This window comes from Fundulus heteroclitus, chromosome 3 (genome assembly GCF_011125445.2).
Source record: "Fundulus heteroclitus isolate FHET01 chromosome 3, MU-UCD_Fhet_4.1, whole genome shotgun sequence".
NCBI classification, from domain to species: domain Eukaryota; kingdom Metazoa; phylum Chordata; class Actinopteri; order Cyprinodontiformes; family Fundulidae; genus Fundulus; species Fundulus heteroclitus.
In genome coordinates, this window is record NC_046363.1 from 31915450 (window position 1) to 32035650 (window position 120201).

At 38.7% G+C, this 120201-nt stretch overlaps 5 protein-coding genes across 6 annotated transcripts; 3 read left to right on the forward strand and 2 right to left on the reverse strand.

Annotated features, from left to right (window-relative positions):
• Positions 1-460: 460 nt before the first annotated feature.
• Positions 461-36477, reverse strand: xrcc1 (X-ray repair complementing defective repair in Chinese hamster cells 1). Its single transcript, XM_036135231.1, has 17 exons — positions 35993-36477; positions 35818-35910; positions 28104-28211; positions 27846-28004; positions 27381-27455; positions 26152-26275; positions 25852-25958; positions 22647-22809; positions 22316-22565; positions 18944-19060; positions 9774-9858; positions 9579-9678; positions 5799-5853; positions 4065-4195; positions 3663-3753; positions 3470-3545; positions 461-1486 (listed from the first exon to the last, which is right to left on the reverse strand). Exons 1-17 carry the CDS (start codon positions 36041-36043, stop codon positions 1379-1381), a joined length of 1893 nt encoding a protein of 630 aa, XP_035991124.1. The 5' UTR covers positions 36044-36477; the 3' UTR covers positions 461-1378.
• Positions 36478-37206: 729 nt separating this feature from the next.
• On the reverse strand, positions 37207-43003 carry LOC105917760 (B-cell receptor CD22). 2 transcript variants are annotated; one of them, XM_012852653.3, is made up of 8 exons: positions 42936-43003; positions 41751-42149; positions 41243-41554; positions 40898-41161; positions 39449-39718; positions 39071-39173; positions 38829-38994; positions 37207-38652 (listed from the first exon to the last, which is right to left on the reverse strand). In XM_012852653.3, the coding sequence occupies exons 1-8, from the start codon at positions 42976-42978 to the stop codon at positions 38497-38499; spliced, it is 1713 nt and encodes a 570-aa protein (XP_012708107.2). In that variant the 5' UTR covers positions 42979-43003; the 3' UTR covers positions 37207-38496. The 2 variants fall into 2 exon arrangements, with proteins under 2 accessions (XP_012708107.2, XP_012708106.3); XM_012852652.3 differs by having other exon boundaries at positions 41751-42152.
• Positions 43004-45147: 2144 nt separating this feature from the next.
• Positions 45148-54997, forward strand: LOC105917759 (NLR family CARD domain-containing protein 3). The gene is made up of 7 exons (XM_012852651.3): positions 45148-45670; positions 48675-48758; positions 49142-49189; positions 50061-51870; positions 52145-52231; positions 53999-54166; positions 54273-54997. The coding sequence occupies exons 1-7, from the start codon at positions 45343-45345 to the stop codon at positions 54589-54591; spliced, it is 2844 nt and encodes a 947-aa protein (XP_012708105.2). The 5' UTR covers positions 45148-45342; the 3' UTR covers positions 54592-54997.
• A 13054-nt stretch (positions 54998-68051) lies between these two features.
• Positions 68052-92409, forward strand: LOC105917750. The gene is made up of 19 exons (XM_036127808.1): positions 68052-68127; positions 69227-69559; positions 69683-69988; positions 75109-75438; positions 75579-75884; positions 77099-77428; positions 77576-77881; positions 80823-81152; positions 81269-81568; positions 82130-82459; positions 82560-82871; positions 84571-84876; positions 86053-86358; positions 86890-87192; positions 88457-88762; positions 89529-89831; positions 90263-90341; positions 90625-90682; positions 90765-92409. Exons 1-19 carry the CDS (start codon positions 68082-68084, stop codon positions 90852-90854), a joined length of 4980 nt encoding a protein of 1659 aa, XP_035983701.1. The 5' UTR covers positions 68052-68081; the 3' UTR covers positions 90855-92409.
• An 8736-nt stretch (positions 92410-101145) lies between these two features.
• On the forward strand, positions 101146-108224 carry LOC110366905 (myelin-associated glycoprotein). Its single transcript, XM_036135233.1, has 7 exons — positions 101146-101281; positions 103920-104252; positions 104379-104690; positions 106093-106383; positions 107474-107552; positions 107936-107987; positions 108060-108224. The coding sequence occupies exons 1-7, from the start codon at positions 101236-101238 to the stop codon at positions 108117-108119; spliced, it is 1173 nt and encodes a 390-aa protein (XP_035991126.1). The 5' UTR covers positions 101146-101235; the 3' UTR covers positions 108120-108224.
• The last annotated feature ends 11977 nt before the right edge of the window (positions 108225-120201 follow it).

A 120201-nucleotide genomic window follows, 5' to 3' on the forward strand; every position in this document is an offset into this window, starting at 1 on the left:
CCCTAAACGCAACCTGTCATGAAAAGCAAAATCGGTGCACAAAACAAGCTTCCAGGAAACAGCTCCAACATGCCACACTCTTGGCTGCATGTGTGTGAACGGCCCTCGCCCAAGAAATACATCCAGACAATCTGATACCCGGCTGCTTTAAAAAATGCATCCTTGCCGAGAATTCAGACCTTTTCATCTTTCCGCATTCAGGCTCCCCTGTAACCTCCCCTACTTCCCCATCTCTCGTCCACATACCATCCTTCTAATCCCCTTGACTGAAGTGCGGGAGACCCAGTGGCTCTGGGCACAAAAAAAAAAAAAAAAAAAGAAGTAAATTAGAGAGGAGAGAGGACTCAAGATCAGAGAAAGGATGGAAAAGAAGAGTCTCTCAAGCAGCAACCGGAATCTGAGCCAGAGAAAAACGAGGGCGGCTGAGTGCAAAGCAAGTCGAATTAATAAACGACAGCCATATTTTTAATTAAAAGCACTTTGTTTTTATTGTAACAAAATTGTTTATTACAGCAACAAGAAAATAGCTTAAGCCAGGGAATTAAACAAGCTGCTATAAACAGATGAGAACCAAAGACAGACAAAATGCCATAAAAAAAACACGCATAAATTAAGCAGCCGTTCTTAAAACATCAACGATGAAGTAAAATCTGGATCGGCTGTCTTTTAAGCACATCTTTTCCAAACACAAAAAGAAAATCCCCCCCCCTCCCCTGCCCCCAGTCATAGATTTCAATAGTCAAATTCATGTATTCCTGATGTAACTTTGTCCAATTCTTGACTGAAGCATTAAGTAACCTCAACCTTTCACTTGACTTTGAGTTGATCTCATAAAGTCTAACTGTCTGCAACAGTGAGTCTCTTATCAGTGCCACTGGCAGGCAGGACAGCGTCATTACTCATTCCTGTCCTGTAGCCTGAGGTTGTAGAGGGGAGCAGCAGCAACCGCAGACAACTGCTGCGCTTGAGTCGAGGAACTCCAACAAGCCCCGAACAAGGAGCTTCGCTTCTTTCCACAATGTCCGTGTGAGGAGCTGCTCATGAAGGATGATTCTTTCTCGCATGGCTCTGACTAACAACTCTTAGAAGGGAGGGCTATTAAAATAAATCTATAACTAATCCTATCATTAAACTCGGTGGACACAATTTAACAAGCATTTTATCCCCAGCTCTGTGGAGAAAACATCTAAAGTTGTTTCATTACCATCACACAAGTCAATGTAAAAAAAAAAAAACATAAATGAAAAATTAATGATTTATTGCTTCTTTGAAGTGGCTAATCGGAAACGAAGAACCATGGCTTTTTCCCGTCTGCAGGTTCACTAGGAGTTGAAGTGAGTGTGCCTTGAGTCCTCGGTGTGTGCATACAGTGTAGCTTTCAGGGCACCACGGTGTAAGGTTGATAGGGCAACATTTTCTGGCGCTCATTGATCGCATAAATCCATGCGGGCTTCACAAAGTTCAGGTTGCAATTCTCCATCAGCGCCTGTGATTGGTGTGAGCGACAAACATAAAAAATACAAAACAGAAAATGTGTAAATCTTTTAAAAATCCTTAAAAACACACGGTCTTGACTGACAGTGACTAAAATCAGCCAGTGTTTACTTAATCGGTTCTGACCAGAATTCCCGCCTTTTTGGACTTTAAACGATCAAAAATGGCCTGGTCTACGAGGCACTTCTTATTATCATTATTAAAAAGATAGATAGATGATAGATAGATAGCTTTATTGTCATTTTGTATGCACAAAGTGCGTACAGAACGAAATTTCATTTGCATACAGCTTGAAAAAAAAATCACTCTAGAAATCACTCTAAAAATCACAGTAGATCGCACTATTTATAAAAAATATATCAGGTGAGGGAAACATGCATGGGTATCAAGGTGTACCAAAATTTTAAGAGCATTCTGGTGTCCAAAATGTTTTAAAATTTCCGGTCATGCCATTCTTACGGCTCAAAGTCCTTTTTCCTGAGACGCAAGAGGAAGTGCCATTAGGCCAGAGTTTGCTCTGAATGGCGCATCGCTTAAAGTAATTTCTGGTCAGGCCAAAATCCATAGCAATGGTTTTTAATAAAGACCCTGTGAACAGAAGCTTTGAGTTGCCCATGTTGGCCTTTGCTGCTGAGTTTTTGGTCTGTAGGGCAGAACAAAAAAAGGGATTGCTAATATTTGACACATTTAACAAGATGGAAAGAAAATCTAAACTTTCAGGATTTGACCTGCAGATCAAACAGAAACCGTCCACTGTCTTGCTAACTGATTGGTCCATTTCTCGTAATATTAAACACTTGGAAAAAATACTTTAAAAATGTTTTAATTTAGCAGCAGTAGGAACAAATTGTATTTTTATGTTTAGATAAAGGCATTTCTATCATATTATAAATGGTTGTTTAAGCTCTTTGATACAGTGATATACCCAAGTCAAGATTATTATAGTGTGCATCTCTTACCAGTCCGTGTTTATTACATGCCTTGGGTTATAATTAGTGTTGCGCCAATGCCATTTTTTGGCCCCGATACCATCTATTTGAAATTGATGTGTGTGTATATATGAAGAACTGCATACTACTTAGGGTAGTAGAACTTTTTATTGCCTACCTGGAATGGGTGACAATAGTTGAATAAACTTTTGGCTCTCAAAGGCCAAAATAGTGCAACATTTGTGAAATTATAACATGTATAATAGTAGTGCAACAGTAAGACAGTAAAATTACATTAATAATTGAATAATCTCTTTTAAACCCTGAGTTTTGGCTCTCAAATGCCAAAATAGTGCAACTTTTATGAACTTATATAACATGAATAATACTAGTCGGGAGAGAAAAGGCTGCGTTAAAGTGACATACAAACATCAAAATGGTATCGGTGCCTATTTGTTGGTACTCGCCGATACCGATACCACCATTTTAGAGCTGGATCGGGGCCCCGTCCGATACTGGTATTGGTGCAACGAGTTATAATCTTGTCCTCTGCATTTGCAATAATACCTCTATCAAAGAACCTGCGGGCCCTTTATATTAAGGGTTTGTTAAATGTGTTAGTTGAGTTAAAACAAAGAGTACACAATGGATTTTATATTTGTTAGAGTCTGTCGAAGGCAATTTGGAAAGGGACAAAAGTGCAGGACAGCCCTGATCGGTGCACATTTACTGAAAACCAACTGAGCTCCACAGTTTCATGCATGTTTGAAGGATACTTGTAACAGCTCTAGAGAAGCTGCAATCATTTTTTACTACGCCTTGCAAAATGGAAATCCCTGTGTACTGAACTATTTAATTAATGCCAGGATTGGTACTTTTAAAAGCTGTTTTAGAGGTACACTCTAACATTTCCTCCAGCTATTTGTCTCAGAATTATCCTTTGGAAGCAGCACATAAAGGCGAGTTTATATTATTCATCAAAATGTAAAATGTTACACTTCGTTGGACATTTTTAGTCAATTACATTTCAGAGGAAGAGCACTTACATCTTCAAAGGACTCGTGCCATCCTTCACTGGTCACTACGAACTGCACTTTATCCGACATGTATTCCTCGATCACCCTGAAGAAAACGCAGCAGTGAGATGTGCAATCAAAACTGAATAGACTGTGTCTTTGCCAGATTCCTGGAGTTCAGTTTTTTTAAAGCGCCTTGAAGGAAACTAAAGTTTTCTCATACCCGTTAAAGGCAACGATGTACCGTAGAAGAAGTCGCCTCTCGTTGTTCGGGAATTTTCCATAAAGGAAAAAGTGCTTTCCATTGAGGAAATCTAAAAGGAAACCCACAAAACACACACACACACACACACACACACACACACACACAAAACAAGTTTTCAACAAAGGAGACAGGTGCAAGACTTGACAATGTGGAGGACAGTAATTTATAGATGCCTTTTGTCAAAAGGGAGAGAGCACAAAAGCAAGCAGAAGACACTTTGGCGTTTGTGTTTGGCCATCAATTTTGAGAGCAGCTGCAGCATCTCATGCATCAGGTCGTCAGAGACAGATGTGTTCTTGCGAGCGGAGCATAAATAACAGAGACAGGAAGACGGCGAGATAAGAGCAAAGGCGGATGTACCTGGCAGCTCAGGGATGGGATGATCCTCTTCCGCTTCAGCGTCCGTGTTTTCATCCGTCGACCCCCCATACGGGTCCTCCTCTTTTACTGATGATTCTTCCGCCGCCGCTTTCTTCTGCCTGCTCTCCACCCTTTGACAGGAGGAATACATCGTGGGCCACATCTTTCAATCCTCATCACAAAGGGAGACTCTCTCCATTTATCTAAAGTTTTTTTTTTTTTTTTTTGTTCGTAGCTACAGTCCTGAGCAACAATCCCGGACACTGGCTCCCTCCAAAGAATCTCTGTAATATCCTCAGAGTCCTGAACAAAATCGCTGAAGACCGTTCAAAGACATTGTCCTCTTTTGTATCTCAGTCCAGTACCTGGCCATTCTAAGAGCTTTTTTTAGTAAGTACAAAAAAAGGGATGCATCACTTGGCACAACTCAAATATGACCTATGAATGGTTGAAATCTAAAGGGCTCTTAAATGCAAACAAGGAACCAGTGCTGTGCCAACAAGAAACATAGCAAAGTACCAGCATGTCTTATTTCAGAGGGAGAGAATAGTTGTTCTTATCTCTATACTGTGACAAACATAACAATATTTCAGCAGAAACAAAGATCTTCAAAACGTTATTAGCTTTAAATGAGGCATTTAAGGTCATCAACTGAAGGATGATGGATGTAACCCAAATTCTTAAAGACATGGCGTTCAAACAATGTTCATCTGCTGTAGATCTCCTTTTTTTATTCTGTGAAACCTGTTTTTCTCTACTTGTAGTCTTTATTCAATTACTTTCAAAGCACGCTCTGCTCAATATTTTTTCATTTCCAGGTACAAGACATGGACAGAACAGGAAAAGGAAGACGCCAAAGTGTAAAATATTTAAAAGCCTTTGGAAACTTGAACGTCTGATTGCAATGAAAGAATCACAGATCCGTTTTAGGCTGATCTCTGGTCTGCTTTTCATTTCTTCATTTAAACAATTGTTTACAGTCTACCTATAGTAAAACGTTGTTTTCCACTTAAGTCAGAAGAAAAGTCCATGTCCCACAACGGTAGAGTGAGTAGCAACAGATTAGATCTCTAGTCAAGGCCGGTTTAAAAGATCACGAGCGAGTCTGGCTGATTGGAATCAAGATTAAAGATCAGAGTTCGTTAAAAATGTGTTGAATTAACCATTATTATTATTATTATTATTATTATTATTATTATTATTATTATTATTATTAGTAGTAGTAGTAGTAGTAGTAGTAGTAGTAGTAGTAGTAGTAGTAGTAGTAGTAGTAGTAGTAGTAGTATTGGTATTTGAACTATTAACTCCAGTGAAAATGCCTCATCCTTTTATGAGACATGTCATCAGCTGATTAAGACAACCTTTAGGAAATAGCCAATAGTAAAATTGCAACACACAACATGGTTAAACATGAGTTATAATTAGGTGTGTAATTAATTTTTGTAAAAGATAACTTCTGATCAAAAGCAGTTCATACAAAAGGAGTAATAATTTCGACTCATATCTATCTTTAGATACTTTAAAATCAACACACCCTCCTGAAGATACCATTTGTTTACATTTTGACACTGAAATAGAAGTATGCATTATATTCAAAGTATATTTAAAACTAACAGAAAATGACCTGAAGTTGGCAAAGGCTGTTTGAAAACAACATAAAAAGATGCATTCATGACACCAATCTCATCCAACCTAAAAACTACAGGCCCAGCCCGTGCTAATTCTTCTGGTTACCTCTGCAGCTCATCTTCCGTATCCACTCCAGATTCATCATCACTTCCATCTGCCCCTGTTAGAAAAATAGGTTTCGAGAAAATTATTGAGGACATCCCTGAAATGTCAGATTTACTCTGGAGGAAAAAAAGAAAGGTCTTACAAGGGAATTACATTTGTGAGGTAAATATTTGTTTTTACAACTCGACATATGAATTCAACAACAGTAAATTGTGCTGACTGCAGTATGACCCTAATCTTCAAACTAATTAACTTCAATATGAAGGAGAGTTAAATCTGCTTTAAATTCCCTGCCATCTGTGGAGAGGAGTTGGAAGTCTAATTAAAATGCCAGGTGAGTCCACATTTCTATGAAATATACATAAGCTTTTCATTCCATGTAACCTTGCTGGCAACACAGTTATTGGCAACCTGTGTTGTTGGGGAGGGGGGGGGCGGCTCTTTTTTAAATGCGGTCCCCATGTAACATGGTGTGTTGGCGGGTCAGCGCTCGTTGTCGCTCCTTAATGATGCACCTCAGCACTTTACTCTGGGCCTTGCATTAACATAGAAATGAGAATCATGCACAAGTCCCTGTGCAGTCATTACTCCTCCACTCCATTCTCTCTTTCCCCCAAACTGCATGGTTTCTTACTTCTGCCCTTTTCCCAGCGGTGCTGTCAAATCATCCATTTCCAAGTGGCTTATAATAGTTAGCCCCTTTGTCTAATCCTATGACTCTCATTTTGTCCCCTACCTCCCTCTTTATTCATCCTGTCCTCTTCAGCTGTTGTCCTCTTTCAGGCTCCGGTTATTTGAGGGGATAAAATCAATCACTTCAAATCAGTCACTTAATCTCGGCTCGTGGATTTGTTCCACACAGACATATGTTCTTACTCATTTATATCTAAAGAGATCTGTATTTCTGTCATTCAATTTTTTTCCTTATGTACTTGACAGACAGATCTCATTGACTAAAAAAAAAAATTGTCCTTACTACTTGATAATCACTACAGTTTATCCAACAAATGGTGTGTTTCTACATGGTTTATTACGTTCAATTGAAGACATGTTTGAGACCATTAGGTTTTATTTGAGGCTTATGTTTAGGTAGCCTCGTGAGACCATCCTGATCTCGCGAGCTTTCAAGGTTTCACTCGCAGATCAGTCTGGCTACTCTCCGTTAAAGAAAATTTGGAGCCGTTCACCAAACGAACGTCCAATCAGCGTTGGCTTTGAGGCGGGTTGAGGTGTGACGCAACGGGAAGCGCGTCAGTTCAGTCTAAACAACATGGCGGTTTCAGCCGATGAAACTAGCGTTAGCGTGGCTATCGAGCAAGTTTTATCGGAATTACAGAGTAATTTATTTGCTGAGCTAACGAGCCTTTACCTGCAGCAGCAAGAGTAGCTTGGCTTGTGGTTGTGTTTTCGTCGTCGCTCTGTTACGAGTGACGACGAATCTGATTGGTTCATTTGGCCCGTCTATCACCAACATAGGCCAATCAGCTAACCAGTATTTTCGCCCCTTCCCAAAATTACTTCAACGGAAGGTTTCCAGATGGATATGCGGAGCAAATCTATCTGGCGGAGTCAGGTAAATGTTTAGGAGCCACACATTCAACGAGGTGAATAAGTGATTCAAGCTGTTCGGTACTTAGGTAATTATTTTAGTGCAACAGCTTCATAGAGAAAAAAAAAAGAGACTAGATTAAAAACTATATCTATTATATTTATACCCCACTTCTTGTCTCTGCTCTGACATCCAGGGCTTTCAGGACAAGGCAGACGCCTGTGCCTGCGAGACAGCAAGGGGGAACTCATGCAGCTCGACAAGCTGTCCTGAGATAGTAACAGTAGACAGATTGCTGCTTTTATGTGACGCTGCTAAATATCCAAAAACACAGAAAAGTCACTAGAGTTGTTTCTCGTCGCTTTTTTGAATAAAAGCTGCGAGAGAGGTCAGAAAAAAATACTGGCGCAGCACAGCGGGCACCAGTAGCTTCAAACACTGCCGCCTCACAGTGAGACAGACAAGAGCTGTTGGTTTTTCAAAATAAAGTAAATCTGAAAAATTTAAGTTGAATATTCACAGCTTTTTTTCCCAACTTAAAGGGCAGTACACACTAAAAAGTGTCTAAGGATATCGTTAACATCTATAATACTTCAGGATCAACTGACTGGGAATCGCAATACAATGCTCCCCCTCTAGGCTCCCAAAGTGTTTAGATATTTATTAGCCAGATTAATGAGAAAGTAAAACTTACTTTCGGTTTCAAGCATCCAGTACTCTGGCATCAGTGAAGTGTCGGCATAGTGTGGTGTGAGTTTAAGTTATGGTGCGATATTTGAGATGCAGGTACGTCAATCCTGTGGCAGAGGTGCACACATGCAATACAAAGAGCATACGGCACCACTGACACTGATAAGGCAAAGTTTTTGGACAGCTCCAAGAATCAGAGCAGCCTGTCTTAGCTCAGGAGAAAGTGTGACATCTACAGTCTCAAATAGATAGTAAGTTGACACTGGAACGTTATTTTCTTATGGCATTTGTGTCTTCCTGTGCCATTGAAAAAATGGCAGATATGCAGTAGTGTGACAGTATAACAATTTCAGTAGTAAAGGGGAAAAAAAGAGCAAAATTGAGAACTTATACTTTGCCTCGAGGTTCATTTCTGTTTTTAAACTTTTGGGGCAAAGTTAATAGATAATGAGGATCAGCAATTACTGAGCTCAGTGAACCGCCCAAAGTAGCATAAAGCTTTGATGTCGCAAACAGGGAATTTTGATTGACAGCATGCATGATTCTCAGACACCCAACTCGTCATTAACCTTTCGGGAAATCTGAATGCTATTATAAAAACCATGCAATTGCATTATATCTATGTACAAGATTCATATTTGCTCATCTGCAGTAATAAACCATTTGCTGTGGAGGATGATGACAATTCACAAATTATGTTTTATACACTGTTTAGGAGTTTGGGGCGAGTTAGAGGCTGGAACAAAGAGCGAGGAAATCCCTAAATTTGACAACTAGGTAGGTGATCCATCAGCCGTGCATGTCCGTGTATGTGCACACAGGCTAACTGGAACTTTATGCTAATAATAAACTGAGGTATGAGTTGGTCTGCAACTGTGGCACACTGAGAAAGAAAGTTTAAACTTAGCCATAATGAGAAGAGGGACTCATGAAGTTGCAGAAGAGAAAAAATTAAAAAAGAGGTTTAAAGCAATCAAATGCAAAAATAATCAGGAAACAAGGAAACCTCTTAAAAAACTTAGGGAAGCGTATAGGACTGTCACTGTGCTTAAATTATGCATGAACTATTCGCATGTGGAAGGAGAGTCTTTTATCAAAGAAATGTGTTTCTTTGAGATGTTAAATTTACTGTTAATTATTAGCATGAGCTTCACATATGCCTATTTTTATAAACACTGTTCATGAAAACACTTATGCCAGCCTTATAATACAAGTTAGAAAAGATTTTAAAATGAAGAAAAACTTTAATCTGTTGAACTTGTCCAGTATTCAAACACCATGCCATTATTGTGCATACCTTATTTCCTCTGTATCACTCCTTTCATTAAACGTCCACCAATTAAAACTTTTCATTCTACTTACCTCCTCTGAGCTTTGGTTACAAATGCACAGAAACACTATTTCAGACTTTAAGCATGCAGCCATTTCCACAAAGACATGTCTATGATACCTAAGTATAAGAATAACCACAATAAAGTACAATGAAAGGGATATCAGGACATTTAACATCAAATTTTCCATAAAAACTACTGACTGATTACCTGGTTCATCCACATCGGTTGAACCCCCGTATTCATCATCTTCATCCTTTTTCAATGGCGTCTTTTTCGGGGTGACTTGTCTGTTCTGCTTTTGCGGAGTCTGCGAGAAGAACAGAACCCCAGACTTTTAAATCTCCCAGATTTACTTTAACCCCACGGTTATATTTATTGGCTCACTTATAAAGACAAATTGACCTTTGTTTCAATTTCCTCCTCCTCACTCTGGTCGTCGACCTCCATTTCACTCTCCGAGCTGGACTCTGCTCCATCCATCAAGTAGCTGACGGCACACAAGAAACAAAACGTGTCAGGATGATGAAAGGCCAGAGGGGAGGGAACAGCTGGGCAATATATCTCGTTTCACCATCTGCTTTACAACATGATTCAAGGTGTAGCGATCCCCTTACCTGTCAGCCTCGACACCAAAAAGCAAGTTTCAGACATGTCCTCATGTTTAAAACATCACCAGTGCCTCTGAATAAAATACTTTTAAATCTAGCAGTTCTTATACAGATTTAATCTCCGTAAGAGAGGCGGCAATTTGTTTTAAAGAAAGATATCCAAGACAACAAATACAAAATGTCCTCATAATTAAAAGTGTTGGTGGTTTTGCATTGTTGAACTGATCAAATCATATTTTAATTTGATCTAAAGCTTCCCCAAACTATATTTCAAATTTAGTTAGGGATTGCTTTGTTCAATTTTCTCTGCAAAGATTAAAGCGTGCGCAGAAGTACTGATTCATAAAGGGAATAGCAGAGGAGAAAATTCAACAGAAACTTTCCGGGACATACACAGGTGAATCTCAGCAAATTGGAAAAATTATTATAGAAAAGTTTTCATAGAAAACTTAATTAAATCAAAGAGTGAAACAAGTCCAGAGTAATCATACAGTGCCATATTTACAACTTTTCATTAGTTAATTTTAAAAGCTATGGTTTACAGGGAATTAAAAACTCTAAATTCAGTTACTCAGAAAATTAGAATATAACAGAATGTCAATAAAAAGGATTTTAAAGAGAGAAATATTACAAACCACAGCATAATTGAAAAGACTGCAGATCTGACAGTACACAGGGAGGGCTCAACTGTGTTGGGAAATAAAAATATTCACAAGCAACAAGGATAACCAGTCTTGAGATTTTCGTGAAGCAAAGTCTATTCAAAAGTTTGGAGTAGAGTCAAAAGATTGAGTCAGTTATTAAGGAGCGACCACACACCGGCGTATCCAAGACATCTGCTACACTGCTGCATTACTCGTCATGAGCTGCTCTCTAACCAGAGACAATGTTAAAAGTGTCTAACATGAGCACTTCAGGTCTCATTTAGAAAATAAGACATAACTGCACCATGTATCCCATCTGTAAAGATGGGCATACACTGTACGAGTTTTTGTCCTTTTTGGGCCAATTCATCAGTCGTGTGAGAATTTTTTGGATCGGGCAGAGTTTCAGCGGGATGGTGCATCCTGCGTCGTGTCGTATACAGACGGTAACGAGGGGCAATTAGCCTCTCACGACCACCTCCGGATCAGGAATCGGACGGTCAGATGAAAATCAAACATGTTTGAAATTCAGTCGGCCCTCGTAATGTGATCGTGAGCGCCTCCTGCTGTTCAAGCAGAACTACGAGCGTCTACGAGGTGATTTCCCCCGACCTTGTGCACTGCGCATGTGCAAACAAGGGAATTCTTCTTCTTCTTCTCAGACGAAAACATAGGAGTGGAGAGAAGCAAGGCGGCAGTAGGTGTGACATGGAGTCAAACTACGGAGGTGCAACTCGTAGAATTGTCAAGGCAGCGCGTTTCGTTCTAGTGAGCCTCATATTTAATGGTGAGCATCGACACTTCCGTCTTTTTCTTCTTCTACCGTTTACATTTGGCTTCCGGATGGACGAGTGCGAGTAGCGCCATCTCCCTACGGGGCTGAATCCGATGTGGTTTTTAGATCTACAGCGTGAGCAGTCAGATCGCATTAGAGCGTCGGGCTGTACAGTGTAAGAACAGGAATGGTGAGCTGTGAACTTTTATACCTTGCAGTTTCGTCGTACCGTTTGAGCTGTATCTGAGTACAACGACTGAAAATATCGTACAGTGTCTAATTATTTGAGTAGCAGGCATTAAAGCTCTCTATGTACATCATATATTTGGTGACACTAGTTGCTTAATGCAGCATAAAAATTTGTGGTGATAATCTGGTCAAGTCATTAAGAAACTACACTTAAGTTTTTTCAATGCCAAGACACCAGATTATCACTTACATTTTTCCAGAAGCTGGCAAATCTTCATTGCTCGTTAAGCCACTACAGTTGAAACAATAACATTGACAGCAACATGGTACAACGCATTATTTTGTGCATGTAAACAGCGCGGAAACATCCTGTCCTATGAACACTGAAAATTAGCTTCAGTACGACTGACTAAATGTCACGTAAATAATAGAGAGAACTGCTAAAAACAGTCAAAGTATGAAGTTTTACTCAATGTTGCTGCAAGTAGCAGCCATCTTGAACGCAGAAGTCAGGCATAGAAACTGTAGCACCGACTTTCCGACTCTTAATTTTGACTTTAGGGAGAGTTCCAGTTGCAATTTCCTGCTCGGAGGTCGGAAATTCGAGGTTCGAGGAAGGTACAACCAATCGTTATTGTCCCCGTAGGGCAAAAAGCAGGAATATACCAGCCAGGGGGTGGCTCTGATCACGGGCCTTGCTAAGTGCTCTGAGCTGGTAAAGGGCAGTGAGGCCATTAAGGTGAATACCTGAAACTTTGCTACACGCTCCTACAATACCCTGCAGTCTATTTTTTTTGTTTGAGGGAGATGGAGCCAAACCAACAAATAAAGGAGAAGGTGAGGATGGATTCAATGAAATAAGAGTAAAACATGCTCATAAAACTGCTATCAATGTTAAATTTACGCAGCTTCCTGTAAAAATACATGGGCTGGTGAGGCTTTTTACACACAGCATCAACTTGGGTCTCAAAGGTCAGCTTGTCGTCTATGTAAGTCCCAAGGTACTTGTAATTGTTGACCAACTCCACTGTTTCATTCTCAATCCTAACAGAGGGGAAAGATTGTGGTTTTTTTTTTACGAAAGTCAATCAAAATCTCTTTAGTTTTTTTCACGTTGATTTGTAGGAAGGAAGAGCTGAACCAATCCATAAATGTCTTCACAACAGGACCATGCTCCAGGTCATGACTGCTCAGCATGGACACAATAACAGAACCATCTGCAAATTTAACAATGTGTCGCCCTGCATGTTGACTTCATTGGTGTATGACACAAATAATAAAGGTGAAAGGACGAAGCCCTGTGGTGAATCAGTGAAGAAGAAAAGAGTGTCTGATAAAACACCATTATCCCTCACGCGTCGTGGTCTTATCGTTAAAAAGTCAATAATCCAGGCTATAACACCAGGATCAATGGAGGACAAATGGGACACAGCATGTTTGCTAAGAACCCAAAGCAAAAATACAATAACACGTTTTGATGTTTTTTCTTTTCTCATTTATTCCCAATCCTATAGTTATCGCATTCACCAACATTATTGCCTTTAGTGTATTCTCCTAATATTGTTCAACCCTAGTCCCAGAGTCTGGAGGAAGAGTGGAGATGCTTTGAGTCCAGTGGGAGGTTTCCTCAGTCAGTGATTCTTTGGAGAGCCGTGTTATCTGCAGGCGGTCCACTGTGTTTTATCAAGTCCAATGTCAGCGCAGTGGTCTACCAGGGCTTTTTGGAGATGCTAATCACACGTACCGATACCTGTTTAAATAATGATGGTGACACTATGCTTGCAGCAAACTACAGGGACCTAAACCACAGACATAATCTGTTGTGTATTGTCAAGAGGAAGCTGAGGACCAATAATGCAGCTGGGCTGAAGGGTAATATTTAAGGGACTTGGGCTTCATTATCTCCTCAGCATGGTCTCAGGATGCTCACATCCATGTCACACTGGAATGACGTAGTAATTCATGCAAAAGGAGCCCGTACGAAGTATTAAGAACATTTACTGTGCATTACACGGGTAGAATTACATTTCCCGATATGTTCAATTTAGGGTTTTCATCAGCTTTAAGCCACATTTATCAAAATTAACAGAATCAAAGCCTTGAAACATATCCATATGTGTGTAATGAATCTATAAGAGTATGCCTTTTTGAAACAATATTGATATTTTAATTTATTAAGACACTCCTGTACAAAACAGACAGGAACCAGAAAGGACCATCCTAGTTGCCCCTTAAACAACATCATCATCATCCAAATAACTTGCAGACCAGGAGGAAATCAAGCGCCAACCTTTCTCAGACAATCCCCCAAGCCACTATAAAGTCAACTGAAAGTTATCTGTAGGGAGATTTAAAGCACAGACTTGATATACCAGAGATAAGGTGGGATCATTTCAGCACACACTGAAGGAGGATATCTACCTGACCTCCGCTTAGGCCAGGAAATTGGAAAATGACGAATGAGACTACGTGAGAGGGGAGAAAATATTCAAACGTGCCTCAATTATTCCTCTCTCATCGTAAATGGGAGAAATGATTTCTTTGACAGATTTAAACCCCACCATTAGCTCAAAGAGAAGTTTTGAAGCCTCTAAATTAGCCTATTAGCAATTGCAGGCCTCGCCTTATGAATTCAAACATGTTGGGAGCAAGCAGTCAATCTGAGAATCGCAGAAACTAAACATCCTCATCAAATATGTGGTCTGAGATCTGAAGGTCAACAAAACTCTGCTTCCAGACTTGTTTTAACGAATTCCGCAAATACAAGATGAACACGGTGATTTAAATGTAAAATCATGGCCAGCGTGATCACAGATCAAGCACAACAATGTAAACAGCTGGTTAAAGGAACTTTAAATAAGAAACACACTCCTTCTAAACGACCTTAAAAAACAGGAAGGGGCAGAAGATAATCAATCAAATTTTATGAGGACAAATTTGTCATCAAATTTGAAACCATAATTCATAACTTTTTTAAAGATATGTAAGAGACCTATTTTATTTTCCTTGGTGCTGCTTCAAACAAGGAAAAGGCAAGAGAACATGCTATTCAGGTGATGCAGGGGTCGCTAATAATATTCTACAGTGAGATTATGCAACTGCATATAAAATATGATACTCTTTTTCTTTTTCTCTTTTTTTTCTTTTTCTTTTTTTACACATCTTCAATCAGGGGTTTCTTATAAATGTGATGGGTACCCCAGGGTGCCTCCTTTTTGGAGCTTTTCCAGGCATGTCCCACTGGCAGGAGAACCCAAAGAACCGTTTATCACATTCTAGTTTAATAGTAAATGCATTATTAAATGACTAGATGTAAGGCAATGTGGAAAATAATTAAAAAATGCCCAGCAAGCAATCACAAAACACAAGGCAACACTTTAACTTTTGCTTGTTTGACCCAATCACAACCTTACTTGCAAAATACATGGCATATAAAGAAAAAACGGCTGCAAATCTGATCAAAATTAAGGGCAATAAAGTTCACTCTATTACAAATATATTAACAGTGTCATGACACTATATTCTATATGAATTAAAGCTCTAAGGGAATATTTATGAAAAAGACAAATATCTCCTTTTGATAATAACGTTTTACACCACTCTCACATTATCACTCACAATCCTTACTAACGTAGCCAATTTAGTTTTATCCTTTACTACATCCACAACTGATAACATTTTTACACTTCACCATTGAGCTGTTTCTGGGCAAATATTTTGGGCCAAACTATCCTCCTTCTGTGGCGTGACTCACCGTGTGAAAGGAAAATTCATTTGTCACTTTGGTTTTACATGTGAGCCGATGTCAGAGCTCCTTGAGCGTTTTCTGCTCTCTTCTGGGTTTTTTTTTTATGCGTCTCTCCATGTTCCCTGATTGTTTAATGACAACGCAGGCACCGTGTGCTGGGGTTCTTAGCTGATGTCACAAACTGATTATTACAAACACTCCACAGGCTGCATGGATGTCAGGAGGCGAGCGAAGCCGCGCGTTTTACCTCCAGATGCTCAGCAACAACAGTTAGAGTGTGAGTGTGCAGATTTGTCCGGGTGCTTGTCATCATCAAAGTAAGTGCTTCTTTTAATTACCCATTGCAGATGCAGCTTTTAAATAAAGAATACATCATCAAAGCCTCACACTCCGAGCGCAGCACAATAGCAGTGCTGGGTGGGGGTGGGTTGGGGTTGGGGGGGTAAGTCTGTGCTCTCTGGCACAATTAGAAATTTACAGAGAGAGGCGAACATGAGGGAGTGATATCAGAGGTTGCTACCAACTTCTCGCTTCTATTCTGCTTCTTGAGAATTTTAAAATAAACCTCAACGATAAAAACTCTAGTAATGTACTCAGCTTTATTTCTTGAAACAGCATATAGTCTTTTTTGAGTTAATTTCTGTTATATGTACATATGTCTTTGTTTTGTATTTTAAATGTATTTCATGCTCTTCTGATTCTCATAGGGTTTTTTTGTGCATGTGCCTAATTGTAGTGAAGCTGCCTATCTCGGCCAGGACTCCCTTAGAAAAGAGGGTTTTAATCTCAATGGGTTCTTCCTGGTAAAATAAAGGTTTTCTTCTGCTTTTCACATGATGGTCTCTGTGTCTTAATTAAAAGTCGTCAAACTAGTCATTTACTGGCAAGCACAGGGTGATGAGCTTCCAGTTCAAACTAGAGACAAATATCAATTATAGCCAAAAGACCAAGTATTTATTGCTTATTGTGAAACTTCCTATTGTATACTCCAACGTAAGGCTTAAATGGAGATTCCATATATGGTTCATTTAATCAAAATTTTTTTTAAGAAACTAAACATCTAACATGTAATGAAAATGGAAAACATAAATAAAAATTGTTTTCCCAAAGGAAGCAGTTACCAAAGTATGTACTACTCATTCATTTACTCCAATCTTTAACCTACAAAACAAGTAGAGTCGTATTCAATAAGTGAGAAAATGCTTTCCATTGAGGCTCATTTGTCAAATTAAGAGCAGCTTTTGAAAATAACCTTCAACCAGGTATTAAACATATTTTTCATTAATACCACACTTCTTGTGTTTTTTACTGGTCTGATGTACCGGTAATCTAATCTTTAATGTGTTTTCATAAACTGTAAGCAGGAAATAAAATAAGGTGAACAGAAATAAAGGCTAAATGACAGATGTGTGTAATTCATCTGTTTAATATGTTTTAGTTAGTAAACTGAGATACATTTTTCAATACTATTCTAATTTATTCAATGGCTCTGTACTTGCTTTAGCTTTAAACCTTAACGTGTCACTAGAAGCAACAATTGGGTGTGATACAAGTATTTTATTTGGAAATAAACTGAAAAAAAAAAAAAACTCAAGACATCCATGTAACGTCATCCTCTTACAACCCCATTCTGAAGCTTCAGTTTGAACTCATGCATAGGTTGTGTAGAAGGATAAATTCAATATCTTATTATGGTATGAACCATCTAGATCTAGAGTGTCCACAGTGCGGCCCCTGATAACAATTCAGGAACGGAACACATTTGGCCTGACAGCACAGTTGATGCAGATGGTGACTTATTATGGTTAATTTGAAAAAAAATAAATAAATCTTACTGACAAATTGAAATCCTCTTGAAATAAAAATGTTAGGTACGATACAAAGTATTCATCTTTAAATATATCCATTTTTTTTTTGCTTTCTGTTAATTTCATAGTAAATAGGAGCAAAATACCCACCGACCTTTACCCAAAAGCAGAACTGGGTGCACCCAAATTTTACTAAACAAGGGTAAATTTACAATAGAGTTCAATAAATCATAATATGCCTTCTGATGAGGCTTGTATGTCAGATTAAAAGCGCCTTTTAAAAACAATCTTTATGTAATCGTTATTAAACATACTTTTCATTAAGCCAACATGTATGTCTGGGATGAGATCTCAGTCCCAGATTTCAGACAGTTTTAAAGGGAGCCAAGTCAGGGGAGCTTGAATCTGCAAATCCCCCCCCCCCCCCCCCCCAATAATGAGGCATATAATTAGAGAGCTGCTGGTGCACGGCGGGCTGAATTTGTGATCACAGCAGGGAGCGTCTCCTCAAGGTTGCTCTCAGTAGCAAGTGAGCATCCCTGCTGAGGTGGGGGTATTTCTGGATGTTTCAATCAGTGAGATTGCTGAGGACAGATTGCACAACTCGGGGAGACAGACAGAGAGCTCTCATCAGACATGGAGTCACACTGCAGTGACATGTTTTGTGCCACTTAATCCCCACCAGCTGCTCGTTTGGATGACTTTCAGCATCACTGCAGGTCTGAAATTAAAATGTTGGTGCAGTTTAACATGCAGTGGCTTGCAAAAGTATTCATACCCCTTGAATCTTTCCACATATTGTCATTTTACAACCACAAACAAATATATTGTATTGGAATCTTGCGTGAAAGACCAACATGAAGTGGTATATATCTAAAAAGTGCATTGTGCAAAAGTATTTAGCCCTCACTCAGTCACCTTTTGTTGCCCTGGACTTCATGGAGCTGTTTGTCTCCAATATTGTCTTAACCAACCTCTGAGGATGTCAGAAAGGAGTCAGTAATTAGCAATCATCAGGCAACTTCTGAAGATAATTGGTTGGACTTAGAGAAAATGAAGCTAAATACTTTTTCACACTGCACTTTTCAGGTTTTTTCTTTAGAAAAAAAATGGTTTTGAACCTTTTTTTTTCCTTCTTGTTCACAATTGTATAGCACTTTGTGTTGATGTTGAACCCAAGATTCCAATAAAATATATTTATTGTTGATCTAATGTGACAACATGTGGAAAAGTTGAAGGGGAATAAATACTTTTGCAAGGAGCTGCATTAGATGACAGCTTTATATTTGGGATTTTTCCACAACTGCGTTCTACATTTCACTTAGGAGTGCATCATATTAGCACAGCATGCAGCTACGATTTTGAGGAAGATGGCAATGATTACATCAGTGGCAATTAATTCATATTTTCCTCAACGTTCTCTTTCATTTACATCACCATGACGGACTCGCTCATCAAAACCGGCGTAGATTTGGGCAGAGAAGTTATTCTTGGAGAGGGTGTTGTTGCATACAAAATTCACACAGGTTAAAAGAAAGATCTAAGAGAAACATTTCTCTTTTGTAGTAACACTAGTAATTACTGGTTTGTAATTGTTTATTTCATTTGTGTGGATGAACGTTGTAACTGCCATGTAACCCGGCTGCCGGTCTTGGCCAAGGACGCTCTTGTAAAAGAGATATTTTTAATCTCAATGAGACTTTTCCTGGTTAAATAAAAATAAATAAATAAAAAAACTGCCAAAAAAAAAGGAGGAGTTGCATGCATGGCTATTGCTTCTCTAATTTATGACTTTCTTACCGTTTGTATGAGATCTTCTCTTTCCTCTTATGGCAGTCCATCACCCATTCTTTCCGAACAATGATGCCGCCTGCTGATTTCACCTGGCTGTACTTGGGGGTGTTGGCGAAGGCACAGCTGGACCGGATAATGGGCCAGAACAGGAGGGTGCATGCAGGAGCAAAGAAAAAAGATGTTTACAACAAAACAGGGAAGCTAACCAGTCCAGTCTGCTGTGACAGTTAAACAGAAAATGCCTTCAAACTGAATTTCTGACCATGTGAACCATAAGTGTATGAAAAGATCCAGAGGGAGATATAAGAAATCATAATTTAAAAATAAACTCTGGTATGTTAAACTTAAATCGAAGGGGTCGTTTTCCCAGTTTGAAAGTGTTTACCATGATTATTATAATTTTTTTTTAATAAAAACAGGGAGAAATGCATCTTTAATGGCCTCTTCTTTTACAGTGGAAACTGATTTCTCCAAACAAAAAGTGTCAAGAACATGTTTTGGCTGTAATATGCTATTCCTGCTCTACCTTCTATTATCTACTCTGTGCAGTTTCCCAATGTATCGATCTTTTGGCTTATCTCTTAGCTCTTTTGCATTTGTTTCTCGTTTATCTCTCCAGATTCTCTGTGCACGGCGGTATCTCTAAGCAGCATCTTTAAGAAGCTGTGCTCGTTTCCAGAGAAGTGCAGCGACGTGCTTCTCTAACTGCTTTTGACACGGTGGGTATTATAGATGAGATGCTACTGAAGTTTGTGTGCTCGCGATGTGTTTCCTCGGCATGCCAGCCGAACACCGCAGAGCTGCACACTTCTAAACAAAAACACGTTTATTTTCCTATTTCTAGTGTCGGAGTCTGTCTTCTGTCCATTCAAATCAAGCGTGGTTGAATGAGATATTCCCTCAGTAGCCGGTTTTGTACTTTTCGTCCAGTGGATTTGTGAAATGCAATAATTTCTCCCCCTCTGTACAAATAAATTATCTGCAATCAAAAAAAAAAAAAAAAAAAAAAAAAGAAAGGTGCGGAGTGATCTGTCTTCTCAATGGTCTTTTGATCCAAGACTAGCATATTTTCTACATTGTTAAGACTCCACATACCGTATTTTCCATACTATAAGTCACACTGTTTTTATTAATTTTGATAATCCTATGATTTATAATCAGGTGTGACATATATCAAAATATGAAGTTATAGTTGTTAATTTGTACCGACTGACATGAACCGAGGAGAAAACATTACCGCCTGCAGCCGTGAGGAGGCGTTCTAGGCTTGTGACAACTGTATGCTGCTCCTCTACCACTGAAACAATTAACTGAAATATTAACTTAAGGAAAAACTGAGAAAGAACGAACACAAACAAAATGCACCCCCCCCCCCCCCCAACAAAAAAAAATCCAAGAAGATGGTTGTTATCTAGTCAGGTATGTTCTTTATGCTATTTTGCAGCTGAATAACTGATAACGTTAACATTCCAGCCTGTTCTGTGTGCTATTGTGTAGCTGAGCAAATTAAATGTCTGCTCTTGGGCTGGGATTTTGTTGTTGGAGGCGTTTTGTTTGACTGATGCAACTCTGGAGCGACTGAGAGTCCAGAGCCATATATCTCCCAGCGCTGTGCCAGCATCAGAGCAGTATTTGTCTGCGGTGTGATCTGTTACATAGCAGTATGTGAAACCATCCGTGCTTCAGTGAGCCCTTTAGGATTGTTCCTGGTTTGTTTGTCTTTAAACATGACCAAAGCTGCTTTTCCAGCACAGAATCAAATCTAAAACCGTGTTTAAGGGATCTGCTTAGCTGGAAATTCTTAATGAAAATACAAATTATGTCCAAATAGATCTACTTGTGGAAAAAGATAGACGTCTAAAGCCATTCATCAGAGTCTTGGTGCAAACCTCATCAGAAATTAACAGTGATAACACGCTGGTTGCATCTCATTTAATTACATTATCATCAAAAGGTTCATTTCAGCAATACTGCCGTATTCAAAAAGAGAAACTCATTATATGCATGCAAGAAATATATATTTAATTGATTATATTAATGCAAATTATGGGTTATGGCTAATGAAAACGCATAAGTTACATTAAATAAAAAGCAGTTTTAACAGAATGATGTCAGCGTACACATCTGTGAGGGAGACTAACGACTTTATGGCTATCCTGCAGGATGACACAAATAGATAATGAGGCACAAAAGGCCATTGCTAAAGAACATCGATGCTTCAAGAGTGATGTATCCAAGTACTTTGATGAAAAGCTGAGTGGACGGAAAGGGTGTGGTAGAAAAAGGCTCACAGGTAACAGGAATAACCAGCTTTGAAATGCTTGGGAAGCAAAGATGATTCATGAGGTTGATAGAAATTCACAGGGCGTGGACTGTGGCTGGAGTTTAAGAGCCACCCAACAAGGATGTGTCCAGGACACGGGCTGCAATCGCCCCTGTGTTGAGCATCGCCTGACCCAGAGACATCAGGAACGTCTTACCTTGGTTAAGGAGAGAAAGGACGGGACTATTGCTCAGTGGTTTGTTTTTCATATGAAATCACATTTTGCATTTCATCTGGAAATAAAAGTCCCAGAGTCGGGAGCAGGCACAGCAAGACACTGAATCCAAGTTGCTTGAGGTCCAGCGTGAAGTTTAAAGAGCCAGCAATGATTTGGGGTGCTGTGTCACGTGGGTGTTGGTCCATTGTGTTCCTAAAGTCCAAAACCAGGGCAGCCGGCAACTAGCAAATTTAAAAACACTCTTCTTTTTTCCTTCAGCAGGCAAGCTTTGCGGCAATAAAGATTTAATGTTCCAGAAGGCCCTGAAACCTGACTATGGTATCACTGCGCTTGACAGGCCTGCAAACTCCCAGGACCTGAACCCCTTAGGAGATCTATGAAGGATTGAAGAGAAAGCTGCGGGACACCAGAGCCAACAATTCAGATGGGTTGAAGGCCACCATCAAAACAACCTAAGCTTCCACAGCAGCTGAGAAGCAAGAGGCTGATCACTTCCACCCCACACCGCAGTGACACAGAAATCCATGCAAAAGGAGCTCCTACAAAGTATTTAGAGTGTATTCTAGCGACTACATGGACGTACTCTTCAGCAAGCTGACGTTTCTTTACCAAAAACCTTTTTTTTAAATTCTATTCTACTGAAAAACTAAATTCTAGGTTTTAATACATCACTCTGTGTGTAATTAATCTATATATGAGTGAAATCATTCAACTTTTCAAGGATTTTCTAATTTATCCAGAAGCATCTGTATCCTTTAAAACAAACAGTAAAAAAAATGTGACATCCAGTAAAGAAATACTTGTTTGTAGGCTGAGGATAACGTGAACATGTGTAATTGGATGATTTGATTATCCCGGGTATCAACTCCTTACTCACATAAGATGTGTGGAGTCAGGTGTCCAGTCGGTTCGATACTTGGCTCCCATCTCAAGCGCCTTTTCTCTCAGCTCCCCTCTAAAGGGGTTCTGGAAGCCGCTCAGGACGAAAACCACCCCCTCCAGGATCCGGTTAAAGGGGACTTGCTGTTCGCTCTTGGATTTTGTCTTCGGTTTGGGTTTGGGTTTAGGTTCCGGTTTGGGCTGGCTCTCCTTTTTCTTCTTCTCAGAGGATTTCTGTGCTGATGACGCTGCAGGGAGATCTGCATTTTAAGCTTTTTTTTTTAAAAAAAAGAAAAAATGAACAAAAAGATTTGTCAGTGATCTGTTACCCTTGGCAGTGGCTGGGCTTGGCGTGCCGACCGGACTCTGTTTGTATTTAGGCGTCGTCGCTTTGGTCTCAGGCGAGCCAGCCGGGCTCATTTTCTTTGCCGGAGGAGGTCCAGAGGCGGACTGTCGCTCTTTGCTAAACTCAAACTTCCTTTTGGCTGGTGGCTAAAAGGCAAAACAAATATAAAGCTATTACAACCAATATGTAGAAAACACACACACAAAATCTGGTTAAAGGAATAGATTCCTAGCTGCAGCTGAATTTACTAAATACTAGTTCATTTGTGCTATGCTTTCCTTTGCTGCCCGCCATTAAATCGGACTCAAGTTTTCTTGTTTTAGGTCAGTTGTGATTACCAAAAATATAACATTTGGTCAATACCAGAATACTAAAAGAACCTTTTCTTTTGACTTTCTTCAAACTCAGAATCTCACATGTATTGCATTTGTTTTTGGTAGAGTTGCCTTTAAACTGTATGGTTAAAGTCAGACACATTGGGAAGCAATGTTTGGGGCATTTGAGCGCCAAACTTTAACTTCCTTGCTCATGTCTTGCTTTGATATTTTCACATAACGTTCGTTCTTCATGATGATATCTATTGCACCAGTCCCTCCTGCACCAAACAAAGAAAAAAAAAAAAACCACAACCCACAACACAATACTGCCACCCCAGTAATTCAAAATTTTGATGGTTTTCTCAGACTTGCAAGCTTCCCCATTTTCCTCTAGTATTTAGAGCCAAATACCATGATCTAAATTTAGCCACTGACACAGCTGCGGGTCGTTGCAACACTTGCAGGGTGTGAAGAAAGGAGGTCAAAGGGAGGGATTTTCGGTTTGTGTAAATGTAGCTGGAAAGTCAAAAGAACCCATCGTCTAAACAGCAGCCGAGCCACATTATTGCCAACGGCCTGAAGGAAAGCTGAAAGAAACTGGAATCTCTGGGGGGGGGGGAAGTAAAACAATACCTGCCGGATAAAGTTGTCTGCTGTTCTTAATGTAATCAATCTTTGTTTCGTAATACTTGGTTAGAAGTTTTATTTACATAGATATCTACTGTTAAGATAATGTTGCACTAAAAAAAAATACCTTTCCCTATTTAAAGGCAGACATGTTGGTAAAGTGAAAATGTGGATCAGCAACTTTCACTTCACTTTGGAAGGTCATCGGAAGGCAATGAGTAACAAAGGCAATTTTTCCATCTAATTATTAGTCCCATCATAATGCAAATGCACCGTCGGCTAACTTCGGGATTTTTGCTTTCCTAAGACAAATACATATAGGCAAAAAATTCTGAGTCAGCTTTTTTGCATAAACACTGTGCAACTTGGCCAAAGATGTGTTTGTTAGTAAAAAGTCAAAAATGTCAAAAGGGGAAAAAATAAATCCTTCCCCCTGTGGGACTCTATTCTGATTAATCCAAAAAAGTTAAAAAACAAAACAACTGGACTTTTTTTCCGAAGTTTGAGTAGTTTTGTTTTTTATTTTTTTTGGAATGACCATGACCTGGATGACAGAGAATCTTCACCAGTCTATTCTGATTGCATTACTAATGTGGATTCAAGCAGAAAAACTTGCTTTATCTCGAGCCTCAATCTGATTTCTAGGAGGATTAATGTTACAAATTAATGCACAAGCTCCTAAAATGATTTTTTTAGTTATACATTGAAAGTTTTTATGTAATAAAAGTTGTCTTATTTGTTTAAAGCAGTACTAAGTAATGTTCGAGGGGCGCTGCCCTGATAAGACCTTTTGATAATAGCACTGTTGTAAATAATCGCTCCTGTCCAGACGTCGCTTATAATAAGCACACTTGATGCCAATGGCCTTGCCCTGGACTAGGGCTGGATATTTATTCAAAGTTCAAGAATCAATCCAATTTCGATTGTCAAGATTTGGGAATCAATTCGTCTCGATTCAGTTCGATTCGATTTCAAATTGGATTGCTGGTAACATTTTCTAGCTGTTAACTGAATTTCATGTAGTTATGCAACATATTGATACTAGTATCAAATAAACATTTAACTTCAAATTAAGAAATTAATGATAGTTAATGGTGGCTGTAAGGACCAAAGCCTCTTCCTGAATGTTAAGACAACTGCTTTCACAAACATGCTGTGGGGCAGAATACCCAAACAGATCCACAGTAGAAAACAGAGACCCCAGAGATATCTGCTATTTCTATTCAAATCAATTCAAAAATACTTTATTAAACTAAAAGGGGAAATAAATGCGGATGTTAACCCGGTGCGTTATTAAAAATATGACAGCAAACTTTCAGTGACACTGAAAACATCGCTCATTGAATAACAGCTGCAACATAAAATGAGAATATAATCCTAAATTTTTACTTTCTGACAATGCTTGACTTTTCAATATCAAATTTTACAAAGTCAAATCTCTTTTCAATGTCGCTGCAAGCTGTCACTGTTTTAGCTCCATAAAGATTCACCTCCCGGACTGGAGCGTGAAGGCTACTGTGACGTATGTTGCATCCATGCTTCCGACCACTAGGTGGAGCTTGGCGCTTTGTTTTGATTTTGTCCTGCTGGGGTCTCAGAGCAGAAGAAGAACCAATAAACAGACTAACACGGCTGTTAAACCAAAGTCTCAGACCTCACGTCCACAAAAGTAATGCCGGCTCACAATCACTTTGGTTATATGAATCGATTTTTAGGGATTAATATGATAAATCGATTCATAATTGGAAAATCGATTTTTTATGTCCAATGCTGTAAAACGAGAACTGAGCTGCAAGACCGCCTCAGAGCACAGAAAGTTGCAAGTGTGTTGTTTTTTTGGCCAGAGACACTAAGGGCAGATGACAGACCACTTAATTGTCTCATAAACACTTAGATTTCCATCACAGGGACTTAGAAGAGGATATATTAAGGTAAAAATTTGATTTAGCGGGGCTTTAAAATATCAGCTGCTAGATGCAAAAGGGCAGCTCAATATGGCTGAATGCTGTTCGTTTTTGCTAGATTTAAATTTTAGGAAAATTCCACCTTCAAACAATGTGCATGAAAATTCGACCTTTAAAACACCTACAGATCTCGACCTACTTCAAGCTTTAATGCCTGGCTTCATCTCCTCTACAGCCTTCTCTGCCTCCTTGTGGTCTAAATACAGAGGACCACAGCTCACTGATGAACAGGCGTTTGGTGGGTGCCCTTCAGAGCAGAGACTGATGGGATATTTAATACCTGTGGAGAGGCAGAGATGGAGGTGGAAGCTTGACCTGATGATTGAGAGCTGCCTCCTGCTTGCAGCGCAGCGGCAGCGTAGCTCAGCTTGTCACTTGGTGGAGAGGCTAAAGATAGACAAGAGCAACAGACGTTGAGGGGGAACAGGACATTAAAATAAAGTACCCCAATAACATAGCAAGTCTTTGTCCCTTGGTGGCCTAAAATAAAACCTAATTAGAGTTCAGTCATCGCTGCTTTGTAATCCCAAAGACCTGAAAGCAATTGATTGGGCTTGTAAATTTAAATAAATGACTTTACCTTTGAGTGAAGTGCTTGGCTTTGTTGCGCTGTCTCGACTGAAGAAGAGACTGCCGGGCTGAAGGCTGGGCCCGGACGAAGGAGACTCATCTTTCACCCTGAACTGTCCAAGCTTTGTCAGTTTCTGGCAGAAAGGAAGGATGAGTTCAGTGGCAAAGCAGAAGATTCAGAGACAAAATTAAGTGTTTTTGTTTCCAACTATAGAAAAAGCGTTCAAACTGACAAATGACTTAATAGTTTAATACTTTTAACTGGGTTTGACCTGGATTCCAATCACTCCTATACAGGGGCCTCCACACAAGTTCTGGTATTAAGAGGAGTAAAAAAAGGCTTCAAATATATCTGTCTTTTACCGCTGTAGAAAAATCTCAGACTTTAATTTTTATTTACTAAGGAAAACAATCCTAATGTACAACTTTCCTTAAATAACTGGTGGCACAGTTATTCTCACCCCTGTGGTCATTACTTTGCTAATGGGACACCACTTATGTATTAGATTTAGGTCTGGGTACTGAAGTGGCCATAGGAGAATGTTTTGCTTTGGGGCAGAGAACCATTTTTGTGTAGATTTGGCCAAGTATTTTGGATCAATTCACCCAAAGAAAGAAGAACCTCATAACCCAGTGTCAGTTTATTGGTACAGTTTGGTGGATTTTTAAAAAAAAATGCCCTCATATTTGAAGGAATTCATTATGCCCATCGATCTGACAAAGTTCTTTGGAAGCGAAACAAGCCCAAGGCATCACAGATCCTCCGCCAACATGAGGTGCTTGTCCACACATTTATATATTTTTATTCCAAACCCATGTGTAGTATTTGTTGCTGAAAAGTTTTAACGTCAGGCTCATCAAATCATAAAGTTCCAGCTAAAGCAGCATTTAGCAAACTGCATTTACATTTGAAATGGTCGAAAAAGGAGTCACGGGTTTTCCTGGGATTCCTCCTCAACAGCTGCATGCAGATACCATCTAATGAGTGTTGTGGAAACTTGGTGCGTTTACCGGATTGTCTGCTACTAGTTGGTTATAAAATACAAAATCATACGTGATGTATTGTAGCTATTAGAAAAAAACTACAACGTATTGAAGGATAATATGTCATTGGTGCCTTCAGACGATTAACCTTATACAAAGCAGAAGTTCATTTTTATAAAAAGCTCTTTCTCATATATAAAATCGTCATTTCAGGTATATTGATTAAAATAGAGCAACACAGAGCATTGAACTTACAGGAGAGGAAGTTGGAGGATCATTTTTATCAGGTGGTGAGTGGAACTTGACGAAAGTAAGGCCATATGCAATGTTCTGTAAAGTGAAAAAGATGACACACGTGCATATTAATTTGTAAAAGAAGTCTCTGTGCAACTTAAACAGAGTGTAAAATGCAAATAAATAAATAATGTGGAAGTACATAGTATTTTTAACAAATACTTCAGTTAGCAGTCTGTACTACTGACATCACCCACACTAAAGCACATCTTCTACATTTAAAGGGAAAGAATTGTGCTGCTACATAAACTGCGATCGTTAAATTAATGTACTGTACTGTGCACTGGATGGCAAGCCTCGTTTTATAATTATCTAACCCCTATTACCATCCTGAAATGGAAAAACAACATTCAACTAATAGATTCACTAATAGATTCATTTCAAAAAGTGAAATGTCAGCTGATTTGAAATCGCCAATTTGCCCACCTTGCTGTACGGCTGGGTACAAACGATTTTCACTCTGTCCCACTTCTCCTGAGAGGTGCTTTTTTGCAGCTGGTTGGGTCCAAAGAAACGAACCCGGTTCGTGTTGGTGCCGTTACGGCTCTCAGTGGGGGACATGAAGGAAGACGTGACGAGAAGAACCTGGGATAAAAGAGGATGATGAATGAATAAATTAATGAGTAAAGAAGTAAATCTTTCCAATATTAACATAACATCTAAAGTGTAATTTGTTAGAAAAACCTCATAGTCCTGGTCTTTGACAGCGGAAGAATTCCCGACCAACACCTCGATGAAAGCGGATCCTTCGTTTCCAATATCAATACTGTGGACCTGCTCCTCCTTCTCAAACTGGGGAAGAAGTTCACACAAAACGAGACGGTGCGAGGAGATCAGAGAAGGGAGGAAAAAAAAAATCCAGAAGTAAGAATCAAAACACTAAATCAGAGGTAATAAATAAGATAAAAACAAATTGGCTGCTGCTTCAGCCTCATAGCACATACATGTTTCAAACTAGATTTCTGCTCTTACTGAAAATATCATAAACACCAAAGCTTTAGGGAATATTGAAATCTTGGTTATTTAACATAATTAGCCGTTTGGGTTTGTAAACAAGTGGTATGTACTGGAAAACAGAAAGAAAAAGTTGCATAGCCCTATTTCATAACCAAAGTAATTGGAAAACTTCTGGTCTGAGGTAAAAAAAAAAAAAAAAAAGGACTCTGTCAAACAGAATATTCAGCAATGCATATCGGAAATAGGCGTCATTAATTTCTAAATAACACAGACCAAAGAAATTGGTAGAGCTTAGACACTCCGGCAGACGTTTTTAAAGCTATACAATGAGACAAAAAAAAAAAAGCTTATCTCCTTTTGTATTCATAAACTATCACATATGAGGAGTAAAACATCTTTAAAATATTTTGGTGATAAACCTAAAACGTCTATTTTTACCTATCATATAAAATGGTTTAATCTTTTTTTATTGAGATGTCAGAGCAAAGTGATACAAAAGCTACATGCAGTAAGATGTTTAAATTATGTAAAAAAATGGATTTCTATACATTTGTAAAGTGCCTTGAGATGACAAGTGATGTATTGTGAATTGGTGCTATATAAATAAAATTGAATTGAATTTAATTCCACATTTAAAACAACAGCTAACCAAAAAGAACTGTTAAGCAAAACGCATATAAACAGAAGCATAATCAGCAAAATATGAACTCAAATAAGTCAAGATAAAATGTTTCCAAATAAAATATTGAAATGAATAAAAGAAACACGGCCAGTTGCACAACAAAAGTGATAATGTTTCATGCAACTCGAGCTAACATTCAAGAAACACATATGGGTGTTAAAAATAGTATTAAGATGACTAGAGGTATGTGCAGCTGGGTTAGGCCAAAGGATGGGTGATGGACCATAAATAATATCTTGATATTTATAGGCTGAATGCCGATATATACGATATTTATCTCAACGTGTTTTTCTTTTCATAATTATGAAACTACATCTCTGAATCAAAGCTTTATCCCAAATGTCTCACAGGGCTAGTTTTTAACAAACAACTAGATAAATATGACAAACAGCTGAAAAAAAACTACTAGAATACATACAAGTATAAACATAAGGCAACATAGACCATCTCGATATAAACAATATAGTCTTATCTTTGATATTTTTTAAAATATCAATATAATATTGTCCAGTCCTTGTAAGGCACCACCTCTGAGAAGTCTGTTGCCTCTTCTTTTTGAGACTAGATCTTAGAGTCTAGCAAAAATTCATTTGTGAACCGTTATACCCTTGTTGGAATACAAGCATGCAAACATTTAGACAAATCCTGTCATTTCGTTAAAGCTTTTAAAGGCAAGCAATAAGACCTTGAAATTGATCCTGACGTGCACAGGAAGTCAGCACAGAAGCCCACATAAGTGTGATCAGTGTTCATGCATCCCAGAAGGGGCACAACTGCATTATGACCAACTTTCTGCCGTTGAATTGAAGATTAAAAGAAATAAAAGTGCAAAAGATTTCGGCTATAAGGAAATTATGCCACTGCAATATTATTGTTAATTATAGGCTGAAAGTTCAACATGAGCCTGAAGCTGAGGAACGCACCGCTGTTGTGGAAGACCTCACATCAGAAGGACGTTCAGCAGTTACAGGCCTGGTAGCGCTGACCTCGCATCTGTTGAAGCCTATTGGGACGTTTGGCTTCAACTATCCTCACCCCAGGTAGGGGCCCTTATAGGATCCGCTGCAGTTTGCCTACCAGCCTGGCATGGAGGCGGTTGATGCCATCACCAGCCTCCTGGACTGAGCTCTGACCCACACGCGAAACCTGGAAGCACTGTGAGGTTCATGTTCTTTGATTCCTATCGTGTTTTAATACCAGCCGACCAGGACTTCTGAGGAACAAGCTGGAGTTGCCAGGGGCTGGCCACCATCTGTCCCAGTGGATACTGGACTGCCTCACTGGCCACCCACAGAGTGTGAAGACACACGGCTGTCTCTCTGACAGGCCTGTCTGCAGTACAGGGGCCCTGCAGGGAGCTCTCCTCACACCTTTCCTGTCCACCCTCTACGCAGCAGACTTTTCCATTACTCTTCAGACTGCCATCTTCAGAAATTCTCAGACGTATTATTGAGCTCATCACGGGTTAAGACGGCTCAGGCTACAGACAGCGGACACAGGAGTGTGTATAGGTGCCACTGAAAAACCAAAGAGCTGGTGATGGATTTCCAGGTGAATACCTACCACACTGACACCAGTGAACATCCGCAGGAAACTGATGTTGAGATGGTGGACACAGGGATGTTCACCTTCACAATAAACTAGAGTTACGACATCCATGCTCTTTACAGTAGGAGTCAGAGCAGATGCTACCTGCTAAGGAGGCTGAGATCATTTGGAGTACAAAGGGAGCTCCTGGAGACATTTCAGACTCTGTGGTGGCATCAGCCATCTTCTATGGCGTAGTTTGTTGGAGCAGCAGCTTATCTACAGCTGAGAGAAAGCGCTTAGATAAGCTCATCGGGAGAGTAAACTCTGTCCAAAGATGTCTCCTCAACCCAGTGCAGGTGGTGGAAGACTAAAGCACTAAAATAATATCACTGTTGGACAGTGTCTCCTACTCCATGCATGAAGCTGTTGCAGAGCTGGAGAGCTCTTTCAGTGACAGACTGCTGCATCCCAGATGCTCCGAGATGTAGGGCTGTGCGATTTTGCCGAAAATTTAAATTTCAACCATAACTTTGATTGTGATTTAATTTTGACTTTTCTCTGCATTAACCACAAGCAACAAAAATGGCCTGTAGATAAAGATGTTTGTAAACAAGGACTATTTAAAACAAGAGCTTTAACTGTTTTATTAATCAGAACATTATTATTCAAGAGAATAGATTGTTCAGTTGAACATCAGTTCTTCCGTCCGTCCGTCCGTTGTCTTCCGCTTATCCGGGGTCGGGTCGCGGGGGTAGCAGCTTCAGTAGGGAGGCCCAGACGTCCCTCTCCCCAGCCACTTGGGCCAGCTCCTCAGGAGGAATCCCAAGGCGTTCCCAGGCCAGCCGGGAGACATAGTCCCTCCAGCGTGTCCTGGGTCTTCCCCTGGGTCTCCTCCCGGTGGGACATGCCCGGAACACCTCTCCAGGGAGGCGTCCAGGAGGCATCCTGACCAGATGCCCGAGCCACCTCAACTGGCTCCTCTCGACGTGGAGGAGCAGCGGCTCTACTCTGAGTCGTCCCCGGATGACTGAGCTCCTCACCCTATCTCTAAGGGAGAGCCCAGACACACTACGGAGAAAACTCATTTCAGCCGCTTGTATCCGGGATCTCGTTCTTTCGGTCACGACCCAAAGCTCGTGACCATAGATGAGGGTAGGAACGTAGATCGACCGGTAAATCGAGAGCTTCGCCTTTTGGCTCAGCTCTCTCTTCACCACAACGGATCGGTACAGCGCCCGCTTCACAGCAGACGCTGCACCAATCCGCCTGTCGATCTCCCGCTCCATCTTCCCCTCATTCGTGAACAAGACCCCAAGATACTTGAACTCCTCCACTAGGGGCAGGACATCCTCCCCAACCCGGAGAAGGCACTCTACCCTTTTCCGGTTCAAGACCATGGTCTCGGATTTGGAGGCACTGATCTTCATCCCGGCCGCTTCGCACTCGGCTGCGAACCGCTCCAGTGAGAGCTGTAGATCACGCCCTGATGAAGCCAATAGGACCACGTCATCCGCGAATAGCAGAGACGCAATCCTAAGGCCACCAAAGCGGATCCCCTCAACACCTTGGCTGCGCCTAGAAATTCTGTCCATAAAAGTTATGAACAGAATCGGTGACAAAGGGCAGCCTTGGCGGAGTCCAACTCTCACCGGAAACGAGTCCGACTTACTGCCGGCAATGCGGACCAGACTCTGACACCGGTCGTACAGAGACCTGACAGCCCTTATTAAAGGGTCCGGTACTCCATACTCCCGGAGTACCCCCCACAGGATCCCCCGGGGGACACGGTCGAATGCCTTCTCCAGATCCACAAAGCACATGTAGACTGGTTGGGCAAACTCCCATGCCCCCTCAAGAATCCTGCTGAGGGTGTAGAGCTGGTCCAGTGTTCCACGGCCAGGACGAAAACCACACTGCTCTTCCTGAATCCGAGATTCGACTATCCGACGGACCCTCCTTTCCAGAACCCCTGAATAGACCTTACCAGGGAGGCTTAAGAGTGTGATTCCTCTGTAGTTGGAACACACCCTCCGGTCCCCCTTTTTAAATAGGGGGACCACCACCCCAGTCTGCCAATCCAGGGGAACTGCCCCCGATGTCCACGCAATGTTGCAGAGCCGCGTTAACCAACACAGCCCCACAACATCCAGAGCCTTAAGGTACTCAGGGCGAATCTCATCCACCCCCGGAGCCTTGCCACCGAGGAGCTTTTTAACAACCTCGGCAACCTCAGCACCAGAGATGGGAGAACCCGACCCAGAGTCCTCAGGCTCTGCTTCCTCAATGGAAGACGTGTTGGTGGGATTAAGGAGGTCTTCGAAGTATTCCGCCCACCGACGCACGACGTCCCGAGTCGAGGTCAGCAGCACACCACCCCCACTGTAAACAGTGTTGGTACTGCACTGCTTCCCCCTCCTGAGACGCCGGATGGTGGACCAGAATCGCTTCGAAGCCGTACGGAAGTCTTTCTCCATGGCCTCTCCGAACTCTTCCCACGCCCGAGTTTTTGCCTCGGCGACCAGCCGAGCCGCCTGCCGCTTCGACTGCCGGTACACATCAGCTGCTTCCGGAGTCCCACAGGCCAAAAAAGCCCGGTAGGACTCCTTCTTCAGCTTGACGGCTTCCCTCACCGCTGGTGTCCACCAGCGGGTTCGAGGGTTGCCGCCACGACATGCACCGACAACCTTGCGGCCACAGCTCCGACTAGCCGCCTCAGCAATAGAGGCGTGGAACATGGTCCATTCAGACTCAATGTCCCCCGCCTCCCTCGGGACGTGTTTAAAGTTCTCCCGGAGGTGGGAGTTAAAGCTCCGCCTCACAGGGGACTCCGCCAGACGTTCCCAGCAAACCCTCACAGTACGTTTGGGCCTGCCCGGTCGGACCGGCTTCCTCCCCCGCCATCGGAGCCAACTCACCACCAGGTAGTGGTCGGTGGAGAGCTCCGCCCCTCTCTTCACCCGAGTGTCCAAGACATGCGGCCGCAGGTCAGATGAAACGACAACAAAGTCGATCATTGAACTGCGACCTAGGGTGTCCTGGTGCCAAGAGCACATATGGACACCCTTATGCTTGAACATGGTGTTTGTGATGGACAATCCATGACGAGCACAGAAGTCCAACAACAAAACACCACTCGGGTTCAGATCAGGTGGGCCATTCCTCCCAACCACGCCCCTCCAGGTCCCACTGTCATTGCCCACGTGAGCGTTGAAGTCCCCCAGCAAAACGAGGGAGTCCCCAGGAGGGGCACTCTCCAGTACCCCTTCCAAGGACTCCAAAAAGGGTGGGTAATCTGAACTGCTGTTTGGCGCATAAGCGCAAACAACAGTCAGAACCCGTCCCCCCACACGGATGCGGAGGGAGGCCACCCTCTCGTTCACCGGGGAAAACCCCAACGTGCAGGCACCGAGATGGGGGGCAACAAGTATGCCAACCCCAGCTCGGCGCCTCTCACCATGGGCAACTCCAGAGTGGAAGAATGTCCAGCCCCTCTCAAGGAGACTGGTTCCGGAGCCAGAGCGGTGCGTCGAGGTGAGTCCGACTATCTCTAGTCGGAACCTCTCAACCTCGCGCACAGGTTGAGAACATCCGTTCTTGTTGAAAATAAAGTGCAACCAACAAACAAGTCTATGTAATAAACACTTTGACCGACACTTAATGCTACAGTGAGATTCCTGAAAGTTTATGGTAAAAAAAAAAAAAAAAAAAAAAAAAATTTGATTATATAAATTCTAAAACAAATAATACAATGACATTATCTCACTGCTGGAACTCTCTTCCCTTCCATGTGGGGACAAACCCACTTTAAACATATTACCGACACCTAAAGGCCGTGTCTTATCTATTATTTGTTACGTTCCCAAAAATTGCCAACCTCTGCAATTTGGAAATTACGTTTATTAAAATTGTGATTATATTGCAAATGTGATTAATTGTTCAGGCCTGCTAAGAAGCATCATCAAGAAGGATCCTTCTTCCCAGCAGCAGCTAGACTTTATAACCATGACTGTTCCCAACAAACTCAGTGTATGTTTACATCCCAGTGGTTTTTGCAGTTTTTTTTTTTCCATTCTCATAAATAGTCTATTGCTTCGGATGCATTGATATGATTATGTTTTTTTCTGTATTTTAATCATGTAAAGCACTTTGCATTGTCTCTGTACTGAAATGTGCTATATAAATTTGTACAATGTAACTATTATTCCCAATGAGCTTTAGCATCTTGGTCTCTAAAATTAATATCAAGTGCGGGCATCACCGGCTGTAAAACTCAAACTGTCCAAAGATAGTATACACAGAAAGAGTGTGAATTAATTGCAGTTCATTTATACCTGTCAACAACAAAATTATAGCATCCTAGCAACCTCCAGTGAATGCCACACTGCATACATCAAAATCCCATTGACAATTCTGAGTCAGTATATGGTGCAGCTCTAAATAAAAGTATTACTTTATTTTACTTTGTCAAGATCAATTGGTGGATTTTAAGATTTTACTTTTTCTAAGGAGCCTTAGCCAAAGGACATTTTTTATTTATATATATATATATATATATATATATATATATATATATATATATATATATATATATATATATATATATACTGTTAATGAGCATTTAATAAACCAAAGGCTAAATCATTACCATGCAGGAGATCAGATTCTTCAAATATATTTAAAAATATTATTTTCTGAAGGTAAAGGAAATATCTGGGATAACCCCACAAGCACTGAGAACATTTTGGTTTATTATAAGTAAAGACACTGCTATTCAAGCAGGCTTTTAATTAGACATGTGGTTGTTATGGTTTCCTTTGTATGTTTTCCATTTTGTTTTATAATGCTGTTTAAGACAACTACTTTACTGTTTTTTGTATTTTACTGTGAAGCACTTAGTGATTTTTATCTGAGAAAAGTGCTATATTAATACATTCTATTTACTTACTTACTGAGGAAACAGTAGCTATATCTGTAGGCAAATATAGTAAAATGTGCTTTCATACAAGGATGTAGAAAATGGAGTTTAGATGTGGTCAAAATAAGTAGGTAAACAGTAACGAAACTAGAACGCATTTATTTCCATGTAAACATAAGGAAGGTATAGTAGACTCGGGTTGGTAAAGTAACTGGAAACGAAAAGGCAAGTGATTTAGGATGGATCATACACATTCATTCAGCATGGAGTCAAATAGAAACCCCTGCCTGAATCAGTAAGGCAGAAAAACAAACCTGCAGAATGACCGATGTCTGCTTCTCTCCGGGTCTTGCGGCTTTCCACTTTCTGTACGTGTCTGAGCTCAGCAGGTTGTCTGCTTTATGAGTCTGGTTTGCATGAAAACAAGACAGCAGCGATTAGGCAAGGACGCAGCTTGCTTTACAAACAGATCAACGTCGAGCAACTTACACTGTCCTCGGTGGAGCAGGAGACGACGTGCTTTAATTTGATTTCTGGCATGTTTGTGTTGTTGATTCTCGACAGCTTCAAAATACAACTATTTACCCGCTAAAATCCCCCAGCAGCGCGTTTTTAAAGCCACAACGTACTACCGTATCCGGCTATCTAACCATAAAAGCGCACCCAGATTGCTTTCAGAGGCACTAAAGTAAACCCACACTGTCGCTGGTCAGCGTTGGAACAACTCTTGACTAACCGGATAGCATGCTAGTAAACAAAAGGCAGTCAACTTTCCCGGAGCATTTATCAAACGCAAAAGGCTGCAGCTCGATAATCTCCCATGCTGTTTAATGCTTAACATTTACGCCTTACTTGTATCTCTACAGTAAATATCGCAATTTACATTCCAACCACTTGGATTTTAAATAAAATGTGCGAGAGTTCGCACTCATTTTCCCACCAAAAGGCTGCAAATGTCACAATGTGTCGTAACTTCCGACTAATAGCGTTTCTATCCAATGAGACCTTCACGTTCTTCTTCTACGGTACAATTATCTCACCGTGCAGGCGAACTCGCCATCAAGTGGCGAGTTTGGGGATATGTACAGAGTTCCTATAACTTTTTTATTATTATTTTGAAAGTGGAAACAATTTAGGATTTTTTTTGTACCTATATCTTTCTGCTGGGAAGAAAAACAAATAAAGGTTAAGTTTGTATATTTTTTTTAATACAAATCATATATTTTTTTTATTCAGGAACGTTGGTGAACAATATCTTAATAGCATGTTTAAATAGTACATGTTAGAGCATGTTTTAGAAATCGTTTGTTGTTGTCTTTCAAACTTTGCTTTATCATTACACACTAAAAAAATCAATATTTGATTCATATATGATCAGAATATGATCAGTATGATCACATTTCTGTATCAATAATGAACATCATTTATTTATTTATTTATTTATTTATTTTTGAGTGCTGGTGGTGTTTGCACATTATATGGATTAGACAACTGGTTACCTACCATCACTCAACACACCAAGAAACTTATATTGTTACACTTAAGGAAGAGACTGACCACCAACCTGGATGAAAAAAATACATCTTTTTCCATCTTTTTCTCTCTAAACATTTGCGACCTTTATATAGTACAGGGGCTATAATAGCCGTATAATTGTAGTTTTCTTTGGCTCCTGTTAGGTTTTCCTATAGTATATTAGCCTCAGGGCAGAGGTCAGACTAAGAGGGGTTTAAAGGAACTTCATGAACATCACAATTAGGAGAAGCGGGGACAAACCAAGGAGACCCTAGGACCCTCCTGGAGAACTGGGGATAACAGCTTGAAGGTGAACACCTGGTGGTTGGTTGGTGGCTCCTGGGTCTCCACTAGCCAGGTATCAGGAAGCCCTCTACACATGTGTCCACAACCCCTGGAAAGTAATGTGTGGATCAGGAGAGATGCAAATCAGATGGCAGATTAGAGGGCTGGGGCCTAGGCATGCTCCTATGTGGCATCATAATCTGACCTGTTTGTACCATTAATAACTATCTATAACAATAAATAGAATGTTAAATATTGTAGTATCATTTTATTATTTGATGTTCTCTTTAAAAAGTAGATTTAGAACATCAAGTATTCATTGTTTTTTTTTTTTTGTTTTTTTTAAAGAACATAAAAAGTATATCATATTCTTACGCCCCAGACTTTAAGGACCCGCAGTGGGTCCTTAAAGCTTTCATATTTCAAAGTGACTGTTGATCCATATGAAAATAAAACGTTTGCAGAAAAATAATTCTTCAATAAAAAAATTCAGAAACCCATACAGCACTTACAGTTGATTTTGTTACAGAAGTTCTTACGTTTCTAGAAAATTGATTGGAAGGAATTCTATAACATGATTAAAAACAAAATCTCTGCATCAAATACTATATATGCCCTTCCTTCTAACTAGCAGAATTTGCTGGGCTATAAAAGGATAACGTTTCACATATCTATAAATCCTTTTAATTATTTGGGCCCGACGTGACTCAGCGCTGAAGTGGGCCCATCATTTCTGGAGGCCACAGTGCTGGACGCAGCTGTCCTGAGTTTTAGTCCCAACCATGAGCCATTTACTTCAAGTTATTTCCTTCTGTCCTTCTTTGTGCCAAGCGACTAATGAATAACGGCCACAAGAACCACAAAAAGTTTCCAGGGGAAAGTACAGCACTGATGGATCAATTTGCACCATGATGCAGCCGCTTATATAAAGATTTAAATCACTGATTTGTCAGACAATATCAGATCTGATGACCTTTGCTTATCTTTTCATGAATTTTGCAGATAAGATGGTAAATCTCGTTGATTACAGTTAGTGTCGGTCAAACAAAACAACTCACTCAAAGAAATAGGTCAATAGGAAGATTAAACATAGTAGCCTATAGGTTCAAATGAGCACTGTCGACAGGGAGTTTCATGAGCAAGATTGTCCCAAAGAGTAAAGCATCAATTCCATTTGCTTTTTGTTAACAAACTCATAGGATCTCCACATAGATGGCTGTCTCTGGATCAGCGGAAGAAGTGTCTATGATCTCTCTTGTAGGCCTTCGTTCCACTCCAGCCCCTCTATCTCTCCCTCCAAACTCTCTACCTCTTCTCTTCTCACAACCTCTGCGACCTATTGGACGGATCTGAAGCAGAATGAGAAATACAATCAGATCAACCACATATAAAGTGAGCAGTTTTACTATATATATATATATATATATATATATATATATATATATATATATATATATATATATATATATATATATATATATATATTAAACAAAACCTGCTCTTTAAGGATCAAACTATACAATACCTGCTTTGTATGGACAAAAGCAGGTGTGGAGTTCTGGTACACAAGTTGGTAGCTCCCATTGGTGTAAACATGAGTCACTTCAGTGCAGTTAATGTAGAGTGGCATCCTGTTCTGGTAAATTCCCAATCCTTCAGGGTACACAGCTTGATGTCTGCTCAGGATTTGTCTAAGAGAGAACCGAGAATCTCTAAACATAAGCATGTCAAACATCCTCACTTTAGAGGGAAATTTCCTTGACGTACCTTTTAACTCTTCTCCGGTAGCAGCAGACAAGCAGGGACAGAATGCATACGAACAGGGCGCAGACCACAGCAGGTAAAATGATCCAGACCACAGATACAGTTTCTGATAATTGATCACAAAGGCAGAATAGATCAACCTATAATGCTTTACTTAAGAAATTATAATATCCATGATAACTTTAGGAAACAAGTAAGACCTTTTTATAACAAAAAATAAATTCCCTCAAGCTTTTCTTTGCAAAGTCTTCTTAGATTTCAGACTGTGTATAGCCTGTGAGCAAATTGCATATTATAGATGGTTCAGCACGCGCTGCATGAATAGCTAAACATCAGGAAGACCTGTTTTCTTTGTTAGTGTTGTAAAAAAGGGAGTCGCACCTTCCTCCTGCAGCAAAAGCAGGGAGTCATTTCCAAGTGCGTTAAAGGCAAAACAAATTACACTCAGTGGTTCGGCCATGTAGCCACTCAGAGAGGCTGTGAGCATGTCTGGCTCTGATGTTACTGACACGTTGTAATCATGAGGAGGAGCGGTCCCGTTAACGCTCCAGGTGACAGCTGCTTTAGGGTTGGAGTCGACCGAGCAGCGACAATGCACATCAGATTCCGCCACAACACAGGTAGAGGAGAGACGATGGATGGATGGCTTATCTGAAGGAAACAAGGGATGTATATTTACAGTGTTATAAAACCCAAATAATCCTTATCCACATATGGCTATTGATGTTGGCATATAGAGGGAAAAAAGTGCATTATTTCATTGTCATATACACTACATAGCCAAAAGAACCATATTTGCTCATTCATTTAGTTCATTGAATTCCCCAGCCCCAAATGTATAAAATTAAACATTCAATCGTGCAAACAGTTTCTACAAACATGTGTGAAAAAATGGGTAGCTCTTAGGAGTGAATTCCTGAAATATAATCAGGGTGCAAAATGCTGCTGAACGTCTTTTAACTAAAACACTCAAGTTTGAGAACATCTCACTGGTTTTGAGTTAACTTCTCTGGCAGCCAATCCATTTTAGGATAAATTTTTAATTATGTTATTTGTTTTTAAATCTTCAAATGAACTCACGCTGCTATACATCTCTGAGTTTTTACAGCCCTTTGTGTCACCTTGTTCTCTTAGTCCTGAGTGGCACCAAGAACCAGATGTAAGCTCAGATGGGGCCGGCGCCTTCTCTGTAGCTGGTCCTAAACTCAGGAATGGTCTACAACTGCACAGAAGGCAGGCCATTTATTTTAATAATACAATTTTTGTTTCTGTCTTTTAATACTTAGGAGGTTTTATGTTGTTGTTATATTGTTTTATTTCAGGTTTATGTCCATGTATATTCTTATTTTATCAATTTGGAATTGTATTGGTTCAATTGGTGTTATCTATATTTTGATTGTATCTGTAGGCCTACAGCACTTTGACCTGTGTTTGCTTTAAGTGCTTTGTAGATAAAGCTGGATTGGATTCTTTCCAGCAGTGTAATGCAGAACGTCAGTGTAAAAATCTTCTGTGCATTCTGAGATTTCTGCTGGTCAACTCCAATCAGTTACAATGGAAACATTAAAATCTTAGATCCACATAAATAAAGTATCTGAACCTAAGAAAATAATGGCTCTGTTGTTCGAAGTGTTCAGCGTTGGGGAAAACATCGAAGTTGTACTGTTGGCCACTATACAAATGGCCAACAGGAGTGCAGATAAAAACACAGCCTTTGGCTAAGTCTGGCATGTTACAGGTGTACTATTTTAAATATGCACCGTCCTGTTAAGTACATAAATAAATAAGTAAATAAATAAATAGAGAAGGATCAGTAAAATGCAGAATTACATTGTATATTAAGGGATGTGGGCTGTGATTCTCCTCGACCAATGGTGTTCTTGGCTGAGCAGCGGACTCTCATGTCTTTGGTCACATTGAACACTCGCAGTGTGTGCGATCGGTGGTGGAGGTGCACGGTCCGGCCTTGTTGAGTATAGGACCAGTGATACTCTGTCACGGGAGGGTCAGCTTTGCATGAGCAAAGAAGCAAGGCGTTGCCACCCAGCTGGACAGTCAAAGTCTGAACCTCCACCTTCACGTCCTTCGGTGGAACTGTAGGCATGGAAAACAGAAACAACGTTAGGTTTAAATCAAACCAAGAAACAAGGAGAGAAGTGCCAAAGCCGTGCTTACATGTCACATGCATGTCCTTCACCGTGGATAACGTTTTGAATTCTGGATATTTCACTGCACACGAGAGTCTGGGTTTCACTTGGTATGAGGCAATGAAAGACAGAGAGGCCAGCAGCGTCCACCTGTTGGGACCCGGGTTGAGGGTTTGCACCTCTCCTAGCTTGGTGCTGTTCAGCTGAGTTCCTTGCTCCCACTTCCACTGAAGGGTCGGAGGTCTGGAAGGACAGTGGTAGCTGACGGAGCAGTTAAGAGAGACCAACTCTCCTTCTTTAGCTGTCAACACACCGCTGATGACAGGAGGCTCAGGGTTGTCTAACACCAAGAAAAAACATCATACGTATCTATGGATTTTCTCCTTCATTACTTGTGCTACTAGTAAATAGTACATCAGCAAAAGTGCAATGATTATTATTGACAACTGTCTTTCATTTTACGTCTTTCAAGAGACTGTAAACTGTAAACATCTGAGACGAGTACAGACAGAGGAAGGTATTTCTGTATCACTCACCAATGATGTCGACATTTACACTCCTTGACGTCCCCCAGAGGGTGTCACTGGCTTTCTTCAGAGCCAGTTCAAACATGTTTGGATCACCAGCTCTCAGCTGTTCTATCTTCACTGAGCAGTCTCCATCTGACATTTGGCCAAAGAGCAATGTTCGGCCCAGGAAATCCCTGCTCACTTGTTCTTTGCTCTCACTGTTGAAAGCGGTGCGCCTGAGAGTAAATACGGACCCTGCACCTTTGAACCTGAGCCGCACATCCACCCTCTCCTTCAATCTCCTGATGGGATGAGAGGCTAAAGGCGTGAAAGAGCAAGGAATCACCATGCAGGAGCCCACCACACCCTGGACACGGTCAGGGACTGAGGGGACAGGCGATGCAGCCTGGACCCCCCTCCACAATACTGCTTTTGTAATAAAGAACAAAAAGTAATTTAGAAAACAGGAAATTACATCATTTTACCTTAATATAGACATCAGTAAAGGAATTTAAATGGAAGACACTCAAACGCTATGTCCATGCAATTGTGAAACAGGGCCATAAACTCTTCAGGTAATTAAGAACTAACATTTAGTCACTTTGATTAAGGATGATGTAACTATATATAGATTTTGATATTCGAATTAATAGTTATTGTATTACATTTAAGCACATGCTGCAATTTTTGCAAGGGACATAATAAGGAAAAGGAAGAGTGTGACTCAACATTTAGCACTGGTAATAACAACTCTGCATATCGTGCAGAAGAATATGTATGCAACTTTAATTTTTTTTTTACTTAATGTTTTCCATTTTTCACCTGCGTGCTATAGCCAACTAGAGAACGATAAATTTTGTAACAGAATTTACAAAATAATCCATATGTAATTATTGAAGACGACATAAAATATTCATCACAACCATCGTGAGAACTACATAACTGGTTATATCGGTAGCATCATGCCTGTGCAAATGATCTGTTATCTGGACCACCGCAACAGTAAACAGGCTTAAATTGGAGGCAACCAGACTTTCGTTCAGTTCTTTCTGAAGGTGCTGAAACGTTTTCAGAAAGAATTGAACGAAAGTCCGGTTGCCTCCGATTTAAGCCTGTTTGCCAGTGGTATTATCCATAGATCGAACGATACAAGTCTTTAGAAATTCTACAACAGGAAAAATTGCTCATTAGATATTAACATTTACTACTTACCAATCATTTGGAGACATTGAAGAAAGCTTGTGTCCCCATGCATGGCTGCAGCACTGCTCTATCAGCAGACTGAGAAAGACGGTGAGAGGGGCATAGAAGAGGAAGTTGGCGTGTTTTATTGTGTCACCATTGTCTACCAAACTACCACTGTGTATACTACTGATATTTGGCTCATATGAAATGTATCTCAATCCACTAAAATATGGTTAATAATGCTTCTTCCCCCAATAGGAACAAAATGTTTAATTTAGACTTCATAGCAGCTTAAACTGTATTTAAAAAACGTAACCCAGTGAAAAACAGTGGAAAATGTTCACTTTGGAAAGAAAGACATCAGCAAGACAACACATGACAAAGAGTGAGTCACTCTCATGCTGCTATTCATTTCCTCATAGGTTCCACATGGGCTAATTTCTTCCCTCCTTTGTCTACCCTACATACATGGGCTTACTTTGCCTTGGAAAAGTGTTAACAAAACCTGATTTTTTTTGTCAACTTTAGCTATGTTACAATTGCAAAACCTCAGTGTATTTTATTGGAATCTCTTACATCAAATCAACACAACCTACTGCACATTGTGAAGCAGAAGAAAAATGATTTACAAATAAAAATCAGAAAAGTGTGGAGGGCATACGCATCCATTTTCGCCTGAGCCAACACCTTATAGAAACACCTTTTACTGCAGCTGCAGCCCATTTTTTCTTAATAAAACCATGCAGGATCTGTCAGATTATATGCAGAGCAACTGCAATTTTCAAGTCTAGCCACATATTCTCATTTGGATGTAATTCTGGATTTTGACTGGGCTAGTATAACATGTTAATATGCTTTGCTCTAAACTATTCTATTGTGGCTCTTGGTGTACGTTTGAAGTGGGTGCCCTGTTAAAAGGTGAACCACAGCCCCTGTCTCAAATCTTTTGCAACCTTCAAGAGGTTTTCTTCTAGGATTGCCCTTTAATGAGTTCCACCTTGCTTCCCTGTCCCTTATGAAGAAAACCATCCCACTAGCATGATGCTTCCACAAGCATGTTTCACTTAGGTTAGAATATATTCAAGTTGATGTATGACATTAGCTGTCGGCCATACATTGGGTTTTGTAGGAAGGCTTGACATTTTAATTTTGGTCTAACCTGACCAGGGCACCTTCTTCCACCTGTTGAGTGTTTCCTCTACATGGTTTGTGGTGAACAGTAAACAGGGATTTTTTTTTTAGGCAAACTTTTAATGTGGATAATCAGAATGGTTTTCTCATCCACAGATTTTCTCCCTCATAAGCTGTGGATCTCTGTGTCTGTGTAGGTGGACAGCCACGTCTTTGTAGAATTGCACTCAGATGATTAAGTAAACAGTCCTCTGCGGGAGGTTATAATCTTTGAGGATTTTTTTTAATAACCTTACTCTGGTTTAAACTGCACAACAACTTTATCCCAGGCCAGCATGTGGTGTTCCTTGGTATTCCTGATTCAGCTGTTGTTCTCTTGCAAACATCAAAAGACTGGAATTGTTCGACTAAAATGCAAAAAGGGGGACTTCAGTAATCTGGTGACCTCTGAAGTCAATTGGCTGCACAGGATTTTATTTAGGGTTATGGGAGTAAAAGGGGATTTAATACCAATAACTGCCACACTTTTCAGTTTTTTATGTGTAAATAAAATAGAAAACCCTTCCACGTCGCAATTTTGAAATGCTTTGTGTTGCTCAATCATAAAAATGGTAATAAAATATTTTTTTTATTGTAACTTGAAAAGACTATCAATGGTTTTGCAAGCCATTGTAATAAACCCCCAGTGCTGATGATAAAAGAATATACAGCAATAACTCCACAGCAATAAGAATATAACACATTATCAAAAAGGATTAATGGTTAACCTGGTTGAAGCTTACATTTTGTTTTTCCATCTAGCAATAAATGTACAGTATATTGATGCAAATAGATCACTATGCAAAGGAATGTGAAGCAGGGAAAGAATTGATTATTTGAAATGAAAACATGCCCTCCAAGACTATTCACACAGCATTGTGACTTGTAATGTATATCATGTTTAGTCTTTTGAGAATGAGAGCATGTTTTCAAAGAATCTAACTTAAAGAAATGCAAAAAGTGAGGGACAAAAGCCTGAACTTTAACCTTTGAACTGGTGTGTTGCCGCCTTCAACTACTCCTTGAGACAAAGGCAAGTTGCTATAACAGCAACTCTCATGACTGAGGAGAGAATCTAACATCGGAGACATGGCAGGCAGATCTATTAGTCACTTTATAGTGGCTTTTGAAAGGATACGTACGCAATGTTTTTGCAAACCCCTTTCACTTGTAAAAGTTTAACTGCAGTTTTGTGTAAGAACTTTAAGATCTAAGGTTAAAAATTTAGTTGAATCTCGACATTTTGGTAGTATTTTCTGAAAACATGAGCTCGGCTCAGCAGCTACTCCGAGCACAGAGGGACCTGCTGCTGAAGTGGACTTGTGATCATCCCGCTCCCCTGTTACGTTGGCTCCACGACGAAGAGGTGCTTTCTCCAAGCTTCTACTTTTCTTTACTTGAAAAACCGCCTTCCGATGCTGTGGCTAAGGCTCTGGACACGGTATGTACCTCAGAGGAGAGCAGTCAAAGGTTCTTGGAGGTGCTGAAGGAAGTGCAGGATTATTACTGCAAGGATCTCCACCTTTGGGTTGATAGACACTGTGGATTTGATGCAAATAGACAACCACCATCTGGAGATGTAAAAGATGAAGGTGAGGATGATTTAAAATGTTACACAGAACCATGTTGTGTTTCCAAGCCAGAATAATGTATAGTTAAAATAAAAGTACATGGAATTTCACTGCAAAATGTCAAATTTGCACTGGTAGATTCTACAATTTAAGTGTGAAGTTTTTTTTTATATAGCACTTCACCACAAATAAGTTGCACCAAAGTGCTGCACAGCAAGAACAGAACAATTGAAAGGTAATTAAAAAGAGAAGGTACACAAAACATAATGAAATAATTCATTAGTTTAAAAGGAAACAAAAAAAGCAATTGAGCTTGATAGGAATATTTAGCTCCATTTAATTCTTAGGCCAGGAGTAGAAGTGGGTCTTTAGAAAAAAAATTTAAAGTCTTGTGAGTATGAGCAGCCAATATATGAATCAGTAGATTATTTCACAGTTTTCAGGCTAAATAGAAAGAGTGCATATCAACTTTACTGTTCTGGCTGGACCAGTGTCATGTGAGAAGATTGTTACAGCAAGCAAGAACTTTGATGTTCTGCCAAAACTTTTTTTTTTTTTTTTTTTTTGCTGACCTAAGCAATCACTCAAAGATAATGCATGAACCAGCCCCACTATTCCTGTTTAAAATTTTACTCCTGTAGCCATGGTGGCAAGTTAGCATTTATTTCTGTCCTATGGTACTTTGGAAGTACTCTGGGAGTATCAGAAGGCTGTTTAACAAACTAAATATCTATCAAACCTTGGGGCAAATAGCAGTTACAAAACTAATTTCCTTTTCAGGACTCTGCTATAAATTCTTATCAGTCAGTCTCTGTTGTGTCCTCAGCTGAACTCTGTAAAAACTCTGTCTCTTTCTTTATGGAATATGTTTTAATAGTTGGCCTATGCCTTCCACTGCAATCAAAGATCCATCTCCCTCACCTTCATGCTTAGCAGAGTTAGAGAAGCGTAACCAAGTGGCTTTGTCCTCGCTTATAAAAAGTTCAGCACTTGCAGCCTTCTTTCTGCACAGTCAGACCCTGTGTTGTTAATCTTTTCAACTCCTCACAGATACCTTGTGTGTCTAAACAAACTGCCTTCTAACATGGTGCATTACAACCTCAACAAAAGACCAACCTGAATCCTTCTGATCTTTCAATTTTCAGGCCCATCTCAAAGTCCCCTTTTCTGTCTAAAATGTTAGAAAAGGTAGTTTGTAACCAGTTACAGACTTTCTGTATTTAAATGCTGCTGGAGAAATACTTCAGGCTTGATTTAAATCAAATCAAACCGCGTGACACATCAGACACGGCTCTCTTGGTTGTTTAATGATTTGCTTTTAGCAGTTGACTTTGGAAAATCAGTTGTCCTTGTGCTCTTAGACCTGTCATCTGCCTTCCATATTGTAGATCAGAGTATTATTAGTGTTATTATTTCATGTCTTGAGTCCTGAGTTGGTGTTAAAGGTACAACCTTGAACTGATTCAAATTATACTTGAGTGACTGTAGCTTCTTCAGTCTGTTTGTAAAAAGAATATTACGAACAGACTGAAAAAAATATCGTCTCTGCTTGATTAAAACTGTGGGTATCTCCCAGGTCCCGTCCTATTTTCTTTATGTCCTTTGGGATCAGTTTTCAGAAAGCTGACTTCAACTATCTGGCTAACAGCCATCAATGTACCTACCCATCCCAGCCAATGCTCATTCTCATTAAGCATGCAGGATTGTGTTAGGGATTTACAAATACAAATAGACATACGTTTCCTTAACTCTAACAAAAATAAAACTAGAATTATTATATTCAAATAATCAGATCTTTTAAATGGTATGTCATTTATTTTTATTTTAAACAATTTTATTTTTTTTATTCTCTTTTTTTTAAAGAGGAGCTTTTTCCAGCTAAAAAAGTAATTCATGCTCTTATTGCATTGCTCTTTAATAACTACAATGCTGTGTATGTTGGTCTTGATAAATCTTCTATTAAAAGGCTTCAACTATTACAAAATGCTGCTGCACGACGCCTGGCAACGACTAAATGCTATGATCACCTCACACAGATGCTGCCCTCTCTGCACCTGCTTCCTGTTCATTTTAGAACCCAGTTAAAGATGATATTGCCTGTTTTTAAGGGTCTTCATTGTATGGTGACAGTGGCTCAGTGAGCAGAGCGGTCATGTTGCAATCGGAAGGTTGTCAGTTTCTATTTTCTACCTTCCCCCTGTCAGATGTCAATGTGCCTCTGGGAAAGGCACTTAACTCCAAATTTCTCCTGATCTACAAATCAGTGTTTGGATGTATGTGTCAGTAAGCGTAACTGGGTTAATGTGGCTATAGGATAAAGTTCTTTCAGTTGACTATATGACATTATGAGGATTGTATAAATTCCATCAATTTATCCGAACTATTGCAACCCTTTAATCCACCCTGAGCTTTAAGGTCCACAAATCAACTGTTGTCAGACACTCACAGATCAACGCTCAAAAGTAGAGGTGACTGAGCTTTTTCAGTATTGCCTGTGTCACAACCTGTCTTTGAACATCCAAGCTACACGGACTGCTAATCATTTTAAGGCTATTTATAAAACTGCTTTGGTCTTTTAGTTGAGCTTAAGCAGAATATTTTAGCTTTTGCTGTGATATTTATCATAACTATTTTATCTGTTCTACTACTTATTTTGTTGTGTGTTTTTGTTTCTTTCTACTCTTTCTTAACCTATTTACACTACTGGTGATATAATACCTTGTACAGTACTTTTGTCAATAATTATGGTTTTTAAACATGCTATAGAAAAAAACTTTGACTTTTTGGTCAAAGAAAATATTTTAACAGTTCAACACTATCTAAACCTTTCCTCCAGAGCCACCACAAAGTGGCTCAAAGTGTTGCCTTGGTAAGATACATCAACACCCATAAAATGTTTTGGAACTACAGATATTCAGGGTTTTCAGGTGAAGGAAGCATAAACAGGTGAAACTATCAACTCCCAAATGTCAATACTCAACTACATCTGTGTTTTACATGACTAATTACATCGATTCTGTCACAGATGAACACAAGAAGCCTAAAGGAGCCTTTGCTAAATTATTCAAAAGGAAGAACAAAGGATTCTCCATACGGGTGGAGATTAAAGGTATGAATGAGTTATTTTAACAAAAATTTAAACCATTCCAAGTACTTTACCAACAGGTAAAGCAGGGAATGTGATTCTTAAACTCTGGTCACACGTGGTACTTTCTCTAATATTAAGCAATAATGACTACACCATATTAGTAAAACATGCTATTGCTAAATATTATAATAAATATTATAATACAGGAATGATACAACGGAAAATTTTTAAATGTTTTTGAAACATGGGTATACCTTGATACGATAACTGGCCCATGCTTATTTTTTAATATATTGTCTTTCTAATAAATACTGATACAGAATGCCCTCAGTGTGAACATAGTTTCCAGTTATTTGTTTTGAAATTTTAAGAATTTATATTATCCTATATTTTTCATCCATTAGGTAAGAAAGATCCGAAGCTAAGGAGTCAAATGATGGCCAACCTAAAAGGTAAGTAACAAAATAAAAACACACAATATATATATATATATATATATATATATATATATATATATATATATATATATATATATATATATATATGTATATATATATATATATATATGTATATATATATATATATATATATATATATATATATATATATATATATATATATAATTTAAATTAAACAAGACCCAGACCTATACCAGGACTTCTTCCATTTCTCATTACTAAATGCACCAAATTCAGCACAAAAAAAAGCCACAGAAAATAAACCTGGAGGCATGTTTAAGAAGACCAATTTGTGTTGGGAGCAAGATGTTGAAAACCCCTAAGCAAACTTCACTGTTAGCAGTTTTGTTTTATGACACACCCCTAATAACTCAACTCTAGTACAAATTAAAGTCCCCAGCTATACTACTCTGGCAATTTTAAAAAACTAGTTTCCAGCGCAGCTATTCAGAGCAATAACTTAGACATACTGGCATCTATGCCATTATTTAATAATATCTGGATCTCCAGTCCACATAAATACACCACCAATGGGAATTTTTATAAGACTTTACTTTTTGTTTTATTTATTATTTTTGCAGGCTAAATGGGGTTGGAAATCCCCCATTTATACAATATTAAGGTTAATCTGGATATGACCTGAATTAGCACTGGAATTGTATAAATGTATGAAAGGTTATGTGAAACTCAATTTAACATTGTCAGCTCTCTTACTGTCACCAGTATATGTTTCAGGATTTTTTTTCTAACTTTCAGTTGCATTAGTTTTAATAATAATAATGGAAAAACCTTGTTAAAGAGAAACATTCAAAAAATGTAATATCAACATAATTTCAGAAAATTAACTGATTATGTTCCATTTCAGTGCTAATTTCAGCCCACAAAACAACTCTACTGAAGCGTATGGAGGAGCTGAAGTGTTACTCAGAAGGCAGCAGAGAAGCTTCAAACTCAGCTTCTCACATTGAGATTCGCTATACTGACCTCTTCGTGACAGAGGACAATGACTTCACTGACAGCAGCCAACATGAGTACTTTGACTTGGCAAGCAGACGAGCGCGAATCTATGTCCACCAGTCATGCCAGCGCATCAGGCCAAGCCAACTACTAAGTCCTCAAGAGACAACAGGACAGCCACCTAAAAGGGTGAAAGTGAAGGGCATTGCTGGCATTGGAAAGAGCGTAGCGGTCCAGAGGCTCGTCTATGAATGGGCGATTGGAAAGAGCATGCGGGAATTCACCTGCATTTTTGATCTATGTTTCAGGGAGCTCAATCTAATTGAAACCCCGCTCAGTTTGTTGGATCTACTTGGAGAACGGTTCCGGTACCTCAAAGACGCTCTTCCTAATCTGTTCACTGAACCAAAATATTTGCTCTTCATCCTAGATGGCTTAGATGAGTTTAAATTCTTCCTAGACTGGAACAGTCGAGACAAAAACATTGGTATAGAATCAAAGGTGACAGTGTCCGAGCTGATAGTTGCGTTGGTTAAAGGAAACCTTCTCCCAGAGGCCTCAATCATCCTCACAACAAGGCCCTCTACAGAAGCTCCAAAGCATTTCTTTCAGAGATGCTGTGTGGTGCTGGGCTTTGAGGAAAACCAGGTTAAAGAATACACCACCAAGTTTTACAAAGACAGGGAAGTAGCAGAAAAGGTCTATGACTACATCTCGAACAATGACAACATTTTTGTGTTGTCCTTCATCCCCCTTTATTGCTACATTATCTGTATGGCTATGGGGGAGTTCTTCTCATCAGATACTCAAGATGTTGGTGACTTTAAGTCTCTGGAGTTGAACCCACCCAGAACAGTGAGTGAGGTTTACCTCTGCTATCTGTTTACAACAGTCAAACACCATGCACTGAGGGGGAGTGCAGAAAGATCAACTCAAAGATCTGAAGTTCTATCCCTAGCTAAGCAACAACTGACAAACCTGGGAAAATTGGCCTATGAAAACCTCCTCCAAAGGAAGATCATGTTTAGCAAAGAAGATCTGGAGAGGTATGGCGTCACACCGGCCGAAATCCAAGGCACCTTCCTATGTCAGATCCTTCACCCTCTCAAAGAGGAGGCAGTAGATATGTTTTCTTTCTTCCACTTGACAGTTCAAGAACATTTGGGTGCTCTCTACTGTGCCCTCAACCTCTACAGCCAGGAGGATATAACTCAAGCTTTGAACCTTTGGTGCTTTGGGTTACATCCACCATCTACCACTTCTACACTGCTAAGGAACATAGACCCCAACGTAGACATGCTGGACAGTCTCCAGATGTTCACACGTTTCTTTATGGGGCTTCTCCGAGCAAGGTTAGAAAGTCAGTTAGATGGCCTTGTTGACCCCTCCATGGAGGAAGAGAATGGAGTCCCCGCCGGTCTGGGCCTGTGGTTTAAAGACCAATTTAAAGACAGGAAAATGAAAAATGAAACTGCATTGAATCTCTTGCACTGTCTGATGGAGTTTCACATGAAGGAAACCACTACTATTGCAGCACCAGAGATTAAGAAACTCAACTTGTTTAAAATGAAGTTGAGTATTGTGGACTGTGCAGCAATGTACTATGTGCTGAAGTTTTCTCCACACACGCTTCAGGAACTCAACCTGGGCTACTCCAACATTGGAAACAGAGGACTCCACCGACTAAGGCCAATACTCCATCGCTGTGAATCACTCTAGTGAGTCTTCTGTTTTTATATTCAAATGTCAAAAAGACTAGAGTGGAATGAAAAGAGATTTGGCTCAGATTTTGTGGTCAACTGTTGCCTTTTCTATGGGTAGGATGTGAATTTCTCCTATAATACTTAATTTAGTTTGCTCTCTGATGGAATTTCAACGTCTCTGGTGATTTATCCACCATTCTTTCAAATCCAAGCTGGGATATAACAGGTATCATTCCCAGCAAACGATACATATCATGTAAAATTATGTTTTTTTTCTACTGTGTTTCAGTTTGAGATACAACTGTCTGGATTGGCAAGCAGCAATTCTAGAATCTGCAATTCTGAAATCAAAAGAATGCCAAGTGAAGAAACTCTTGTAAGTATTCTTCTTAGTATTCTTCTTAAATACATCTATAGGTTAAACATATTCAGAACTTTACCAAATTTAGGGTTTTGTTTTACTTCATTAGGTTTACATATATTTCACCATAACTCACCCATAAAGCCCATTCAGTGCTTGGATTTTTGTCTTTTTTTTTGCCACTGACAGATGTCTTGTGTTTCACTTTTTTTGTCACACTTATGTTTTACATAAACAAATTTTAATATCAGACAAAGATGAAGCTTTCAAATGATACAAAATTAAGTTTTCAAATGATGATGTTAAGTCCTGAAGTGAGCTATGCAAATCAACGTAACCCTGTATGAAAAAGTAATATCCCCTAAATCTAGCAAAGGCATGCGTCTTCCTTGACATCAGGCGTTTACAGTAACTGGCAATAAGTCTTGAACATGATGTGTTGAAGATTTTTTTCCCACTCTTCCTTGCAGTTATTTTAATTTAACCACAATGGAAGACTGTTTTTTTTTTTTTAATGCTTGGCTGGTTTAAAGTCATGTCTAAATAAAATTTCAATATGGATCCTTTCGGAAGTCCACTTTCTGGCCTGATTTTGATAATCGGCGAGGTGCATACCCACATGTGATTGAGCTTCAAGTCTTGAACTGATGCCAGGACATTTTGTACAGGATTTTCTGGTAGAGAGAAGAATCCATGGTTCTGTCAGAGAAAGCAAGTCATCAATTCCTGAACTAGCAAAGCAACCCTTCACCATCACACTATCACCAACATTTTTGAATGTGTGAAAGAGGTTATTTTTCTGAAGTGCATTTAGTTTTATACCGGTCTCACCTCAGGATGGTAAAATGGTAAATGGCTTGCATAGTGCTTTTACTAGTCTGAGGACCCCAAAGCGCTTTACACTACAATCAGTCATTCACCCATTCACGCACACATTCACACCCTGATGATGGTGAGCTATGTTAGTAGCTACAGCTGCCCTGGGGCAGACTGACAGAGATGAGGCTGCCATACATCGATGCCACCGGGCCCTCTGACCATCGCCAGTAGGCAATTCGGGTGAAGTGTCTTACCCAAGGACACAATGACGGTCGGAGCAGGGGATTGAACTGGCAACCCGCCAATTGCAGGATGAACTCCCTAACCTCTGCACCACTGTTGCCCCCAGGACAATAAATATTTCCCCTAAAAAGCTTTGGGGATCATCAAGAAGCTGTTTTTTGGCAAATGTTAAATGGATTTACACTGTAGCTTTTACCCTAAAGGGTTAGTGCAGATTTTTTAAAAACAAATTATGTATAGTTATTACCGCTTTATTTACAAAAAACTCACAGTAAAATGACAGATATTTCTTATACAAGTATAATAAATATACTGATGACGCCTTACCAGAACGTCACTTCAAAACTGTGAAAATATTTGTTTTCATTTATATTGTTATCTTTATCTGATCTGAATATTTTTGTTAATATTAGTTAGAATTATATAGTTTGATCATAAACATTTAATTATGTTTATTATTACAAAAAAATTATTTACAAAAAAGCAAGTGGAAATTCTTTTTTTCATAGCAGTGAATTTACCTTATTTGAAGAGGTAAAATTATCTAAAATAAAATTATTATCCCTGAAAAATTAAAGGGAAGAAAAGGAAGAAGAATAAATCTTTACATGTCACAAATAAACAAAAACAGAATATGTAACAAGCAAAATACTCTATTTAGAACAATGTACTTTATGTATTTCACTTAACTGATGTATTTGTTTCAAACTGCTCTTTCAGTATGTGTGGAAATAACCTGGGTCCAGAGGGGGTTAATGAGCTGTGGAGAGCTCTGGAGCAAAACTCTACAGTTGAAGAGCTCTATCTGGACATCACTGGTGTCACAGAGAAAGGGACAGAAAACATTGTTAATTGCCTCGGCAAAAATGCATCCCTGAGGATACTGACGTAAGATAGCCACATTTAACAATTTTCACTGTGGTATTTGAAATGTTATAGCTGCCATCTAGTGGAGATTAATCAATCCACCCCTGTGTTTTCCCCTCCTCTGCAGAATTGTTGGAAATGAAATTGGAGAGGTGGGCAGAGAAAGGCTGAGGGAACTGCAGAAATTGAGACCAGATCTTAGGATTATTGCAAACTTTGTGGATGACCTAGGGTTGCTCCAGGCCTACCTGGGATGGGTGGATGAGATCCGTGCCGACAGGGACCAGATGGACTCAGTGAAGAATGTGGACGCTCTGCAGTCAGTGCTGAACGGCCTACAGGGGGTTGCGGGAAAAGTGGAGAAAGGAGAGAATGCAGGTAAAGCCATGGAGCTCCGCACAAAGATTGAGGAGTTGCTCAAGTCACATATGATTGGAGGGAGATGATCACAAATTGTGTTTCAAATAGTGTTGCAATAATGTAATTACAATGTAAAAACATTTAGAATAAACTGATAATGACTTCAGTCTGTTAAAACTGATTGCAAGCCTACAATTAAAGTTATGCACTTCTGTTATGTCATAACTTACTTTTTTCCCCAAAAGAAGCACTATTAATAAAGAGTAAGTTAAGATGTTAATGAAAATGTGACAGTATATAGACATTTTTAAACTTCAAGAGAATTTTCAAGCATTTTTTGACAAACATTGACTTCTATCATTGTAGATATAAAAAATAGACAAAACTTCATGCTTGCAAGCCATGGAACAGGAAAAATATTTTTTCATCTCATCATTGCAGAAACAGATGTATGCATGTCCTGTTTTCCTTCTACTGTTCATATAAGAAAATTTCTTTGAATAAAACATCCTTCTGACAATGTATGACAATGGGTTTTATTATGTTAAAAATGTATGTTTTGTGTATCAGTTGATATAATAACGTTACTCAAACCCACATAGTATTCTATTTTTCTGTAAAAAGATTTTTTTAGTTGATAAAAAAACTGTTTGATAGTGATGTTGCCCTCCAACAATTTCATTTAATTCGGTAGATCCTGCACTTCCTTTGCTCCTTAACCAACATTACAGCTGATGTGTAGTAGATGTCTTATATATATATATCAAAAATCAAGAAGCTTTATTGTCATTATGTTTTAGCATAATGGCATTTTTGATGAGGCAGACACCAGCTCAGAATACACATAAATACATAACAGTAGCACAATTTCTATCAGTACCATGGTGGTTACCAGCATCAGCACTAGTTGTTGTTAACCTGGGCCTAGACCCATCCGGTATAAGGATCATATTATTGACTCACATGGTAAATTTGACAAAGGTTTTTGTAATGATTGTGGGTGTGTACCCGAAATTCAGCCAAACACAGAGTTACGTTATAAAGGTTTATTGGAAATGTTCAATGTAGACGGACCAGGAGTTGCTGACAGAACCAGAATGGGGCAGAAAACACCACGGCGGCAGAGCACATGCGAGGTGATGCGACAATCTGGCAGTGAGTGGGTCGGTGAGGCAGGTATCTGAAGGCAGGTGAACAGGTGACCAGAGTTGATAGTAATTACTGGCAGCAGGTGGAGCTGATCTGAGCTGACTGGGAGACTGAGGTGTGGACTGAGCTGACTGGGTGGTGACAGATGACCAGTCCAGAACAAAGTAGAAAAAACCCTAAATCATAACAGTTTCATGCTGGATTCCCATTCTGCATTGTGACAGGCTCAGAAAAGAACACAGAACCCTGTGTACCTTTTTGGGCTGCCTTGCATACAAATTATTTAAACAACATCTACAAAGTCAAACTAATAGTTCAATAAAATGACAGACATAATTAACCTAAGACAAGATCTAATTAGGAATAAATTATATGAATTTCTCAAAATCATCAAAACACAAAACCATAATAATACATACTTTAATAGCTTTTTAAAACATCAATGGTCTTGACAAAGCTCAGATGTTCTTGAAGTAAGTTCCAAAAGTGAAGGCAGTAAAGGTAAATGTTGCGTCACTGTGGGTCTTTCTCGTAATGTAAGTAATATCGAAATATAAAATAAAAGTAAGACCTGATAAATATGTGGGTCTAGGATAATTAATAATTCTAAATGTAAATAAAAGCCCTTTAGAATACATTCCAGAATGTGAAGGTAGCCAAGTATGCAGAAGCTTAAAAAGTATGAGGAATGTAAGCTTTCTGTTTGGTCTTTGTGAGTGTTTGAACGGCAGAATCTTATATTAGATACAGATGAGTATATTAAAGTAGGGACACCAGAAGAAAAAAAAGCATTGCATTAATCCATTTTGAAATATATAAATGTGTTAAAATCTCTGCAGTAGATACAAGAAAAAAAAAGTCAAGACAAACCACCATGCACACACCCACTCCTATATAAGAGTACTTAAGAGTAACCAATATACCTAATATTCATGTTTTTGAGTACATGCAGAGAACCCACGCATGGATGGGGAGACCATGCAAACTCCAAGCAGCCCAGGCTGGGATTCAAAACCAGGACCTCCTTACTTACTGATAGCTTATATTTAAATATATATTAAACATAGTTAGTTTGTATACTTCATTGTTGTTATTGGATTTTTGCTGTTGTTTCTTTTCTTAATGTCACAAAATGTCAATAAAATGTTTGCAACAACATAATATGGGAAAGGACTGTTTCTTATGTGTGACACTTAGCTTTCAAATATGTTCTTGACTATGACTATATAATGAATCTATTGTTATTCTTAAGAACAACCATTTTATTTTATTATTTTAGGTTTTAAAATAAAGAGAAACATAAAGTTTTTGCAAAATAAGGATGGATACATTTACCTCTTTGGTGTGTTGATGTCTGTGTAAAATGTGATGAAAAAAGGACATCATTTACAAGCTGAGGATTACGAGAAAAAATATCTAAAAACACATTCTTGGTACTTTTAATCTAATTCGGTTGTGGGAATTTAATGCTATTATTCTGTGAAAAAACTGAAAAATTGCTAAAACTGGCATTTGGTATTGTATCTACATTGAAAAACATTTGCAGTTTATTATTTTTAGGCAAATTGTCATGAGCCATTGTGGAAGGTCACAATGGTTAAAAACAGCTGGGAAAACAAGACATGGAGGTGGGTCACAAAGAACTGGCTCCTTAGTGAGTCCACTTTAACATAAGTGTGGCTGTATGTTGTATTTATTTCTGTCAGGAAAATTCACTATTTGTATGACTAATATTTATTTGGCCAATAACGGAGTTTTTTTCCCCCAATGTATAAAAAAATATATATTTTAAATACAGTATGTCAGTTGTGTTATAGATCTGAAACAAGCATTTTAATAGAGTTCAGCCAGTAGATTGTATGTAAGTACAGTACAATACAAACCTTTTTTAAGAAAAAAAATAAATACAATTTATTTAACCTGGCTAATTTTCAGAGACAATAAATACATATTGTGTGAGGGGTTGCCCGGAACTTGAACAGTCTTTCAGTGCACAGAGCTGTGGTTTAAAGGGGCCTAGTCACGTACTATAACTTTATGAATTTCTATTCCAGTAGCTCACTCTGGTTGCATACAAGGGTTTTCTCATAAAATGTTCACACTCTGTTGGCTTCTTTATTTCTGTGTATATTTACACGAGTGGGCACGGCTGGGGAGACCTTTATGGATCCCATTTGCAGACAGTCCAAGTAACAAGTTACCTCAGCCTGCTGGAGAATAGACTAATTCACTAAACACAGCTACAGCAATACCTGCTGGTCTACTTACAAATCTCGATATATAAGCAAATTATAAATTTTCGTAATGTAATAATATCGAAAATAAATAAAATAAGAATAATTGTGGGTCTAGGATAAACCTAAAATTCTAAATGTAAATAAAAGCCCTTAAGAATACATAAATGTGAAATAGCCAAGTATGCAGAAGCTTCCAAAGAATAGGAATGTAAGCTTTCTGTTTGTCTTTTACTTCTTAATTTGTTTCAGATGAGTATATTAAAGTAGGGACACCAGAAGAAAAAAAAGCATTGCATTAATCCATTTTGAAATATATAAATGTGTTAAAATCTCTGCAGTAGATACAAGAAAAAAAGTCAAGACAAACCACCATGCACACACCCACTCCTATATAAGAGTACTTAAGAGTAACCAATATACCTAATATTCATGTTTTTGAGTACATGCAGAGAACCCACGCATGGATGGGGAGACCATGCAAACTCCAAGCAGCCCAGGCTGGGATTCAAAACCAGGACCTCCTTACTTACTGATAGCTTATATTTAAATATATATTAAACATAGTTAGTTTGTATACTTCATTGTTGTTATTGGATTTTTGCTGTTGTTTCTTTTCTTAATGTCACAAAATGTCAATAAAATGTTTGCAACAACATAATATGGGAAAGGACTGTTTCTTATGTGTGACACTTAGCTTTCAAATATGTTCTTGACTATGACTATATAATGAATCTATTGTTATTCTTAAGAACAACCATTTTATTTTATTATTTTAGGTTTTAAAATAAAGAGAAACATAAAGTTTTTGCAAAATAAGGATGGATACATTTACCTCTTTGGTGTGTTGATGTCTGTGTAAAATGTGATGAAAAAAGGACATCATTTACAAGCTGAGGATTACGAGAAAAAATATCTAAAAACACATTCTTGGTACTTTTAATCTAATTCGGTTGTGGGAATTTAATGCTATTATTCTGTGAAAAAAACTGAAAAATTGCTAAAACTGGCATTTTTTTTTTTTTTTTGGTATTGTATCTACATTGAAAAACATTTGCAGTTTATTATTTTTAGGCAAATTGTCATGAGCCATTGTGGAAGGTCACAATGGTTAAAAACAGCTGGGAAAACAAGACATGGAGGTGGGTCACAAAGAACTGGCTCCTTAGTGAGTCCACTTTAACATAAGTGTGGCTGTATCTTGTATTTATTTCTGTCAGGAAAATTCACTATTTGTATGACTAATATTTATTTGGCCAATAACGGAGTTTTTTTCCCCTAATGTATAAAAAAATATATATTTTAAATACAGTATGTCAGTTGTGTTATAGATCTGAAACAAGCATTTTAATAGAGTTCAGCCAGTAGATTTTATGTAAGTTACAGTACAATACAAACCTTTTTTAAGAAAAAAAATAAATACAATTTATTCAACCTGGCTAATTTTCAGAGACAATAAATAAATATTGTGTGAGGGGTTGACCGGAACTTGAACAGTCTTTCAGTGCACAGAGCTGTGGTTTAAAGGGGCATAGTCACGTACTATAACTTTATGAATTTCTATTCCAGTAGCTCACTCTGGTTGCATACAAGGGTTTTCTCATAAAATGTTCACGCTCTGTTGGCTTCTTTATTTCTGTGTATATTTACCATAACAAGACCACGAGGCAGCAATGCCAGTGGAGGTGCAAAAAGAAACCCAGTAGTTCTGGTTGGTCTTCAACCACACTGAGCTGTCACTTTACTGCGAGGCATTGCAGGACGGTCTACTGGCTTTTACAGAAGCTGTGTCAGTTGTCACCATCTTGCTTTCTGATAGTTCTGGGGTACTTCCAGCAGATGGCACAACAATGCTTATGTTTGCTGGTCGTGACAGGTGCAAAGTTCTTTTCAGACTCAACGACTAATGAATCTCTATCAGGATGACCACTTGCCGTATATTGTTTTATTTGAAGATGAATATATGTTTTTTGTGTTTTCTTTTGAATGGCTTTGGAATGGTAGGTTGAAGTCACGTGAAATGGAGGCCAGATGTTTCCAGGCTGTAGTCAGGGCCTACTTAACCTGCTGGTAGGCTCCGAGGCAAAGGAGTCTGGCAGGTGCTCCCATAAAAACGTTCCCAATTTATCGCACCACAAACTGTGATGATGGCAGCAAACTATCAGTGTCATCATTTAAATGATTTAATGAATCGACCTATTAAATACAAACCGCAAAGAAAACTACACACAGTTTAAGTAGAAGCTTTTTCTCCACATACCCTGAGATCTATTTACAAGATTACATGCATGTACAAAGACATACTTAGACACCATTTGAACAGCACAGCTACAGCTACAGAAGAAATGCCGTAAAGAACCGCAGACCGGAGTCGCATCTGGGTCAGCCACTATGGGGACTAACGTCTCTGTACTTGGGCTGTGCATGCTACTCCTATGCCACCAGCACATCAATTGATTTTTTTTTTTTTTTTACAAGATTTGCAATATCTTGCACAACTAAAACTTTGAAAAACCTAAACAAGGTCCTGGAGATCAATAAATATTGCACTGTCTTACTGTTTTAGAAGCGGTTTTCCCTATGGTCTTCATTGCAGAAAAAGCTATCACTATATACTTTAAATCCTGACTAATTGAAATATCTTTTCCTTGTAAAGATGTCAGGTCATTTTGACAATAATAATGTATTTTCACATTTCAGCTTGTTTGCACAAGTTATAAAAATTCCTCACTTAGCTGCTTCAAGAGTCACATGATATTTGTATTGTTGGATAAAGTTGCACTTAATTGTGGAACGTTGGTATGGCTGGAGGACATCCCTGATGGAAGAAAGCATTGAGAGCTTGTGCTAACCTGCTGGCACATGATGGTGAGAGGCTTATTGACCAGTTCCGATTGACCATATAAATGTTTTGGAACTGGCCCCAGCGTTACTGGGAAACAGGGAACTATTCAGAGGCAGATGACTGACAGGTTGGGTATTTACAGTCATCCTTGAGATGCTCCGAACCTGCCCCCTGGGACAATCTCATCCATATGTTATTCAGATACATAAATATCCCCTAAACAGTGGTTCTCATTTACAGATTATATTTTTAAATGTAATCAGAGCTATGGCTGCCCTCACATTACTATAATCCTACTCAACTCAGGATTTCCACCACACTATATAAATACATAATAGATAAAATTATTTTCATTATAATAGTTGCTTCTGGAATGAAATAACCACAGTTTCCTTGGGCTATGGCTAGTTATTACATGTAACATCCTCATTCATCTTAAAGAGTTATTGTGCTAGACATAATGTGTGTGGGAACAGACTTCCTCATCGAAGTAGTGGAGGCATATTCATTTCATGACAATGATTTGGTGCATATTACAATAATCAACATAAAGCTATATTCAAGCTCAATGCACCAGCCAGGCAGTACAGTTTGAATTTGATACACAACTGGTATGAGCAGAAAAACATTATGTTTTCAGTTTCTTTAATGAGTCACTAATGGCACTCAAGTAGTTGTTGGTTTGTTGTCATTCACTACAGATATCCTTAGAGGTGCCTGTGACTGCCTGAAAGTGGCGTTGCGATGGTTATTTGGACATGTGGTGGGGTGCTTTAATGATATTTATACTGATTTGCAGATATAATTAGGGCCGGAATACACAAAATACACATGCAAGATTGTCCAATTTCACGCAAATTAGTATTTATCAAGGCAACAAATGCGGTGACACATCTATGTATAGTTTGATCTCAATTATTTTTTTGCAGTTTCAGAATTTCTCCCTACCATCAACCTGCAGTATGAACCCTGCACACTCTTTTGTACATGAGGCCCCTGGTGTGAGACTTCCTGCGCAGATCATTGCAGCAAAGAAAAAAAAAAAGTAAAATAAATAAATAAAAAAGGTGTTACTTTCAATTGTGTTTCTGGTAACATTTTCACACTTGCTTTATAACCAAGCCCTAAAACATGTCAAATGCTTTTATAAGCATGCCTGTGCAAATTCTCAACTATCCCAGTCATCACAATAGCAAACAGGTTTAAATCGGAGGTAATATTTTAACCTTAATAACTTGTTTCTTCAGGATGGAAGTAATATTAATGCTATAGGGTTGGCCCATGCAGTCAAAGTCACATTTCAATTTTTGTTCAATTTAATGTTATTTATATAGCGCAAATTCATAACACGTCATTTCAAGGCACTTTACAAAGTCAAATTCAATAAAATCATACAGATAAATAGAAAACGTTTTGACCAAAGGAAACTGCATCAAGTCTCGACAAGTAGCATTCACTTCTCCTTAAAGAGCGTAGAGCCACAGTGGACAGTCGTCTACATTGTAGATGGCTTTGCAGCAATCCCTTATACTGAGCATGCATAAAGCGACAGTGGAGAGGAAATCTTCCCTTTAACAGGGAGGAAAACCTCCAGCAGAACACAGAGCAGAGACACTAAAGCACAGAAGCACATATTGATCCAGGAATCCTTTCTATGTTTGATGGTAATAGCGGATGATCTGCCTCCCCTGGATGATGTCACAACTAACAGAATGCCAGACCAGGTACATCAACTATGAAGAGAAAAAAGAGAGAGAGAACATATAGTTAAAATTTGAAATAACAACTAACAATGTAAATTGGAGAACAGTAGGAGAACTCAAATGAGTGGGAAAAATAGACACTGATGTCCTCCAGCAGCCTAAGCCTTTAGCAAAATAAATACAGAAAAAGCTCAGGGTAACCTAAGCCACTCTAACTATAAGCTCAAAAAGGAACATTTTAAGTTTAGTCTTAAAAGTAGACAGGGTGCCTCACGGACCAAAACTGGGAGTTGGTTCCACAGGAGAGGAGCCTGATAGCTAAAGGATCTGCCTCCCATTCTACTTTTAGAGACTCTAGGAACCACCAGTAGACCTGCAGTCTGAGAGCGAAGTGCTCTGTTAGGAACATACGGGGTAATCAGAGCTCTGATATATGATGGAACTTGAATATTAAGGGCTTTATATAAGGAGGATCTTAAATTTGATTCTTAAATTAATAGGAAGCCAGTGAAGGGAAGCTAAAATAGGAAAGATATGATCCTTTTTGTTGATTTTCATCAGAACTCTTGCTGCAGCATTTGGATTAGCTTGGAACTTCGTTTTGTTGACTTCCTGATAGTAAAGAATTACGATAGTCCAGCCTTCAAGTAATAAATGCATGGACTAGTTTTTTAGCATCACTCCTGGACAAAATATTCTTAATTTTGGCAATATTCCATATCTGAAAAAAAGGAAACCCTGGGAACCTCTGGGATTTAAATGACTTTGAGATTAAGTGATAGATTAAGAAGTTTATTTTTTGAGGACTCTGGTCCAAAGATTACATCTTTCTTATCAGAATTTAAAAGCAGGAAATTAAAAGTCATCCAAGTTTTAATGTCATCAAGACATGCCAGTAGTAAAAATAACTGATTGGATTCATCGAGATCTATGGATAAATATAGCTGAGTGTCATCAGCATAACAGTGGAAATTAATCCCATGCTGTCTAATAATGTTATCACTCAGAAGAGTAAATATATAGTAAAGAGAATTGGCCCAAGGACTTAATCCTGTGGTACTCCACAAGTTACCCTAAAGTGTGAAGAACATTTATCATTAACATAAACAAACTGGAACCCTAATACCTACAGTACGTTGTTGTGCAATCAAGCCATGTGGGATAAATCAGAGCCACATGAAACATGAGACTTTTACAGGCCCACAGGAGACTGTCTCTCACAGCAGGGGGGCTCACTGTTTAAAGACTAGCTGCCCAGGTTTAACACCCTCAATAAAGGTTATCACATTCAGTAACAACATGAATGTTAAATCCCCCATATAATAACATGAATCTGAGAACAAAATAATAGGGTGATGGCAAAGAGGAGTTCATCACCAGAATTAAATTGTCATACCAGTGGAAACATGCAAAAGGCAGGTCAACAATTGCGCCAAGATTTTAATTTCCATACGGTCAACAAAGATTTTTATGGCAATATTTAGTGAAAGTAGTTTTGAAAATTAAAACAGGTTTAGAAAATAAATCTGCCAAAGGTTTGTATTAATTTGGGTTTAACTGCATATGAAGAGTAAATTTAACCTCATTTAAAAATGAAAATCTTATACAAGAACAGTGCATACTTAAATTAATTTTCTACCAATGCTGGGAAACAAGAGGAAAAAACACAAATATATGAGAGGTTTGTTAAGACTGCTTACATGCTTTCAGTCAGAAATAGTTTTTCTGTATTTTTTGGTCTATTGTTTTTGTTAGTTTCTTTAAGCACCTTCAGGGGACCAATTTAGTTGCACTACTAAACATTGTAGGTTGATACAATCACAAAGATTTATTTTATCTCATCTTACTGGTCTGTAAAACACATAAAATCACCCCTTAATTTCCTGAAAATTTTATACTTAAATTTTATCAGGGTTAAAGCCTTATATAATAAAATGTTAAGCTTTATAAAATACAATGTTAATGCTTTTATAATTTACAGTAAAAACTTTTTCTTTTTTTAATTTTAGGTACAATTGTAAATATGGACAAATGTTGAATAAATGCAGAAGTGCTTTCAAAGTTTCTATTTCTGCTGCTGCCTTGTTCCTTTTCTAATGGAAACTATGACCCAATATTTTTAAAAGTACTTCCAGATGCAGCAGTGTCACAACTTTATATTTTTCCAATGACTGAAATTCCATGATGGCTTTTACCATACCCATAAAAAAGATCGACTGAAGGCTAAGATACTCAGAGTTTATTGATTTTTTTTTTTTATTTTAACTGTTCTATTAGTGAAAACTCAAAGTTTCCTCCCTAATGGATAGTCAACAAGGATTTATGGGGAGACTCAAAATTGGTTGAACCTATTTTTTGGAATATACCCAGCATGAGTGCCTGACACAATAAACATCAGCCCCAATGAATTTCAATATTGGTTGCCAAATAAATATATGTTGGCATGGAGTTGAGCAGCAACAGTTTTTTTCAGGAATTTTGGCAGATTTGAGATTGGATGAAAATTATTAAGGCAAATCTTCTTATACTCAATGAAGGCATGCCTGTCACACTCAGGGTTGTGTGCAGGTTGGTCTGTCTCTCACCTTTCTGTGCAGGGTGTGATTGGGAGGTATGGATCTTCAGCTATAGCTTGTTGGAGTTAATCAGCTGAGGCTTACACTGAAAACCAGGGAAAGACGGCAGTTTAACTTGCTCTTCTGGCATGTGGTAATAGTTCTAGATATTTTCTGTTGCAAATAGCTTTATATACCTGAACCTATGAGTCCTGTCATCAAATCCCCAGATTCCAGTCCTCCAAGGCTGCTTCCCTTGCTTCAGGTCCTGCTCCCCTGACCCTCTTCCTGGCTCTCTCCCTTGTCTGCTGCTCTAAAAGGACCACTATTACCATGCCAATCCACCCTCTACCAGCTACAGCTTCCCCCATCTTCTCCTAGGGTGCTAAGAGAGATACTGCAGCATCCATAAGTTGCCTGCCAGTCTCAAACTCTGAGTGTGCTCACCTACCCTAGATCCCACATCTTAAGCTTGCCTCTTGCCAATTCTTCTTAATCTGCCTGCTTCCCTCCATAAATAGCAACCTCTTCTCCTCAGCATCTGAGCAAACATTCATATATATAAAAAAAGAAAAGAGGACGCAGTACACACATTTGTATTTACCACTCACGTCCCATATTCACAGGTCCAGGCACGGCAGGGAACCTGTAAGGTGAACCCTAAAATCAAGATGGGGGTGGGGGAGAGGGCACCACCACAAGCCAACCTACCCAGTCCCGAGACCAGACGACCCCTTGGCCCATCCTCCCGGGGATGGGGCCAACATGAACTGAATGGGCCAATCAACCAGAGCCCCTGTGCAGGCCATGGGAGATGTTCACCTTCACTTTCATGTTCATCAAACCAATCTTTCACCAGTCTTGCTGTGTGTATTGGTGCATTGTCATCCTGATACACGGCACCTCCTTCAGGATACAATGTTTGAAACATTGGATGCACATCGTCCTCCAAAATGGTTCGGTAGTCCTTGGCAGTGACGCGCCCATCTAGCACAAGTATGGGGCCAAGGGAATGCCAGGATATGGCAGCCCAAACCATCACTGATCCACCCCCAATGCTTCACTCTGGGCATGCAACAGTCTGGGTGGTACGCTTCTTTGGGGCTTCTCCACACCGTAACTCTCCCGGATGTGGGGAAAACCGTAAAGGTGGACTCATCAGAGAACAATACATGTTTCACATTGTCCACAGCCCTAGATTTGCGCTCCTTGCACCGTTGAAACCGACGTTTGGCATTGGCACGAGTGACCAAAGGTTTAGCTATAGCAGCCCGGCCGTGTATATTGACCCTGTGGAGCTCCCGACGGACAGTTTTGGTGGAAACAGGAGAGTTGAGGTGCACATTTAATTCTGCCGTGATTTGAGGAGCCATGGTTTTATGTTTTTTGAATACAATCCGGGTTAGCACCCGAGCATCCCTTTCAGACAGCTTCGTCTTGCGTCCACAGTTAATCCTGTTGGATGTGGTTCGTCCTTCTTGGTGGTATGCTGACATTACCCTGGATACCGTGGCTCTTGATACATCACAAAGACTTGCTGTCTTGGTCACAGATACGCCAGCAAGACGTGCACCAACAACTTGTCCTCTTTTGAACTCTGGTATGTCACCCATAATGTTGTGTGCATTGCAATATTTTGAGCAAAACTGTGCTCTTACCCTGCTAATTGGACCTTCACACTCTGCTCTTATTGGTTCAATGTGCAATTAATGAAGATTGGCCACCAGGCTGGTCCAATTTAACCATGAAACCTCCCACACTAAAATGAGAGGTGTTTCAGTTTCATTGTCCAACCCCTGTATGTGTGTTGTGAAAATGTTGTGGACGAAAGTGTCTAAGATGCATAATAAAATTGGGGTCAGGGACATCACCAGAAAGTGGGACCCTCCAGCAACGCCCCCCTCTACAATGTCCTATGTGTGTGGCAGCGTGATGGAGGAGGCAAAGGGAGGAGTCCGGGGATAGGGAGGAAAGGACTGAGGAGCCTCATGCTCACCCAGGAAGCCAGCTCCCCTACTGACTCTGACAGGCACCCCCGTTCTCCAAAAACCCACCCAGAGAGGGAGGCTCCACCAGCTGCACCACCATAGCCCGATTGCCAGGGACATGCGGCAGGGCCCGTGAGCCAACCACACCCCAGGACCAACACCTTAATTACCTGAAAATTGTATGCCACCCCCCAACCCACCCACCATATCTCCTGGTAGACCTGGAGGTTACAAAAAAAAAAAAAAAAAAAAAAAATCTGGATCAATTTCAATTACTCCAGGCAAATGGTAGTGTTCGCTTGAGGATTTTGTAACTTGCTCTCCTTGCTTGCTTTCCTTTTTGTTTCACTGGGACCTTTTTACTGAATACAAAAAGCCTTCCCCAAGCCTCATGCAAGCTTCATGCAAGCTTCCTGCATTTAATATTTTTATTTTGCACCTGTCAGCTTTTTAGTTAGTTTCTCCTTTTAACAGTTCCACATTTTGTGTTCAGTAATGCAGATGTGAAACATAACTCTTTAAACAAGGATATCATGGCTTGACTGATTTTTTTGGGAATACAATCACAGACAAAAAGCGTTGCCAGGAGGTTGATAAAAGGTGAGATATATTTATATAAATATATCTTTTGATTTTTTTTTTATCTTTCAACTTGTCAGTTCATTGTGTATTTCATTAATGCTTTTTACTCTGTATCAAACATGAACCTTTGTAGAATAAAATACGTAATGTGAATACATTTTATGAAATGCTTATAGATTTGGGTTTTATGTACAGTAGTTGAAAAGTTCCTGTTTGCATTTCATCCCTGTCCTTTTAACAATCATTGAAATGCTATGTAATATCTCTGAGAACTATTTTGTCATATACTGTACATCACAAAACTTGCAACCACATTATATTTGCAGTATACATGGGAAATGTCTTTCAAACAAGTAATTTTTTAAAATTAATTGTAAAGATATTAAAACTGTGTGGCTACCACATTTTAATTTTTTTATTTATTTTATATTATCAACTTTTAATGTATTCATATGAACTGGTTATAGAAAATGTTTCATCTGTGATTTGTAGGGTCTAAACACTCATCATTCACACAAAGATGGCTGGACTTGTGATTTTTCTTCTCATTAGCTCTCCACTGCTTGGTGAGTATATAAATGTTACAGAACATCAGTGGTTCGTATTGAATGCTAAGCCAAAAGCCCATTCTGTGACACGACTATGTATTAATTTGCATCGAAAGCATATAACTGGGATCATGTCATTTAGTACAGTTTTTATTGCCAGGTATATATTTTCATAGTTAGGCCAGTTTACAGTCAAATCAGCTTGGATGTATATAAATATATGTCTGAATAGGGCCTTACATGCACCAGTTCAATCATCTCAAGCTCATTTCTTTGTTGTAGCTAGAGAAACCGTCTTGTCAGAAGACATTATGGAAATCCATTGCTTTTAATATTATTGCACATCAACCCTTATTCACATACAAAATCATGTTTCTTTACCATTATAAATGCATGGTAGTTTTTAAAGAGACGTTTTGTGATATGAAGCCTAGGCGCAAATTCAAGCTGGAAGACTTCCGCCTACCTGTTACAGCGTCATCTTCATTTCCGGACCTCGACCCGCTTTCTCCAATCTTCAATCAAGCTTCCGTTTAAAAGGCTCCACACCCACGCCGTCTGACGCTTTCCAGCCGTGCTCGACCCACCTCCTCCCCTTCTCCACCAGCATCCCAAGTCGTCATCTTTTCCAACCTCCACCACCAGTGTCGGGCCCCGGGGGAGCATCCCTATTCAGCGTTGATGGGCTCATCTGAATTCATCGGAATTCACTGCTCAAATCTTCAGCCGGGGCCCGAGCGCCAAAGAACTGTTATTCATTTTGTCAAATAAATTTGTTAATCGTTTCTCTTTCTCCGTCTGAGTCTCTCCAGATTGAATATTTGTGTATTTGTGCTATGACAGCTGCTGATTAAAAAGCCTTTGAATCAAAATGTTTATTAATCTGCCTTTATTGTGTCATATTGGCACAAAATGACAAATGCAGCACAACAGAGAATGATGTTGCTAGTTAATTAAAATACGGGATTTAATTACTAAATGAAGCATATTTCTGCATATATGTTTAGTAGAAATAATTTTTTTCATTCTTTACTTTCGAAATTTATAGCACAAAATACAATACAATATGGTACTGGTGCATTTTCTTTAAATATGTGTGTTGTTTTTCTGTTTTTAGGTGTGCAGTGCGATAAGTTTCAGGTCTCCTTGTTGCAAACTGTACGTGCGCTGAGAGGGTCCTGTGTGACCGTCCCCTGCTCCTTTGACATACCGAGTGAATATGAAGCCAACTTAAATGAACACTGTGAAGCAAAATGGGTTTACAAAGAAGAAAGGAACCCACAACTGACTGACACAAATGCCGTGACAGGAGACCTAACAAAGAAAAACTGCACCACCACCTTCAGCAATATGCGACTTGATCACAGTAATACTTATTACTTCAGGCTGGATTGCAGCGATCCCCTGATAGGGACATTTAAAGTGGCAGGTGTGACTATCACAGTCACAGGTATGTTTTATTAATAAGATAAGAAAGCTAGTGGGATAATTATCTATTGTGGGATGTTTTTATTTTATTGCCCGCTGCAAATAATACAATTGAATATATTATATTATTGATGTTTCCCCTTAGATAATCTTCCCCCACCAACTCTGACTCCGTCCACACTAGAGGTGAAGATTGGAGAGTTGGTGAGTTTGACCTGCTCTGCTCCAGCTCCCTGTCTGTATCATCCCCCAAATCTGACATGGACCCCCACACTGGGGGACACTCAGGAGACACTGCAGGAGAATCAGGACAAAACTTTAGTTAAGACCTCTGTTCTGAGCTTCACTGCTTCTCCCCTCCATGATGGACAAAAGATATCCTGCACCTCTGTCTACAAGAGACAAAATGGAAACTCTGAGGCCTCTTTTTCCAATACAGCAAATATTTTGTGTAAGTTTTTTTTATTTTTTTCTAAAATGTGCTGAAATCTCACATGATGAAATGTTTTGAGAGAGTTGTTCTTCATAACTTAGGAAAACAAGAAGCTTATTTTCAAGACCCCTTTCAGTTCATCTTTAGGAAGAGTGTGAGTGTTAGATGACACCTTACTGTATAATCAGAATCAGATATACTTTAATAATCCCGGAAGGAAATTGCTGAATATGCTCCACATTTTCCACCAATATTTTGGAAAAGCCAGCAGCTCTGTTTGATGTTTTTGGATTTTTCTAGTGCTTTTAATATATTCAACCCCATATTTTAGCAAACAAGTTATTGGATTTTAAGCTGCACATTTCTACCATTGCCTGGATTTTAGACTATCTTTTGCATCACCCCCAGTTTGTGAGAGTGGGAGAGAAGTATTCGGATCTAATTTTAACAAAAACTGCTTTTTGATAATTTGAGCCTGTGACCCTGTCTTTATTGTTGGGGTTGTTGGTCATTTAAACCCCTCAGGTTCCCCTTCTGATGTTGGTCCCACCTGGTTGTTTGAGAAGGTTATTTCGGTCCTCAGTCCATCCGTTCTGGCTGTTGTTAACAGTAGTTTCTCCTCAAGTGTGACTCCTACAGTTTTTAGACAGGCAATGGTGCAAATTACTGATCAAATAATCCTAGCCTTGATCCCACTTTGCCTTCCAACATAAAATCTATTTCAAACCGTTCCTTTTTGCTCAGAAATTTTAGAGAAAAGCAGCCAATTGGAAGCCTTGCTGGATAAGAATGCTTGAAGTTTTTTAGTCAGCCTTATAACGTTTTCACAACAGAGTCGACATTGTTGTGGGTGATGATGTCCTACCAGTTACAGATTCAGGAAATCATGCTATCCTTCTTCTCTTAGATTTACCCGCTGCTTCCGACACAGTGAACCATAACATTGTGTCTCTTAAAGCAATTTGTAGGCATTCAATTACTGCATTAGAGTGGATTAGACCGTACTTAGTTTAAGAATAGATGAAGTCCATTAGCAATAAACTAAACCATTTAACAAAGTTAAGATTGTTAAGCTTCAATTGTTCACTACTACAGGAGAAAAGTTGTCCGGTTTACACCAATAAACCAACAATTTACAGTTAATGGCAACTTTTTTCACAGCTTCCCAATGATGAACTCCCAGAACTGCTGCTTAATCTGCAATGAGCACTTATTTAGCGCCAGGGGCTCTGGAATCAGGCAAATAATCTGGTCATCATTTATCAGAAGATGTCTTCTCTGGGGCTGGGCTGGGAGAACCTAATAACACATCACTGACAACTGTGATGGTTCATCTGCCCCCCTGTAACATCATCTGCCCCCCTGTAACATAGAAGACATTGCTGAATTATTGTACACTTTTGTGGTTTTTTGTGTCTTCTCAAACCCCCAGTCTGTTGTGGCAGATGGTCGTTTACACTGAGCCTGGTTCTGTTGGATGTTTTTCCTTCCTGTTTAAAGGGGAGTTTTCCTGTCCACTGTCGCTTCATGCATGTTCAGTATGTGGGATAGCTGCAAAGCTATCAACAATGCAGACAACTGCTCACGGTGGTTCTACGCTAACTCAGGAGGAGGGAATGCTGCTTGTCACAACCAATGCAATGGTTACTGGTTTCCTTAGATGGAAAACTTTTTGACCAACGTGTCTGTATGATTTGATTGAATTTTACATTGTATAAAGGGCCTTGAGATTTAGTGTCGTAAATTGGAGCGATATAAATAAAATTGTATTGAATTGAATTGATTGTCACTGGTGTTACGCATAAAATAATGAAGGTAACATCAATTTTGTTTTAATATGTTATTTATATCATACATTTGATAGTTATTTATAAATTTTGGCATTTTGAATATTCTACAACTCAAAATACAGTACTTTCCCTCCTTAAATGACTGCAGGGACAAGCATTTTTGTGGTGATTGGAGTACAAAAAAATTCATTAAGAAGCAAATCTTCATCAAGCTGATGGTGCCAAATGGTTTGATAGTACAAATAATATGTATTTTAAGAATAAAATAAAAAAACAAATTGATGATTTTACAGAATGTGGCTACTATCATAAGCGTTTACTTTTTAGGAACATTTACGTACTGTTTACATGGAATACAATACCCTCTTTTCAATTCTTTTAAACAAAGTGTTGCGAGGAGAATTTGATATTACGTCAATTCTTCATTAAATAAAATCATGTCATGTTTATCTGGCAACACAAACTAGATTAAATCTTAAATTGAATTCACTTTGAGATAAATACATAGCCTGTGGACTTGTGGTAAATAAAATGCATTTAGACACAGCTCATTTACATCAACAAAATCTTCTCTTAGTAAAGATTTGGCATATCCAAAAAACAGTCCTCTTCTAGAACCGCATATCTTTTGGACGATGATCAGTAAGCTCTGTAATCATCTAACTTGTACTTCCCACTGGAGTTTTATAAAACCAAATCCGTGAGTTTATTATGTTATGTTATTTATGTCAGGGTTCACCACAGCAAGTCAGTTACAACTTATAAACAGGCTTGGAAGAAATTTTTATAACAAATACAACCAGGATTAAAGCCCAGGTCTCCAATATCAAAGACTCAGATTCACCTTGCTAAATCACAGATGAACATTACCGACTAATTATCTCAAAAACTGAAATCATGGAGCAAGTCATCACTTTGGAAGGCCAGCAAAAACCCACTTCCTTATTACACTGCCTTTTTTTTAAACCCTGTTTTATTCTTCAGGCACAAACTGTGGCCAGTTTGAGATAATTCTACCACAGACTGTACAAGTTCTGAGTGGATCCTGTGTCACCATCCCCTGCTCCTTTGGCATACAGAGGAAATATGAAAAGGACTTGCATGGAGAATGCAGAGCGCTGTGGGTTTACTCAGATAGCAGCGATCCAAGACTAACAGACACCAACCCAGTAACGGGAAACTTAACAGAGAAAGACTGCACCACCACATTCAGTAACATGCGGCCTGGTCATACCAACACCTATTACCTCAGACTGGATTGTAATGATCTAAAGTATACTTTCAGGACAGCAAGTGTAAAAATTGAAGTCAAAGGTAGGTTTAACAACTATTATTGGATTTAACTTTATCGCACTCACTTCATTCAATTCTTCTTTCTTTTTTTTACATTTTACAATTTACATGAGTATAAATTGCTTACTGAATAATATATTTAAACCTTCTTCACAGATGATTTTCCTTCACCAACTCTGACTCCATCCACACTGAAAGTGAAGGATGGAGACTCTGTGAGTCTGACGTGCTCTGCTCCAGTTCCCTGTATGTCTCATCCTCCAAATCTGACATGGACCCCTACACTGGGGCATGCTCACGAGACACTGATGGAGAATCAGGACAAAACTCTAGTTAAGACCTCTGTTCTGAACTTCACTGCTTCTTACCTTCTTGATGGAGAGAAAATCTACTGCAATGCTGTTTACAAGAAACAAGATGGAAAGTCTGATACATCTTTGACTGCAAGTGCAAATATTTTGTGTAAGTTTATTTTTTTCATTTTTTTAAAAGTTAAAACAGTGACTTGAATAATGCTGTAACTTAGTCATATTAATGTGATAGTCTAATTAGGACTGGATTAACATTACAATAACAACTGATTAATCTCCCGAGACAACCTTTTTTAGAAATTGATAGAAGGAAGCCTGTAATCATTCCTAATTACAAACTAGGACAGCTTGTTGGGTATTTATGAACAATAGAGCTGTAATTCATTTTAAAATTAGGTGTAGTTTCTAATGTAACACTTGCAGGAAAAATTATATTAAGTGCAATAGAATGTGACAACTGAAACAATTATCTGAAGCCTTTGAATATACTTAAATTTTTTTTATTAAAATTAAAAGAATAAAAAAAAAACGGATTTACAAGTCCAATGATGCAGTATCTAAGGAAAACCAGAGAATCAACCTATTTTCTAAACTATAATTAACACAAAATCTTAAAATAAGTACAAAGCAGGAATAATTTAGAGCTTAATAATACAAATAATAATATTATTAATATTGTTGTTATTGAATACTATTACCACCACCACTACCACTACTACTACTACTACTACTACTAATAATAATAATAATAATAATAATATCTTTTTAACAAAGAAAATTTATGCAATATTTTGGTCATATACTGAAGACTTTCACCCAAACTATTTTGCATGGATTAAAAAAAAAAACAAACACAAAAAACAACAACAACAACAAAAAAAAAGCAGATACAAAAATGGCATTGTGTGGCAAATATTCAAAATTCTGTATTAATACATTGTAGCTGCAGATTACCATGCTTTGCAGAGTAGTGTAAGAGACTCACAGAGTTATCAATAATTACTGGCAATTTAAACAAATTGTAATTTATCACATATTCAGAAATAATGATGTACAGATGTCTCTGTAAGTTGTGGTCATAATTTAAATATCTACTTAGTAGATTGATCAAATCCTAAATCAAGCCATTACTCTTCAGTTCTTCCATCCGCTTAACTGTGGGTACAATTTGTCTTTAGCCCATTTGATCAACCCTGACAACTGTTCAACCACATTCAGACTTCAAAATATATCTTCCAGTGCTCATATTTACTTTTCAAGCATTGTACACATTGTTTGAATAGAAGACAATTACTTCTTTTCTATTTTTTACACATTTTGTTCAGAAGGCTTGTTACATCAATCCTCTTTAATAAAAATCTGCAGTAATTCTCTGGCCACATTAATTCAGTTAAGTCCTTAATTTAACCATCTTTCATATTGATTCATAGCCTCTCAACTTGAGGTACATAGATCATTTACACGAACAACACCTACTCTTTTTTTTTAATAAAAAATGGAAAATCTACGAAGCGGTCTTCCTCCAGAACACAATGTCTCCGGGAATATGGGAAATATGATGTAGTCAGTGAAATATTAATAGAAGCTGTAAATAATTTTACATTAATGTTTGTGAACAAACAATAAAAAAAATATAATAAAAGGAAACAAAATTATTGTATGATCATTTTGAGCGACAGTAAAAACTCACTCAAATATTATTTTTCCCCACTTCCTTTTTTTATGAACCTGTTTTGTTCTTCAGGCACAAACTGTGGCCAGTTTGAGGTTTCTTTACCACAGACTGTACAGGTTCTGAGTGGATCCTGTGTCACCGTCCCCTGCTCTTTTGGCATACAGAGGAAATATGAAAAAGACTTGCAGGGAGGATGCAGAGCTCTGTGGGTTTACTCAGATTATAGTGATCCAAGACTAACAGATACCAACCCAATGACAGGAAACTTAACAGAGAAAGACTGCACCACCACCTTCAACAACATGCGGCCTGGTCATACCAACACCTATTACTTCAGACTGGATTGTAATGATTTAAAATACACTTTTAAAACGGCAAGTGTAAAAATTGAAGTCAAAGGTAGGTTTAACAACTATTATTTGATTGAATGTTATCTTGCTCACTTTATTGTTTTTCAATTCTTCTTTCTTTTTTTACATTTTACAATTTACATGAGTATAAATTGTTTATTGAATAATATCATTTAACCTTCCTCCCAGACAATTTTCCTTCACCAACTCTGACTCCATCGACACTGGAGGTGAAGGAGGGAGACTCTGTGAGTCTGACGTGCTCTGCTCCGGCTCCCTGTCTGCCTCATCTTCCAAATCTGACATGGACCCACAAACTGGGGGACCCTCAGGAGACACTGCAGGAGAATCAGGACAAAATTCTAGTGAAGACCTCTGTTCTAAACTTCACTGCTTCTCCCCTCCATGATGGAGAGAAAATCTACTGCAATGCCACCTACAAGAAACAAGATGGAAAGTTTGATACATCTTTGACTGCAACTACAAATATTGTGTGTAAGTTTATTTTTCATTTAAAAATGTTAAAATAATGATTTTATTATTTATTTTAATATTCTAAATTCCCTGTTTGCACACTACAGCTCCAGATTACCATGCTTCGTAAAGTAGTGTAAGAGCCTTACAGAGTTGTTAATAATTACTGGCTAACACAAAATTTGATTTATCACATATACAGAAACAATGATGTACAAATGTCGTTTTAAGTACCCGTACTTGTCAACTTCCACTTATCCAGGAATGGGTCGCGGGGGTTGGTAGACTTAGGAGGAACTCCCAGACTTCCTTCTCCACAGATATCTCTTCCAGCTCCTCTGAGGAAGTCCAAGATTTTCCCATGCCAGCCGAGACACAGTCTGTCCAGCTTGTTTCAGGGCGCCTTCCATCAGTTCATGCCTGGAACACTTGCTGAGGGAGGCATCCAGAGGGTATTCACAACAAATGCCAGAGTCACCTGCTTCAACTTATCTCAATGTGGATGGAGGACCAGCGGCTCTACTCTGAGCCCTTCCAGATGGTTGAGCTCCTATTCCCATCTCTAAAGGAGTGCCTGGCCACCCTGCAGAGGAAGCTAATTTCAGCTGCTTGTATCCAGGATCTTGTGCTTTCGGTCATGACCCAAATATTATGACCATAGGTGAGGGTAGGAACATAGACTGACCAGCAAATCGAGCTGATCAACACTGACAAACCACATTTCGACTGTAGTAAATATCTGTGGTCACGTTTACTTTTAAAGCATATTTACAGTTTATTTAGATAGAAGGCAATGTCCCCTTTGCTCGTAATTCTTGTTATGTCAATGCTTGATTACAAAAAATTAAAAACACAAAAATTTTTAATTTTGTAACAATTTTCTGGCCACATGAACTCAGTAAATTACATAATTTACTGAACTTTTATATTATTTTATACCACCTTGACTTGAGGTACAAAACCTGCATTGACACAGGCCATTTACACCTTACATCCCACTCTTAGTTTAAAAAAGGCAACTCAAAAAAGTGGTCTTTCTTCAGAAGGCCATGTCTTCGGGAATAAGACCAGCAAGATTTCTAATCACTACAATGAACTTTTATTAGAAGGTGTGAATAATTTGTTGTAAACAAAATAGCCAGAAAACTGAAATCGTTGTATCATGGCTTTGGAAGGCCAACAAAATCCCAAATTTAATTTCCCTTACTTTTTTCTAAACCACTTTTACTCTTCAGGCACAAACTGTGGCCAGTTTGAGATCTCTCTACCACAGACTGTACAAGTTCTGAGTGGATCCTGTGTCACCGTCCCCTGCTCCTTTGGCATAAAGAAAAAGTATGAAAAGGACTTGCATGGAGAATGCAGAGCGCTGTGGGTTTACTCAGATAGCAGCAATCCAAGACTAACAGACACCAACCCAGTAACGGGAAACTTAACAGAGAAAGACTGCACCACCACCTTCAGCTACATGCGGCCTGGTCATACCAACACCTATTACTTAAGACTGGATTGTAATGATCTAAAGTATACTTTCAGGACAGCAAGTGTAAAAATTGAAGTCAAAGGTAGGTTAATTCCATTTTTTACAAAAATTATTAGATGAATCAACCTCATGTCACTTTCTTAATTCCCTTGAATTCATTTTTTTGCATTTTATAATTTATCTATGAGTAAACACATAAAAAAACGTTATAATTAAACCTACCTTTCAGATGATTTTCCTTCACCAACTCTGACTCCGTCGTCACTGGAGGTGAAGGATGGAGACTCGGTGAGTCTGACGTGCTCTGCTCCGGCTCCCTGTGTGCCTCATCCTCCAACTTTGACATGGACCCCCACACTGGGGGACCCTCAGGAGACACTGCAGGAGAATCAGGACAAAATTCTAGTTAAGACCTCTGTTCTGAACTTCACTGCTTCTTACCTCCATGATGGAGAGAAAATTTACTGCAATGCCACCTACAAGAAACAAGATGGAAACTATGATACCTCTTTGACTGCAACTACAAATATATTGTGTAAGTTTAGTATATTGTTTAAACAAATGTTAAAATGATGTATTCATTAATTCTGTGGCTTATTTAGTTGGTCTGACAGTGTCTTATAACAGTTAGTTACTGGAAGTTTTTACAGTGCTAAGAGAAAACCTTTTTAGAAGATGAATGATGCACACCTATACCAAGTCCTCAAATGTGGATAACTTTTTTAATATTTGCAACAATGAACAATACATTCCTAAATAATTCCATATCACACCTACGTTCAAATGATACGCATACAAGTTTGATTAAAAAGGTTGAGATTATCATATTTCAAAATTAATTATATTTGATACTATTACTCCTCCTACTACTACTAACCATAATAATAACATTAATAACAATAACTATAATATCAATAGAAGACCTTTTGATTTAAATGTAGCAGCAATAGGCTGCTTTGCACCTTATAATAATGAGATGCAGAAAAAAGCTGAATAAATAAAACTTTATTCTATCAATTGTGATGTTTTATGCACTTTTTAGATCACCTACTCAATTGATTTTAGCTAAAGGTCAGTTAATCCAACAGTTAGGCCAATAAGATCACAACCCAATGTTTTACAACTAACTAGAAGCTTATCGTTGCCAAAGTTCCTATAGTTTCAAGATCCTTTGCATACAAAAACACTAAACCATGGTTGACATCACATCTATGGAAGCTGTGTCAGATCAAAGAAGACACTTACAGCAGGGGGACCAGGCCCTGTATATACAGGCAAGAAACAAGCTGACCAAAAAAGATTAGGGCTGCTAAGAGAAGCTACAGCAATAGCTAAAAAGCAGTTTCTCAGCTAACAACCCAGCAACAGTTTCGACATCACTAACAATAAGATCACTGCCCTCTACACAGCATGAACTCCACTATGCCTTCTCCTCTTCCCTCTGACCCCCTCTCTGCACTGAAGGTCACCGTAGAGAATGTTATGAGCTCTTTCAGGGTCAGGAGATCTAGACTGCTCAAGCTCATGATACCATTTCCTCCTCCTGCCTAAAAGCCTGTACTGGTGAAATAGCTACCATCTTCACCCAGATCTTCAACAAACCTCTGAAACTGTCTAAGAGTCCCTCTTGCTACTAGCATTCCAACATAACCCTGGTTCCCAAGAAATGTACAGTCACAAAATGTAACGTCCATACACCTGTTGCCCTGATGTATGTGGTCATGAAATCCTTTCAGTGACTGGTGTTGAAGAATATTAAGTCATCACTGGTTCCCTGCTGAACACCTGCAATTTGCTTAGTGAGCAAGCAAGTTGGCAGATAATGCATTCAACTTGGGACTACACTTCATCCTGCACCACCTCGACCACCCCGGGATGTGTGCCAGGATCCATTTTTTTGGTCTGTAGCTCGGCTTTCAACACCATCAGCACAGACGTCCTCCACCAGAAGCTCACTTAACTTACAGTACCAGCCTCTACCGGTCAATGGATCACCATCTTCCTGATTTACCAGAAGGAGGAGGTGATACTGGGAAGCATCTTTTCCTGCACAAGAAGCATCAGCCCCCCTTGGGATGTGTTCTCTCCCTTTCCTTCTTCTGTCTGTACACAAATAACTGGACCTCCTTAGATCGCTCTGTGAAACTCTTGAAGTATGCAAATAGCACCACTACCATGCTATCTGCATACTTCAGGATGTGTACCGGCTGGTCCACTGGTGCTCTGAAAACCCATTGGAGCTTAACCTGCTCTAAACTGTGGAGATGAAATTGGCTTTCAGAGAACACCCCCCACATTTCCTCCCCTCATCACCCTCAACAACACTGGGTCTACTGTCGATCACTTCTGGATCCTAGGAACCACTCTTTCTCAAGACCTGAACTGATCCTGATGCCGTTCGAAACTAGACCCGACAGATACTGAACTTCTTGGGGCATTCCAAGAAGGGCAGGTTCAAACTGCAACAAACAATTAGATCTGCAGAGAGGCTCATCAGAGCTGACCTTCCATCCATCCAGTACTGGTACATGTCTAAGGCCAGAAAAAGGACAGCTAACATCTCTGCAGACTCCACACATTCTAGACACAAACTGGTTAAATGTTTGCCCTGAGGTTGGTGCTATGGAGCTGTTTAAGAAATCTACTGCCACAGTTTCATCCCCCAGACTGTCTCTCTGTTAAACACAATGCAGACCTTACAGCCATACTTTTTAATCCTTTTTGTAAGAATAGCAGTGTATAAGTATACATTTACATGTACATACTGTTCCTTTTATGCGTTATGATCAGGAAGAAGGGCAGTGGTACACACAAACTTAAGCCAGTTTTGCATGGATCCCTAAATCAGGATCATAAGAAAATGGCATTGCGTGTCAAATATTAAAAATTCTATATTTAGTCACTGTAGCCTCAGACTATGCTTTGCAAAGCATAGTCTGATAGACCAAAAAATACCTGTATGTTATTTATACAAGATTGGTTTGATCAAATTCGCTGAAACAATCATATTCTACAGATGCCTTCATAAGTTGCAGTTATTATTCTATTCTCTGCCTAGCAGATTCATTAACTCCATGTTTAAGTTATTCTTCTTCAGTTGTATTCCTCTTTTTAACATTAGTTTATTTGATATGATCCAGCAACTCTCCCTATTTAGACCAGAAATATATTTAAAAATCTGCCTGTCTTAAAATTTATTAAAAATAAGACTTTCAAACTTTTCTAGCCCATCTGATCAACCCTAACAAATGTTTAACCATATTCATGCTTTTGGTAATGTTCTGTTTTTGAACAAAAGATGACAAGCAAGATCTTTTGACAGCACAACAAGAGATAACTTGTAGTTCTAAATGATTTTTGTCTACTAAATATCTAAAAAAAACTGACATCCTAAAAGGTGTCACCACTTTGGAAGAAAAGAAAATAAAACTTTATTTTTTCACTTCCATTTTTCCTAACCACTTTTTGTTCTTCAGGCACAAACTGTGACCAGTTTGAGATCTCTCTTCCACAAACTGTACAAGTTCTGAGTGGATCCTGTGTCACCGTCCCCTGCTCCTTTGGCATAAGGAGAAAATATGAAAAAGACTTGCATGGAGAATGCAGAGCGCTGTGGGTTTACTCAGACAGCAGCGATCCAAGACTAACAGATACCAACCCAGCAACGGGAAACTTAACAGAGAAAGACTGCACCACCATCTTCAGCAACATGCGGCCTGGTCATACCAACACCTATTACTTAAGACTGGATTGTAATGATCTAAGATACACATTTAAAACAGCAAGTGTAAAAATTAATGTCAGAGGTAAGTTTAAAAAAAAATCATCATAATCTTCATTGCAACTTCATAATTGCTTTGTCTTTGAGAAGTTACATGTTTAAAAATCCCTGCGTACTGACTATATAGAACCTTCCTCCCAGATAATCTTCCTGCTCCAACTCTGACTCCGTCCACTCTGGAGGTGAAGGATGGAGACTCAGTGAGCCTGACATGCTCTGCTCCGGCTCCCTGTCTGTCTGAGCCTCCAAATCTGATTTGGACCCCCACACTGCGTAACAGTAAGGAAACACTGCTGGAGAATCAGGACAAAACCATTAAGACCTCTGTTCTGAACTTCACAGCTTCTCGGCAAAATCATGGACACATCTCCTGCAATGCTGTCTACAAGAAACAAGATGGAAGCCGTGATGTAACTTTTTCCACAACAGCAAATATTCTGTGTATGTGTTTTTTTTTTTCTTTCTCTAAGATGTTGAAATCATTTATTTTTTTTTTATTTTTTTATGTGGGTCAGTCATATTGATTTAATTTTCAATGAGGACTACATACAATTAACCACAATAATTATTTATTCCTTTTTGGGAAACTGTAATCAGAAAATGACAGGAAGTAGATTGTAAAACATTCTATTCTCAGAACAGCAGGAACAGCTTTTTGAATATTTGTTGTATTCATAAAAAGATCACTCGTCTAATTTTAATGAATCTTACCTGGATTATAATGCATGCAGTTTTGATTATATTATTTACTGTGTAAAGCATCAACAGATAGACACTAGTGAGGAGTGCTGGATAGAAAATTGTTCTCAGGAGAGAGAACATCTACTTAAAATAATTTTTAAATTAAAAAAAGTATTCGTTCAAGAATTACTAAAATTAGACTAAACATAATTTGTTAAAAGACCACTCTGACGTCAAGTTTTGACGTCAGCAAAAAAAAGATGACACTTCTAATTTATTGTTTAATTAACTATCTTTTCCTAAACCACATTTGTTCTTCAGGTCCCGACTGTGACAGGTTTGAAGTCTCGCTACCACAAACTGTACAAGTTCTGAGTGGATCCTGTGTCACCGTCCCCTGCTCCTTTGAAATACAGAGAAAACATGAAAAACACTTGCATGGAGGATGCAGACCTCTGTGGGTATACCTAGAAAACCCTGATCCAAGACTAACAGAGACAAATTCAGTGACAGGAAACTTAACGGAGAAAGACTGCACCACCACCTTCTACAACATACAGTCAGGTCACACCAGTACATATAACTTCAGATTGGATTGTAGTGATCTAAAATACACTTTTAAAGAAGCAAATGTAAAAATTGAAGTCAAAGGTAGGTTTTTAAATGCATTAGTCTTATTGGATTCATTTATCAGTTTAAAATACTGATAAAAAAAAATCAGTTTAATGATACTATTAAACCTTCTTCCCAGATAATTTCCCCCCACCAACTCTGACTCCGTCCACACTGGAGGGGAAGGAGGGAGACTTGGTGAACTTGACGTGCTCTGCTCCCGCTCCCTGCCTGACTCATCCCCCAACTCTGACATGGACCCCGATACTGGGGGATGTTCTTGAAACACTGCAGATGAATCCAAATAAAACTCTGGTTAAGACCTCTGTTTTGAGCTTCACTGCTTCCAGCCTCCATCACAGACAGAATATCTCCTGCACTGCTGTCTACAAGAGAGAAAGTGGAAACTCTGATGCATCTATGGCTACAAGTTTGAAAGCAGATATTTTGTGTAAGTTAGTCATCTTTTCCGATTTTTAGGTATTATATCTTCACTAGTATAGCTCTGGTATGTTGACTTTGAAATTAATGTCAAAGAAAGCCAATTTAGTAATATCATCCGTCTTGTTTATACAGTTAGATTTTTCGGTTTCCTCCCTCCATCTTCTTCTGCATCAGACTAAAGACCTTTTTCAGCCTTTTAACAAGTGTTTTTAGTCTTTTTTGTACTGTTTTTACAACATCTGTATTTACTGGAGGAGTCTGCCAAAACAAAAGAAACAAGCCAAAAGCCCGACTTTTAAATCTTTTAATCAGCGAAGCAAAGGTGGCCATTTACTTGTCCCGTAGAGACAGACTGCAGGAGGGACCTCACCTTGATGCAGTATATATATATATATATATATATATATATATATATATATATATATATATATATATATATATATATATATATATATATATATATGAAAATCTAGCCAAATCCTGGCTTTAACGTTGCACCTCCACAGAGCCATTTTATATATATATATATATATATATATATATATATATTTATTTATTTATTGTCCACCAATTAAAATTTAACTTTCTCCTTAGTAAAGTTTCTAACCAAGTTCCCCGTTTCGTCTTCATATCTCTTGCAACACATCACTACATGTTCTATTGATTCTTGTTGCTCACAATATCCACGTCTACCTGAAATATATTTTCCTGTTTTGAATAGTGTGTAATTTAATCCAGTATGTCCAAATCTAAGTCGTGAAGTAACTGTTTCCCCTCTTCTGGTTCTTTCTGCTTTCCTCATTTCTCCTTTCTGTTGAATCCTATAAAACGATCTTCCTTTCCTCTCTCCTTCCCATTGCTTTTGCCGTCTTTCCTTTGGTCTTTGTTTAATTATACTCTTAAAATGCAATATCTAGCCTATCACCTAAACCTTTGGATGTATCTGTATATATTTGAATATAACCATAATAACTATTGATGTATGCCTGTATCAGTTGATGATTAAGATGAACTTTTTCAACCATGTCAAATCTACTGTAGCTTCAGGAAGAATCCAGGGAAGGATTACTGGGTGTTTCTTTCCTGTCTTCCTCTGTCATTATTCTCCTTCAGTTCTCTGGCTTGATTGCTCTCAGCTGTTGCCCATGATCATCTTATTACTTACACCTGCTGTCCATGCCTTTTTTTCCCTCACTCCCTCTGCAGCCTGCCTGGTTATCAATCTCACTTACTGGGTTCTCTGTTATTCTATGCCTGCACATTTAGGCTTTTCTCTGTGGGTTCTTGTCTCTTCTTGCCTTCCCTGTTTCTCATTTGTTCCCACTATGACATTTCTCTGTAGGTTTCTTCATTATCATTTACATCTGTGTTTGGGTCCTTCTACAACCTCAGAGATTGCTCCAAAGTCAGTGACTCAAAGAAATTGGCTGTTTCCATAGAACATTTTACCAATTTTACCAATAAGCTTAATTTGACTGCAGTATTTTATATTTAGGAGCAAATTAATTGACTTTTATATGAAAATGTTAAATTGTATTCAAGACATTATTTTTAAATAACTTTTCTACATAAACTGTATAACCTGTAGCATATATAAACTTTAGCATAGGTTAACTGAATAAAAATGTATATAAACATGCTTTTGTTAATTTTGTAAACCTTATATAAAATATTTTCAGGTGACTATTTGCTCTATTTTCTTACAGTTCCTCCAAGGATACTACCCTCTTCTAGTTGTAACAAAACAGCTGGTCAGATCAACTGTTCCTGTGAAATCAAAGGAAACCCGCCCATTTTGCAGTGGTTTCTCAATGGACAACCTGTCAATCAATCTATGGAAGGTTTTGTCACCATTAAGTCTCTAAATGAAACATATCTGAGGAGCATCATCTCTCTGAATCAACCAAAGGAAAGAAATGTGTCCGCCTTGCTCTGCTTTGGCTTCAATTCATTGGGATCAGACAGTAAACTTCTTTTTGTGAACTCCCTCCAGACTTCAGCAGAACATCTAGGTTTGTCTGTAATTTTATATTCAAATACTGTTTATTGATCAATCATTTATCCATTATTTAACACATGATTCATTACAAAAAGGCACCACAAACTTTGAGTCTACCATTAAAAACAAGTTATTAGACTGGGTGATACATTCAAAAATCAAATACCAGCAATGATTACTTGTCCTTAAATATTTAGTTGTTTTCCTCAGATTGCGGGTGTGTTTTTAAAAGCGTAAATGTACACCAGACGCTGCAAAGTATGATCCACAGCTGTGTGTTTCTGTGCAAAAAAGAAGTTTCGCCACATGGACAGAGCACCAAGCAGAAGGCACACTCTGGCCTTCCTTCCGTTAGTTGACAAAGTGTTGCGAAAGGAAAGGCAGGGTGCTCAGCAAAAATGGGTGCATCCCATCAATCCGCTGCGCCAACAACAAAGGGACTTCTACCATCTTGTGGCCGAACTGACAATCGACTATTATTCTGTGATACTTTCGGAAGTGAACTTTGACACGAGATGTTGTATTCCCGTCAATTCTCTGCAAAACAGGAGCGTATATGAGTCTGAAATTAGAACGTCAATTTAATCTAGCCGTCGCGTGGTCTAAATACCTGTGTTGTACATGCATATCATGCTACTAGTGAAAATTTATCGACTGATTAAAATGAAAATGCTGCTTTGCTGCGCTGGAACGTGTCTGGTATATTTCCTCCTTTAGAATCAAGTCATCTTATGCAATCAATCTTTTTCATCCCATTCAAGAACTGAAACCTTTAAATCTGTTTCAGATTAAAAATGAAAAACCTGTACGAGTTTACATCAAAAGATGTCTTGATATCCTTCTGCTACGAATGGGTGAAAGTTCTTTTGCTTGAATTGATTCTTCATATAAAAACCATTGAGGAACAACGTTCTATAAAAAGCAATCACTTCACTCCCCCGCTCTCCATAAAAAACGAAACTCTATCTCACAACATAACATAATGATTAGCCAGCTCTGAACTGCAGCTCTTTAGAAGTGCTGCAGTTTAGAGCTGGCATGGATGATAGCTTCAGCTTCATAATTAGGCTCCAATTTCGAAAAAAGAACATATGGCAATCGAATGCAATTATATTTAACATGCTTTCAATCATATTGGAAACCACATTTGCAATATTTCCTGGTGAAAATATGCTCTACTTTTTTACAGTTCCTCCAAGGATCCTGCCCTCTTCTAATTGCACCAAAACAGCTAGGCAGATCAACTGTTCTTGTGAAATCCTGGGGAAACCTACCATTTTGCAGTGGCTTTTCAATGGGCAACCTGTGAACCAATCTGGGGAAGGTTTTGTCATCAGTCAGTCTCGGAACAAAACATATCTGAGGAGCACCATCTCTTTGAATCAAACACAGGAGAGAAATGTGTCCTTCCTGCTCTGCTTCGGCTTCAATTCAATGGGATCAGACAGTAAACTTATTTTTATCAACTCCCCTCAGACCTCAACAGAAAACTTAGGTTTGTTTGCCATGTTGCATTTAAATGCTGTTTATTTATCAGTTATTTATCAATTATATAACTCAGATTTATTGCATAATTACAACTCAAATAGTGAAGTCCAACTTAACAGCATGTTGTCAGACAAAGAGGTTAATGTAAGAGTTACATTTTTAGATACCAACACTGATTACTTTTATGTATGAGTGTACATCATAAGATACTTTGGAGTTCAGAAACATCTATCTCCTATGAAAAAAAATAAAAATAATATATATATATATATATATAAAATGTTGAATTACAATGTTGTACAACAGGAGGTGATACTCCCCAAGTTCTCCATGAAGCAGCTCTCTAAACTGCAGAACTCCAGAACTTCTGCAGTTTATAGATGGCCTGAATTACACCTACATCTTCCTAATTTGTTTCCAGTTTCAAAGAGAGAACATAAGGCAGTCAAAATTAATTAAAGTAAACATGCTTTGTTTCATCTTTGAAAAACACATTTAAAATGTTTCCAGGTGACTATTTGCTCTACTTTTTTTACAGTTCCTCCAAGGATCCTGCCCTCGTCTAGATGCACCACAACAGCTGGTCAGATCAACTGTTCCTGTGAAATCATGGGGAAACCTCCCATTTTGCAGTGGTTTCTCAATGGACAACCTGTCAACCAATCTGGGGAGGGTTTTGTCACCATTAAGTCTCTAAATGAAACATATCTAAGGAGCACCATCTCTTTGAATCAACCACAGGAGAGAAATGTGTCCTTGCTCTGCTTTAGCTTCAATTCTTTGGGATCAGACAGTAAACAGCTTTTTGTCTACTCCCCCCAGACTTCAGCAGAACATATAGGTTTGTCTGCCATTTTATATGTAAATGCTGTTCATTGAAAATTTATTATTTAACACGTGATTTATTAAAATAGGAAATCTCTAAACCTTGAGTTTACCTTAATAGGTTCTTAGACCAGATGGTAGATTTAAAGTTATAGTTGGTAATTCTGTTCAGAAACACTTTTGTTACATTTGGTGAAATGGTCCTTCCATCCTGACAGTAATCAATACATTTTGTGTTCAGAAAAAGGAGGGAAAATTAGATCTCTGTGAGAGCCGCAGGCCTGTAGAAACTCTGACCAATCCCTGCATTTCCGTCCAAATGGCAGGGATTGGTCAATGGATTGGTTGGGGCCACACCTCCTCTGTCCATCGAGTTCAGGGAGAATCATCTTATCTATTGGTTGTCCCACATGCCAATCATTCTGAGGCACTCATGTAACGCCAATGTGCGTGCTCGTTCCTTGTTAGTTTCCACTTGCTGGCTGTGCATGCACACTTCTAGTATTTATGTATCCAGTTAGATTCCGTGTTAACCATTTATTGTAGCTCCGCTGCTCTCACTGTATACTTTGAAAATCGCTGAGAGTCATAAGAAGCAAACCGCGTACAGGTTTTTGAGAAGAAGATGAAGGCCTCAGTAAAAAGAAATAAGAGCAGAGAGGATTTGGGTGATTTTTGTACATGATATCCCTGGGAGCAGATGACCAGATATAACGGTGTTACGCATGCACAGTTATTCAAAAAGGGACCGAGTTACATTTCCAGAAAAATCACAGAATCTACCTTTAAGAGTTAGATACCAGCAATTATTTTCATCATACCAGCAACTTAGAATCAAGTTGTCTTATGCAACTGATTAGTCTTTCTCATCACATTAAAGACCTGAAACTTTTAAATCTTTTTTAGATTTAAATTTAAAAGCATGTATGAGTTGACATTATACGATGCTTTAATGATTGGAAATAAACTTCTGCTAGGAATGGTTCAGAGTTCTGTTGCTTGAACTGAATTGATTATTTTTATAAAAGTGGTTACAGAACAATCTTCAACAGCAGGAATCACTGCACATCCAGGTTCACCATAAAAAAAGCAACTCTATCTCTCAACATAACATGGAATAATGATGGCCCCGTTTTGCCAGCTCTAAACTGTAGCATTCCAGAAGTTCTGTAGTTTAGAGCTGACATGGATAATACTTACATCTTCCTAATTTTTTCCAGTTGCAAAGAGAAAACATATTTAGAACATTTCAAGTGACAATATGCTCTACTTTTTTACAGTTCCTCCAAGGATCCTGCCCTTGTCTAGTTGCACCAAAACAGCTAGGCAGATCAACTGTTCCTGTGAAATCATGGGCAAACCTCCAATTTTGCAGTGGCTTTTCAATGGGCAACCTGTGAACCAATCTGGGGAAGGTTTTGTCATCAGTCAGTCTCGGAACAAAACATATCTGAGGAGTACCATCTCTTTGAATCAACCACAGGAGAGAAATGTGTCCTCCTTGCTCTGCTTCGGCTTCAATTCAATGGGATCAGACAGTAAACTTATTCTTATCAACTCCCCTCAGACTTCAACAGAAAACTTAGGTTTGTTTGCCATATTATATTTTAACTCTGTTTATTGATCATTTATTTGTCAATTATATAATTCAGGATTATTGCAAAATTACAACTGAAATAGTGAAGTCCAACTTAACAGCATGCTATTAGACAGAGAGGTTAATGTAAGAGTTACATTTGTAGATACCAACACTGATTACTTTTATGTATGAGTGTACATCATAGGATACTTTGGAGTTCAGAAACATCCATCTCCTATGAAAAAAATAAAATAAAATGATATATATATATATATATATATATATATATATATATATATATATATATATATATATATATATATATGTTAAACTGCAATGTTGTACAACAGGAGGTGATACTCCCCAAGTTCTCCATGAAGCAACTCTCTAAACTGCAGAACTCCAGAACTTCTGCAGTTTATAGATGGCCTGAATAACACCTACATCTTCCTAATTTGTTTCCAGTTTCAAAGAGAGAACATAAGGCAGTCAGATTGAATTAAAGTAAACATGCTTTGTTTCATCTTTGAAAAACACATTTAAAATGTTTCCAGGTGACTATTTGCTCTACTTTTTCACTGTTCCTCCAAGGATCACAACATAACATGGAATAATGATGGCTCCGTTTTGCCTGCTCTAAACTGGAGCACTCCAGAAGTTCTGCAGTTTAGAGCTGACCTGGATAATACTTACATCTTCCTAATTTTTTCCAGTTGCAAAGAGAAAACATATTTAGAACATTTCAAGTGACAATATGCTCTACTTTTTTACAGTTCCTCCAAGGATCCTGCCCTTTTCTAGTTGCACCAAAACAGCTAGGCAGATCAACTGTTCCTGTGAAATCATGGGAAAACCTCCCATTTTGCAGTGGCTTATCAATGGGCAACCTGTGAACCAATCTGGGGAAGGTTTTGTCATCAGTCAGTCTCTAAATGAAACATATCTAAGGAGCACCATCTCTTTGAATCAACCACAGGAGAGAAATGTGTCCTTGGTCTGCTTTAGCTTCAATTCTTTGGGATCAGACAGTAAACAGCTTTTTGTCAACTACCCCCAGACTTCAGCAGAACACATAGGTTTGTCATTTTATATTTAAATGCTGTTTATTGATAATTCACATATAAACTATTTAACACAGGATTTGTTCCAAAAAACAACTCAAATTGTCAAGTCCACCTTAACAGCATGTTATTAGACAGAGAGGTAGGTGTAAGAGTTAGACATTTAGATACAAACACTGATTACTTTTCCATTAAAAATTTACTTTCATTAGCCACATTAATGTCAATTCATCATATCAGCAATTTAGAATCAAGTTATCTCATGTATGTGATTCATCTTTTTCATCTCATTCAAGAACTGAAACCTTTTAAATCTTTATATTTTTCAAATTTAAAAACATGTATAAGTTAACACCATAAGATGACTTGATGTTTTGTCCTATCGCTTATGATCCAAATATCATATTTAAGGATTTTAATCCATATTCTTTCATCTTGCATTTCAGATAAGAATTGGATGTCTGTGTTTATCGGAACAACTGTCATCTTACTCCTACTTGTGTGTTTCTTGCTGATTGTTATCAGGTAGGTGAGCAACTCATCAAAGCTACCTTTTTTTCTATTGTAATGTCTTAATGACCGACAGCTGCTTGCCATCACTATACAAGATGTCCTCCAATGACGCTTGTCAATGTTCCTTTTTTGCCACACTCAAAAATAAATTTCCTTCTGTGCTATTATAGCATAACAAATCTTCTTTGCATTAATTACAAAGTTTTGTTGTTTCTCCAAAGACATGTTTACCTCCCCCATGGTCTTTTTTCACTGACTAAAGAACATCCCGAATGATAATGATATAATCTTTTAGGTTTCAGAAGACTCACCACTACCCTGAAATCAACACACTTGCAAGAAAAGGGAAAAAGGTAAATTGTCTTTTGGGTTTGTCTGTTATTGCTTCATTTGTCAAATAATTTCCTCAGCTAAGATTTTTGTGTTCAATTTTAGGTACAAAACACAACCGAAGATGACAATAAAATCAACACAATCGAGCTAAGAGAGAAAAAAATTGTCAATTCAGGGACTTCTTCGACTTGAATAATCATGTGTCTTACTTTGGTGACTTACTGTTGCATTTACTCAAAATATTGATGTCGAGGCAAGAAAAAGTAAATATTCTGCCATAACTCTGCTGTTGCAATGTTAATTTGGAGATTACGTTTTATATAGACATATATGTGTTTGTTGGTTTTAGGGATATGTTGTATTTTTACAGTAAATGTACACTTACTTAGCTACAGTAGTCTTGCCTATTATTATTTAACAAAACAATTTAAACTGAATTTTGCTGAATATTAATGTTTTTCTTTTGTGTTTTCCATATTTACTTGTTGGTTATTCATGTTCATTTAGGTCTTACTATTTTAGTTTCTTTGTTTATTCTTGAGTTTTGATCTTTGTACATTTAATATTTTTTCTGTTATAGCTCTGTTTGTCTCTTCCTCCTTGATTAATAGTTTCCTTGTTTCTCAGCTCAGCTCTCTGTGGCAATTCGTCTCTGTCCCTCAACTTCCCCGGTTTCCTTCTGTCACAGCTGCTCCACATCTCTTCTGATTGCACTTCTGGTTTGCTTGTCATTTCTCTACCCTAATCAGAAAAATACAGAGCAAAAATCTGGTTGCCTCCAATTGAAGCCTGTTTGTGGTTTAAAAGTATTGTTTACTTTCATGCTTGTTTCTTGTGGAAATTCTGACTTTTTCACTGTGTATGACTTTTGTTCACCGTTGTACAAAATAACTAGGGGTGTACATCAACAGCTTTATCACAATATGATGTTAAATTGATTTGTTTCGATGACAATACGACATTTGTGATATCACAAAATCTGTTAAAATATGATTTCCATTAAATTAAATTCACAAGTCTACAATCAATAGGATGTAATATCTTCTGCTCATCTAACACTATTATTTATATTAATCCTAAGTCTGCAGAATTTCTACATATTGTTTTAGATAAATATACATTAACACTGCTATTCATAGTAGATCTTTTTTTTAATTAGGACAGATGTATCAGATCATTTCTCAAGTCTTGTCGGTTTTGATAAATGCAAAAGTGGCAATTTATTGTCTCGGTAATACTGCTACCAAAGTAGTATTACAAATATTACTTTGAGGCTTTGGTTACATGTGCCACAGGTAATGAGAACAGAGAATTGCACTTTATATTTTAGATCTAGGACTGTATATATAGATGTATTCATATTTTTGGTGATGCCTTCACAGTTGCTTTATTAATTTCTCTTTTTTTAAGCCAGGTATTTGTCAGTAGACAAACAAAATGGCTACTGAAAAGCTAATGTCAAGGCGTTCCTTCTCTAATGGGCTGCGTAAATGGATTTGCAGAGATCCGTGGGTTTGAGCCCCACATTGGGCGTATGCTCTTTATATGACCTTTTATTCCTGGGAGTGGCTGGCCTAGTGTTTAGAGCAGTGCGTTTCCGCTTTGAGAAGGTTGCAAGTACCTGGTTCGATCCCCACAGCCTCCACTCTGGGTCCCTGAGCAAGACCCTTAACCCCACATTGCTCCCCAGGCGCCGCAGAGTGGCAGCCTACTGCATCTCCAAGGGGATGGGTTAAGATACAGAGATCAATTTCTCCACACGCCCCCCCCCCCCCTTCAATAAGTTCAGAGAGCAAGTGTTATTTTTCCTTTTTTTTTAAACTTAAAGTTTTGGTAATAAGTTGGTTGAATAAAGGGTTGAATTTGAAATCAGTGTTTGTCTGTTCTTTACCTAAAATTATGTCATTGAGCAACAGCATAAAATGGCAAGGGCTGCACTTAAAATATATGTTTTGAATTTGTTGATAATTATCGATATTGCTCAATAAGATTTCTATTTTATCAATATGCTTTTTTATATTGTCCAGCCCTACTGAGCAGTCTATAAGACTGCCTGACTGTAATGTCTAAACTAGAAGTGCATTCATGTAAAGGCCCCCACATACTCGGGTGTAGTTCACTTCACGAAGGTCCACATGTATTCAAGGTGGACTCAAGATGGACTCAGGTACAGATACGTGTCACATTATTAACTTCTTGGAGACAAGAAGTCTTAACATCAAACTGTTTTATATGTGACACCGAGCTTGATGCGCTGCTACAAGCAGGGAGTCGCAAGGACCCGCGGCATCACAGTCTGTCTCTGTTCTCACTGACAGGTGTGCGGTGGGAGCCTGCTGAAAAAGAAACGGCTCTTGGTGCTCAGCTAGATAATCACACATTTTACCATCTGCTCCGCCGCTTTACCCCACTGCCAGAAAGTGTGGGAATTGTAGGAAGTTGCCTCAAGAAACATAGGCAACAGTACGCTCAACTGTAAAGGGTAAAACATCCGTGGAAAGTCAGCGCAGAGTCCGTGCAGCCCACAGTATGTCTGCGTGGGTGGGAGCCTTTAAGGAGCCCTCACCCAGAGTACAACCTAGTAAGTTAATTAAATATAAAAAGTTACATTTAGTTTGACCTTATGTTAGAAACAGGGCAGTGTAGTCCAACTACTCTGTCTTCCCGACGGAGACAGATAGCTCTTTGTGAACCCGGACAGAGCACGCACACACAGAGTTTTTTTAAAGTACTGAGTTGTGGATGAGATGACCAGAGTTAGTTACTGGACAGGAGATGATGGGTGCACGCTGACTGGAAGAGACTGGAGAACTCAGAGCTGGATCTCATGGCGAGTACATGGAGTTGCTAGGACAGCTTTCGAACCAGAGATGCAGTGAGAGAGAGTTCTAGAGATGCAGAACTGTTGTCGAACCAGAGCAAGAGAGTTCTTGGAGATGCAGGACTGTTGGTGAACCAGAGGTGCAGTGAGGAGGAGTTCTTGGAGATGCAGGGTTACTGTCGAACCAGAGGTGCAGAGGTAGCAGGAGAACCAGCAGCAAAGCGAAGAGCTTACTTAGAGCACAGAGGTAGCAGGTGATCCAGCAACTAAGCAGGGAGCAAACTTGGCTGACAGAGGTGGAGTGAATGGAGACTGATGAGAACAGGACTTGACAGGCGTGGTGTTGGTAGAGACTGAAGACGAGCCAACAACAAGGAGCAAACTGAAGGAAGCTTATATAGAGAGGCTGGCAGGTGAAGTGAGCACTGACTGATTGGTGCCTAACATGTGTGACTGATTGCTGAGGGAGTGGAGGCTGACCTGTGTGAGAGGAGGAGGTGCTGAAAAATAACAAAAGGAGATAGCCAGGCCAAAACTGAACCGTGACAGGAGAGAGCTTTGTACGTGAAGGGGTGGAGTGATATTACACACTTGGAAAGAATATTTAGTGCACCTTATAATCCGGTACGCCTTATGGTCTGAAAATACAGATATGATTTCAATTATTTGCTGCTTGTTCTTAGAAAATATTTAAAAAAAATTACATTGTGCACCTGCCTGGTTCAATGTTGTCTTTTTGCACAATCTTAGATTATTAAGAACATGAGTTGTTGTAGTGTTTTGTCCTAATCATCCTTGTTGCATTCTATATCAACTGCTGATGCTCATGGGCTGCATGTTTGACAGCTGCTTGGACTTTTGTCCGGCACCTATTTAGAGTGACACCGCCTTGCACTGATCACCAAAGATACATGCAAGCATCCAGCCACCTTGCAAAGTATAGGGCACTGGATGGATGGATGGATGGATGGGCGGATAGACAAAGATATATAGTTTTGCTTGTTTCTATCACCACTACTGGTATCTTACTGGTGTGTGTGTGTGTGTGTGTGTGTGTGTGTGTGTGTTTATTACTCATCACCTAGGATATCATTATTAGTCATGTTTACTTCGTTTTAAATCCCGTGAGTGGAAATATAAAAAATGCTCCAGAATTGTAGTCTGTAGATTAAAATACCTAAACTGATGCTTGTATATCGACAACACTCACTATGGTAGCAAGAAATGTAGTGTTTCGGTGCAACACTTTTCAGTTCTGTTTTTAAAAAATCTGGCCTGTGAAAAAAAACAACCTAAGAAAATAAAAACTACAAAAACAACAGCTTCAGTTGCAAGTCCTCTTTGTGGTTTTTAAGACCAGTCATTCTGTTACTTGGAGCCACATTTTAATCGCCTCCTTTTTGATGTATTTTTCTTATAATAACATAAGACACCAACATTAAAGTGATGGTACTTATCTGCTTTACAAAGATCCATAACCCTGACACAAAAGCTGCATCTATATATTTAGGTTAATTAAGGTAGTCACCCATAAGAAGTAGCATAGTTTTGTTTTTTTCTTTTTTAGTCTAAAGTTGAGGCTTCATGTAAGGCCTAACTCCTACCACCTCAGGCCTCTCTGCTATCCACTTGAACAGAAAACTTGGGTGAAAAAAATCTGCATCTATCCACTAGTGTCCGATTGATATCTCCAAATATACCAGGTCAAAAATGGCACAAATGACTCCTTGTTGTTAGGGGAGGCTAATTTTTATATACAGAATGCCCCATAACATTTGAATTGAGAAAGATCTTTGGATGAAGAGTGAAACATTTTCCAGTACGTGAACTGTACTGGACTGAAGTCCAGCAGTTATTTTGTATTTTAACCTTTTTGAATTAAACAATAGCACTTGTTTGTCAGATATACAGTGTTTAGAGATGTGTAATTTGATCAAAGGACCCAAACACTGCATGGGATATTTTGTGGTGAAAAATCACATTCCTCTTTCATATGAACTGTTTTCCTCATCTCCTTTTCTGAGAACACTGTGTGCAGCCGTTCACTGTGCCGTTCACTGTGACAGAAAATACATTTTCTGTCACACTACATCAGCACAGAAACTAAACTTGACTCATATATTCAATACTATCTGTTTTTTTCTGTTTTGTCACATTTTCAGTTTTTATTTCTGTCTGGTGTCTAACCACTAGACCCCCGAGTCAGTTATGGCAGATGGCTTTTTCTCTTCCCTGAAGTCACCACATACTTTCTCAGAATGAGGGCTTGCTGGCCCTCTTTAAATATCTATTTTCCATTGCAACAAATGAACCGTCAGTGGCAGTTGCAATATCTACTCATAAAGGGTAACTCACTCTCACATCTCATTTTTGAAAAATGTGCCTAAAGGAAGTGGTGCCCGGGGGATCAGGGAATATGTAGAGGGTGAGGGCTGGGTATGGTTTCAGCTACTAGAACAACCTAAATAAATGGCAAATAAACTACCTGAATGCTAAGCAATTCCAGATAGATGTGTGGAGCCGTGTGGAGCTCGGCGGAATGACATCCATCTGGCGAGAGTCAGGTTAGATGTTTTCAACATTTTAAGTCAATTCTAAACTGTTTCACCACAGTTCTACAGTCATGGCCAAAAGTATTGAGAATGACACAAATATTATATTTTCACATGATCTTCTGCCCTCTGGTTTTCATGTGTGTATGTCAGATGTTGTCATCACATACAGAAATACAATTGCAATCATATTATGAGTAACAAAAGCGTTTAATGACAGTTAGAATGTTAATGCAGCAAGTCAATATTTGCAGTGTTGACCCCTCTTCTTCAGGACCTCTGCAATTCTCCCTGGCATGCTCTCAATCAACTTCTGGACCAAATCCTGACTGATAGCAGTCCATTCTTGCTCAATCAATGCTTTCATTTTGTCAGAATTCCTAGGTTTTCGTTTTTCCACCCGTCTCTTGATGATTGACCACGAGTTTTCAATGACATTAGGATCAGGGGAGTTTCCAGGCCATGGACCCAAAATCTCTATGTTTTATTCCCTGAGCCAGTTAGATATCACCTTTGCTTTATGGCAAGGTGCTCCATCATGCTGGAACAGGCATTGTTCATCACCAAACTGCTCTGGGATGGTTGGGAGAAGTTGCTCTCGAAGGACATTCTGGTACCATTCTTTATTCATGGCTGTGTTTTTAGGTAAGACTGTAAGAGAGCTGACTCCCTTGGCTGAGAAGCAACCCCACACATGAATGGTTTCAGGATGCTTTGCAGTTGGCATGAGACAAGACTGGTGGTAGCGCTCACCTCATCTTTTCCGAACAAACTGTTTTCCAGATGTCCCAAACAATCGGAAAGAGGATTCATCAAAGAAAATGACTTTACCCCAGTCCTCAGCAGTCCACTCCCTGTACCTTTTGCAGAATATTGGTCTGTCCCTGATGTTTTTCCTGGAGAGAAGTGGCTTCTTTGTAACCTGACCCTAGCCAGATGTATTTCGCTCCGCCTAGCTTCACTCATCCATCTGGGATATCTCCATAGGAATGGCCTTTTTTGAAGGCTGGGCCTTATCAAAAATCCTTGCATATGATTGGATAAGCCACTTGTCTGTCATCTTTATCGTCGTGCTATTTCAACCACTCACACCGAAGCTAACCCGTGACGCTGTGAGAGCGACGCAGGAAAAAACAACTTTTTTTTTTATGTGTTTGCGGCTCTAGTGGCACGCGTTTTATTGACAGTGAGCTGACAGGAAGAGGGGGAAGACAGGCGGCAAAGCGCAGCGGGTCGGAATTGATCCCGGGCCGACCGCGTCGAGGACTAAAAGCCCCCTAACATGGTTCGCGCTAACCGCTCCACCACAGGCCCGCCCCGGAAACAAACCTTGCCAAATCCGGTCGGGTAAAGAGCGAAAACATCGTTTCCACCAACAAAAGCCTTCAGAGCCGTGTTCTGATGTTCTTTTTATGAATATTAGGTAGATTGGACAACACGGAAGAAATAGCATCAATGTTAATGCTTGCTTCCTCAATGCGAACCGCCATTGTTGTCTGAATGAAAACAGTCTCACGGTCGCTGCTCCACTATGTCTACATCTATGAAACTCCAGCCCTGCGTCCTGATTGGCTGGGCAATAAAATAGGTCCAAGAAATCACTTTCTATGGGGGAGCTCCCAGATAGATGTGAGTGGAGCCAGGCGGAGCGAAATCCATCTGGCTAGGGTCAGGTTAGCTTCTTTGCTGCCCTCCTTGAGACGAGGCCTTGCTCCAAGAGTCTCAGCCTCACAGTGCGTGCAGATGCACTCACACCTGCCTGCTGCCATTCCTGAGCAAGCTCTGCACTGGTGGTAGCCCGATCCCGCAGCTGAAAAACTTTTAAGAGACGGTCCTGGCACTTGCTGGTCTTTCTTGGGCGCCCTGGAGCCTTTTTGGCAACAGTGGAACCTTTCTCCTTGAAGTTCCTGATGATACGATAGATTGTTGACTGAGGTGCAATCTTTCTAGCTGCAATTCTCTTTCCTGCCATTTTAGTGCAGTGCAATGATGACTGCACGTGTTTCTTTACAGATAACCATGGTTCACAGAAGAGAAACAATGATGCCAAGCACAAGCCTCTTTTTAAAGTGTCCAGTGGTGTCATTCTTCTTACTTAATCATGACAGATTGATCTCCAGCCCTGTCCTCATCACCACTCACACCTGTGTTAATGGAGCAATCACTGAAACCATGTTAGCTGGTCCTATTAAGGCAGGACTCCAATGACGTTGAAATGTGTTTTGGGGGATAAAGTTCATTTTCTAGGCAAATATTGACTTTGCAATTAATTGCTGCTACACTGATCACTCTTTATAACATTCTGGAGTATATGCAAATTGCCATTATAAAAACTGAAGCAGTTGACTTTGTAAATCTTAACATTTGAATCATTCTCAATACTTTTGGCCATGACTGTATATTTTGACTGATATTTTTGTATTAATGGTCAAACACAGCCCTTTAATTTTCCTGGTGCACAGAAAACACAAATATTCCCAATATTGACTTTTCATGTAAACCTAAATTGGTGGATGGTGAACTATTTTACTATTTACACACCATAAACCACGGGCAAAAAAAAAAAAAAAAGATAAAGGACACTTCATCTTTCTAGATGTAACTCTTGTAACAATCACAAAGAGAAAGATTATTTGTATTTTCAGTAAAACCAGTACTGGCTCACTGAACATGAAGAATGTAAAAAAAAAAAAAAAAAAAAAAAAAGTATTTCCTTTGACTGCTGTGAGAGGTTCTGCAGTTACTTCCTGTTTATTGTTTCAGATTATACTTTTCCTTACTTACAAAAATAACACACTTCAGTGTGACATGACAGCTCTACAGACATCCTCAACGACAACAGTAAGTCATTTTTATTCTCAGTAATGTGCAACTGAATGTACAAATTTAATTTAAGTATAACATTTTCGATTATTTATTTAAATAGAACAGAAATTATCACTTAAAACCTTGAAGAAGCTTTTTAAAATATTTTTGTATAACATTTATATTACAAAGACCACAGAATTTAGAAAAAAAAAAAATCAGTTGTAATTCATGTACACAAGTTGCTTCTCATTGGTTGCAACAAAGATATATGTCTATTTACAGGAATTCAAAAATTGTGCAAGTAAAAGCAGGGATTTAAATAATAATTGACTTTGTTTGAAAAACTGTAAACAACAACCGGTACGTTAACAATTTAACAATTGCCGGTTTCACAAAATCATAATTCTGGCTCCCTTGTCATGTAACAGTCTGTGGACCCAAGATCCCATCAACACAGTGAATGAGGTTTTTAAACAGTTTTTTCAAGCAAGAGAACTGGTGAAAATCAAGGAACCTCTGCATGTTGCATGTCAGTGGAGACAGCAGTTTTAACACACTGCAGTAGTATCTTGGCATATAAGCAAAGAACAGTCCTGAATCCGAGTGACAGGGAAGGCAAGGGTCATACACATTAGTTACGTTTACATAGACAAAAGTAACTGGAATAAAGGGCCAATCTGAACAAGAAAGCATCATGTAAACAAGCCAATGAGAATATTGTGATTGAATTAAGATCAATCAGAATTAAACTGCAATCCGAATAAGAGAGGTGGTTTAAGTTAATTGATAATCTGATCGTCATTCATGTAAATGCTTTTCAGGATAAAGTTATTCCAAACCTGGCAAACTGACCTGAGCGTGCATGTGCACCCGAAGGGAGATTTGACATCCTGAATAAGTGCCTGAATAAGTGCATATAAATGGACATTGTGATCAGATTAATTGATTGTGTGCCCATATTAATGGTTATGATCCAATATTTTTTTGTTTTTTAATCTGTAATGTCACAGCATGTGGCGGTTTTGTTCTTCCCTGCTTCAACGTGGATTACATCACACACTGCTTCCTCAGCTCAGCTCTTGTAGTTAGGTCTGAGCGGTTATACCTGCGGCAGCTTTTTTACTGGGAGTTGCTGCACCTGGGAGGTGCATTATAAATACTGGGCTCTCCTTGTGGATAACCATTGCAAGTATTTCTGACCTAGCCTTTCTGCCTGAGCCCTTTGTTACCTCTGTGTTTGTCTGTGCTTCGTTGACCAAGACTTTGTGTTGTTCCTGGACAAACCTCTTTGCCTTACCGTCTCGTACCTCCGCCTGCATCTGTTCATCTGTGTATAATGTTGGACTGTTCCCTAGATTTCCCATGCTCTGCTTCGCAACTCACAAGCTGTCACTGACCCAAATAACTTCCTCTAATATCAAACTGCAAACTCTCCTGGACCCACAACTGGGATTCAGTGCCACACCCTAGATACAAGAAAGATTAGTGGCTTTATTTCAGTGTGCACAACAATCCATTGTGTGTCGCGTAGCCACTATCCTGTCCTCTTTTCTTCCAGTGGTTCCTGAGTACATGCAAGCCAGTTTTCAGCCTCTCTACTGCTGTTGCTTTAATAAATCTTTTAAACTACTCCTTGTGTCATGGCTGAATTAGCAGGTCCCATACTTGGTGAATTAAAAAAATCATAATACATATGAATCCAATTGTGTAATTGTGGCAGAAATCAGTCAAATAAATCCAGATGTGCCTCGGTCCTTTGTAGATTGAGGCACAGAAACAAGATCTTGATCCAGAAATTGAAAGCTCAGTAGAAATGAGATCATGGCAAGGTAGGACAATCCAGAAGACAGAAACATGGTTGAAATAAGAATATCAGACATGGACAATTGCTGGCCATCTACTAGCAGGTGTTTTTGATAATCTGGCAAAAATCTATTAGCAGGAGCTTGTTTAAATAGAGCAGATAACAGCTGCAAGGTATGACACTGATTATAGCAGGTGGGAATGGAAGGAGGCAGAATACAAATTTGCACTAATGATGACAATTCCTCCAAGATTATATTACATTATCTACTATATATATATATATATATATATATATATATATATATATATATATATATATATATATATATATATATATATGTATGTGTGTGTGTGTGTGTGTGTGTGTGTGTGTGTGTGTGTGTGTGTGTACATATTTATTAAATACAAATTACATGTAAATTCCATAAATGTAAAACATTTTTACTGGGTTTTTTTTTTCAGAAAAGGAACAACTGTTTGCAGACCATTTGAAGACAACCTAGACTTACTATAACAACCTAGCTGAGTGATTTTATTTTTGTTCTCTTTTTGGAGAGGCTTTGAAACTTTCTGCTGAAAAACAAAGATGGCTGGAAAGCTGATTTTATTTCTCACTGGCTGTCTACTGAAAGGTGAGTGTAAAGTTTACAATTGCTTTAAATTAGTGTGGAACAGAAGTATCCTAATATCATATAGCATTATTGATATAATTGTTGGATTATTTCCATACAGATTATGCTACATACACACAGACCCTTGTTTTAAATACAGAGTGAGGACCTTGCCTTGACTTTCATTGATTTCCATTCATTTTCAACCTTTCTACCACCTAACCTTGAACTTGACCCTAAACCTAACCTTTACCAATTTATACCTAACTTACCCTAATTGACACCTTAGTCCTAAACCCAACCCATAGCCCAGAAAGGCCCTGTCCCAATACTCAAATTTCCCCTCAAATGCGCGTTATCGCTGAGAGTGAGTGCGTAGTGTGTCCCGAATCGTGACTCCCGATTCTCCAGAGCGGTATTTCGCCCTGCCCCATTTGTGTGCTCGATCCACAATTTGGCGACGTCTGCACTAATGTGGGCTTCACTGAAGTGTATTCCCCACAATTTGTTGCTGTACGTGACGTTTTGAGCCACAAGGTGAAAATATTTTATCTACAAAGACATAAAATCATCCAGCCACCTGAAATAAATAACTAATCACCAATTTCCGTTTCTTAAAACAAATATGGTAGTAATTTTTACTTATAAAATTAAAATTTATTCAAACAGTAGCAGCTGGTTTAGTTTTATTTTATCTGCTTTATTGAACTTTTTTTATGTATTTGTACTTTAAAATGTTTGAAAGCACAAAGTAATGTTTTGCAGGTCTATTTATTGACTTGGTTTTATCTGAAAATGTTTCTGAACAAGTAAGTAAATACTCATGCCTCCTGTCTCCGATACTGAGGGTTTTTTTTTTTTTTTTACCTCAGAGCAGCTGTTGATAAAGTTGTAAAAAATATATTAAAGAAATAGTTATGCAAAATATCAAATGTCTTTATTATTATTTCTTGCTCATTTTCTCAAACAAAAAACCAATGTCACATCAAGGTGCTATTGTTAAGGAAAGGCACACACCATATATGTTTTTGTTATTTTATACTCATGTTTGGGTATATATTTAAAAATATTATTTTCAAGTCATTTCTTATTTGTGGCAACATCCACTCTTCTATGTCCAAACTTCTCAAATTTCGGTTCTTGAAATTTATTCCCCTCAAAAATATCCCTTGTTGCAATTTTAATCATTTTCGATTGGCAAACACCCAACAGCTTGTCATCATTCATCATGAGACTGTGAAGAAATCCCAAAGTTACAGCCATCACAACACATAATAAACTAGCAAATATCACAGAAGAAGTGAAAGTTATATGAAATTAATCAACTAATCATGGTCCATGAAAAACTTGAGAATGGGCTTTCACTGCAGAGATTCAGTCCAAAAAGACATTCCGATACGCCCACCGTGACGCCGCGTCTGACTCTGCCTCGTCGGGGTCGCCCTCCGCGGCGCCCACAGCTGACTCGGCTACTTCACCGCCGGGGTCGCCCACCGCGACGGCCGCATTTAGCCCTGCCACGTCGGGGTCGCCCACCGCGACGCCCGCTTCTAGCTGCCTCGTCGGGGTCGCCCTCCGCGGCACCCGTTTCGGGCTTGGCAGCTCCGCCGCCGGGGTCGCCCACCGAGGGCCTTTCCTGGTCATCAGTTGCCGTCCCATTGCCTTCCTTTGTTCTCCCTGTTGGGGTAGATTTGTGTTTTTTGTTTTTTTTTGTTTTTTTTTGGACTCTTTCCCACCATCCAGTGTCTCCCTCTGCTCACCCTGGGTGGGTCGTTTTTTGTTTACACTCTTTTGATATAAAGTGAGGAACAGAAAAACATCTGCACATTTATCCGAGCTAGGGGTTAGGTTTAGTACTAAGGTGTCAATTAGGTTAGGGTTAGGTATACACAGGTAAAAGTTAGGGTCAGGGCTAGGTTATAGAAAGGCTTGAAAACGAATCGTAGTCTATGGCAGTCAAGGCACGGTCCTCACTATGTACATTAAAGGAGCAATAAGCGATATTTCACCACTAGGTGGTGCTTGAACATTGTCTGTAAACAAAAACAAGATGTGTGACAAGCCATGCCTCTCTTTATCTTCACTCCAGCTGCCACCCCGCCCCTCCTTTACTTTCTCAGCCAGCGCCTCCTATGCGCATATTTGTAAAGAATAAATACACAGCAACACAGTATCCTCTCTTGGAGGAAAATGTCTAGTGAAGAAGTAAATAACTCATAACTTTTTATTGCTGTTTGCAAGAGAACATTGTGATCAGCTGAGGATGTTCTCTGCCATGTTGCTCCAGCGCTCTGCTGTACTAAAGGTGCCATTTTAGGGCGGGGAGGGGCTAAGCCCGGAGTGCCAGCTGTTCACATGCATGCGCGCGGACATACACGCATGTGCGGCCAGCGCGGCCATGTAAATAAGAGATTGGAGAACAACACAGAGAGATGTGGTGTGACGTCATACCATATTCCAGCTTAATATCTTCAGTTCTTCTCACACCTATTTTTTAGTTCTTTCTATTTAAAATAATGAAATTTTGCTTATATGCAAAAAATATTGGTCTGATCAGACTTTATTGCGTTTTTCTACCTGTTATAATAAAACAACACTATTGCCTTAAGGAATTGCTTTTATTTCTCCTTCAAGAATCTGTTTTTTTTTTGTCTTTTAGATGCCATTTCTAACAAGTTTGGGATCTCTTCGCTGCGGACAGTTATCGTTTTGAGAGGGTCCTGTGCGACTGTTCCCTGCTCATTTGAATTTCCAGATAACTACAAAGAACATTTCAATGACCAATGTGAAAGAACCTGGGTTTACTCTGAAAACAATGATCAAAGGCTAAGTAACATCAACGAAATAACAGGAAAATTAGGAGATAAAAACTGCACCACCATCTTTAAGAATTTGCAGCCTGAACATTCAAACATGTATTACTTTAGACTGGAATGCAAAAACCCTCTTAAATACACTTATAAAGAAGCAGGTTTAAAAATTCAAGTCAAAGGTGGGTTTTCCTATCTTTTTAGAAAAAAATGCCTTTGTTTCATTGTACCTGAGCTGATTGGTTTACATATTGTTTATTTTGAATACCACAAGCTTAAAATTCATCATTAATTACATGCCTTCACAGAGAACGCTCCCCCACCAACTCTGACTCCGTCCACACTGAGGGTGAAGGAGGGAGACTCAGTGAGTCTGAGATGCTCTGCTCCGGCTCCCTGTCTGCCTCATCCCCCATCTTTGACATGGACCCCAACACTGGGTGGCATTCAGGAGACACTGCAGGAGAACCCGGACAAATCTTTTGTTAAGATCTCTGTTCTGAACTTCACTGCTTCTCACCTCCATGATGGACAGAAAATTTCCTGCACTGCTGTTTACAGAAAGCAAGACGGAAATTCTGATGCATCTCTTACCACAAATATAATGGCAAATGTTTTGTGTGAGTTCATTTAACCCCTTCCAAATATTGTAAGATTAATATATTTATTTTGCTGAAATGCTTTTGTTTCATATATGTTTTTAAAAGAGTAATAAGCAATATTTCAATAATAAGTGGTGCTTGAGCACTGTCTGTAGACCAAAACAACATGTGTTATGTGCATGTTACTCTGACACTGTGGTGCTCTGATGGAGGTATTTAGGGCAGGGAGGAGCTAAGCCCTGAGTGGCAGCTGTTACCATGCAAACATGAAAAACAGGCGACTGAAGAACAACATAAAGAGACGTGGTGTAACGTCATACCATCGTCCATCGGAAATATTATCTTTAGTTCTTCACATCGCTATTTTTTAGTTCTATCTTAAATAATTATTTTTTTCTTATTGCCCCTATAAAGTCTCCCAATACTATTCTGTACATTTGTACAGTATTGTGAAATATTAAATATTAGTATTATTTGCCATTTATTTCAAAAAGTAAAAGTCATATTATAAAGCATCAAATAACATGGGATTCGATATTTAAAGCCTTTATCTATGTATAAATGTTATGTAATGGCCATAATATGGCCTACACTTGGATGAGGTCTGGACACAAGTCTCCTCCTGTGCTGGTTGAGGGAGTATATAGTTTTGTTGCCTGTTTTTATGACAGCAATCCAAAATCTAGTTACAAGATTTTGAATTAAAAAGGAGAGCTTCACTATAGGCTACTGAATGATAAATTTAATGTAAATGTTGATGAATAGCGTTTGTATGTTTCTGTTATAGATGTTGTGTTGTGGTATAAGTATATTGACGCTAGATGGCAGTGTGCACCCGTTTTACCAAAAAATGGATGCTGAATTCTGTTATCTACTAGTACTTCTAAAAATATCCAAAAATCCTCAAAAGTTCAGTATCTCGGTCACTCATTTCAGAAAGGAAAACCCAAATATATTCATGCCATATGGAAAGAAATTTTTCAACACAATATTTGTTATTTTGATGACTATGCCTTACAGATTATGACAATTCAGTGGTTATCAAAATAGGAATATTACATTAAAATAAAACTTTCAGGCTTCTTAAACACATCTTCATTCCTATACACTCAATACTTGGTTGGGCCTCCTTTTGTATGAATTACTATCAGTGCAGCGTGGTTCTGAGTTGCTGCGGTTGCTTCTGATTCTGAGTTAAAAGTGGCCTCCCGGTGATCTGCATTGTTGAGTATGGTGTATCTGTTTTTTTGTGACAATTTTAAGAGAAACATTACTTCACAAGTGCGGATAAAGGCTCCTGTTTTCTTCACATTCATAAAGTCTTGTTGTCTTTATGTACTCTCAAAAAGAACGACTGCAGTCACAACTAATCTTTACTTACCTTATTGTGAGGTGAAAATATTCTCTGCTTTTATTACAGTTCCTCCTTGGATCCTGCCTTCGTCTAATTGTATCAAAACTGCAAGTCAGATCAACTGTTCCTGTGAAACTATGGGTAACCCATCCATGATACAATGGCTTTTGGATGGACAACCTGTCAACCAATCTGGCAAAGTTACTGTCATCACCGAGCCTCTGAATACCACATATCTGAGGAGCGTCGTCATTTTGAATCAAGCACAGCACAGATATCTTTCCTCCTTGGTCTGCATCAGCTTCAACTCTTTGGGATCAGTGTCTAAACAGTTTCCTGTTGAAAACTTTAATCAAGGTCAGTATACTTCCTAATGATACATTCTGTTAACCATTCATATACAAAGACCCTTTGTATTTAACCTATCTATTACAAAAATAGATAGAAGAATGTTTCTAAAAAAAATTCACAAAAGGTGTAGCCTACTTCAAAACTATGTAGTTTAAAATCAGCAGGTGATCGTACAGGGGATTTGGTTACTCATCCTACAATAACTGCCGCTGCCCTCAACTTTAATGTTCCAAATATCATATAATTTAGCAGCAAGTTCTCTTATGCCGTAATTATGTTTCTGTTATCACATAATGCTTTGGAAATGTCATCTGTACTTGTACTGTAAAACATGTATCTTGCAGCTCATGTTTATAGTTTATCTGAGGTCATGAATTAAATAATTTGTTAGCTTGGACTAATATCCTGTTAAAAACAAAAAATGTAATATGTGTAAACTCAGTGATATATCAGAGAAAGCATTGTGTATCAACAGCAGAAATCCCTGTATGAAAGAAACAACCAAGGTTTAAGGCCTGTACGCTGCAGGAAAAAAGAAAAAAAAAAAAGAAAAACGTTTACTCGGGGCAACAAGAATGAGAAAAAATTTCTTTCTGGCCAGGAAATACAATTGGTGAGCTAAGAATAAGTCCTAGGAAGTCTTCATTGAACCCTCCCTCTTCACATTTCTCAAAATAAGGTCTGCCCAGAACGTGTATCAAGAACAAGCATCAAGAGTTCATTAACCAGAGCTGCAAGAACTGAATGACATTTTCTTGCAGGTCTGGAAGTGAGAACACATTTCTCTGCTCTTGCAGAACATGTATTCATCTTTAAAGCAAAACAAGAAACAACGTTGCTCCACAAACAGAAAGAATGCATTTATCATGAAAAGTTGAAAATTATTTTAGATCCTAAATAGGAAGCTCATGTTGTGCAGTTAACATAGTATAAACTTCACTCTCATCACTCTTATTTAACTCTTGGTTGGATGGTTTTGGATTTAATGGTTTATATTAAGATTGAATTGAGATAAAAACAAACAAACTCTGCACCAATATGCTTAAAGGTGTCAGATTAACCTCTGAAAATTCTTTATTCAATTTTGTTTTTTCAGATAAACTGCTGATGTTTGTGTTCATCGCTACAACTGTCATCTCGCTTGTTCTAGTGTGTGTCTTGGTGTTCGTCATCAGGTAGGTTACAGGTCAAGATAAATGTCTTCAAGCTCTCCTTTGTTTCAAGTCAACTGCTCCTGTTTTTATTTGTTAATGGAGCAGCAACAACAGAACTGTAAAGTGCAGATTAACATGACCACACTGTATTTCCCTCACATGTCCTCAAATGACATCTTGTGGGCGGCAGTGGCACAGGAGCTAGGGAGTTTGACCTGTAAAGTGTGGGTTGCTAGATTTATCCCCTGCTCTGACCGTCTGCAATGAAAACACTTCTTGCTTGAACGTCACAGCTTCTATAGCTAAATTTCTTTGCTTACTGCAACCACTTTCTTTTTTTTTCTTTTTTACTGCTGCATTCTCCCATTTTAAATAAAATAACATTTTTGATTGCATCTTTTCAGGTTTCTTAGGACACATCATGACACTAAAATGAATACAGCGGCAAGAAAAAAGGTACTTTAATATCTATTTTTATGTTGTTTTTCTAAAAGCTTTGTTGTGCTCATTAATTATTCTTACTTTTAGGTCCAAGCCACAAAAGAAGAAGACGTGTATGTCAACACCAGAGAGCTGTTCAATGAGTAGCTCAATCTGCAACTAGCGGACACAAATAATCATTTGTATTGTGCTTGGTGATTTTTTTTCAAAATACTTTTGATCAAAGAAACTATAAAGTGTAAATAAGTGCTGAGCAGTTATATAACTTTTTTTTTGGCTGTGGTATAATTCTCTCTTCAAATTGTTAACTTCCTGGTTAGACATTATAGTTGAGTAGCGAATTTCCACTACACCCACAATAATTGAAGACATAACCTCTGGTATTGTAATGTTCTGTTCTGGTTTATGTTTGTTATTTGGTTAAGTTAGCTCTTTCCTGCCTCTGGGTTTATTTCTATTTTAGGTTCTGTCTTGTTTTGTATTCCTGTTTAGCCTGTGCACTGTTTTAATTTATCCGGTCTTTGTATTAGTTCTGATTTTCCTTCTGTGTTCTGTTTAGTCTTCTTTATGGAATTTTTTGGCAGTTGGCACGCAATGAAATAACGCATTACCCTGTTTAGTCTTAGTTTTATCTCTTGTCTTAGATTTCTCCTTTAGGTTCGTGTCAGCTCCCTCAATCAATTTCACCTGTCTGTGGTTAATTAGTTTCACTCTGCTCACCTGTTCTTCAGTTTATTTAAACCTGCCTTAGTTCTCTGCTCCCTATCGGTTGGTCACTTGTTGCCATTTCGTGTCTCGGTTCTCTCATTGGTAAGAGCCTCCCAGCACCTTGATTCTGTCCGTCAGCTAACCTGTTCTGTCTGTTTTGCCTTATCTCAGTTTGCCTGTTAGTTGTCAAGTGTTGCCTGGATGTCTGCCCTGTACCATATGCTGGATTTTGTTCTGTCCGCCTGATTCCCACTCATCACCTCCCGTGTTAATAAACCCCGTTAAAAGGCATTTGCTACTGCGTTTGGCTGAATACCGGGTTCATCTCCACTCCAACCATTACAATTGTGGTCCGGATCAAGTTCCGAAAAATTACTTCCTGTCAATGCAGATACACAGAGCTCAATGTTACCCGAAACAAAAATGTTTTCTTGGTTAATGTTTTTAATAAACAGAACAGAAGAGGAACTAATACGGTAAATTGTTTTAAAAAAATAATTTATGAAAGGTTGCAAATATCAAACTCTCTCTCCTCTGTATTCTTATTTGTTTTTGCAAAGTAAATGTAACTGTAGCAGACATAGAAGTTGGGCTAGGATAAAGTGGAGGTTTTTGCATAATCCAGCCACATATGGCCCTGAATATTTCTCCCCAATCAGCTATATTTTTTTCATGGTCTGTGAGGTGGTTTTTAGACCAAAGGGCACGGCACAGGCAGGCACCACGGTGAGTTCAAATATTTAATGAATAAAAACCTACAGAGCAGACCTGAGGAGAAAAAGACATGAAACAAGGGCAAACCACACACCTGGGCAGGGGAGGCATGAAGAAAAACAGACAATCCACCAATGAGACAAACCGGGGTTTAAGTGAGGAGGAAAACAGAGGGCTGTTTCACAAAACCAACATAGAGGATTAAGCTGGGATTTTCCAGATATCCTGGCTGAATTAAGCCTCAACTTGGCTTCACAAAAGCAGTAATACATAACTTATTCAGTCTGTGCTGCTATCCTTCTCCAGACCAGGCTAACAGCTAAACTTAGTTAATCCTGGTTCCTTCTCTGTTCAGTCAGTGGTCAAACTGATCAGAAACCAATGTTTTTATGGTCAGTGATTTAGTTTTATCTGTGTATGTCTTGGTTTTTTCTATTAGCCTGCATTAAACCCCCATTGATACATATTGGTGTTCAGTCAAGTATTACTAAATTTAGATTGTAACCTATACCATTATTAACTTTATTATTATCCATGTTACAGTTGAACTGTGTTTTTGAAGACTAATAGTTTGACAGAAAGGCCTTTAATTGACTTTTGGTGCTGAGGGGATTAGAGAATTGGCTGATTAAGAAGCAAAGGTGTCGTCAAATAAGTCAATGTTACCCCATTTTCTATGAGATTGTGTGGATATGGGGCGGTATTTTGCGGACTTCTTCAGAAAAAAAACACATTTCCCCTCAAGTGCACAATATACGCAATTGCACAGCCTCAAAAGTAAGAAAAAATATTCAAACCATAAGGATCAGTCACTTAACAGCTGTTAATGGAGAGACTAATATTATTTGACATATCACAAATACGTCCTTTCATTGCATATGAGGGATCCTACATTAACTTCTTTCAATTTGTTTTAGAGTCTATGCTTAGCGCTTTAAATGCAAACAGTATTTGTTAATCATTAATGTCACTATTAAAAACTGATGTAAGGCCATCATTGTTTTGCAAAGGCAGTTTTCCGTAAAAGTTTCATTCCTCTGCAGCTGTTTTTTCAGAAGGTACGGGAGTTTAAGCGAAACAGCGTTCTCTAGAGTCAGAATCGGATTTATTTTGCCATATACTAAGTAGCTCCAAGAAAATGTGTTTTCCTTTACAATAGCAGCAGTGCTTCCTTTCTTGAGTTTGATGTGCCTCAGTTCCTCATAAGGCTCTATCAAAAGATGTTGCCTTTTTGGTCTGAAGATTGGCTCACACAACTCATCCACTGTAGCATCAGTGAATCTTTGTACGACCTCATGGTCTTTTGTAGAGAGCCGAAGACACACATTCAGCTGGATTACCTACCTATACCTGGCTTAACATGGTCGGCCTTCCTGAGCCTGGACTGGGCTTTGTGAAACAGATGAAGCTATAAGACACTCTAATCACATCATGTCAAGCCTGGCTTCAGCGCTTATCCTGGATTTCCAAATTCAGCTTTTGTGAAACAGTCCTTAGGTGAGCAGGTTAAGTTACAGCTGATGTTGGATTATCATTGCTCTGTACCTGCTTTTGTTTGGATAAAATAATATGTCGGTGTCTTTAATAGGTAATTCTAATTAATAAAATTGTCTAATTTTTAATTTTTTACCATGGTATGACCTCTTTTTTGTGATACGTTTCCTAAACATAATATATAAAAAATAGTTGTACCTATATGTTTGTGATCATATGAGTAGATGTCCTTTTATATGTAATAATGTACAATTTTCCTAAATTAAAATAGCATGAAATTAATCAGAAGTACAGTCTAGACCAGGGGTCACCAACCTTTTTGAAACTGAGAGCTTCTTCATCGGTACTGTCATACAAAGGGCTACCTGTACTGACGTGTGAAATACAAGAGTCCAAGCTCACATTAACTTTACGTAATATAAATATGTCTTTAATGCTTTTGAGTTTTTTACTTTAGGAGGCACGGGGTAACATCTCCTCAGATTACCTAATTATTTTTATAGTCAGAATCACAGAGTTCATGTTCAAATGAATAGGCAAGGTGCGACAGAGTAGGTCGCTGCCTGCTCTTCTTCTATGCAGAGGACAACGGTGTGGCATCACACCTGTGAATGTACAGGTACATAAATATGCTCTTACAAAACAAAATGTGCAATAATCTATTTAATACACTGGGCTACAACCCGTGCAATAATCCTGAAGTAGTGAGCTCCGGCTGCTATCACCACCTGAACATATGTCAGTACACATGTATGTATGTATGTACAAATGTATGCATGTATGTATATGCACATATATACGTGTAGGTACGTATGTATGTAGGCGTATAGGTATATGTGTATATATATATATATATATATATATATATATATATATATAAGTATGTATATATGTTTAATTATATATATATATAGATAGATATATATATATATATATATATATATATATATATATATATATATATATATAGATAGATATATATAGATATAGATATAGATATATATATAGATCACTATGAATGTAAATAAGACACCATATGCCCATTCCTATTTCTTTTGTATTCTTTTGATCCATTGTATATATGAAGATTCACTGTATATAACTGAATGCACCTTTCCTACTCTGCACCTTCTTGTATGAGCCAATGTGGCAAGTGAATTTCTCCATTGTGAGATCAATAAAGCCTATCTTATCTTATCTTATCTTATCTTATCTTAAAATATTATATCTCTAAACTATAGGATTTTTTAAAACTTGATTTTCAGTTGAAACATGAGGTATTAGAAAGAGGAAGGACAAGTTGGAGGCCAAAAATCTGTTTTTAAAAAGTGGGAGAAAAGTAACCCACTCTGTTCAATAGGAGTGGTACACCTGGAAATACTGTCTGTGCTGCAAGATGTGCCTTATTGTGATTTCCATACCTTTTGTTATCATATTATATTTCCAGTTATTTTCTCAAATTGAAAACACTGAAGACATTTTTAGAAATGTTTTTAGAAATTAAAGCATACAAGGTGACAGAGATACTATTGGAGGACAGGCCCACAGACTATATATATATATATATATATATATATATATATATATATATAATCTTAAATATTGTTGAACAGAAGTAAATGGATGAAAGAATAATGAAAACTTTTCAAACAACCAATCATCTCAGTTAAGGTCAAAATTAAAATACGCATCTATTTTGGGTTCATATATTTCTGCATCTGATTCCAGAGGCGTTGGCGCCTCATCAGTCATGAAATGCACCACACATCACTGTCATCTACAAGTGTGATGGCCAACACCCAGGCTATGAAGTTTGTATACCAGTCTGCCAGGGAGGATGGTGTTAAAAGTGAAGTCCATAAACAGCATCCTTGTATGAGAACCAGGTTGTTCCGGAGGCATTGTCACGGTGTGAAGGGCTGTGTTGATTGATCTCTATATGTAAATGGTTGCTGGTATAAACTAGGAGGAAGTATATATGTGTTGCAACACCAGCTCTTCAAAGCACTTCATTATGGTGAAAGTCACACCCACAAGTCAACAATTGTTAAGGCTACTTACAAATGACTTCTGGGAAGTTGATTTATAAGTTCAGAACAATATACAGTATGTTTTTAAAGAAGTAAAAGGAACGATCATGTCTTGTGTCTGATCTTGTTGTGTCTGCTTGCTATGTGTAGTTATGTGCATTCAGAGCCAGGGTCTGCAGCGTCAAAATGTCACTACGGCAACACACAGTGACAATAAATCTTCTTGGTTTATGATTGTTATTGAAAATGTATCGATGGAAGTAACTGTACCAATGTTGCTTCCTAAATTATAATTATTTCCTCCGTCAGATTTAGTCTATTTTTCCCTTTCAGAAAAAAATGTTTAGAGGAACATTTTTAGAGAAATGTTTAGAGAAAACCTGTGACTACAGTGCCATCTACTGTCAGTATATAATCACAAAGGAAAGACTTCAGCATCACAGGAAATATACTGTGGAAGTTATCAATAAAGTGTACCTACACAAAAACAAGCCTACATATTATCAAGAAGACAAATGCTAACTTTCAACTCTTCACACAATCGTATACAACCTACAAATCGCAGGCCTGTGATGAAATAATTTCTAAGCAGCACATAGCAAAATATATCACGAGGTTTTATAAAATTTAGCACAGTATGAACTTCCTGAAAGAAAACAGACAACACTCTTCATCAAACAGAAGCCACTGTAGATGCACAGTCTGTAGCCTTTTTAGCAGACATAAATGTAAAATTCTGAGATCCTCCTTCTCAGCCCCTCTGGTAATTGTAATGCAGTGGTTGGTTTCTAAACTTTTCAGGCTGAGGTTCCTTTTAGAGAGACACAATTATCCGGCAAAACAAACAGCATTGTCAGGAAACTATGAAACAGACTACTACATCAGCCTTATTAAAAAAAGTGATATATTAAGAACTATGAAGTTATTTTTTTTAAAAGAAACCTAATTTGTAATATATAAAAAATTTGCACTTGTACTGATGCCATATATCCATGTTTTATTGTTATTATGATAGTAATTATAGAAAGATAATACATTCTAAAATTGATCATGACTGCTTTGAAAATATTAGCAATGGCTAAGTGTAGTTGCAAATCATATGACATGCATTAACATTATGGCACCTAATCATGTTCAAACAGCAAGGAGAGGAAGTTAACAAGGATGCTGCTTTAAATACAACGATTTGCATGTCACAGTGTTGTGCAAATGCACGCAAAACAAAGCATATCTAAGCCCCCAGTGGACCAAGTTTAACACCAATAGTTGTGTCTTAACTTGACTTTTAAAACTGAAAAAAAGATTGTGGACTTTAGAGGAAATTATAGTTGTTCTTCAATGCATGGGGACTGTAGGGAGGTGTTAAGTCCTTTATGCTACATTTTCTTCTCCACATGAAGAAAATGTTGGGTTCAAATCTGCTAGCATCTTTCTGTGTCGTGTTTTTACATCATCTATCTGTTCTCGTATCTTTAGTGTGTACCATATTAGAATATGGCTTGTACTTGTATAGCACTTTAACGAGTCTGACGTACCCAAAGCACTTTACACTACAATCAGCCATTCACCCATTCACCATTCACCTGACGGTGTGGTGGTGAGCTATGTTAGTAGCTACAGTTGCCCTGGGGCAGACTGAAAGAAGCAAGGCTGCCATACATCGATACCACAGACCACTGCCAGCAAGTAATTTGGGTGAGTTGCCTTGCCCAAGGACATAAACACAGACAGGATTCAACCAGCAACCTGCCAATTGCAGGACCAAGTCCCTAACTTCTGCGCCCCAAATCCTTAGAATATGTCTAAGGACTCAAAAAGTAAGTGCACGTTGCCTACTTTGTTTTTTATTTGCAATTTAGCCATGGGATGGACTTGCAGCTTTTTTTCAAGTGCACCTTGTGTTGCTCCATTACTCTTAATCCAGAGTAACAGGGCAACTCCCAGCATCGATTAGATTGGTGCAAAAAAAAGGACATGTCAACAGGTCCCCTGTAGAAGTTAGAGTTTCTACACCACCCCAACATCTATATCTACATCTATATCTACACCCCAATATCTTAACCACCTTTGACAGAACACCTGACATAAACATTGCATCTGTAGCAAGACTGGGAGGAAAACTTTTCAATATATTAACGATATTGTGAGACGTTCCTCTCACTTGGCCTCATTGGACCAACAGAATAAATGACAGATGGGTAGAAAAATTTGATAGTTGTGTTTTAAAAGGTTTAAATGCTGAGAGTGCAGATGACAGGACAGACTGGTGATGGCAGGAGATGATTCAGACTGACAAAGGTGATGATGGCAGAAACAAGTTGACCATGTCTCGTGGCAGAGACATGGTCATCTGTTCAGCGATGCCTTTTCTCTTTTGAACAAGGGGGTTCTTTCACCATTCTTTCAATGCATCTGTTCTCCCTGTTCAAAAACCATCTGTTCTCTCTGTCAGATTCAGTAGCTGATGTAAAATGGTAAGCTAAAAATTAGCATCTTGCAAGAAGGCAGGGTTCACAGACTATTCTGGTAACTCTCTTTTGCTGTTATTTCCTCATTTCTAAGTATTTTGTTCTGTGCTAAAACACATTTAGCATCAGCTGCACAAAAACTCATTCCAACTTGTATACTATTTATCTAAGACTAATGTGATAGCTTAAGATGACATGAGTTCCTGTTTTGTCATGGTGTTGAAGACTTTTGGCTTTGTTGACATGGCAACAAAAAAGTCAAAAGCAACCTTTTTTGGTGCTGTGGACATTTTAGATTTAGTCCTAAACGTTTTTATTTTTATAGAAGCTACATTATTGTCATAGTTTTTGGAGGTGATGTTTTATTTATATATATATATATATATATATATATATATATATATATATATATATATATATATATATATATATATATATATATATAGTGATGAAGATCGGGTTTACCGGCCTGCTGTTACATGTCTATTGAAAACCCATCTTTCCCCAGTTCCGGATTCGGCCGCAAGTGAGAAGACATTAATCGAGAGGTAGAACAGTTTAAATGCATATTTAATTCATAGAAATTAAATATGGAGACAGAGTCTACCTTACCAATCAAGATGATTTCACCGTCTGAATTAAGTTTTGCCAAGACATCCTTTTAATACAGTGGCTGCCCTCCTCCTCTAAGTTAGGGAGGGGTAATCTGTAAACTATCTGTGTCTCAAACAAAGGGGCTGCTCTTCGCAGTACGGGGTCAGGCCGCGATGACTTAACAGCCATAAAACTAAAGTTGCATGTTATCTTACCCGGCCACAGAGAGGGGAGGGCAATAAACCGCCCTGTTATTCTACCCAGCAACAGAGAGGGGAGACACCCCTACTAAGATATATTTTTTTAATTCTCAACAATAGATAGATAGATAGATAGATAGATAGATAGATAGATAGATAGATAGATAGATAGATAGATAGATAGATAGATAGATAGATAGATAGATAGATAGATAGATAGATAGATAGATTTATATTCAGCAACTATGAGGTCTAAGTACTAGAATCATTAGTTATTCTATCAAGTCTGTTAAATCAAGTCTCTAGAGTATCCAGCCAGCAGACCCGGGAGGAGATCCCATCATCAGGATGGGGAGACCACCCCAAACCTGACACACCCGGTCCATGCTCCAGCACCAACACCCCGATCCTAGCCCTGACTACTCATGAGTCAGTCCACCCGGAGATGGGGCCAACACAAGCCGAACAGGCTAGCCAACCAGAGCCTGCTCCTCCTCCAGGCCTCAGACGTCAGATGGCCATCTGTGCACAAGGGTGTGAAACAGACCTCTTATCTGCCTCCGCCTACTCAAATGTTGTTGTTGCATGTTGTTCTCAAGTGCATTTAAAACTAGGACTAAAAGGGGGTGCATGGTACAGCCGCCCACCACTAGCAGCGCCACCGAATCTGTGGAGTCTGAGGCTAGAGACCAGTGCAGAGGCCCGATAATCAACCGCAAACCAGAACCAAAACCCCAGCTTCCCTTTGACGACTCAGAAACTCACCCAAAATACCCCATGGCTACACCCACCTTCTAACTCAAACAACATTTTATTACCATTCGCCTCCACCTGAAGATGTACACGGACAGAGGGCACTTTTGGGAGAGGCTAATGTTCTGCAAAAAACTCAGTCCGTTCCTAGTACAAAAAAAAAAAAAACACATAAAAAATTAAAACGTTGGGACTTATAATACATTCCGTTGTGGTATAGTAATAATTTAATAACTAATAGCTTTCACTGGCGTCTTTCCTCCTCCAAACCTAACATGGAATCTGACATGCACCCTGCTGATTCCGCAAATTCTTCAGGTGACCTTCTGTTCGATCCGATCTGTAAAATTTATATTCTTGTTCTGATTATTGCTGTTTTGGGTTAATCTGGCCTTCCCCCGCATAATCTCTATTTTTCTTTTCTTTCCTGCGGTGGAGCACCATTCCCAACTGGCCTATCACACACCACCAGCAATACTTATGCCACATCCCCATCACAACTCTGTCACATATATAGATTATTTTGGTTCTGTAACCCAGATTGGTTTCATAGTGGACAATTATAAAGCATCATCTGTAAAGCATTCCTGTTTTATTACTAAACACAGTGCTGATAATAGTTTTTTCATGTTAATAAAAATGTTGACACAAAATCAATATCACAACCTTACAAAAGTTATGGCTCTCTACCTACCATGAGCAACTTCACAGGATAAACAACTAATTTGGTTCAGCCAAAAATACACCAGAGAGACACACAGCTACAAGTATGTTAAAATGAAACTTATTTTCTTGTTTTAATGTTATTTTCTATCTACTGAGCCATTTGGAGATCAATTGAATAATCAGTAACAAATATATTTATTGTTACTGATTTACTGATCTAATCCAAGTACTGGTTTCCTAAATTCTATTTTAAAAGAAAAGTGTTTTCTCAGCTTGAATCTTTTCCATGTAGGCTACTGCGTTTTATTTAAAAATCTTAAATAACACAGTGTGCACATGACCAAAAATGCCAGAGCCATTGTTTGGTCCCAGTCCAACCTTTCCACAGGTGTGGTGGGGACATTGGTCTGACTAGGAAATGGAAACAAAAGAGAGAGAGAGGAAGCAATGAACCATCTGAAAGTGTGCAGAAAAAGAAAAACGTGGAACTGAGAGAGCTGTGAACATCAACGGAAGATTTGGCCACCATCTGTTCGAATTAACCACGACAACACACAAACACAAGGGGAAACATTAGTTCCCTCTTGGTGCCATTTGCTTCAAGTTTTTTATTTATTTATTAAAGTTAACGGTTTTTATTATTTATTTTTTGCACATCCTTAGATCATAGAAAAAAATTACTTTTTGTGGTATTGCATCTTAATCATCCATTTTGCATTTCTGTGTCAGCCGCTGATTCTTTGGGGGCTGCACGGTGACAGTTGTTTGGCCTGTTGCCTGGGACATGCCTGGGCAAATTCTCAGTTATCCGGGTAATCGCAACAGCAAACAGACTTAAATCGGAGGCAACTGGAGTGAAAGTCCGGTTGCCTCTGATTTAAGCCTGATTGTTGTTGCCTGGGACCTATTTAGGGTGACATCACTTCTTACTGACCACCAAAGATACGTGGCAGCTTCCAGCAACCTTGCAAGGACACTGTATAGATGAACAGATGGACGGACAGATGGATAGTGGGCTTGTTTTGCCTGTTTATCAGCAGTACTGTTATCTTGCTGGTACGTGTCTTCATCATTGTTGTTGGCTACTTTTACTTATTTTTAAATTCGGTGAGTGAAAAGGTAAAATCACATTAAAAATATAAACTGTAGATTGAAACTACAAAACTGATGCTCGGTTGATAACCGATGCTATTAACAACACCCTCTCAGGTGGAAAGATATTTACAGAGTGTTATGATGCAAAACCTTTCACATATACTTATTTTTAAAAACTGTTGCATGCACTAAAAAAACATAGCAGGTTTTCTAGCAAGTCCAATCTGCAATTTTTAAGACTATTCATTATTCATTATTATTATTTATAAATATATCCTCTTTGGTATATTTTTTATCAACTGATGAAAGATACCAAGATATAAGGGACTGTATGTATCTGCTGTCCAAAGATCCATAACCCTGAACCAGACACGACTGTATTTTGATCAACATCCATAGGTTAATTAATGTAGCCCCCAAAACTTAAGTAAAGTTGAGACTCTCTGTAAGGCCAAACTAATTCCTCCCAGGCTGTTCTACTGCCTAGTGCTGTAATATTCTGGGTTCTGTCTTGGATTTTGTTTATTATTTGATCAATTAGTCTCCTCTTCTGCCATTTTCATCCATCTTCATCCTTGTCTGGATGCTTATTTAGCTCGTGTACTGTTTTTGTTATCCCGTCCCTGTAGTTCTGGTTTCCATCATGTGCTCTGTTAGTTTCTGCTTTATTTTCTATCTTAGGTTTGGTCCTGATGTTATTCTGGTTCTGTATATACCTTGTTTAGATTCTGTTCCCTTCCACTGGTCCTGTCAGCTCCCTCAGTCACCCCCCCCCCCTCCTTGATCACTTCCACCTGTTCTGATTAATTAGTTGTTCACTCTGCTCACCTGTTCCTCTGCCTATTTATACCTGCCTCAGTTCTCTGCTCCCTGCCAGAACGTCGCACATGTTTCACACTTTTTCTCATCCGCATATCTCCCGGTAAGAGCTCGCCAGCATTCTGTGTATCTGCCTGTTTGACCGATTGCCTGTCCTGACCTGAGCCTCTGTTTTTGTGTCTGCCTGTTCCCTGTTCAGTATTTTGCCTTGGTTGGATGTCTGCCTGCCTGACTCTTCACCATCTTAATAAACCTTTTAAGCTTAGCAACAGTGTCTGGCTGAATACCGGGTTCATCTCATCCGTAAATCATTACAGTACATTCTGGCCTCCCTTCAATAAATCCATAATAATAATGTTGAGGTTTGTAGTCCAACATTTTTTATATCTTGACCTGCTGCTGCTATTCCACTGCATTGTGCTTTCATCTGCAATGTTTTCTTATGTTTGGTTTATGCACAGCACTTTGAATTGTCTTGTAACTGAAATGTGCTATGCAAATAAACTTGCCTTGGATCATATTTCATTTGAACTGAATATAAACCAAACTGGATTCTGTTTAACTGCATATGAATCAGGCCTGTTTTAAAGGTTTACAACATAAAGATGACATTTGTTGTAACTTGGTACTGCACGATTAATCAGAAAGGATTAAAGTTCTACCATAAACGACAGAAGCTCCAACTATT

What these genes read in the sequence shown, in the direction of transcription:
- xrcc1 (XM_036135231.1), bottom strand. Translation starts at nt 36,043, where the DNA reads ATGCCAGAAATCAAATTAAAGCACGTCGTCTCCTGCTCCACCGAGGAC. An exon ending in TACATCGTTGCCTTTAACGG is followed by an intron (nt 3,546 to 3,662) that starts GTATGAGAAAAC and finishes CGTTTTCTTCAG; the next exon opens with GGTGATCGAGGAATACATGT. An exon ending in GGCACGAGTCCTTTGAAGAT is followed by an intron (nt 1,487 to 3,469) that starts GTAAGTGCTCTT and finishes CACCAATCACAG; the next exon opens with GCGCTGATGGAGAATTGCAA.
- LOC105917760 (XM_012852652.3), bottom strand. Translation starts at nt 42,978, where the DNA reads ATGCATGGGGACACAAGCTTTCTTCAATGTCTCCAAATGATTG. An exon ending in GAAGGACATGCATGTGACAT is followed by an intron (nt 41,162 to 41,242) that starts GTAAGCACGGCT and finishes CCATGCCTACAG; the next exon opens with TTCCACCGAAGGACGTGAAG. An exon ending in TACCGGAGAAGAGTTAAAAG is followed by an intron (nt 38,995 to 39,070) that starts GTACGTCAAGGA and finishes GTTCTCTCTTAG; the next exon opens with ACAAATCCTGAGCAGACATC.
- LOC105917759 (XM_012852651.3), top strand. Translation starts at nt 45,343, where the DNA reads ATGAGCTCGGCTCAGCAGCTACTCCGAGCACAGAGGGACCTGCTGCTG. An exon ending in TGCCAAGTGAAGAAACTCTT is followed by an intron (nt 52,232 to 53,998) that starts GTAAGTATTCTT and finishes CTGCTCTTTCAG; the next exon opens with TATGTGTGGAAATAACCTGG. An exon ending in GCATCCCTGAGGATACTGAC is followed by an intron (nt 54,167 to 54,272) that starts GTAAGATAGCCA and finishes CCTCCTCTGCAG; the next exon opens with AATTGTTGGAAATGAAATTG.
- LOC105917750 (XM_036127808.1), top strand. Translation starts at nt 68,082, where the DNA reads ATGGCTGGACTTGTGATTTTTCTTCTCATTAGCTCTCCACTGCTTG. An exon ending in TGCAACTACAAATATTGTGT is followed by an intron (nt 75,885 to 77,098) that starts GTAAGTTTATTT and finishes TTTACTCTTCAG; the next exon opens with GCACAAACTGTGGCCAGTTT. An exon ending in TGTAAAAATTGAAGTCAAAG is followed by an intron (nt 82,460 to 82,559) that starts GTAGGTTTTTAA and finishes CCTTCTTCCCAG; the next exon opens with ATAATTTCCCCCCACCAACT.
- LOC110366905 (XM_036135233.1), top strand. Translation starts at nt 101,236, where the DNA reads ATGGCTGGAAAGCTGATTTTATTTCTCACTGGCTGTCTACTGAAAG. An exon ending in TGTTGAAAACTTTAATCAAG is followed by an intron (nt 106,384 to 107,473) that starts GTCAGTATACTT and finishes TTGTTTTTTCAG; the next exon opens with ATAAACTGCTGATGTTTGTG. An exon ending in GTCTTGGTGTTCGTCATCAG is followed by an intron (nt 107,553 to 107,935) that starts GTAGGTTACAGG and finishes GCATCTTTTCAG; the next exon opens with GTTTCTTAGGACACATCATG.